This window comes from Lichenostomus cassidix, chromosome 1 (genome assembly GCF_008360975.1).
Source record: "Lichenostomus cassidix isolate B80296 chromosome 1, HeHo_3.0, whole genome shotgun sequence".
Taxonomy (NCBI): Eukaryota; Metazoa; Chordata; class Aves; order Passeriformes; family Meliphagidae; genus Lichenostomus; species Lichenostomus cassidix.
Genome location: NC_139479.1, coordinates 5,394,451 through 5,538,629, shown reverse-complemented (window position 1 = coordinate 5,538,629; position 144,179 = coordinate 5,394,451). Strand labels below are relative to the sequence as shown.

At 41.3% G+C, this 144,179-nt stretch overlaps 2 long non-coding RNA genes across 3 annotated transcripts; one reads left to right on the top strand and one right to left on the bottom strand.

Moving 5' to 3' along the window:
• Positions 1-38,203: 38,203 nt before the first annotated feature.
• On the bottom strand, positions 38,204-128,335 carry LOC146444125 (uncharacterized). The gene is made up of 3 exons (XR_014848704.1): positions 128,167-128,335; positions 92,468-92,643; positions 38,204-38,312 (listed from the first exon to the last, which is right to left on the bottom strand). It is a non-coding gene; the product is annotated as an uncharacterized LOC146444125 (long non-coding RNA).
• LOC146444126 (uncharacterized) lies at positions 107,941-113,808 on the top strand. Of its 2 annotated transcripts, none has more exons than XR_014848669.1 (3): positions 107,941-108,486; positions 109,133-109,603; positions 111,794-113,808. It is a non-coding gene; the product is annotated as an uncharacterized LOC146444126 (long non-coding RNA). The 2 variants fall into 2 exon arrangements; XR_014848663.1 differs by having other exon boundaries at positions 108,750-109,603.
• Positions 128,336-144,179: the final 15,844 nt, after the last annotated feature.

Below are 144,179 nucleotides of genomic sequence, written 5' to 3'. Positions count from 1 at the left end.
CTCCTCTGTCCTTGCCCAGTGCCTTGTCAATCACACCTTCCTGCTCTTGTGACAACGCAGAGATTTGGAGATGTGATGTTCTCAGGGTAGAGCAGGCATTAGTGGGATGCTGGCTGTTTTAAAAGCAATAAATGAACACTGCCTGCAGAGCCCAGCACCTCCTCTGGACAAGGGTTCAAAGCAGGGAACTCCCTCCTTCTCCAGGGATTTTCAGCAAGTCCCAGAGGCTGCTGAGTAAGAGGAGAGCTGCACACACAGGCAGGAGGCAGGAACCCCTGGGAAGAGAAGGTTACCAAGGGCAAAAGGCTCTTACAGCTTTGTGCAAAAGAACCATCTCAGGAATATCTGTGAACACCTCATTAATTACCTGTCCCTGGTTCATCTCATAAACATCAACACAGGTGTGTTACTTACAGAAAAAAAAAATAAAACAAAACGATGTTTACCATTTGTTTAGATTTTGCTACAGCACATGCACCAAAGAAAACAGAATTAAAGTAACACATGCAGCCTTGATTTCAGCATTTCCCAGTTCTGGTGGCCTGGCTTTGTCACCTTAGCATGTTTTTTAAAGTGCATTGCATACATGAGAAGTTCCCTCAAATTTAGGGGAGACAGCAAACTAATTAAACCAGGAAAATCCCTTTTTCTTTTTCTGTGTCAACCTGTTGACAATTGCACACCTGAGAGATGGGGTGAGAGCAGTAACACTCCGTGCTGTTGCTTGAGTCAGTCAAGAAGCCAAAATCAGATTCTATCATCTTTTGCAGTGCCCCAGGCTAGGAGAGAAAGCAGAATCCAGAAATCTTGTGTTTCAGGCAGTGCCCTGGGAAGCAGCATCATCCAAGCTCCAATGGCTGTCTTCACCCACTGCCACCTTGCCCTCATTAACCTAATAATTACCTTCCCTGTGTTCACAGCAAGTCTGGCCCTGTTTCTCACCTGTTGTGCTGCTTCTATTGACACATGAATCAGAACTAATTCCCATCTTCATTCCCTATTTCCCTCTGCTGCCTGGAGCTTTGGGGATATGGTCTGCCTTATCCATATATCCCATCCTCCCATGGAATCAAATCAATGGGATACAAGGCTGAATTTGAGGTAAGATGTGCTAATACACAGAATTATGCAAAATACACTGCTATATACCCAGTCCCTCTTCAGCCCCATGTTTTCTACCTTTAGAGAGGCTTAGCTGCCTCTATTTTTACCCTATTTTCTGCCCCTCTCTGCCAATCAGAAGACATTTTCACAATCCATATTCCCCAACATACAGCCTGGGGTTTGTTTTGAGGCAGAACAAAAGGAATAACTTCTTCCAAGTGGTGCACAGTGCAGTTCTGGAGTCAAGGCAATTAGGCCTAAAACTGACAAAAGAAAATGACTTCACATCCCAACTGAAGAGAGCAAATGGAACAAAATGTAATGGAAGAATGACACAGCTGAAAACAAAACAAAGACTTGCCATATTTCATAACAATGCAGATGTTAAGATATTGAAAATATTTTTAGCATGTACCAGGGAACACAAAAAAAGAAAAAAACCTATTGGGAATAACAGTCCAGATCTACATTGTTCCCCTATTTTCATGACGTTTACAATAGTACAATTCCCTCCCACCCGCCATGGATTTAAACAGCTCCAAAACAAGCTCTTCATTTTGCCAAAATAAATCAACACGTTCATTATTTTTACATGCATTCTACTGAATTTTACCTGAACCAATCCATTCAGCTCTCTGCAGCTGGTTTTCTGCTTTCAGAGGCCTTAATTGTCTGTACATGGACCTCACCTTAGTCACAGCCATGTTGGACCTTTCACACCCCCATTCCATTTTTAGTTTTGAGTTCTAGTGTGCTGCACACTTAAGTCCCAGAAACTCAAAGTAACATAACTCAAAGGGCACATCTTTTATTTTAAAGTCAATTTAACACTGCAGGAGTTGAGCATGTACACTGGCTCCATTGTGTGTTATCATCTTTTTCCACTACCCTCTCCTCTAGAAATTCAATTTTTCTTCAACCTACACATCCTCCAGCTGGTGAGAAAGGTTAACTTCTCCTTTCCTTTTGCCTGTGCCCTGCCCTTCTGCAGGCACAGAGTAAGAGGAAGATTCACTGTGGTCCTCAGGCACAGCAGTTTATTTTGTACCCTGCTTGGTGTCACTCTGGGCTGTCTCACCTGAACATCCCTGCTGGGCATTTGTCTTTGTCCTTTCTCAGCTGCCAATGACACAATCAGTTTCTTGCTTTCCAACTTTACTGCCTTTTTCCAAAGGGTGAAAACAAAGCACAAACACAGCCTGTGTAGGGGTTCTGAATTCCCCCACCCATCCAAAAAATGGTGTGCTGGGGTAGGCAATTTGATATCACAGGGGAATAGGCAAAGGAGTCAGAGTTTTCTCACTGTAACTTGATTCTCCAGTTCCCAAGCACCAGCATTCATGGCTACCTCACAAACTGCACCAGATGAGGAGCAAAAACTCCAACCTCTCAAAGCTCCACACTCAAAGAGATGCCAAAACACCATAAGCTTACATTCCCTTATATCAGCCTCCTGTACATCTTGTGAGATGTAAAACACTCTTCACTTGCACACGAGAGCTCTGCACCACAAATTCCCATGATCACAGCACAGCCTCTGCAAATCCTGGATGCTTTCTCAAAGACTTTCTGGGCATGTGTTACACAACATGGTCTGCATCCTCATCTGCCCCCTGGGATGAAAAGTCCATTGCCAGGAATGGCTAATTACTGCCTGGATAATTCACACCACTCATAAGCAGCCTCAGTTATCCCCCAGCATAAGAAAGGGACCCAAACAAACTGAATTATGCTGGTGGTGACAACAAGCCACAGTGTTTCCAGAGGAGAAATACAGAGAGTGACAAAAGAGGGGCTGCTGGGAAAACAGCAGCAATTAACAGGGTGATACCTCCAAGTCCAGGGTCTGCACTGGAAAAACATTTGGGAACAAAAATCATATGAATAGCCACATATGGATTTCAGCAGCTGAGCAGCCCAAGTCTAGTTTATATTGGAGAGGAATAGAGAATACAGTTTAGTATGAAGTCTTTAGGCTGGAGCTCTACAGTGCTTGTTCTGGTAGCACACCTTGTTACAGGGAACCACCACACACCAGCAATTCTTAGTGGCTGCCAAAGCTGATCATTACCAACACATGTAAATGGACAAAAAAGGGAAAAAGGGCTCATCTGAAGGACACCAAACAGCTCTGTGAAGATCTCCACTTGTCAGTTGTCCAAAACAGATCAATAATTCCAATTTTATTCATAGAAAAGCCAACATTTCATTTCACATTGTCGGGAAAGAAATGCTGCTTGCTTCTCCTCCCAGATTTCTTGGGGAGCTGTGCTACAACTTCTAGGACATTGCACAGTCAGGAGTCCTCAGGACTGATTTACCTGCCACTGCCACCATCCATGACAACGAGCCACAGGGTCACACCAGACTATTTACAGGAGAGGAGCAGCTTTGGAATAACTGGTTCAGTCTGCCTGTCTTGAGCTACAAACTACCAGACACAGGTTTAGGAAAGATCTGCCAAGACATGAAAATCGAACTGAACAGAAAGGCAGAAACAGATTGCAGAAGGGCAAGCTGGGAACAGGGGAGTTCCCAAGAGGTCTTGGAGTTTGTTGAAAAATAAAAAAAAAAAGAAGTAAAAATTTTCTAGTTTTTCCCTATGTAAGAGGAAAGTACAGTTTGACGTAATTGCAAAGCATAATGACAAGCCAGCATACATGTGCATGACTCATTTTTAAAATATTACAAAATGCAAGGAGACAGAGAAGACCCAGGTTAGGAGTGTTCTCTTACCCTTAAGACTCACACAGTAGGATCAGGTTTAAAGGAGCGTTGCAAGACTCAGACACCCTACATAAGCAGATTTATCTCCAATCAAGTCTGGTATTTCCCCAAAATCCCATCTGCAGACACCAGTGAAGACAAACTCCAGCACAAATGCAAGACCATGCTCCTCTGAGAACACAAAAAGCTGGTGCATGCCTGAAACCTGGACCACAACCTGGACTGATGCTGCTCTCATGGAGCTGTAGGATCATTGAATAAATCACTTAACATGTGCCTTGCAGGGAGTGCTGTATGGAAAAGGAGGATTAGGGCATCCCCAAACACCAAGCAGAAATCACCAATCTTGCTCTTTCTCTGCATGGCAGGATCAATACTAGAACACACAGACATTGGAACTGTATGCAGCAGGTGCTAAATAAAAGTGGAGAAGAAATAGAAGAAGCCTCAGGTGATTTAATGGATAAAACCAAAGCATCTTCAAGTGAGACTTAAGGATTTAAGTCTGTATAAATTATCAGTGAGGATAATTTGTTTGAACAGAGTGCCAGGCTAAGTGATGGATTCTCTGTCATCCCCTTAAGTTTTTGCAAGATGTGAACACAGCAGAATCATTGCAGAGCATATTTATGTGTCCTTTGGCATGCAGGCTGTTTTAAAAGACAGCATGAGGATCTTTCTGGCCTTGAAAACAAAAATCTGAGAGCTGTGCTAAAGCTGAAGACAAATCTAAAGAAAATATTTAACGCTTTGAACAAATAATGTGTTTCTTATTTAAATAAAACCACTTTCAGACACTGAGCATTAAGAGTGGGGAAAGCACAAGCATTTCTAAATGCCGAGTTAGCTTGACAGAAATTTTAAGAAATAATTCAATTTCTATGAAATATTTTGTGCTCATTCTCTAATGGGGGAAAATTCATGTGAATGTCAGTCTCGCCTCCTACCAATTATGACCAAAATATTGCCATTTACTTCCCATCAGTGACACACTAAGTACTGGCATTTTTATTTCAAAATTTGTATGTGAGGACAAAATTAACATATCAGTAACAGGTTGTGGTTAGGTAGGTAAACTCCCCGTGGTAAATTTAGTTATTTCCTGATGTCACAACTTAGTAAGACAGGAAAGTCTTCTGCCAGTTGCTACCTTCTCAACACACAGCAACTCATTTCAAACCAAGAGGAGACACAAAAAGCTCCCCTTTTGCAATAAAGTAATTAATCACTGTCTGCTAGCTTTCTTTCCTGCTTTTCTGTCACTTTTTAAAGGAATTCCCCACATTCTTCTTCCAAACCTAGATTTTAGGTATAGCATTAAGCAAATTATTAACATCAAATAAACAAGTTAATTCTCTGCCTCGCAAGGCCATGGTTCTTTGCACATCTTCACATCCTTTTGTCACCCTCAATCCCCTCCCAGTGTGTGTAGAAAATAAACACATAGAAAAAGAAAATGAAAATACATGTGGAAACGTGGCAGCAAAAAAAATATTTACAAGAATAGCAAGGTCAAGAAGTGCAAATATTAAATCCACTCACATTACAAACTGAGAAATGCAATTGGGTTAATCAATCATTCCGATTTCATCAATTGTTTTCTTCTTGAATTACATGAGGTACAAGTAACAAATATTACCAACATGAGATTGGAATTAGCTTTTTACACAAATGTATGCATTTGAGGCAAACTTTCTGAATGAGATTAGATAGTGAATTTAACGGGAAAGAGAAAATAATGAATTTAGAGAGAGCAAAAGGCTTCATCTGTTGTCTAGGGTCTTTCTTGTTCTACAAAAAGCTGCTTGAGAGCAGAGATGACATTTACTCCTAAAGGTCCCCAAAATCCATGCTCTGTGAAGCATCATGGATATCCTTAATAGCAAAAGTTAACTTTGATTTAATACAGCCTGGAACCACTCAAAAGGTTGGGCAGTAAGACCTCCAAGGTCTCAAAGGCAGCTTTGTCTCCACAGAAGTCTCATTTTTTTCCAGAACAAGTACAGAGATGGGGACACACTACAAGAACTAAAATCCTCGAGTTGCAATTAATTCATTAGTGACAACTTTGTAACAGCACCACATAATGTTTTAACCATGGACCAGCTTCAAAAATCTCTTAGGGCAAGACCAAAAGCACAGTTTTCTACATGGCAGAGCAGGACAGGTTTTACAGAACTATGATGAAAATTAATGACTATATTATGAAGCAAATGATAACAGCCACCAATTATTTGCAGCTCAACTATGTGAGCAGCACCCTGAGAAAATTCCAGCCTAAACTGTTTGGATTCTGCACTCTCCAACAGCCACTAAAAGTGGAAACACAAGCACTGAAATACTTGTAGGTATGTTTTGTATCAAGTGCACAGAGTTTCAGCCAACCCAGACCCTGTAACACAACAAAAAGGTGTCATTCCCAATCATTCATCCTATTTTTCCTTTCCAGATACACTGAGCACCCATGGGCAGGGAGATCCAGCTCCTCACCAGTGACCATCAAATGCAGCCTTGCTGCAGCTGGAGGAGTCAGTGGCTTTCTCTGGAGGGCAATTCAGAGAAAAAGCCCAACTTGGAAACTCAGAATTGCACTGGAAACCCCAATAATTTCCCATTAGCCAGGGAGGAAACACAGTCAGCGTGTGACTGACTGCCCCATCACAGTCATCACAGCTAATGCCCTCTAGCTAATGCTCCAGCAGAAAATAATGCTGCCAAAAAGAGGGGCAGAGGGAGGGAAAGTCTTGCCTGACAAAGCAGGAGCATAAAATGGATTTGCCAGAGTGGGAGGAAAAGGGTGATAATGAAGAACATTTCAGTAAGACCAGCTTGAGAGAGATTAAGATTCAGTGTTAAAAAAAAAAAGTAAAAAAATCTCAGCAAAGTGACTGGCTTGGGAGAGAAAAAACATGCTAGATCTTCAAGGTGCCATGCAGACCACATGTCTTTATCAGCAGAGCTGGTAGAAAACCCAAGTGACTAAATGGTAACTGCAATCAGCTTGTAAAATAAGAGAAGAAAATCTTCTTCATAAGGGTCTTAATCTGGAGATGGCAAAGGTAAGAACATTTGAGCCACCTGGAGCAGGCAACAAAACCATCTATGAACTGCAACAACAAGAGAGAAGTATTTGTTCCCTCACATAACCAAGAAAACACACAGCTGCCACTCAAGGAAAGTCCTGTGCTATTTCAGAAACATTTGATCTAAGAGACAAAACTTTTAATCTTCTGATATGCTTCTGCATAAAATATCAAATTTGAGGGTGGAAGATCCACATTTTCAGAATAAAATATGTCCCAGTTCAAATGCTGACAATTAGATGGACATATTTTGACAGCATGACCACTGAAGAATAATAGGAAAAAACCTTCAGCAAGGAGGTAGCAGTCAAAATCCAGATGTAAAACTGGAATCATGTAACGAGACATTTAACAAAACTACTTCTAAATGGACTTTTTAATAATACCTGTTTAATTATTCAGCCATTATGCCTTTTGCTTGGCCTTTTTGTTTTGATTTTTATCCCTTAAACCTTTTGGTAAATTTGTCATAACCTCTGACTGCATGAAATGTAAAGAGCCTGATGGACATGAAATCCAGGCACACATTCCTCTTTCCACTGAACAGCTTAATCTCTCACTGCTAACTACAAAATTCTTGCCTGAGTGCCTCTGCTCACCAACTTCCTTAATGTCTGTGCTTTTTGTAACAGCTACATATTTTTCTAAAACCTCATTTTTTACACCATACTACTCCCCCAATGCCTCACAGCTAAGTTTGATTTAATTGTAACTACTAAGAATTTTCCATCTTCCCCAGCTTTATATCATCCATAGGTTTGATCAGCTCCTCACCATGTTCCAAGACGTTATTTAATTAATGAGAAGTAAAACACAAGGAAATTTCTGTGGGACAAAACTTTCTTCTCACTTGAATCATTAAAATGAAATAAAACTCGAAGTATTTGTTGAACCAGTCATAAATCAGCAATGTATTTAAGTCATTTATTTAAGTAAGTAATCCACCTGGCTTCAAATTCCTATGAGCTTTCAAAGTTTTTCTGATTCAAGGAGTTACAGCAGACTTTTTGGAAGGATTGCTACCTTCTGAAGGTTTCAAACCTCATTACAAGCACTACTTCCACTCTCCTCCATTCCCCAGCCCCACAAATGCAAAGCAATTCTATTTTAGGTTGAGATTTTCTAGGTCTGTCTACAGAGGGGTGGGGGAAAAAAAGTTTCTTTTCACAGACTTTGTGAAATAAAAGATTCACAAGATATTTTTGCAAGAAATTAATAGAATCATAGAATCATTTAGGCTGGAGAAACCTTGAAGATTATCACAATTATTAACCCAGCACTGCCAATCCACTACTAAAATATGTCCCCAGGTAAAATATGTCTTTATGTCTTTTAAATACCCCCAGGGATGGTGACTCCACCACTTCCCTGGGCAGCTTGTTCCAAAGTCTGACCATCCTTTCCATGACATTTTTTCCTACTATCCAATCTAAACCTCTCCTGGTGCAACTTGAGGCCATTTCCTCTTGTTCTATCACTTGTTACTCAGGGGGAGATCTCAACCCCATCTGGCTACAACATCCTTTCAGGGAGTTCTAGAGCAGTAAAATCTCCCTGAACCTCCTTTCCTTTGGGAGTTAAAAGTCAAAAAGCCTATGGCTGATGAAGAGGAATGAGGAAACACACAGCAGCTGCTGTGTCTGGGTGGTGCAACTCCCTGAAATTCCACAAGTCATCCAACAGAACTCTCCCTGCTCAAAAGCATCTTCACCACAGCCAACAAAATCTGTTACACCTGCAGAGATTCTGAATTTAACAGGCTAATGCCCATACTGGGATGCATTTGGGAAAACATGGTTTAAGAAATTGTCAGTACTTGGTTGGTCTCTGTGAAGGATCATGTGAATGTTCATCTGGTGAGGTAAAATATGATAAAGTGAATATCCTCTCAGGCTGACACAGCACACCACCACTGAGGATAGCCCAGGTTGCTCTGACTGAACAAGCAAAACCAAAACTTCTTTAAACTTCATAAAAGAACCCAGTCTGGGTCAATGGAGACAGCACTGTAACATCTTTGTGTCCAACATGCCATTAAATACTCATTCCAATTAGAAATTATTTGTGCATGGGGTAAAGGCACCAATGAGATTATGTTTACATGTGTCAGGAAGCACCAAGATGGACCAAAATCCAAAAAACTCCACCTGTAAGTTTTGTGTCATTGGGTGATGGTTTGATGATTAAAGGTAAAACTGCTGCGAAGCAAAGAAAAAAACCAAACAAAAACAAAACCAGAAAAGGAGGCAGATCTAAAAGTTGAAAAAAACAACTTGGCAACAATTTCAGTGTCTGAAATTAGAGGACTTGGAATTTCTGTGCATTGTCAGGAGTTCCATTTTATCAAAGCTTTCCTAAGAGTTTACAATATTCTCTGTGAGCAACACAGACTTCATACAAGTGAAATGTGAATCAAAGGCAGCTTGTGACTTTCATTTTGACTTCAGAATTATTATTATTTTCATTATAGGGTGCACAACCACCTCAATTATCAGGAACACCAAGAACCATCCAGATAAAAACTAACAAGTACAATTAACTATTTGTAAGGCAGTAGAGAATTATTACAGAGCCTGACACTTTCTCCCGCCCAAGAAAAAAAACAAAAAAAAACCCAAAAATACAACAAGTGTAGTTGATAACAGAAAGGAAAATAAAAGAAGGTACACATGCAGGAGCTTTATAACACTGAAATATACAACCTGTCTTCTCAGAGGATTTTGCATTAGAAAAATATGACTGAAACAGCTTCCAAACAACTGATTTCATTCAATTAAAACAAAAATATACAGCAGTGTCCACTTTCTAAGATAACGTTGGAATAAATGTTGCTTGGGAAATAATGCTATGGCTGGTGCATCCTCTTAACTATTTAAGATGATACACTATGGTTTAAAGTATGATTTTGAATAGGCATGAAAGTTTAACTATGTTACTAGTGAAGTTCAGTTTGATAGTACCTGGTAACAAATTATTTTTAGTGAAAAATCATCTGTGCTGACCCAAATCTCATTTAATGTCTTACTGCCACTAGTTCAGCTTCATTACCTTATTATATTAATTACCAGATAAAGAGAAAACCAAGATTTTTCCTATATTTTTTCCCTGTAGCATAATATTCCAATGGAGGAAATCAAAATAATGACATTACTCTTAGAAATCTGTTTAACTATTGTTGAACAAATGAAAAAGCTGAGAAGCATTCAGGAAAATCATCAAAATAACTGACAATGATAAGATTGAGTCTTCTCCCATTCTTGAGGCAGAGAAGTATCTTAGGGGGTGTTTGGTGGGGAATATAATTAACTCCTTTCAAACAGCTCTATTGCCTAACTTTCATCATTTACAAAAAACTCTGTATGATCTCTTTTGGCATGATACTTTTTATTTCAGAGAAATCTTTGATTTTCCTTTTTTTTTGTCTTAAACAGTCTCATTTTAGTCTCATTTTTTAATGTGGCTCTTAGGTTAGTAGGCAAGCATAAAAAACTTTGGGGGACAATCTGAACTTTAGTAGGAAACAGACACTTCTCCATGAAACCCTTAAAAATGGGTTTAGCTAGCATTGCCTTTTCATGTATTTTTATCTTAGTACCACTGGGAGAAAAAGTGACCTACTAAAACCTCTGGAAAAATCAGATCTGACAGTAACATATAGAATGGGTATATTCAAAGGTATATTTGACTTAGGGAGGCAAACCTGCTTTGTTTCCCCTGTCAGTCTCTAGCCAGTGTGGGCAGAGAAAACCTCCTCTCGAGGGTAATTCAGAGCAGAAACCAGCTTGGGGTGCTCCTCATCACCCACTGGGGAAGCTGATTTATTGTACCAACCCCAGGAACCCAAAGAGACAAATATTCCTGGGTTAGAGTTAATCTTTGTGTTCCCTGCAACATCCATTGCTAAAAATGAACTCTGTAGGGAGCAGCACTGTGTCTGTGATGATTCTCTGCCTCGTGGTTGGTTGTGTTCACACCAAGATTTATCACTGGGAGACTCTTCTTTAATTTCATTTGTTACTGGGTTGGAAGGACACAAAATCCTGGTTTCATAGCTTCTAAATACTTGTAATATTTAAATGCCATTCTCATGTCTAGTGGTCAAGTCTCTGTTTATTCATAATAATCTGTTTTCTCCAAGTTCTTATTCAGTTCAAGTCAAACATAGTTTTAGTCCTTGTACATCTGGATAAGGAATGAACCCAAGCGTAACCTCACCATACTTATAGGAAAAGACATTTCATTTTCCATGTTCAACACCTGGATTTTTCATTTCATTATATAGGCAAGCATTTTGTCCTGAACCAAAATTTCCCAGTTTATTTTTGAGTGTAGGTTTTTAATTCATTCCATCTGAAGATAAACTGAAAGGGATAACAAGTGTCCAACTTACTTTGAACAAAGACAGAATGAAAGCTGAATACTGATACATCAGAACAAAGAATCTTAACTCCCTTCTTTAGGCATTAAGCTCCACATATCACGGAATCAAAAGGTTGAAAAAGACCTCCAAGATCATAGAGTCCAAACCATTGACTGATCATCACCATATGAACTAAACCATACCACTAAAATGTGGTATAATAAAGACTGGTACAGTCTTCAAATGAAACTGAACTTTTTTTTTCTCTGGGAAGTTAAGCCCAAGAAGAAAGAAATAAATCTGTCCTTCTCAACATGTTTTCCTCACCAATGTTTCTGTTATGCATCTGGAGTGGCATATGGTCAGCATTTTCTGTAGGGGACTGCAATTTGTCTTCGTTTTACATATTAATAATCACATTCACTCAGGCCAAAGATCTATCTCTGCCCATATTGTGTCTTTAGCAAAGGCTGGGAGCAGAGGTCTGGGAAGAGCACCAGGACAAGAAAAACTTGCAGGGATGCACTTTAGGATCCTCCTGCAGCCTTCAGGGATTGGGCTTTGTGTTCTTCCAAGCAAGAGTTGATGCTTTTGCACTGACAGTCCACACCCAGAGAATCCTGCAGAATATGCAGTGGATCACAGCTAAACTATGCACTATGGAAAAAATACCACCTCTTACTTGTTCTGAATCTGTTGCTTGATAATTTTATTTGATCCCCTCTGGGTCTTGTACTACAAGAGACACTTAATGAACATTCCCTGTTCATTTTTTTCCATTACGTTCCTATATAGATTTTTATTGTTTTCATCTTTAGCTATTTCTTTGCCAGGCTGAAGATTCTCAATCTACTTGACTGCTCTTTATCATCACTGCCACCCATTTCTAGTTCTGTTATCTCTCCTTTTTTCCCCTCATCCTTCCTTTAAATACAGGGACCAGAACAGCACCCAGAGGTCAAGACAAAAGCAGAAGCAGTTTACAGACTAGCATAGCAGACTTCTCTTCTGTGAGACATTTTTCCCTATTTTTTTTTTTTACCACTCCCAAACCCTGGATCAATGCTTGGATTTGGCATGATAAACTCTCTACAACATTGCTTCCTTCCATGCTGCTCATCTCAACAGCAGCAGGATTGTTCTCCTCCACATGCATTACTTCATAGCATCAGCAGCAAGCTTCACCCCCAGTTGCTAAACATCACAAGATCCCTCTTGGGTTCTTCATAATTAGCTTTCATTTATGCTACTCTTATTAACTTAGACTCTTCCTGCATTCTCTCTTCCAGATCACCAATGCATGCTGGTGTTAAACTTAGCACAGACCCATGACTAACTCCCCTGGTGACCTTCATCCCCCCTGTTAAACAGGTCATTTATTCATCTTTTGGCCAACTATCAGTCTAGGACAAAAAAATTCCTCTTATGTCAGAGCAGTTTCATTTTGCTCAGCACCTTTGGTGAGTCGTTCTCACAAGACTCTGAAACCCCAGTGCACTGCATCAGCTAAATCACACTTACTCACAACCTCAACAGTGCCTTCAAAGAACTCCACCAGACCTGTGAGACTGTCCTGACTCTTTCCTGGTACACCAAATTGCCCCTGAATGCTTGAGTTTTCTTCTTCACTGTATTTACCAGAAAATTAGCTGGTATGAATGCCAGTCATACTTGTCCTGTTCTTTCCCACAGGTTTTCTGGAAGCCTTTTAAAAAACTGGCATCACCTTTGGCACCCTCAGCTTCACTGCTACAGTGAACATAATTATCTCATATGCCTTTAGTCATAGGTACAATACTCTTTGTGCTCTTTTAGATCCTAGTTATCTATTGGACCAATTGCCTTTGCATTTCTGACCTTTTTGAAAGAGTACTTATGACAAACTTCTCTGCCTTTTACAAATCACATATCAGGCTTTAAACTTGGTTTACTGTATGTTTCATGTTTATTTTGCTTGAATTTCCCCTTTTATTCTAACTTTTGGACATATTTTTGTAGAATATCTTTCTGTTCCTTAGAGCTTGCTCAACCATGCTAAATATTCTTTAAAAGTTTTTTTAAAGAACCAGAGGAGCAGTTTTTAGGGAATCTGCTTTTGCTCTGAGTTTCTCCACAAGCTGCAAGCATTTTGTTGTCTTGACAGTTTCTCTTACCAGGCTCTCCACAGGAACCCTAATCTGTGTCCTGCTTGCTACCTTCTTTATGTCAGACCTGGACTGTCAATAACTCACTGCAGAGCTAAGCCCTCAATCACTCCATTTTATCTTCCAGTTTTCCAATATTTGCATAGAAACACTTCTATTTTGGTCTGCCTGCCTGTCCTTCTGTGCTCCCATCTAAATGGGACCTAATTTTCCCAGCAGTTCTTCACTGTTTTCTACATGACCTTCATCAGCTCCTGTCCCATGGACTTCAGCCACAGCCAGTCTCACCTTGACCTGTGTGCCTTTCCTGCTTATCCTCAGGCAGAATATTGGGATTATACTGCAGACTGATGCTGCATAGGTCTTTTTTCCTAACCTTTTCTCTGGCAACTCATGTGTTGCTCCCAGCTCTCTTTTGGTGACCTGCACGTCACCAGCCCTTCACCACAAAAAGGCAAAGTCTGGGTTCCTTTTGCTCTAAGCCACCTTGGCAGGTAGCTGGAAGGTCACCATATGCTCCCTTCCAGCACTGTAAATCCAGCTGGCTGCACTCCACAGCAGGAGATGTGCCTCCAGCACCTGGAATCAACACCATGCCATGGAATTCTTAGAGCAAAAGGATACTTAGCCATCACCTGACAGCAAGGTCTGTACACAGCATGGAATTTCAGGGTCATTTCTCCTTTGCAGGATTGATGTCCTCCTGCATCAGAGCTTACTTCCCATGGAATCCCAGTGGCAGCCTTCCCTAGAGACAGCACAGGAAATACCTGCCTGGAGGTTTGCTTTACACATTTACTAATTAAAAGCAGTTTCCTTGCATTTAGCATGTTGTGACTTTCACAAGAGTTCAGTTGCATTAATCTGCAAGGAGCATCTTGCAGTGTCATAACTCTCTCTTTGGTTTAACAGCTGCATTCACACTGTTGAGGGCAAGTAAGTGCTACTCTTTTCTAACTGGAGATCTGGTATCATCCTGAGAAGACAAAGTGTCTAAGCTAAATGGCTTCAGACACACTCCTTGTGTTTTAAGGCTTGCTCTCATTGTATTCCATTGAAATTTTCACTTTGTGTCTCTCCCTTCAGAGACTGGTTTAGACTATCCTCATCCTCCTGGAAGACATTGTTTTCTAGTGGTTTTCTAAAAAGCTAAAACCATTCCCGTGGTTTTCTAAAAATCCTTCTTTAGTGCTGAACTGGTTAGTGCTTGTGAAAGTTTGAAGTATTTATTTATTTTGTGAAACGTTAATAACTTCTCTGCCTTCCATTCAGCATCTTTAATCCATTCCCCAGGTTCCCACAAACCATTTTCAAGACAATTCAATGCAAGTAAGAGTAAGAAGGAGTGAGAAAGTTTAATTTTTCTTGTGTAACACGCTGGTATCATTAACAGACATTTCCCATAACTGCTGGGCAATCATGCTTTAAAATCTAACAGATTACAGCCACTTTGTGATAGCATGAAATGACTGACTGGGCAAACCCTTAAACACTGCTTTCCTAAGACAACAGAACACATCACCAGCCACAACTTTTAGTCCAAAACAGAAGCACAGAACTGTTTTCCAAGATGCAGCATCTTTTGCACTGTTAAGAGGAGCTGTACTTCCAAACACACCCTTCACCAAATCAAAGAGTATTCTCTATAACCATGACTTGCTGATTCAAAATGGGACCTCACACATTTAGGTTCCAAATTTAGATTTCTTACTATGAATTCTACTTTCAATTACATCAAGTCTGCTGCATTTTATTGGCTATGATGTACACAGCTTTCGACACAAAAGAACTCTTGAGAGCTTCCACACACACACAGTCACTGCTGTATTTATAGTCAAGATGCTTAAACATTTGCATTTTATTGCAAGGGATAAATTGTGCTATACAGTACAGAGAAATTCAATACTAACTGATTCATAAAACAGGCCTGATTTTGCAGTTGATAGAAAATGGTTCTAGTTCCCTTTCCACCATCAAATCTAATTTAAAGTAACCCAGTGTAGTGCAAATACATCAGATACTTAGTAATCTCCTGTAATGGCAGGGAAATTCATCACAAATTGCTGAATGTTATGAATCATCTTGTGAACACATAACTGCTATACACTGAAAAAGGCTTTAACAAGTGGTTTCATTCATTTATGTCAATACTTCATAATTAGCACAGAGAAGTGTCTGTAAATTGAACTCTTGAGCATCACACTGCTTAGTTACCATTTTTTTTTATTAAATATTTTCAGCCCTTGATGCAATGGAAGACCCCATTAAATTTTTATACCAATGACAAATGACATTTTCATTTTCTCCTCCAAATGTGTTAGCACAAGCTAATGAACTCAACAATGTTCAACAAAGCCATAAGCATATGCTGACCTGTACTACATAAACAGTTTGACTGACTTTATCAGGGATATTAATGTAAGTTTTTGATGGATACTTAACCCTGTTGCTCAATAGCATATAATAATAAAAGGACTACTGGTCTATATGGAAATTGGTGCTGATGCTCACCCAGAAGTAACAGGTGACAAGAAAAATGTGACAGCCAGATGCTTGGAAGATCTCTGTGCTGCACAGCAGCCTGGAGACCTGGATTTAGCCACCTTTTCATTTTTAATTGAAGAACTTGGAAAGCTTAGCAGGGTATTCTATCCAAGACACACAGTATTTTGAAAACATCATAATGGTACCCAAAACCCCAAATCAGAGCTCAAGGTCTTATTATTCCCCAACAGAGGTACAGCTTTTCTACAGAGACCTTACAGCTTCAGGGCTTGAGTGCCCTCAAATCCATCCCTGAACTATGGTGCCTGGTTGGTACTTCCACTGAGTGGAAATAATTCATCTTTTTACTTGGGTTTCATAATCTCAAGATGCCAAGCCACTATAATTGAACAGTTTGGTAGTAATAGCTGGTTGGTTGTACCTATGGGTTGCACAGTCTTAGCCCCTTTTAACAGCAAAATAAATAATTTTTTCTCTTCAACTTCCTTTGCAACTGGGCTTAAATCAAGCTGTGCCCAAGGCCAGATCCTGCAGAGTGGCTGACACAAGGTGACTTGGTCATCTGTGGGCATTTGTAGGATAACCACAGTCTCCCAGGAGCAATTGAAAGGTTTAGACAAAGTGCTCTCTTAGACTAGAAAAGGAAGTGTGAGACTATAAATATATCCATGATCACAGTGATAACTCCACTTTGACGCTTCTTACCAGGATAACTTCCCACTCATCTGTTCTAAAAAATCCTCAAGCCCCAGCTCTGGGTTTGTCTCATCCTCCATGGTTTCCCAGGAGTCCTGGGATGCAGACCCATGGAATAATTTCCACAGGCTGTGCACACCAAGGTAAACATGCAAGAAAAGCTCTGCCTTACTCTAATGCTGCTAATTAATTACCAAATAATTATTAAAATAATCTAGTATTTCCCTGTGCTTTGAAATAGGAGAACTAATCTTGAGCTCTTATTACATAGTGCCTATTTTTACTTTTATTTCTTAATTGAAAAGAATGTTGTCTTTTTTTTTATTTTACAAGATTTAACTCTTAACAAGATAGACATATCTCCACTGGATAGTTATTTGAAATGACATGTAATTCTTAATTACATCTTCTTAATTCTGCAATTTTCCTCACGCTTTCAATCCTTCAGTGCTCATTAAAAAACATTGCTGATAAGACACCCAAAACATCCAGACAGGCAAACTTGTCTCTTGCATCTAAAGTTTCTCCTTTTCAAGGATATTCAGGCCTGTAACTGCTGCTAGGTTTACCAATATAAGATCTATTTATTTAAAGGGTTTAAAAAAAAAATCATCAGGCAACTTAATGATCCAATTCTTTATCGTCACAATAAACCATAAAAAGTAGGAAAATCCCACCTGTCCTTGCATACTGCCTTCAAAGTATTTTTACTCCTTTTAGTAGTCAAATATAGATTTTTCCATGACATTTTGATTAGGCTCTTACTGTGAGCACATTAAGTGATAATTGGGCCAAAAATACTTATTGAGCCAGGAATATCAGAATACAGTAAATACTGGGAGCACCATAGGCAGTTCTATGAATCACTTCACATACCTGTGGTTTTCCAGGTTCCTGTGCTTAGTCATGAGTACACTCTTCATAGTCTTGTACACAGAACACAGTTTCTGCCAATTTTTGTTCTTGGCTTCTACACTGCCACCTGTAGTCATACAAGAGAAATTAGCCATATTTTATGCAGCTAATCCCATTAGCACAATGTTTCAGCTCACTTGTTTTTCTATACTAACATTCTAAAGCATCTCCTTTAATGAAAGGCGCATTAAGATCCTCAAACCGAGTTATTTACATTTTTCCCTTTAAAAGATTTGAGGAAGAATGAAAAAAAAAAATCACCACCAAACAATCCCAACTCAATTTAAACCAAGAGGACATTTAAAACTCTCAAAGACTCTTTGCACATTTTTATTTTATCCTTGTTGCTTAGTGGACACATCATAACCTTGACAGAGCAAGGTGACTCCTGAAGTGGCAATGCAAAAACATCTGCACTTAATAACTTGGTAAATACAAAAAAACTCTAATTTGATTGGTTCTTCCATCTGAAAAATGATCACAGTTTTACAGAAACACAATTTCCACGCTTAGTTTAGTTACCTTATATAGGTTAGAAAAAAATGCATACAACTAAAAATTGCTAGTATTTGAAAGATCATCTCATGGAACTAGCAGTGATCTTGAACTTTTTAACACAATGACAACCACTCGATTTATTCCAGGTTTACTGCACTTCGAGCAATATGCCACAGATCCTGCCACATGAACCATTTACAACAAAATAATACCTAAACGCACAGCACCCGGAGACCTCAGGTTAATCCATCTCTGAAAACATGAGAAAACAGAGAATTCACGCCTTCCTGGAAAAACCAAAGCTTCCTGCTGTTCAGAGCACGGGTTTCACCGAATAGCGAAGTTTCGCAGTACAAGCTCTGGGGGGAAACCTGCCTTTCGCACGCACATGCCCTCTCCTTTTTTCCAGTTCAGAACTGCTCATACATCCCTGGAAGAGGGAGCCGGAATGCTCCCACTAGGCGAATCCCTGGAAAACCGCTCTGGAGTGAGGAGCGGGCAGAACAAACTCGGCTCCCCGCGCTGCCCTACGGCAAAGCCACCCGCAGCCGCCACCAGACACCTCGCGCTGGAATAGAAACCGAAATCAAACGCGATTTCCAAGAACAAGGTGGTCTTAGAGAAAAAAAAAAAAAAAAAAAAAACCAAAACAAACAAACCCTGAAGATGATAGAATAAAGAGATAAAATTCCCCAAGCGCCGGCGAGGCTGCCCACGTCCCGAAGCACACGTCCAGGTAACCTTGTCGCCTTCGCAGCAGCGCCGGACGGGAGATGCTCCCCGGCCGCGGCAGCCCCTCGGGAGCAGGGCAGCATCCCAGCGCGGCTGCGGCCGCTCAGGTGCGCCGGGCACCGCCCCGCTGTCCGCGGAGCCCCGAGCCACCCCCGAGGCACCCTCCGCCCCGCGGAGCCCCGGCGCTCCCGCATCCCAGCCAACCCGCTCGGGCGGCGGTGGCTCCCGCCGGGACGCTGCCGGGGCAGGAGGTCACCGCGGCGGGGAGCGGGCGCTGCCCACCCACCTGCGCTGGCCGGCTCGGTGCCGCAGGATGAGGCGGCGGCTCTCCCGGCTCCCCGCTCGCTCTCTCTCTCCGTGCCGCTGCCGAGGGGAGCCGCGCGTCCCGGTGCCGCCGCGCCGCCCGCCCGGGATTCCTGCGGGAGGGCGGGCGGGAGCGAGCGAGGGAGGGAGGGAAGGGAGGCGGCTCATCGCTGGGCACAGCCTCCCGCTCCTCCGCCGGCTTCTCCTGCCTCTATCCCCTCCAGGCACGTTCTGCCGCACGGCGTCCGGGCGGACCCGCAGCGCGCACCTCCGGCCCCTTCCCTTTTTATCGCGGGGCCGGGGCTCCCGCCGCCGCCGCCGCCGCCGCTGTGCGGGGGGCTCGGCATCCGCGCCGCCGCCTGCCTGCCTGCCTGCCTGCCTGCCTGCCCGCGGCCGGCCCGCCCCCGCCGCCGCCGCCGCGCTCGCACCGCCCGCCGCCCACCTGTCCGCGCCCCGGAGCCGCCCCCGCCCGGCCCGCTCACCGCAGCGGCCTCCGCCAGCGCGGGGCTCTGCGGCTCCCGCCGGAGCTGGGGCTGGGGCTGGGGCTCGGCGGGGGAAGGGAGGAGGCGGCCGTGACGCTCCCGCGGTGGCCGCGCCGCTACAGCGGAGTCGCGTCCCACCTGCGCCCGCAGCCCCCGAGCGCCGGGATGCTCGCCGCCCCCGCGGCCGGGAGGCGTTTGCCGGGAGCTGGAGGAACTCCGAGTGCCTCCCCGCTCTGCCGCCCAAACAAGCGAGGAGTCCTGGCCGCTACGAGTAATTGACATGTTCAGGAACGTGCTGGAAGCCCAGTTGTTGATGGGTCTCTGACAGCTGGCGGCGAGAGATGACCTAGCCGGAGGCGGTCGGCTCTTACAAAAATTTGGGTTGCGATGCTTAAAAAAATTCGAGAAAAGCAGCAGGTAAATACAGAAAAGTGTTAGGAAAATGTCTGTGTTGTAACTAAAACTGAAGCTGAAGTTGAGGTTGTGCACATGCCGTCTGAGCTCTCGCACTGATGGAAGAACAGCCCATCCTTACGAACACTTCTCTCACTCTGTCTTTTGCCTGATGTATTTGCATCTTGGAAACATAGGATATATTTAAATTACGGAGCTTGTATATTTTTGTTCAAATGGGCGATGTTGACATTAAAAGTCAATGTAGTCCAACCAAGTTAAAAGAGGGTTGGGAGGAGTCGAGTGCACTGATGCAGCGTCACACCAACCGATACCATTTTCAAATTTGTGTAATAAAAATGTATTACCTCTGTTCTTTTCACAGCAATAAATTCCACTCGGTTTTAGACAATCTCTGCCTTTCCCAAATGTTTTGTTCTAACCCTAATATTTTGGGACCTAACCTTTTCAAGGTAAGCTAGGAATCCATACAGTCGTGTTGCAAACTATGATATCATGCTGTAGTCTAGTCAAATTCAGAAGTAATCTGCAAAAATAAAATCGCTTGTCTTTGTCTAGTCTTCCTCAGAATTAAGGCTATTTTCAGTTCCTCTTCTACACCTCATAAATGAGACGCCAGGCTACCTGAATATTTAATGAGTAGTAAACCAGAAATCTGTAAAAGTAGCAAATATAACACACATATTTTGAGAGCAACATGGGTATTTATCTGAGAGAAGTTTGGACAATTTAATTTTGCTAAATTAATAAACAGCAAGTATATGTAAGCATACTTGCACCCATTCCTAATGTAAAAATACAAAAATCAAACAAAGCTTGCATCAAAAAAAGTACCAATGAAGCCATAAGAGATGAGGATAAAAATTGATATAGGCATGTAGAGAATGCTTTTTTAATTTACTCCAACCAAGAAAGCATTCCTAGTCTTTCACTTCAAAACCTAACAATCTAGTGGCACACTGGTGCAATGCTTCAGAAGATAATGTGAACATTGAAAATTGTTGTGCAATAGCTCTGCCTAAAAAGGCATTCGTTAAACATACAGAACAAACTATTACAGCTGATAAGTTATAAATAATACTTTATCTCTAGCTTGTATATTTATTCTCTTTCTATTTGAGCTTATGGTACATGAAACACATTTTTAAAAATTAGGTTTTTCAGTTTTACCTCCTCACCTAAATTTGGATCAAATGCAATTACCAAGAGTTCCCAGCTGGTGAATATCATACTGAAATTCCATAGTCACCTACAGTAAGGTCTGTCCCTGGCTTCAAGGACTGTGTCTCTTCAAACAGTTCCTCAGCAATAGGAACACCATTGCCATGCCTCCAGTGCAGAAGATTTCATTTTCCACTGACTCCTTCATAAACATAATATTTAGTCTACAGGTGTCTTTCCTATAACTGTTACAAATGTATTAAATGCTAGCAGAAAGTTCTTGTCTTTTCCACTGAAGCATGGCCAGCGCACAGATTGTTCCCTCTGCAAAAAAAGTCATTGCTCCTTTCAGGTCTTACACAACACTGCTGTTAAATCTAGCCCATCACAGGAGAAATGCTCTCTTGATTCTGATTTTCAAACCAAGAAAATAAGCATTTGGCCACCTAATAATGGCTATTAATCAGACACTATCATACTTGCCTTGAGTGTGTGAGATGCAGAAAATTAGATCAGTCATGCACAGACCCTTCCTTTCACCTCCTCTCCTCTGTACCACCCACCTCCCAAACAGCTCTGCATTTTTTTTTTCTTCAGCAATTCAGGCTTGGAAGAATAAATTCCATTGTAACAATGATTCAGAGACAAACTGAAAGCCAAGTGAAATATTGTTCTCCCAAATCTGACAGGAAAACTTATAGGATGGAAACACCCAGAAGATAAAACCCACTTCTCTTGCAATATGCTCCAAAAAGCATTACTTATCACTGTCCCCTCATTCCCAAAATATATACAGCAACTAATGGCTTGCTGTAGTACTGAAAATTTCCAGTTTTCCAGATGATGAGCTGTGACTCAGTACTCCTACTGATACATCTCAATGCACCATCCATTTATTTTATATGCTGGTAAATCATCTCTCACTTTCCTTCCACCAGAACTTCCTGAGCACCATGCCGTGTCTGCAGGTCTAATCTCCCACACCATGTCCTGCCCTGTCTGTCTGAGACCAGATCAGGTAAAATCTCTTCTACTCCAGTATTTTTCTGGTTTATCTCCTTGTTTCAGTTGTATTCAAGTGTGCTTACAGCTCTCAGAACATGCAGGTCATCACCTTAAATCCTACTTTTTCCCCTCTCCAGCCTGGACTCCACCCTTGTTTATTCTCTAGGGAAATCTGAACTTTGGGCACAGAGATTTTCCACTTTGTGTCAAAGCAGTTAGTGTTTAATTAGTCTGAGAAAGGTATGTTTGTTCTTTACACGCAAAATCCCTTCTAAGAGTCAATGAGGTGATGAAGCAAATTTTGATCCATTTATAATCTAAAGAATTACTTCAGTCTACTCTACAGCAACCAGAATTTGGGATAATAAAGCCAACAGCTGGTTGAGGAAGAGTAACAGTGTGGATTCTTTGATGTTCACAGATGAATAAAAACAATCAAAGACAGAGTCAGGATAGCACATGAGGTTTCTGAGTAGTAGTAAGGAGTTAAAACAGTTTCGTAAGCCTATTTACCAAGAAACAATTTTTTTATAGGAAAACCATTTATTGCCCATAATAGTGTCAAAAAAAAAAAAAAAGCAGCCCTATAAAGCATTTAACATGCAAGAATATTGTGCTAATGAGAAATCTGTGTTAAACAGCCCCAAAATATAGTGCAAGCAGCTGGAAAGTTATCCTAATTTCAGGGAGTCCTGTTGCCTCAATTTGCTATGTACAGTGAACATCAGCACAGTGCACTGAGGGTATTTTTGTATCTTCAATCTCTGTCAAAGCTCTGCAATGCTCCCCAATGGACATCAGAGACAAAAGAAAAACGGGAAGAGCTATGGAGTAAAAATGTAGTTCTAGTTAAAACTATTAATTTATTTTTAACATCTGCTTAGAGACATTCATTACCCAGTGAGCACTGAAATTTACACCAGAGAACTTCAGAATTGGAGAAGACATTAAGTGCCCTGAGATGGGATTCAGAAGAGCAAAGGATATAAGCTGACAGTGGGAAGGAACTGCTCATGGAGGTAGTGGGAGAAGTGTGGCCAGACCTCTGCTAGGGTAAGGAAAAGTTACAATCCTGAATTATTACATCTAAGCAAATGGAACTACAAAAGCTCTGTCTCCAGCTGAGCCAGAAAAGCCAGGAGGCAGCTGATCAACTCCCCTAGAACAAGTTCTCCCTCCAAGAATCTGCTTTATCTGAAATCGCTGGGAATGAATAACAGTTGCCTATAACAACAACCAATTTCCTCACGTTACATCTTCCCTACCAGGTTAAATTATCATCCTTCTATTAATAGGACCATCAAAAGCCTTTTTCTCCTTCTTTGGAAAAGAATAGCTGAGAGTTATGTTCAGTCATAAAATGTTAAAAAAACCTGGACAACATTTTAAGGAAATAGGCTGTTTCAATTTGATGGTGTTAAAATCATACCAAACTCGTTTCTTCAGAGTTACAAAATCTCCAATTGTCAAGTCAAGAAAACGAGATTTTCCTTCACATAATTTTCTTCATTACCTGCTATTTCTGATCTCTACTCAATGAATATGATCATCTAGCCACCATCTAGCACGAGCAAAGTAAGGCTTGAGTGTCAATTCCATGGAAACACAATCATTTAGTAAAACTCTTCTGCTTCATCTACTGTGCTTAAAAGTATTTCCATTGCCATCTGTGGAACAGGTTTGTGAGCAGTGCTGCTTGTAAACTAAACACATGTAGTAGAATCAGTCTTATTTCTTAGAATGGTCTTCACCATAGGTCTGCTCAAGCCCTTACCATGTTCTTCTTCAAGCGGATTTCAGTAGAGCTCAAGTAATTTTTTGGGGTTTCCCCCCCAGAAAAATACATGGGTTTGCTGAAATGCTCTTCAAGAGGAAGCAAAAAAAAAAAAAATACATTTTATGTTTAGATTCCAATACAAGTTTTTTAAAAATTGTATTTTTCACCTAAAATAGAGAAGCTCTGTTCCAACAGACTGAGAAATCTTCACAATTTTTTATCTACTTTCAAATGGATTGTAGCTAATATGGGTCTACAAATTAGATGTCCATGACCACATAACTCCCCTGGAAATACATTCTTTTTTGTCCACATCAACAGCTGAAGCCATTCTTTAATCTGTTTTCTAATGCAACCATTTCCCTGGACCAAGCACACTGCAGCACAAACCTATTTAGAGACACCACTGGTTATTAAAAGCATTTGCAATAAAACTGACATGCATTTCTAAAAACTGCTGTGTAAATCAATATCATTTCTTAATTGGTTAACCAAATAGCTGCCACACTAATGAGTCACTGGAATTCTCTGCAAACATCTCTTTCTGCCTGGTTACACTTCTTCAACCACTCCACAGCTCCACGGGAGGAAGAGTTTCAGGGTCTCTCTTTCTGCCCTCCACAGTCATTCCAACTCCTAACACTGCAACATATGGGCTGTTCATCTTCCAGTAGTTTGGATTTCTTTAGAATATTTTCTTGAAATTTATTTCTAAGGACTCTGTCTCTAACTACCCATGCATTTTTAAAGTGAGGGGTTTGTAACAACAATGAATAGGATAATCAGATGACTTGACTGCCTAAGGAAGAATTGTAGAACATCTTGGAAAGCACGAGAGAAACCACAAATTTTGTATATGCAGGTGCCAAGCTTAATTATGGGTCAGTTTGATATAAATAAATTCCCAGATCTTTCCATGATAATGCTCTGAGCTCACAGGTTGTGAAATTGAGTTACTCCAGCTCAGTGTTATCACTTGCTGTGTGAGTACTAAACACTTATTGAGGAGACACCTTCCAAGATATGAGTATCTGATGCTCCTAAATGATAAGAATAAATATAAAACACTGAGCCCAGACAATCTAATAGAACTCTTACAGCTGGGGTGGCATTTCAAATGATAAAATACAGCCTCCTCACCAGCAATTGTTTCAGTGAGTAGAAACAGTTTTGTCAGATATACAGTGTTTTGCCAAAAAAAAGGGCACTGATACTTTTCATAGTTTCCTAGTGGATAATTTGCCATTGTTTGAGGCAATATAGTATAGATCTGAATTGTCTTTTCCCCTCTGCCAATTCAACCTCATTTACTGGGTTTTAGATTTTAATGTAGCCTGTTCAAGAGGGAAGCATCAGCCACAATGTTCATATTGTGACTTGGGTCACAGTTTCCCCACAGTCTGCTGAATGAAGTACTTTTGGTTTAAGATCCTCTTTAGACTTCCTTTGTCCTATTCACAGTCAGGACAGGGCACAGAGGGAGGTGATATCTCCTATTTTGCTTCTGGTCAGGTCGAGCCAGGGTTGCACTCCATTTCCTTGCTTACTTTGAGAGCTGCATCCATGATGAAAATCAAGAGAGTTGTGGAAAAATCTAGTAATGCTACCTAAACAAAAATTGGGCTTCAGGTTTAAGAGTGGCCCTTTCCCAAACATAGATATTTTCTTTACTTCTCCATGCTGAAGGGGTGTATCTCAAATCTGTTAATACAGAGGTTATTCCTCATGAGTAGTGAGTAATTTCATCACTAGGTCTAATACAGGGTTGGAGTTACTTTGTTGGAGTTACTTTCTTACCTACATTCAATCATGGGCTCACATGCCCCAATTACTTCACAGGTGCACAAAAATATCAGGATGAATAAAATTCCCTACACATGGTTCAGCATCTTTTTTCCATTTTTTTTCCAATATTTCCACATGCTGAGTTTTCATTTGTTGTTAGAAATGACTGATTTTTAAGCAGGGTACAGTATGAGATGGAAGATTTTATTGCCAATTATAAGATGAATTAATGACTCCTGAAAGCATGTTGGGGAAGTTAGAAGGCACTAACTAGTAACCTCTTCATCAAATAAGAAAATTAATCCACACCAAAAGAAAAAGAAAGAAAGAAAAAAAAAGCCCAGCAAAAACTCCCCAAACAAACAAAGTCAAAAAAGCCCCTTCAAAAATACCCCAAACAAAACACAGGCAGAAAAAGGGGAAAAAAATCCCAAACCAAACAGGAACAGCAAGAATGTGCAATTGCTCTTACAAATTACAAGTCTTAAAAGTAAAATCTTCAGGCTCTGTTCCTCTCCTGAGATTAATTTTCATAAAGGTTAAATCAATACCATCAAGGGCAAAAAATGAAAGCCAGACAAAGAATGCCATCACCATTTCTGCTCCTCAGAGCTGCCGTGGATCATCTATTTACTGTTTCAAGCAGTGCAGGGGAAGTGAGGCTGGGGATGGCACAGGAATGTCTGGAGGTTCTGTTCTGTTCCCTTGGCACAAAAGGAAGTCATTCCCCAAGGACCCTGAGATATTACTGCAATGGACTTTATTAATGACAACTAATAATGCACAAAGATGACCTGGTGAGATATATATAACAGGGGCAAAATGTCATCAGAATAATGGATCACAACTGCCCTGTTTGGTTTTATACTCAGTGAGATACCTTAGGATGCAATCTCACGAGTTTGTCACCATGCAGGCTCTTTAGCAAATGTTGGAAATTGGGCTTTTACTCACAAGGATTTCCTGAGAGAAATTTTTCTGTTGTCAAAACTCTCTGTTTCCCCAGAGTCGCAGACTGGTTGAGGTTGGAAAGGACCTCTGGAGCCACATTGCTGCTGGCAGCTCCACCCTATGGATTATTCTAAAAAATTTTCTTGGACATGAGGGGAAATGTTTATATTTACACTCAACAGATAAGAAGATTATAAAAAGCACTAACAACTTCAGCACAGGGAATTTTCAGGGAAATTAATGACCAGCCAAGGTTAATGGCCCTCAGCTTCATGTTGGCCCATCAACCCTCCCAGTCAGTCATTAATTCCCAGGAAATGCCTTGTGCCTTGATTGTTATTGCTTTAATACATTAGATTCAAGTTAAAGGCTTGACTTAATGTTTAGCCACCATAAAGTAAAACACAAGGAAATGTTCCCACTGGACATACTCACTGTCAAATATGTTTTTGTTTACCTTTTCCTCTGTAGACATTTAAATAGAGGAATTGAATACTCATTTACTAATTTGATTTGGTTTTACTACTCACAGTAACACTCAAGAAATCCTCCCTCCTTCTTTGTAATTTATTTAATATTTCATTAAAGAGCACTTATCTGAGTTCAGATGTGATTGAATGTGCCAAATATAAATTATTATATTTAATGATAAGATGAAGAAATTAAAATTTGCTTAGAAGTAGTTTTGTGCCTGTTCAGTGCCATACTAGCGAAAAAAAACTTGCAGGGAAAAGGAAAGACACGGTGGCTATTTACAATCTCCAGCAGAAAGTGAAAAATCAATTACTATTTTGGCCCCAAATCAATTGAAAGGTGGAAATCTGCTGGTGCCAGTGGTCCTTGTGAAACTTCTGCCACCGTGACCTTCACCACGGGGAAAAATGCTGTGGACAGGATGATGCCAGTTGTCCTTGTGAAATTTCTGCCATCATGACCTTCCCCACAGGCAAAATTGCTGTGGACAGGATTTTTTTCTGCCATGTTCTGATAAACCTCAGTTGGATTTAAATTTTTTTAAAAAGCCAAACCAAAGAAGTCCCATTACCTGGATATAATGTGAATTCTGGTCTAAAACATATCTCCCAGCAATGCTGAAAATGTCCTGGTTTTTTTTCTTGAGTAATTTTATATGTCAGTTAATTACTCATCACATGTGCTTGGCCACATATTTAAGCACAGCCAGCTCACTTTCCTTCCACACACGAAGAAAAAAACTACTTTCTTCAACATTACACTCAAACTGTCGGTGTTTTATATTCCATTCACTGGCTGAATAATGTACTCTTGCCACTGTGGAAAATAGTTGCACACGGGCTGGAAAGCCTGAAACTTGCTTTAACATTTCACAGCCAAACCTTGTTCCTGGTGCTGCTCCATTAAAGCCAACAGAGTTATGATGGGGATAAAGCTGGCATTGTAATGTGCCTGTGTACTAAGGTTGGGTTTGATTTGATGTGCACATAAAAGCACATCAGAATCACTACTAGATTCCTGCATTAAGTTTTCAGGAGTCTGGGAAATGTCATGCAGTCACTGTCATGCGTTGCTGAAGACAGGATACACTTAAAAGTCCTTGGGATGTGAGATGATGCTAAGTCAGGCCAAAACATGAGAAAAAAAGCTGCTTATAAAGGGATTCAGACAACTTAGTCTATATTTTGACTGATACTTGCTGGATGAGTGACATTGTATAAGTCACCTTATCTCTGCATCAGTTTTGCCAGACTTAAAAATGAGGAAAATGCTCATAGAGACAGAAAGAGAAAAAAACCCCTTATTGTCACTTTTAATTTGATACTCTGCGCTATCAGACCTGCCAACACAATGCTGTAGAGTAATTCTGGGCTGCAATCAATTCCTCCTTCCCTGGGGCTGTGCAGGAGTTGGAAGCCCAGGGTGGAGACACCCACACTGCCCATCCATGGTCAGCTTTGAGCTGGGGTGAGGAGGCCACCTAGAACCCCAGGGCTTCATGCTGGGCATCTCTTCACCCCACAATCTGGATTATTGACCTTACCTAATAAAGAGCTGGCTGCAGTGACAGTGTGGTTAAATCTCCCAAAAGGAGCAGTCCAGCACTGTTAAAATGTACACAAACTCTGGGCAGTTTGTTCTCATCCCACCCCTGCAGAAACAGAACTACAAAAGAAAAGCTCCAGAGAAAGAAGAGGAAAAGTGTCAGGCATGCTGAATGAAGAGGGTTTGCAGCCCCCTGAGCCCTCTGAACAGTTCTGCCTGTAGGCTTGGGCAGATTTCAGTGCATCCTTCCACCCTCTGGCTCCTGTGTGGATGAGACCTCCACAATTGGGAAGAGCATTTAGACTGGATGTGAGTCAAGGAGTAAATTCAGAGATGATGCACAAAAGTGAGTTACCCTACAAAAATCTGCTTTCCAGACTGAATTGTCTCCCCATACAAGACAGAACTTCTCTAAATTTTCCATTCTTGAAACCAGAGATTCTTGCCTTCTCCTGATGAAACCTTTGAGGTGCATTGGGTAATCTGTCTGGGCATTGGCACTGCTGGTGTCAGCTTTACAAATCTGCCAGCTCTGCTTTGAATGAACCACCTTCCCCTTCCCTCAGTTGGCTTCAGTGTCATCCTTGTCACCAGTGCCTTGCTCCACCAGGGGACACGGTCATAGAAATGCATCACACCACAGCTTAGGGCAAAAAAGAGACAAAAATTCCTGGCTGTGTCTGTCACACCCTGGGCAGGTCCTGTGTCAGAGCCAGCTGCCCCACAGGGCTCTGGAGCAGGACAAGGCTCTGGTGTGGCACATGTGCCACAAGATGAGGAAGCAAGTAAAGTTTGGGAATACAGAGGACAGGAGAGGAATGGTGAGAAAACTTCCAGGGTGAGTGGGAAAGGAGGGGACAGCAGGGGGACATGGGTCTTACGTGAAGAAATGCAGTGAATGCCAGCAGTCATCACAGCTCTCAGCACCTGAAATCACTGAAATTGGCTTGCAGTGGGAGAAGGTGGGGCTGCACTGGGAGTTAAACCATCATTTCCAGCCTGTCTGGGGATGGAAGCAACCTTCCAGGCACTGGGTGAGCAGGAGAGCAGCCCAGGGAATTGTGCCCAGCTCTGCAGAGAGCCTGAAGCCAGGGCTCTCCGTGTGGCTGTAAGCTGATTCCATCCCTCTCAGTGGGGTGCTCAGGCTGAGGGCTAATGATGGTAATTGAAATGTCGACCTTAACAATTTAATTGCACAGCAAACAAATATCATTCATCTCTACAGCATTTTTACACTTACAAAAAGGAAGTGTTTTAGCTACTGTGGTAGATAGATGCAGTGTCAACCAGTTGCTACAACTGCTACAAATCTGCACCTAAAAACTGTGTCTGAATCAATGTATTGCTTAGATTGTATTAAAAAATCCTCAATTTTTCCTATAGATACCACTAATATAAACATTTCATAGCTGCTGAAATTGCTTGCTCTCCCCTCAGCCAGCTGCAGAATTATCTACATTTAATATGTTTTCAGCAATTGGTCATTATTTATTAAAATATTATATAAGAAATTTTAATAATTTATCCTATAATAATTTACTTTATAATAATTTCTACTATATATTGAAATTTTCCTCAGTACAAATAATGGTGTCAAAACAGAAACTGAAACACAGAGGGACTCTGAGGTAAGTTGCATTGAATCTAATAAAAGCTAATAACAATAATAAACAAACAGCACAGCTACTCTCTGAAGGCACTGGATTGCATAAAGAACAATGAAAAAAAAGCCATATATGAGTGCCTGTCTCATAATTTCTTGGATTCTCTTAATATCAGCCATGGCCAGTGTGTCGCCAGGTTTTTCAAACAATACTACTGTGCCTAATTAAAGCAAGTCCTGGCTGCTCCAAAATCACTTCTCAGATTATTTCTGAGAAAACTATTTCTGAGTTTATTTCTCAGGAGCCACAGGGCACCACAGCCACCCAATCTCTGCCCATGGCAGTGAGGCTGGAATTAGAGGATCTTTAATGTCCCTTCCAACCCACATCATTCTCTGATTTTTTTCCTGCTTTAGGAGAGCAAACCCTGTGCCAGAGGGGTGAAACAGTTCCAGGGTTAGTGGTGCACCACCAGCCAGGCCTCTGTGATGCTCCCAAGAGTCTCATGCTCAGCATCTCACCTGGGACTGTGACCCCAAATCCCCCTTACCCCAACAGCCATGGTGGGACTGATGGGCTGCAGGTGGGAATGGCTGCTCTCCTTTCCTCCTTGTAGCCCAGGAAGGGTATCACCAGCACATGAGTGTTCTCTGCAAACATTTGATTAATACAATTTAAAAACAACTACCACAGCCCACTCATCCCTCCCCCCTTCAGTAACACACCATCAGACACCTTTCACACACTCCCTCTCTTTTCATCCAGCCTAAGTTTTTCCAAAAGATCAAAAGCTGGTAACACTGCTGGCCAAGTCATATTTTCCTCTTGTCAGCTAGTACTATTTTCTTAGCAGACACACAGCATTATAGCTAGCTAGTCTCTTTTTTTTTTCCCCTTCCCGAATGAAACTTTGCTAAACACAGCCTGAAATTGCAAATAACTTGCTGGGAAGCTGCAGCAAGCAGTTCAAAAGAGCATAGTGGCAGTAAAATTATTTTTAGCCAATTACATTCTCTATCTCTGTCTCTCTTATCGTTGCCACTGCTCTTTAAGCAAGCTGCCTGTTAGCATTTGAGAAGTAGCTCCCAGAGGCCTTGATGTGGTTTGATGTGCCCCTTGCCTTCTAAGGACTCCCTGCAGGTTTGTTTGCAAACATCTCTCCTTAGGTTGGGCCATGCAACACCAGGGTGCTGCACAGCTCACCCAGTAGCCTAATACACGTTTGTATATAGTTTTGAATTATGTTTTTCAGCCTGTGTCCTGCAGCTGTCTGCCCACCTTTCTTCAATATTAATGGTCACCCAACATTAGGCAAGGGCTTTCTGAGGATGCCAATACAGCATGATTGAAATCTACCTTGACAGATTATCTTGAGCGGAGAGTTTGTCTTCCAGGATCCATTAAATGAAGGGAAAAGAATTATAATGTGCCCTTTCTAGGTATCCAATACTATCTTTGTTTATTTGTCCTCCAGAGCTGCTCCTCTGTACCACAGCTCTGCCTGAAACTTCCTCATGCTGTGCTGCACTTTGGCAAAATCCAGGTCTGATAGGAAAACTCAGCCCACAGAGGATGTGCATGGGGAGTCCACCTCCCTGCTGAAACTCAGTTCCATCCACCACCTCTTTTCCTATGTTCATATTTACACAAAGGCAGCCTTCATGCTCCTGACTCCATTTAATCTTCCACATTTCCCCTCCAAACAGCTCAGCTCCTTTTTATTCAAATCCTCCCCAGATTCACTTCCATTGTGCATTGTAGATGCAGTCCCTTGGCGTAATGAACTCTCTCACAGCTGTAGCAACTATTGTTGAATTGTCAGTTCTATTTAAAATGTCAGGATTAACTGTTACCCAGCTGGTCATCTGAGCAGGAAGAACATGGGCTCATTTGCTGTTGCCTGGTACAAGGGAGACGGGAGAGATTTCTGCAGGGCAGCACTTTGGCTTGGTTGGTTGAGAATGAAAAACTGTGGTCTCTTTCTTTCCTGATTAAAGGCCGCCTCTGCCCTACAAATATCTAGAAGGGAAAACAAAAAATTGAGTCTAATTACGATTTTCCGTTATTAAGCCAAGCCCATGTTTTGCGCAGAAAAAAAGTTAGTGCTTCAGTGCTAGAAATAATTTGCTAATTAAAAAAAAAAAGTCACTGAGGCTTTCAAGCCTCAGGATCTGAGCCTTTTCAAAACAAATATGGCAGTTTCACAATACTTGCAACACTGCCTGATCAATGCTAGCACGCAGCTCCACATATGGATCACTGGCGCTGGAACTGCTCTCCGTGGAATTTTTGATCCAGTTCTACTCAAAGTCCATGAAATGCATAGAGAATCAGGATTTTTAAACCAAACATTTCTGAAAAACAGATTTCTGGTTTGGATCTGTACTCAGTCTAGAAAGAACATACTGGCTTGAAAAGGATTGACTAATTTGACATTAAGATATTACAGACTCTGTATGAATAAGTTGTACAAATCCTATAGTTCCACTGTCAGTCTTACTTTAGCATTTCCTCTCCTAGACAAGAGATCATGGCTTTGAGACATTTGTCTCCATTAGTTTGCTTACCAGTTTAAACACTTGTCCCAATTTAAGATAATTACGTATCATGTAAAAACAAATTCACATTTAAAAGTCTCATTAGAATTGTTTGCAATCAATTTAAATAATCAGCCAAAGTTATTATAGCATGTTAGATGGATAGTATCTACAGATGAGATCAATTTATCATTTGTTGATCATGGCTCAAAACATAGGTAAAATCCCAGGAAATTGCAATCCAACATTGAGAGCATAAAATTGTATTTTTACAAATTGAACTGGAGGGGAGTGCTGGGATTTGACTGCCTGAATTTATTCCTGAGAAAAATATCAGCCGAAATCATAGCTGGGAACTCAGGTGCTGCTTGCTTTCACTTATTTTAAGTAAAACAAGAACATAGGACAGAGATTGGCCTGATATGAATGTGGGAGAATATTAAAGTCAAGATGCCTCCTGTACTTCCAGTGAAAACATTATTTGTGATCCTCTGGGAAGAGTTGCACTGGGTTACATTCAGCAAACTGTGCAGTGAAGAATGCTGGGCTCAAACACCTTTGTAAATTACTGGAGACAATTTTTGTGTTTTGTAGGGCCAGGACAGCTTTTGCTGTTATATTGTCTCTATGCAGGAATATAAATATTAGACTAAAAATAAAACCAAAGGCCAAAATGGAAGTACGTACAGTCCATTTTTATTAATTAAACGGAAATATAATTTCTTTATGCATCTCTAAACGAATTTCTGTTCTAATTGTCCTGAGAAGTGATGCAGAGTGGATTGCTAAAATATCTATTTTCACATATATATGTATTTTTTTGTTTATATATATATATATATATAAAATTCCTATATAATAGGAATTCCATTTAATCTTTCTCCATTTGTAAGACTTCACAGACTAGATAGAAATTGTAACTTTTGAGGAAGTGCTCCTTTTGGTCCTACCACTCTCATGGTCTGTGGCTGTGAAGCATCACCCTTCACGATGGTGTTGGAGTGCAGCAAATTCCATCATTTTTATGCATTGTTGGAAGAGCACGGAGTGTCCTGCATTTTAGGGTACCAAAGTGTCGTCTAAAAGATCTTTTCCAGATGTTTGTTTCTTTTATTTTATTTCTTTTTCACAAAATGTAGCTTTTCAAGTTTGTTCTTGGAGATCTTTTGTTTTGTTTTAAGGAGAGTAAAAGTTGCCAAATGGTAAATCTTGCCAGCAAGGTACATTCAAATTATAACTGATCCTAATTTCCTAGCTCTCTGGAACACCAGGAAAACAGTGAAATTGCCACTGATTTTTTTTCCCATTACTTCTCTTCCTTGTTCATCCTGTAACCTTCCAGACCAAGACCAGACACCCAAAAATACAAAATTCCCAGAGTTTTGTACATGGGTATTTATTCTGATTTCCAACTTCTCTTCTGGACAAAGAGGATTAAATTCTGTTTCCATTGCACCCAGTTGCACAACACCTGCCAAGGTCAACAGGGCCAGAATTTCACCCAGAAATTCCACTCGGCGCTGCCTGTGAGGTTTCTGGTGGTGATGGCAAATCCCCAGCTGGAGGAACCCAGTGGGATCACACCCAGGGGACGAAGGGCAGGACATGCCCTTAAGGGATTTTAGTTTTATTACCACTAAATGGTTATAAACTGGGGGGTTTCTACAGCAACACCTATTGCAGCTCCTCTCTTCTTCTCTTTCCTTTAATAAGGTAGACCTAAGAATGGCTTTTTATCTATTATTATTATTATTATTATTATTATTATTATTATTACTGTTGTTGTTGAAAATGTATGTTTTTAATACAGTTTTCCAAGTATAAAAATAAAGTACAAAAACTTGCATGCCTGCTACATGTTTACATATTTTCCTGCTCCTTAAGGAAAAAAAGGAGATAGACTTGTGTGATTTGGTTTTTTACTATAAGAAAGTGAAATTGAAATATAACTGTATTTAAGAGTTCAATACTGTAATACTGTTGTTTATATATTTATATGTATATTTCTATCTATGCATATACACATACACATATATATATTCATATACATATATACATATATGTGTGTGTATATATATATATATATATATATATAAAGGCATACATGTGATTTGTCTCACCAAACATTAAATTGAAGACTATCCCTCTTGAGATAAAGCTATTTTTTGGATCCTTTTTAGCTGAGGAGGATACAGCTTTCACATGGCTGTTGAACTGAGGAATGCAGCAGCAGCAGTGTCAAGTCTGTGTCATGACTCCATCATGGGACTCAGAGTGTCGTTCAGTCCACAAGAATAGCTCACTATATGCTCTACACACACACCAAAAAAAAAAAATCTAAATGTGACTGTATTGAATCAGTGGATTTAAAAATCTTTGTGTGTCAAAAATTAATTTCTTTTGATGTCAGTCCAGCCAAGTGTAGTCTCATGGTCATATGCCTCTCTCAGTCAACTTCCTCTTTGAGAGAGTCATGAAACCCTGCTGAAAGTGAGACATTCTGTGGTTGAAGAATGCCTTCAGAATTTTGGCTGGACATTGTCAGGGCCATGATTCCAATAAAGGATTTTTGAATTCTGAGAAAGCATCAGTTCCCATGCACCTCCATTCATACTTTGCCTGGGGACAGCAAAGTCCTTCTCAGGAGCATCCCTGCAGCCCAGAGAAAGCTGTGCACCTGCATGGGGCAGAACGTGGGTGTGGAGATGAACCTGTCATGCCCTGAACTGTGATCCTCTTTTAGCTCACCCTCTGTCAACCAAGACAAAGTGAAATGTATTTACAAATACCAGAATTAGCAGTGCCATGCGATTAGTTGAGCCCTTTTATAAAAACACGTGGGCTGGCCCCCTCTCCACCACAAGCCTTATAAATAACCTGCTTCCTGGCTGTTGTGTTGACAAACTGAGCTCCTTCCACCACCTCCTCCACCCCCACCTTCTCCCTTCACCAACACATGCTACTTCTCCCAGGACTTCAAAGTTTATTTATCAAGCATTTTTGGGGGGTGGGAGGTGAGCAGGAGGGAGGAAGGAGGAATCAGAATGTTCATGTAGATCAAAACCCTCAATTAAAACTCAATCCTTTCTTGTTGCATGTTGGGACACACAGGAACTGAGCCCCAACCTGTTTTGAGAGTAACACAAAATGTTAGCATGGAGTTGCTCTGGAAAGATTAGAAACCTTGAACTTCAGAAGTCCTGCAGGACTTTTTAGGTGACCCTGAAGTGGACTGAAATCCACCCAGGTGACAGAGCCAGATGCTTCCAGCCCATGTCCTGCTTAGGTGGCTCACTGACTCTCACTTGAACTCCATTTCCAGGCTTTATGCTCTTATTTAAAGTCCAGCTAATGACTGACTTTATGAAAACCCCTCCTCAGTGCCAGTGATTCGATCTGCAGGATATTCAAAGCTAAAATATCCCCCAATTTAAATGCAAAGGCCTTGCTTTATACTGCATGCACAAACATCAAATACCTTCCAGTAAGTGCTTCGAGTCCAGTGCCTTACACACAGGGCTGAAGGGCTTTCCTTCTGTCAGAGCTACTAAGATCCACGAATAAAGAGCAGAAAGTTTCAAGTGGCCCACCACATTTTGCTAAAAGCACAAACTCAGAGGTAAGGGGTTATCTCTGCCTCTCATTCGGGAGTCTCCCAAATGCTGACTTGTTTTTTACCTATACAAAGCATCTGATGTCACTGCTGCGTGTGGGTGGAAAATGCTGTACAAAGGTTAAACAAGTTCTTTCATCCTAGCTCATGAAAGTAGGCTCATATTGCATTTCCAGTAACTAAGTGCATTACTATAACAGGTTGGGGATTTACTTTCTGCGTGCGTCTGTACCTCTGGTGACTAACTGGCCATGTGCTCTCTCCATTTCTCATGAGGTTGCTTAAATTATTGCTTAATCTGAATGCTCTTTTGGCCTGAGTTTGGAAAGGTAGTGCAGCCAACATTTCCCGCTATCAGTGAGCAGCTTTTCTAGCCCAGAACCTGCTCTGCAGGCTGCAGAAGCGAACGTTTTAGAAATTAAAGTGTAAAGATTGCACCCCATGAAATAGCTTGTTTCTTCAGCCAAGTGCTCAAACAGAAAGATGTCACTGAGTTTAACACAGGAGCAAGCATTTGCAGGTGAACACAGGAAAAATCCCACTGGTGGTAGCTTAATACTAAGCAAAGGATTCTGAGTTTTGCTAGATGGAGGTCTAAAAGAAGTCTAGAATCAGTGGAGTTACTTCAGTGGATGTTATGCACTAGAACTATCCAAAAGCCTCTGATAAATCAGGTTTTTTTCCCCAGAAAGGCTGCTCAACACGTGGCAGCCCAGGATGCTGGAGCAACCCTCCTGATGGCTGAAACACAAAGGCCATGCAGGAGTGGCATTCAGAGCTGCAGCTGGAGGCTGAGGAGCTCCACCAGAGTCATCTTTTGCTGGTGTAGCTCCTGTGCTGCAGGAGGGTAGGTGTATCAGCACAGAGATCAGCATAGCCACCTCAAGGAGGGTTTTCAGCCTCCCACACTGCTGCCAGCTCCACCTGGGCCAGCTCAGATGTGTCTGCAGGAGCCCCAAAACCAGCACTGCACCAGCAGCTGGAGCACAGAGCAGAGGTGTGAGTGAAGAGCAAACAGCCCAGATGGCCCAGCAGGAACAGAGCTGGGGTGTCTCATGTCTTCCAGCAGGGATATTGATGGGAATGAGCCTGAGAAAGAGGTGTGTGCTGGTGTGGGAGCACCTGCAGAGCACTCACACACACAGAATCATGGAGTAATTTGAGTTGGAAAAGGCAGCAGGTGCAACTGTTAGCCCAGCACGGCCAGATCCACCACTAAACCATGTCCCTCAGTGCCACATTTACACTTTAATATATAAAGTATACACTTCTACTATATAGAAGACCAATTATTGGTCTTTTAAGTAGCTCCAGGGTTGATGACTCCACCACTTCTCCTTGCAGCCTCTTTCAGTGCTTGACAACATTTTCTGTGAAGATTTTTTCTAATATCCAATCTAAACCTCCCCTTGAGGGAGACCATTTTCTCTTGTCCTATCATTTTTTACCTGGGAGAAGAGACCAATCTCCACCTGGTCAAAACCTCCTGTAAGGGAGTTTTAGAGAGTGATAAGGTCCCCCCCAAGCCTTCTTTTCTCTAGGCTAAACACCCCCAGCTCCCTCAGCTGCTCCTCATGAGATTTGTGCTCCATCCCCTTCCCCAGCTCCATTGCCCTTCTCTGGACATGCTCCAGAACCTCAACATCTTTCTTCTTGTGAGGAGCCCAAAACTGAGCTCATTATTGGCTAAAATTGAGGAAAAACGTGGTGGTGACCCTAACAAGGCCAGGTGAATGGCAGCCCAGTACATGCTGACAAATGAGAAGCATTAACAATCAGTAGGAAGAATTTGGAAGGTCACAGGCACTTTATTGACCTATAAACTGCCACACTCTGGAAAAGGGTTGGTTCACTCCTGATGACAGCTCTGCAGGAAAGCTTCTGTGGAGTGTGGAATCTGTGGGAAAAAAGTGACAAATTGTGTATTATGAGGCGTAAGACGCAGGGTGGAAAACATTATAAACAGTATAATGTGATAGGTAAATGAATAATGCACTGCCAACAGGGACACTGTGTTCAGTTTTGGTCAGTGCTTTTAGAGGAGATAATACAGCTACAGAAAGGATTCAGATAAAAAATAATTAAAATAAGTAGAGGAATGAAGAATTTGCTATGTGAAAAGATAAAAAGGATTAGGTCCATTTAATTTAAAGACAAAATAAGAAGGAATATATTGGAGGTTTCAGTATGATGACTCTAATACAAATGAAATATCCTGTGCTCCTATTCAATGTTTCTCTCATTCAAAAAAGTGGAAATGCTGCATGATAAAAATCCATAAAAATTGATAAAAGACTGTATTTTTTCTCACGACACCAATACAAAATTATTCTCTGTAATTCTTTGTTCTACCAGATTTTAAATGGACTGAATGCATCTAAACAAAACTAGAATATGCAAATTCATAAAATTCAAGTAATATTTTTCAGGTTGTAAACACCATCTTTGGATTAAACAGATCCTGGTCTGATACCATATGCCAATTCCATCACACAAACAGGAGAGGGAAAGAAAGCATGGGAGGGAGGGTGACACGAAAATGGTTTTTCTATATATGATGGCATTGTGACTTTGGATATGTCACGCCCTGTTGGTACAAGGCCTGAGTTGTTCATGAAGGTAAGATTCATCCTTTTCCAGCAGCAAAGCCTCTGGCTCTACCCTTGCACTGCTGTAAGCCTATGAACATTAAATTCTGTGTGTTTGCCTGTGGAAAATCCACTGCCAGTGCAGACCCAAATCATGCTTGCCCTGTGCCTTAGGCTGGGATAACACAGAGGAGAAAACCCACTTCTGGTGAGAAAGGGGAAAAAATATTAACCTGATAAATTATTTAAAAGCAAATAATAATACTGAGAGCTCTTTGTAACTGTTTGGAAAAAAACGAACAAGTCCCAGCAGAGAGAGACTGGCAGGCAGAGAGTGGAGGAAACATTGCTGAGCTAATTAATTTATTACATAAATCCACAGCTTAACAAGTGATTAGCACTCAATATAAATGCCATGAGCAAAAAAAAAAAAGGAACATTAGAGCTTTCAGGAGCATCAACCAGCATCCTTTTGAGAGGGTAGGACCAGTGCAGTTTGGAACCTTCAGGAATGAGTGACTCATGACATGCTGCCTGTAGTGGCCAGATTTTTCCCAAACCAGAAACTCTTCCTTCCCCATACCTTAAAAAGCAAACAAAACAAACCAAACCCTCAAAATCTCCAAGCCCACATACAGCACAATGAGAGAGCGAGAGGAAAAAAAAAAAAAAATTTAAACCCCCTGGTCTTCGTAACCCAGTTCCTCCTACATGCATTTCCCACAAACTGTCAACATCCCACAGGAATCTACCCACGTTACACATCACAGCACAATGCTCCCGACAAAGGCATCTCAACCCATGATGTTTCAGGCAGCCTTTCAAACCGCCTTCAGTGTAAGTAGGTTCACCAGCTCTGTAATTAGGTGTTAAGTTTGATCAATCCGGGAATTTTTGCAGGGAGAGGTTTCTCTGGCTGTTTACAGTGATTTATGCCTGCATGGTCTGGCTGGAAGGAAGGAAGAAAATGAGAATTTCTATACTTCAATTAAACATATGTTCAGGTTCATCCCTGTTTAGAACAGCCTTTAAACCAGCGTGGGGACCTCAGTGGTCCTTTCAGTTCCACGGAACTAAAACAGGCAGGTGACTGCTCCCCTAAACAGGCTTTAATTTATAAATATCAATAATAATGTTAATAACCATCGTCATAACAACATCTGCTCTGTTTGGCTTCACATGACAACAGCGGCCATCAGGAGGGAACTGTGATAAATTAAAAGCACAGGTTCTTGCCATAAACAAAGCTGGGGAGAGAACATTGTGGGTAACACTGATCCTTGCCAGTACAGTTCTCTTTGGTACATGCCAGAGTGTTGCAGGGTTAAAAGGGCCATTCAAAATGCCTCTTTGATGTGTGATTAACTCTCAGCAAGTGAATATTCCTACTGACCCTGAGAACTGAAGGCTGCGTCATATGTTTCATTTCAGGCTCCAAAATCAGGGGTTAGGACAAAAGAAGGTGGAAAAATATCATTTTAAGAGACCAGGAGGTAAAAGTCAAAATGTAAGAGAAAATTATAGGGCCATGTCAGGAGCCAGTTCTGCAGAGGGCTGCACAGCATGTTTCCAGGTGTTTTACTAATCATTACATTGGTACCTGTTGAGAGAGGTGCTGCTAATGACTCTTCTCCTACTCCAGATTCCCTGCCCAGAATGGGAATAACAAAAAATTTGGCAATCAATTCTTGAAGTTTCAGCACCTATCATGTCTAGCACAACTCGCTAATCTAAACATGCATCTGCCTCTGTTTTCACCACACATACCTTAATTACCACAAAACCTGATTTACATTGTTATCTCCCAGGTGTATTTGATGTCTTCCTGCGGCCTCTTTCAACTTCCAGATGAACTTTGGATCACCATCAGCCAGACAACATTTTGTGGCTCTATGGTTTCCAGTGCTCTGATACAACTGATACTCTGATATTCCCTTTATTATCTATAATTTACCTTCCTATAAATTGCAGTTAGCAATTATGAGAAGAGTATAGAGCTCTTGGCATGCAGAGCTCAGTGGCATTCAGGGACACTGTCCAACCACACTGTGATAAAGAACAACAGTTCTCCTTGCTGTTGAAGAGTTTTCCATGTGATTTTTTGGTTTTATAAATCTAATAGTTACTTGCATTTTCTTATCTTTCTGAGAAAAATTGCAGCATTTTATTACTGGTTAATTTTTTGTAGTAATTTTGCTTTTGCAGTTGCACGTGGTGCAACCAAAATCTTTGCATTTGCTATATATATATATGGGTATGTATAAAAATACAGATATATGCCCAATAAAATATGTAGAGGTATCTTGATTACGCTCATTTGGGGGAAATATTCAAAATTACAAAAGAGCAAATTCAGTGGTTAAAAGACGTATTTTAACTGGGACATGGTGCAATTCTTCCCTCTGATCTCTGCTGTGACCTTATGCAAACCACATTATTTCAGGAAATGTTCTGATCTTTCTGGTCAGTGATTGTGAAGCTACATTTTAAAGGAGGGTTTTCAGACATTACAATTTCTTATTCCATAGAAATGCAAGGGAGGAGAAAAAGCACCTTTATCTTACCTACTCATTCAACACTTGTATTAATGATATGTTCATGCACCTAATAACTTTCTGGGGTTTATTTGTATGTTAATATTAATGTAAAACACATTGAAAGACAAGTCATAAAAGTGAGAATTGTAATGTCTGAATCATCACTGAAAGGAGAGAGTGACAACATCTGGATGGTCTATTAGATGTTCCCAAGCCCCTAAACATTGAGACCTGTCTGAATGCAGCATCAGACCTCTGAGTTCATGGTAAGTGATTTAAATGTGAAACATCTGGGGTTTTAGACAATTATGTCTAAAAAGTAAAGCTTGAAACTCCCCCAAATATACTTATTTTAAAAGAAAAAATTAATTCTTAAAGTATTTCTGCAGTATCTTGAAATGACAGAGATTGCAATGGACCTTTGCCCAGCAGACACACTTGGGAGGAGGATTTGGGGCCAAACTTTTCTCTGTTGGCTCCTTGTGTCTTCACAACACACTCAGTGATGTGGATTCCCATCCACTGGGTCCTCTGATTTTGTCAGCTCAGTTTCCACACCCTGGTGAGCTGCTGTCAGGACAGTGCTTGGGGATGTGGCACAGGGGAGGAGGGGACAAGGTGGATGAAAATCCAGTGTCCTTCATCCCCATGTTACACTCTGGACAAATTCACCAACACCTGGTGGACAGACCTGCTCAGCCCACACCTTCACCATTGTGTGGCCACAGAAACCAGGAGGGGAGGGGACAGGTTTGGCAAAAAGGAAGTGTGAGGATGCCAACCTGGTTTTGTTTGTTTGCTTTTTGTAAAACTCGTGGTGATAAAAAGCCAGCATGAATTACTGTTACTCATCATATCTGCAATTATTAGGGAGAGCTGTTCCTAGTTTCAGTCCTAATTATGATGCTCGTAATTTCAGATGGTTTTTTTAAATCAGTGTGAGGGACTGCAAAAAAATCTCCCCATGAAAACAGGCAGTGACCATGAAGGTGTAAAATGAGATAATTACAGCCTGAAACAAAAGAAAAAATGTTTAGTACTCAATTACCTCAATGATAATTAAAACTTGCATCTGATGGCCATAACTTAAGCATCTACTTAGGAACAGAAACCATTTTGTTCCTTGTTGGTCCTAATTTACATTCCTACAAGGGTGCTGGAAGAGAAAGACAGATCAGTGACGAAATGGAGGTGTCTGTAAGGCCTTGAAGCAAAACACACTTTGGATTTAAATTCTCTTTACTGCAACATGACCTTGGTTAGGGCTGGTTGGCTCTTTGCTTTCATTCACAACAGGCACAGAAGCAGCCAAGTTCAGGTTCAAGAGTCTCTCAAAAGGCTCTTCAAGCCACGTGCTTTCCCAGACTGTGGTGTGAGAGCAGTGGGCTCTGTGGGCTCCTCAAGCTCTCCAGAGCTGCAGCAGCACAGCAGCCACTGAAAAACTCCAGCAGAGGAGATGAGCAGCAAAACTGCTTCCATTTTTCAGGAGGAGAAAAGTCCATTGTCAACAAACTCCTCCCAGAAAGCAAAGGAAAGAAGATCAAACCCAGAGTGCTGCAGGGTGGTGAAGCCCAACCCACAGCAGGTGCAGCATCTCTCTGAACACAGCAGCAAAACCTGAGCCTTCCTTTGTTTGCTGGCTCCTGAAAAGGTGTGTTTGAGCCCATCGAGGTGGGACCAGCCCATCCCAACCATGGGGACTCAGCCAGACCCCAGGTCTCTGCAGCAGCTCCCAAAAACAGTCAGGGCTGCACAACAGAGAAGAATAAACAACACAAAATGAGGAGAAAGAGCAGTCAGGAGAAACAACCTCCAAATGATCACATCTTGATGTATTTATTTACACTATTTTTCATAAATTCCACCAGCCACCTCCTTAATCCCAAAGATTCTGAACTATGCAGCAGAACCATTATTTTCCCTGGACAGGGATACATTCACTTTCTACAAGTTGTTCCTTGGAAACCCTTTTACAATTAAGTCTTTATTAAAACCTTTCAGAATAAATAGCAGGTAAACTTAGAACAGGTTCCCTCCAGGTTTTGCCATTAGAAATGCAAGTTCTGCATGGCCTGAGGGATAAGTGATTTGTTGGCAATAACTTAACAGAGTGCTGCTCACAAAAACATTTTCCCTTAGTCCTTAATAAAGTCCATGTCCCAAGTGTCTGATCATGCACACTTCTAAAGTGGACAGGTGAGAGACTGAGCAAGCTGTTTCTTCAGGACAATTTTTTTTAATCCCCTTTTAAACAAAATTTCTTTTAAAATAATTAATCCTAAAAATAAGGCAATAGCTCCTCCTTTAATGCCCTTAACTCTGCAGGATAACAAATGTTTCCACAGAACATTAGCAGCAATCAAAGGGCAAACCATCTATAGTTAATCAAAGTAAACATTGCAGAGGACACAAGTTTGCTTTCTCTTACAGTAAATGAGTGCATATAGATATCTACTTGGGTAAATAGGCTTCTCAGAAGGTTTTTTTTTCTTGACAAAACCCATAAAACTTGGAAATTCCAAATTGATATTTTTATGTCTTACTATGTAGTCACTCATAAACTTCATGTACATTTACTGTAAAGGTAACGTTGCCACTGATTCCTACTGACTTATGGCAAACCAAATATTTATTTGAAACAATCTTGTAAGGAATACATTTGCAATTTTTTAAACAGCTAAAGTTAACTGATCATAGATGGAATTAAATGGAGACATTATCAGAAAGTCCTGCTACCATGCCAGGTGTACTTTTCTCTCCCAATATGCTCATCCCAGCCATGCTGGCCCCCTTTCTGCAAATTCTTTTCCTGCATTGTCCTAGCCCAGCAGTCATTCTGCATATTGACATTCCTGTGCAAATAAACATGCTCAGAAATGAGGTTCCTTGGCATTTCCTGAACTTCAGAGTGTTTCCAAGTGCACTTCCTAATTCCTTTTACACTTGAGAAGGACTCATGTAGTTTTAAAGAAGAAATAATGAATTCTCATGGCAGGAGCACATGCTCTGTGAAGAATACAGATTTTGCAATGTGTGCCATACTATCCACCCGGAATGTGCTGCTGTTGTACAGAGAGTCACATGCTTGTTTCTCTTGAATAGTATTATGCTGTGAATAAGTCACTGTGGATCAAAGTGTCTCCTAAACCAATAAAGTACTGTACAACAAGCTCAGTAATAACAGAACAGGGTTCCAAGAGCTGCAAGCATTAAATTACAAGGTAAGATGGAGATGGCCAAACTTATAAGATGCATGTTTAACTCTGGTGTCTTTAAGAAACTTTCAGCCTGGTTTAATTGCTCGCCAAAGATATTTTCATGCTGCTTTGCAAGAGGTCTTTATCTTGCTGAAAGTTATCTTTCCAATAAATTTCTGTTGCCCCTCAGGCCGAATCATTTCAGCAGAAGTGCATTGATCAAGGAGTGTAATGATTCTCCTCCCCCGCACCTGACATTTCTACCATTTCATTTTTAGTAGGTTTTTCTTTGATTTTCTCAATCATTAGCTGGTTTTATGTCTGGGAGAGTGTATGTCAGAGCAGAGGGGATGCATACTTAAGGCTACTCAGCACATCTCTATCATCCTGGTTTTACACCAACATAAAATTGGTTTAACACAGTGATAAACCAGGCCTGTAACAGCCAGTCCTTCAAATCTCAAGACAGAGTTAATCTCTGATTTTTGGGTACCCTTAGTTACTGCATAGCTGCTCTCATAGTTGCTTTTTGTTTCATAATTAAGATCAGAGCTCTGTTCTGCCAGCCCCTCACATCTTGTGAAACCCTGTGTGATATCCAGAGCACAGAAGCCTGACTGTGCTTAGTTTTGAGAATATTCATCAGACTGGGGGATTTGGGTTTGCAGATTCCCTGTCAAAGGTATCTCACAGCTGTGGCTTGACAAAACTCAAATGCTCCCATTTGCTCGTCACACAGAAGGAAACAAAACTGAATTGATACGTGCAGCTCAAGAAGCAAGTTTTTATAAGGCAGATGCAGAAAGACAGTTCTGGCTTCTGGGATGGCTGTGTGAACAGGAAGGACACCTCCCATCATGTCAGGGTTTGACGACTGCCACTGCAGTGAGCCGAACTCTCTTTCAGCACTGTTTCGACATCCAGGCAGCCATCACTGTTGGAGCTGCAGTTTGCTGATAGCTGTCACATACATTTTGTTTTCAGCTGGCTTTGTGTGTTTTAAAATCAATCCACGGCTCTTGCCATAAGGAGACATTTGTTTCTTAAGAGGAGAAAGACGTGCTGAGTGATGTGGGAAGAGGGACACCATGAACACATTCAGAGGGGCTCTCAGGGATGCCAACCTCACAGCTAGAGCTCATGATTTCTTCTGGATATCTCAGAGGCCCTTCCAAAGTATCTCAGGCCATCTGTGTCCTATCTATCTGCTGTGGTCCCATGTTCCTGCCCTGCCTGCTCCCTCCCACCAGGGTGGGTGGGCTCTTGCCTGCCTGCACAGCAGTGAAATGCATTTCTGCCAGTGCAGCTGGAAACAAGGACTGCAAAGAAGCATCAGGCTTCCTGCAAAATCAGCTCCTGCAGCTCCTGGGGTGGTGCAAGGGCAGGACAGAGGGTGTGACAGGAGCAGGCAGGACATCAAGCTGCCAGTGAGTTTCATCTTCTGCTTATGGTTTCACATCTCACTGAGTCCTGCCCAGGAAGAGAGAGGAGATCCTGCTCCTCACCCTCTCTCCTCCCCCAGCCACACACTGCTGCCCCATTCCCCTTGGGATGGTTCTAGTGATCAGCTAGCCCAGGGGCAAATCAATTCAGAGAATTGACCCGCTGGAAATCCAACACTGCACATAAACAAATATGCCAGTAAAAGAACAATTTACTGCCAGATATGTCAACCTGTCAAGTGAGCAGGTTTGCCCTAGGGCCACACAATTCCCAAAGCCAATATGAGGAGGGAGAAGGGTGCCTGCAGCTGGGGAAAAGGGACAGGGGAGATAGAGAAGGACCTTTCTTTCCAGTGGAAGGTGGGCACTGACTTGGCAGAGCTGCTGTTGGTACAAATCCACCCCCTCTGGTTCTGTGCCACCTTTGCTTTGGATGGAAGGAGCCTTAACAGGGGACAAAATGCATACAGGAAAATTTTAGTTCCTGGAGATTCATTCATCAGGGTTGATTAATTAATTAGTGGAGAGAAATAGACTTCTCTGGGCAAGTGGTTATGTTACCTCAGTTGTGAGATTACCTTATCTCAGCTCTATCAGATTACTTTATCTCAGTTGTGATCATGGAAGGAAACCAGAGATATCTACAACTACCTGAGAGGAGGTTGTAGTGAGCTGGATTCTGTCTCCTGTGCCATGTCTCAAGTGAAAAGACAAGAGGTGATGGCCTGAAATTGCACCAAGGGAGGCTCAGATTAGATACCAGAAAAGAAACTCACTGACACAGTGGTCAGGGATTGGAATAAGTTGCCCTGAGAGGTGGTGGAGTAGCTGTCTCTGGAAGTGTTCAAAAACCCCCAGATGTGGCACCTGGGGACATGGTTCAGGGTGGTTATGGTGCTGCTGGATGATCTTGCAGGTCTCTTCCAGCCTGGATGATTCTGTGATGACACCCTTGAGGGACAAGGCTGCTTTGTGAAAATCTGTAACAACAATGATTTTCAGCTTGTCCAGCACAGATCCCTGGAGCTTTCTGTTAGAGAGCTGCAGGCTGGTAGGGTGACCACTGCCCAGGATCTGGGCTGGCTGCCTCACCCCCTGGCAGCCTCCAGAGAAGTCAGCTGGGAGCTCAGGATGCTGTGGATCACAGGCAGAAGCTTCTGACCCCACAGAACTACAAACTCAATTCCCTCTGCACAGCCAAAGCAGCAGAAATGAAGAGGGGACAATAACACCACTGTGCTATTGCTACCACTGAAGTAAAGATAAACCATTATTATACAACAAAATTACTGGGGATTTTTTATTTTTCAAGATATATATTTCAAAAGAAAGAATATCTGCATTTAAATAAAATTATCTATCTTTTATACTACATGCTTATGATGCTCACCTTGCATATTGCCCATGAAAGCATGTATGGTTTATCCTGACAAACCACTAGCCCTAGGAAGAGCAGATCCAAATCTTTGGCAGGAAATTAGGCTACAGATTTAAAACTATTTTATACTAAGCGTGTATATTTTCAGTCTAATGCAAGGTAGAGGAAAAGCCCCCACTGGTTTTCCTAAATGGATAGGATCTTGTTAATTTAAGAAAACCAAAAATAAAATTTCTGAACATCTCATCCCAAAATTAAAATTCAAATAAAGCTAAAGAAACAAACCTTCTCAAACATTCTCCACAGAAGTTGTTATATTTTGCTATCGTGGAATTTCACCAAGACTCACTGAGTTCTTTTCAAGTCTCATTTTTTGCATAACCAGACCTTTGGCCCCTAGTTTGCACTGATCTGAATTTACAGGGATCAGTGTGTTACCACCTTCTTCAGTTACTGAATTCAGAAAGATTCCTCTTTAACCAATCTTGCCTATTATATTTTGCAATAATTTAAGTGCCTATTAGTTAAACTAATAATTTCAGGATGGCTTTGCATGTGCAGGATGTCAACAGGTGCAGTTCTCTATACTTGATAAATATGCCTAATAAAGATGCTGAAAATTTTGTGTCTCTGAGTGCATAGAAGGAAATGAGCTCCAAAACTGGTAACATTTGGAGAGCAAAAAAATGTGGCATCTTTGTTTCTGCTTTATGGAATTCCTAGGTTTCAGCAGTCATGCACATGGTGCATATGGTCTGTCAGTATAATTTACCTGAGTTCATTCACCATTTTAGTCAGTGAAAAGCTCACCACCTGTGCTGCATCCTAAAATATTATTAAATAATATATGTGGGAATTAGTAACTGTTAGTGTAGAAGATGTTGCTCTATTAATAAGTTCCCACTAGGCAGAAGGAATTTGTATAATTAAGATCATTTATCTGTAAAAAAGTGAGTGTTTGAAGTTGCCAATGATATGTATCACAACATTATCAGAAATTATTTAAAAATCCACACTGAAAAAAAAAGAGAAAGGATACATTTCCCTACAAAGTCAGGATAATGGAACTTTGGAGATTTTGAAAATTCTTAAATGCTAGACACTCACACAAAGTGTTTTGTTTATTCAATATTTGTTATTCAACTCAAAATGCTTTGTTTATTTAGGATCTGTTATTCAACGTAAGAATGAAAACTGACAAGAATGTTATATAAGTAACTCTGTGGAACCTGCAGGACACAGCATCATCTTATTTACTTGGTTTTAAATGCCTGCTCAATGCCATGAGCACACAAGACATATGCTTTATTTAAAGTTCTGATGGATAATTCAGGGCAAGTAATTTCATCTCCCTGTGTCTTCATTTTCTCACACTCATCTCTGTGCTGGAGGATACTGGGATGTATATTGGAAATATTGAGGGTTTGATTATCTCTTTCTGAGCATTACTGCTCTTGCCTCAGGACAGCTCAGAAGAGAAATGACAAAACCACACCATTTTTCAGATTATTTTGACCCTGGTTAGAAAAAAAGTTTTGTTAGTTATGAGTTGTTTCTCACTGACACACTAAAAACTAGGGGTGAAATTCTAGTTCCATTAAAGACAATGTGGGTTTGCCATCATCCTCAATAGGGTTGGATTTCATTTGTTGGGTTTCATTTGTCTTTGATGGGATTTTGCACATTTCAAACTACACTTATTATATGTTTCACTAAAACTTCAATTTTTAAGGGAAATTATCTCATTTTTTTAAGGAAAATCATCTCCTCTGGATGAATGTTTTGCATGAAGAAGGTGACGAGGAGCAGCCATTTTATCCAAAAAACACCAAGTATAACAGTCTGGCTTCAAATTTATCACAGAAGAAGTGAAAAAGCCACCTAAACTCTGGGCATTGTTTAGACTCTAAAATATGCATTTTTGTTCCATGCCTTGGCTGCCACCGAGGTATCAGATGTGGAAGGTGTTGCCCAAGAAGAACAGGCAGTTCATTGCTGCTCCTGCCTCTGTTTTTCCCGAGCTGCAGCAATCAAAGGAACAAGGAAAGTCGTTTCTACAAGGTGGAGCAGATATCTGTTAACATGCCTGCTGATTTTATGGTGGAGTAGAAGGAACACAGCTCTAACTGCTCGCTGTAGAACACTCTTAAACTTGCATTTATTTACATAGCATCTATGGCATTTAGCCGACTGAAGAGAATTGATTAGCAAGGAGGCTGTTAAACAGCAGTCCTATAGCAGGCACTGCACTGAGGATTAGAGGTTTATTTCACTAATTGGTGCCCTCCTGTAGTCTTTATGAGTCAATTCGGAAAAAAAAAAAAAAAAAAGGAGCGCTCCAAACTGTGTTTGGAATAAAAGCAGACTGATGCTTTTCACTGCACAGAAATCCCATAGATGAGCTCTTTCAGAAATGGGTTTAGGATTTTCCAGCCAAATTTTTCCTCCCTGGTGAACTCTTGCTGTATCCATACTATGCTGTTTAACCCTAGAGAGCACAGCGTGCAGAAAACCAGTACACACATTAGGATGATATTGTCTTAGCTGTCCACCACAGCTGCCTGGAATGCAGGAGCCACACACCTTTGTTTTGAATAATTTTTTATCAGGGGAAGCAGAAATAAAGCCCTCACCTCCGTGGTTTTAGAAGGCAATCAGAAAAAAGGAGATGTGCAAGCTGCACCCTTAAAGCAGTGTTGGTGCTCAGACGAAGCTCCTGGCTCCAGCTGGCTCCCGGAGGTTTCCAGGGCATGGACAGCACCACTAGAGGGCTCACAAAGTATTTAAAGGGTTATTATACATGTGGTACATGAAAAATAATCTCATTTTACTTTCTGTCCCTCCATTTGTACAAGCAACGAATTTCAGACCTGAAGCTGCTAAAGAGTGCCTTTATTTTAAAGCAAACTCATGCACTGTCACAGGTTCACCTCCATATGGGGACACTTCCACCTCCTGACCCCTCCTGGGTAAACAAGACTTCCACAGAAAGCAATTTTGGCCTGGCAATGCTGCAGGCATCAGCCAGAGGCAGCTGTTCTGCAAAGCAACACCTGCCAGTGCCAGAGCTTCCAGAGGAATGGAGGAGCTCAGGGCATCAGGTAGAGCAATATTGGTGTTTTTTATGTTGCAGTGCTTCAGAAAAAAATCCCCAACCTATAACCTTCTTTCTCTTCTTCTTTTTATAAATTCTGAGTTAACAGGCTGTCAGGCATATGAAGATTTTGTTACATTGTTCATGGGGTCAGGGAGGTTGGCCATCCCTACAATTAGATATGAAAGCTATTTGTGGCAACTAATAAATAATGTTAACTACCCGTAAAACACATTTCCTCTTAAGGATCAAGATCTGTCTTTGTTGATGGGGGAGAATATCAAACTAGTATAACAAGTTTTCTGTTTTGTCCTAGCCCTGAAGACCTTGTTACAACACTTGGTGTTGAGAGTAGAAATGTTCTAATATATAGCCCCAAACTAAAAAATGTGAAGGCAATAATCACAGGAGTATTTCAACACTAACAGAAATTAATTTCCTTTTTTTTTTCACGCTTTCTTTTCCCTTTCCTCTCTGAAATACACTGCCAAGGGAATTATTATGATTACTCTGCATGTTTTGCAGATGGTTGGCTGCTGCACAGGGTTCTCCAGAGAGGTCAACATCCTATAGCATCCAGCTTGGATGTTGCCCTGCAGACCAGCTGAGCTGTGGAAGTCCTGAGTCAGCAAAGCTTTTGCTGACATGACTAATTAAAGTCTCTGGGACTTGTCACCTCCTCAAAGCTCAGACTGAAGCTCTTTCATGAACTGGGACCTGATTTTACTCACCTATTAAACCCAGTGGATGTACTCCATTTGTCAGGAATGGAAGTTGAATTGGATTTTTAAATATTTTTTAATATTTTTATATACATACATATGTGCACAGATGAACACATAAAAGCTGCAACTCTAATGTGTTCAGAAGCTGTGATCCAGGATGTTTTCAGGAGCTTCAGACAAACCTCAAAATGTTTTCTATTAGGAACACTAGGGACAAGAACATTGGATATATCATGCCACCACTGTGAGGACAGGAAATTTTCCAGATTTTTGGCTTTTCTCTGTGGCCTTCAGTCCAGAAGTTTGGAGAAACCATGGTGAAGGGATTCACCAGGCTGTATGTTTATTATATCTGTAGCTTTTTGGTACATAATTGATAGATTGACCTTTCTGGTATCACTCCACAGTGAAGTGGATATGAAAAAGGAACAATACTGACACAATGCTGCAACACCCAGCTGTAGGATCCCCACTTTCTGTGTAAATGCCAGTAATGCAGACACTCTGTATTTAGCCCCTTTCCATGATTACACTGATTAAAGATCAAATCAGGAGCAGCAACTTCTCCAAAGCCTCTGTTTGGTTAGGATACTCACATCTGCTTCTCCTTTTAAAGAATGAGAGCGATACAACAAACCCAGACTTTCAGACCCAAGGAAGGACAAGGGATCAGTTGCCACAGGTTGGTTTGGTGTCACCCAGCCCCTGTGGCTGCCAGGAAGGTGTACCTGGGTCAGGAGCCAGCACTGCTGCTTGTACTGAGAGTTTGCTCCTGCACATGGCATCAGCTCCACCTGCCCAGACCTTGAGGAAGGTCTCCAGGGCTTTAGCTTTAGAGGGAGACCAAGAATTCTCTGCCACTTGAGGTCTACAGAAGACCAGAGAGTTACTCCATTCTTATCCACATCCATCCTGCAAGAAAACTCCTGGAAATCTGTCTTCATTACAGCAGTGCCATCCCCCAGGGCAGGAACATGTTTCCCTGACACATCCATTTCACTGGGACAAATGCATGGAGGTGATAATGCTGAATAAACAGTCTGAGATTTTCAAAGCCACCTACAGTAAAAACAGGATTTCCACATCCTTTAGGTAGTTAGGGCTTCTGCCCTCATTATCTGAACTGCACCCACACGGGCAGTCCCTGCAAATGTGGCATTATAGGTTTGAGTTTCAGATTTATTGTTTAAAATAAACAGTATTTTTCATTTAGGAACCAGTGGCTGACACAGACACATCTGCTCATCTATGTCAACAAGTCACAGTTTTTATAATTTGGGGTTGTGTGCGTCTGGGATTTCTAAAATGCAAATTTTATATTTATGCTAGAAATTAATGGGTTTACTATCATTTATTTCAAGGCGGGTTTTTCGTTTTGAAAAATTTTCACACAGTTGCATACTACTGTTTAAGTATGATGATGTTATACAGACCAGTTAAAGCAAAGAAATTGCAAGCTAAAATTGATGATAAACTGATGATACATTCCTAACTCATGCTATTGTGCCTACTTGTTGCAGGAATGCCAACCAGCTCATGACAATTACATATTGCAAACAGAGCTCTGTGGGTTCATGTTACTTTCTCTGAACTTTATTGGCATGTTTGATTAATATCTCTTTTTTATATTTTGAGCTCATAGAGCCAGCAAACTCAAATACAAACCTCCCAATGGATCAGGAGGAACAAGACTGGTTTTGACTCTTGTCAAAAACACAACATTCTTAATTACAGAATCAGAGAATCTTAGAATGATTAGGGTTGAAAGGGACCTTAAAGATCATCTTGTTCCAAGCCCTTTGCTGTGGGCAGGGACACCTTCCTCTAGACCAGAGCAGACTGCTCAGAACCCCTTCCAACCTGACCTTGAACACTGCCAGGGATGAGGAATCCACAGCCTCTTCTGGCAGCCTGTGCCAGTGTCTCACCACCTTCCCAGTAAAGAATTTCTTCCTAATATCTAATCTAAATCTACCCTGTTTCAGTTCAAAGCCATCATTACCTGCCCTTGTAGAAAGTCTTGTTTCATTTTTTGCCACAAAAACATGCAGTTCTTGCTTCTCTTTGCAAACCATTCTTGACCAAGCTCTTTATTTCCAGAAGAGAGAGCAGCCAGTTTTGTTGCTGTTTGTGAGAGAAGGAGGGGCTTTGAAGAGAAAGAGCTCTTAACGCTCAGTGACCGCAGGTTTCTGTCACTCTCTGGTTTTACTCTTTCCTAGAGTTCAAAAGCAAACATGTCTTTCCACTCTCTTACTGGATATGAGTGTAGTTTCAATCCCAGAACTGGTGGTGGTATCTAGAGAGGAGTTTAGTCATTTTTGCTCTCTCATTTTACACTCTTAAGTCCTTAACACAGTTTAAATGGTCAAAGCCCTCTTGGCCAGCAATTTTTGTTCACTCAATATGCACACAGTCCCCAGCACTACAGGGTCCCACTCATTCTCTGATAGGAATGGTAAATAATTGATCACAGATCCGTAAATCATGCAATGCAATGTAATTTCTTCTCCCAGATTTTGTTACGCTGTTATTTATATCAGCTTACGGTATCGATAAAACAAATTTGTAATGAAGTCCCAGAGATGCTTTGATTTAATGTGGTTACATAGACTATCATTGCAAGTGGGAACAAGTAGCTCTAATGGATTTTCTAGTACCTTGTTTTCATCATCCATAATAGACTTTCATCTGTGCTGGTCGGAACTGTGGGATGTCCATGTGTTCTGCATCCAGACTTTAACAGATCTATATTTTATGGCCCCACAGTAAAAGTAATTGCAGGTTTTATAATGTCTGTGTACTGTTCCGACTGAAAGCAATCCATTTAGAGACTTCTGGAAAGTTGAGTTGTTTCAGTTACAAGTGCATGAGCTGAGACGAGCTCCAGTCGCGCAGCCGGCCAGTTACCAGCCTCTTTTTAATGAGGCCACATTCCAGAGATCTAACTTTCTTTTCCTTTCCCTCTACCAAAATAGAAGAAGTGTTTTGAACACGAGGGGTTTGAGCTGAAAGGATCCTGCCCCTGAGATTCATCAGTTCAGAGGAAGTGCAGGGATGGGGAGGTGAGAACAGAAGATGCTGGCAGCTGGAAGCAGCAGCAAAGGCAAGGTGCCAGTGTGGCTGCTCACCCTCTTCCCAGACCAGACCCTTCAGCTGCAGCTCACACTTGACAAAAATCAAGAACTGATTTTGACTCACTGTCTGACCTCAAATTAGCTTTCAAAAGCCGTGCAACCGTTCTTGGCAATCTCACCGTAGGAAAGCAGGAACTAAGGCAATCGGAGAAAAACAAAATAACTAACTTCCTTCTTTCTTTCTTTCTTACTTTTTTTTTTTTTTTTAATGACACGGTAATTATACTGTCTACCTAACATTGGAGGGTTCTGCCAAACATTTGTACCTCCCCAGGGCTGCCTGCTGCCCCCATGGTAACAGCCAACCCTGCAGCAAGAATCTGACCCAAGGAGCAGGAGAAGGTACCAGGGGAATGTGGCTTTTTCAAGGCACAAATGCCCTCTAAATGCCAGTTCTGCTGCTTGCACCTCTCAAGACCAAGGATAACTCAGTCTGAATGTTAGAAGTGCCTTTTCACTGTATGTGATGAATGGATTAATCCTGCTATTATCAGAATAATTAATCTTGCTTGACACTGCGGGCAAAAAATCCAGTATGCTGGATTCCACAGACATGGCAGTGCCTCATAATATTTTGCTATTTTTTCACTGTATAATTAATAAGGAGAGTAGGGAATCCAGAAGACTTAGCCAGCATTAAAATAAGCAGAAAACATAAAATTAAGGTATCTGGAGTTGAGTCTCAGCTATTTCAATGACAGTATCTATTGAAAAGGAAGTCCCCAGCTGAGAGACAGACAAGATGCAGTCGCAGCTGGCTACAGCATAGATGCCACTTCCTAAACTACCTGAAACTATTTTTTGTCATGGCATGGATTATTTCTCTCAGTGACTAGTTTAATTTCAAAATGTTGTTGTTTTCACACCATGCTCCTTGACTGGACTGCTCCAGATGTATCAGCTGCAGAGAAAAGGGCAGCCAGCCTATACCTCTGGTGTTATCAATCTCCCAAAAACAGCCATTCAGCACAAAAACTTGTGCACAGCTCAGGAGGGGAAAAAAGTATTCTTTAGTGGTATGGGTAGGCAACTGGACAAGCCTTGTACTAATCATGTAATTTTTTATTTTCAGAATGGCTCCCCAAAGATCTTCCCTGACTCAAACAATACACATTCTTCCTCCAGCTCTAGAAAACCATGAGAATCAAACAGTAATTTCCAAACATCTTATTTTTTGGCCTAAATTACCTCCTCTCCCAACACACACATTACCTTCTTATGTACTTTTTTACCCCCAGGTTAGATATTCATTCTGAGTATTTAACACAGATGACCATGCAATATTTTCTGCATGCTTGGTTCACCTCCCTACCTGGGAACATAAGCAGTACAGCATGCTTGGAGCTCCTGCATGGACCAGTGGAGGTTGACTCTCTGCTGCAACCTTCACTTTCCCTGGACACCAGTGACTTTCTGTGGCTCAGAATCTGTCCTGAGAGACAGAAAAACAACTGAAGCAGCAGCAGAAGCAGCAAAGTCTGGCTCCTGGAACACCTGAAGGAAGGTGGAAGGAGGAAACCACAGTCACAGGGAAAAATGATGTTTACTTGGAAGTTCTCTGTGGATCAATGTTCTCAGATCAATGTGAAAGGGTGTTATATTATTCAGAGATGTGTAAATGACCCACAAATAATATCTCCCCTCAGCCACCACTGTGGTACTTAAGTCTTGGTAGAGCCCTTATGGAAATATACACAGCAGGATCATTGCTGCCCATTGAAAACATCCCTAAAATAAAATTAATTTTTCAGCCACAAGACCTATCAGGCACCTGGCAGGGATTAGACACTTAGATGTTATGATTAGAAATGGTCTAGTGGAAGGTGTCCCTGTTCCTCTTAGGGAAGTTGGAATAGATGATTGCTAAGGTTCCACCCAACCCAAACCATTCTGTGGTTCTTTGTATTGGGATTTTGTGGCAAGGTTTTGGGAGCAGGAGGGCTACAGGGGCTTCTTCTGTGAGAAGCTGCTGGAAGCTTCCCCTAGATCTGACTGCCCACTGGAACAGGGGAAGGGGGCAAGGATTCCTCCCCATGAGGAGGAAGGAGCAGCAGAAGTGAGTGATGAACTGAGCACAGCCCCTATTCCCTGTCCCCTTGTGCTGCTGAGGGGTAGCAGGAAAAGAAAGAGGGGTGAAGTTGAGCCCAGGAGGAAGGAGAGGGAGGGGGGAAGGTATTTGATGGTATGTTTTTAATTTCCCATTATGCTACTTTGTTTTGATTGGTAATAAATAAAACTGATTTTCTCACATCGAGTCTATTCTGCCCATGAAGGTAATAGGTGAATGCTCTCTCCCTGTCCTTATCTCAACCCATGAACCTTAGGTTATCTTTTCTTCCCCCTGTCCAGCTGAGGGTGGGAGTGATAGGGTGGCTTTGGTGGGCACCTGGTATCCAGCCAGAATCAACCCACCAGACTCATCAGACATTTCCTAGAGGAAAACCATCAGCAGTGAGAGCTGAACCAAACCCCAGAGAGTGTTAGTCATCCATGGAGCCAAACCTGAGGCCCTGGAGCTCTTGATGTAACTGAGCTCAAGCTCTGCAGCAGACAGACTGGAAATTTCTGGAGCCTTTATTTTAATGGGATCTCTTTGGGCTATCCTGTGTTTTCCCATGGGAGGAGGGCTGGATTCTGGAAATCCCCTCTGGAGCAGTGGACATGGTGTCTGAGCCAGCTGGTCTGAGGCTCAGCACACTCTCCATCCTGCCATGAAGCAGTTTCCAAAAGTGTGATGCCAGAGAAGGACAGGGCTGGGAGCACAACCTCTGGCCACAGAGCAGCAGAGACCATTAGATATAAGCCCAGGTTTGTTAGTACTCTATTTTAAAACCTTTGCAAACATTTTTTCTTTCAATTGCTTCACCGCCTCAAAACATTTGCTTCTGTTTGAGTCACAAATACGGTATAAAGTTTATATTGTTGTTGGGTTTTTTTAAGGAGCTTTTTACAAGTTGAAATCCCGTGTTTTCAGCTGAGGCAGTTGCAGACTCACCCAACCACTGATGGCTACAACATTATCTTGTTTTTCTGTGCTCATTTTAGTGTCTCTAGCTGGTATTTCTCATTGCACTGTTCAATTTATGAGAGGACTACCCTTCAGCATATTTGTGTACAGGGCTAACCACAATAGGGCTCTGTTTCATAATTGTGTTGAGGTAATACCCAAGGCTCTCAGCAAGAAATAATAATAAACGACATGACACAACTGTGCTGAGTCACACCTTTTTAAAGCCCAGCTCTTTTTGAGGGACACAAGAGCACAGATAAAAACAGCCACAGGCAGCAAAGAGCCCCTTCTGAACCGCTCCTGGTAACTCATTCAAGTCAGTAGTCATAAACAACAATAGCACAGCTGTTAGATAAATGGGATGCTTACAACTGCACACAGAAAACCTAAAAATTTCAGCAACAAACCCATTAGCTTTTACTACATGAGTGGTACAGGACCTGCTGTTTCAGTAATGCTCTTCTGGGTCACATAAAACCTGTAGAGAAAGCACAGAGAAGTCTGGCACCCATCCATTCCTCCATCTGTCCGAGGGCAGCTGGGAAATTGCCCCAACCTGTCCTCAGACCCGGGGATTCTCTAAAGTGGCAGCCACTGCCAGGGTAGCAGAACTGTGACCAACACCTTCCCAAGCCTCACTTTGCAGTGAATGCCTTATATCATCTCTCGTTAACACTTAAAGTAAGAGCTCCATTTTTTTTTTTTGCAGCTGTTTCAATCAGCCCTGCTCCGTTATGTATTTTCAAAATAATGAAATCACAGACATTCAGCACCACTTCTGGATCAACTCACCAGCCTATGACCATATCCAGCACAATCCTCTTCATCGGAAATTTTAAAACTGTTTTCTACCACATCCTATTAACATCAGTAACCCACAGCTCCATGCAAGACAGTGGAGAGCATATTCTGAAAAATGCATGGTGTATATTAAAGGCACAAGAGTAGGGATAAATCAGAACACAAGGCAAAGACATCATGAGCCTGAGTCTGTTCATTTTTTTTTTTCTTAGGGTTTTTTTTGGGTAAGGTGTTTTTCTCCTTTTTCCCCTGCACTAGATATTTCTCCTAATTTGTTATGACTCTAAAAAAACAATAACCTAGGATGAAGGAATTAGATAAAGTCCTTCCACTTAGTTAATTTCCATGATCTAATATTTCCCTCATGTTCCAACATAACACTCTGTGTGCTCTGCTGACGACATCAGGGCTGAGGAAGTCTCTCAGAAGTCGGATTCAATTCAAGGGCAAGGCAGACCAGAGACCACTTAGCTCCCCAGACAAAGTATTCTTGGTTTAGTGTGCTTGTAGGTGAGCCAGAAGCTGTAATGAAAACATTTAGGAAACCAAGTCCCCTTGGATATAGAAGATCAATAATGTTCTCAACAAAGTTGAAAACAATTCAGAACACGGTGTCTCACCAACTCATACTGTACTGTTTCACTGTAGTTTCTGTGGATCTCATTTTTTGGCAATATCTTGCAACAGCAATCAATACTTGCCCAGGGTATGCCTTCCCTGCCATTTATTCTGTTTTCAAGCCAGTGGCAACAACAATTATTTAAGGACAACTAAACATTGATATGTTTCTAATGATGAGTATTCACTGCATGTGTAACAAGGATCAAGACCCTTTCATGCTGGATACTACAGAAGAAAGGATCCCCAGATAGCCATTGCTGGAGAATCTGAGGAGATTTTGCAGAAAATAAACAGCAATGGAAAGTCACCAGTGGGCTTCCTACCCTTTCATCCTGCAAATATGTTACCACAAAGACAGTAGACACTGAAAAGAAATAAAGGGGCCTGAGCTTGTAAGCAGGAAAGAAGAGAAGCAATTATTTTAACAACAGGGGGATTAGGGGTTTGTGGCAGCAAAGTAAAAAAAACTTGGGTTTGTGGGACTGATTCCTGGTATGTGCTACTTTTGTTTTTCTGTTGGTCTGTATTTTAAGTTTGCCAGAAATGTCAAAGTGTGAGATGGAATATTTTGGTTTATGTCCATATATCATGAAGCAAGTAAAATGCTCCATCAATCCAGTTGATGGTTTTTAATCATCTCCTTTCTTCCTTAGACCTGCTTCTCCTGCTCTTCCAAGAGGATGGGACCTGTCTCAGCCCCAGGAAGTATAACAAACCTTCAACTTCAGAAACAAAAAGCCTTATTGAGCCTTTGGGAAATTCCCTGAACAACACTGTCCATCTCCTCCTGTGGCAAAACACTGCAGCAGAGACAGCGCTGATGGGAACGAGTGGCAGAGGAATATTGCAAAATACATGTGACTGTGGAGACCAGTGAGACTGTTTGTCTGAGGGAGCTGAACACAGGGAGACACTGGGAAAAGTGCTGCAAACTGCTGGATGTGGTGGGATTTCTGAATATTAAGCAGCATCAAGGACAGGGCATATGTAGCAAGAGGAAAACAAACGTATCACCTGAAATAATTAAGCCAAGTTGCACATTCAGTGCTTTTAGGTAACTGCTAAACAGCAGTAAAGAGCAATACTATCCTTGAAACCAGAACCAGCTCAAATTTTTGGTTTCCAGATCCTTCTTCATGGAGTTGTCAAAAGAACTTATCTGTAAGCAAACTCTAGATGTTGCCTGATTTCTTGGCCCCAGGTTTCTCTTCTCAGTAGTTCAACTGCACCAGCAGGAGCAGCACTGGCAGAGGGAGCATGGAAAAAGCCCTGGGATGGTGACACCATCACTAAGCCACCACTGCCACCTGCTCAGAGCAGGACAAGGCACCTCCATCGCCACACCTGCAGTGGCACCCCTCAGCACCCCTCAGCACCCCTCAGCAGTCACACCCTGGGGGATTTCCTCCAGTTTATCAGCTCATCTCCAGCCCACAGCCGAACTGAGCCATCAGGGTTATAGGTGAGGGAAGGAAAAGTATTCTTTTTCTCCCTTTGCATCTCTCCTTCTTGCCACCTGCCAGCCTCCTCCCTCACCTGAATCAATCCCAAGCCACAGAGGTAGAATCACAAGTTAAAGAGCAAAAAAATAGGGAATATGGAAAAAGCTTGTCATAAAAAGGGGTTACTCATAGCATCATGAGGAAGCAGGGTGATTATACACACTTTACACAGAGTGATAGAAACAATAGGATTACTCACACAATTTCAAACCCTAATGAAGTGCATCAGTTACACTCCCACAGCAACCTGGAGAAGCAAGGAGAGTAGAATCTGCTGGTTTAGCCTAAAAAGGACTTTGTGACAGAATCACAGTGAACATGTCCTACTTATGATTTGCCACAAGCCTGCTGGGGACTGCAGTCTGGGTTTCTATATGTGCTCAGAAACCCAATGGAGAGAGAGAAGAAGCACAGATGTGTGTATTTTTTGTATTTTTCCAGCCACCTCCTCTTCCAGTGTCATCCTCAATATAATGAGTTCAGAAGGTAGAGAGTAGGTAGAGGGAAGGTTGGTATGAAATCAAAGGAGGAAGTTCACCATCAGCTATTTTGAGACTTTGAAGAATACACTTTATATTTCATTTTAAATCGTTGGTGACATGCCAAAAAGACAGAGGAACAGGACAGATCTTCCTGAGTGCAATTCTACAACCAGACCTCCTGAAAAGAGCAAGGGCTGGATTGACTTTGTGTCTGACTGTGAAGGCAGTACCTGTAAATGGAACCAATGAAAGGAAATACACCCTGTTCAGTTCAATGATTTCCCACCTGACACCACCTCATGAGAAAGTCCAGTGCTTCAGAACCTGTTATCCTTGGTTTTGTGTGAGATCGAAATAATTCAAAATTATTTATTCAATTAGTACTTACAAAAATTGTTTCACTGCTGCTTCATATGCAGTTTTGGCCCTTCTAGTATAATGTTACAAAAAAAAAAAAAAAAAGATAAATCTAAAATTTAAGCATAAAAATAAAACATAAAACTACCATCATGCATCCAAAATGTATTGAAATAAAGCAATTTTTTTTCATAAAGATGTTGGTGAATTCATTGGATTCTATGTTGAATCAGCACTTTCTAAGCCTCCATCCAGCTCAAGAATTTGTCTGCTTTTTACATCTATTCCTTTTCAGCAGAAAAGCTTTCCCAATGCTTTTGATGGCACCATGAAAACTTCTTCATTGCATTTGTACTTAAAATTCCCTTTGCTTACATTGAAAAAATAATCACAGAGCTTAATCCTTTTTTTTTTTTCTTCACTTCTTGGCAGTAGAGCACCATCAGCCTCATAAGAAGCTTGGAGCTATTCAGTTTGAATAATCTCAAGCAAAATTGTGCAGAAGACTCCTCAGTTTGCATTACCTCTTTCCCTGAATGTCTGAGTTCTCCAAAAGCACAACTGGAATCCCAACATCAACCCAAACTTTCTGCAAGCAACCCTTTGGAATTTCTGTTTATTATCATGCCTGATGTTACAATACCCCCTCTCTTAAGAAAGGCAGTGTTTAATTGACCAAACAAGGAAAACAAATGCTTCCCCAAGGCACAAATTCCATGAACTGTTTGGATGTTTTCTATGAAGCTAACAAACCCTTCTGTCAGTACTTGGAAGAGTTAGATGCTGGTTTTTGAATGGACTGAAGGAAAGAAGAGACAGCCTTAATGGGATTTTACAGTTTCAACAAGTTTAAAGACATTCCAGGGTAAATACTACTTGTTTTATAACATTGCTCATAAATAAATGACTCTTTTAAGATAGATTTTATATTCTGACAAAAATAAATTTAAGTTAGTTATATCAATACAGCTAGAATAGTAGAAGAAATATAGTTATATTCCAGACTTACAGGGAAGAGTGTCAGGCCTGCTCTTGAAAGCTTCTCTTTAATATATTTGTGTTTAATGTATTCCTGCAATCAGACTACATGTGGAAACACTAAGCGCAGCTTTATGGACTTTTGGGGGCTCAGTGCAGCTGTAGGGATATAATCCACAGATGATCCAAACACAGGAAAAGGATTCAGTTTTTAATACCAACATCATTTACTGACTTCATGCTGGTGTAGTGTAGGTGAACATAAGACTATAGAAAGGAGCACTAATTCTTGCTTTTTCCAAACAAATGAAAAACATTAAACAAGCATTTTCACTGCCAAAAAAAAATAAAAAAAAAAACAAACAACCAACTCTTCAACTTTCCATGGTTTTAGCATTGAAAGAAACACTGGCAAGCTAGAACTCAGGTCCCAAAGCCACTAAATTCTTGAGGATGTCTCAGCATTGTCCTTAGGATCAATGAATCAAAGACATACCATTGTCTCAGAAAAAGTTCCCTGTTTTTTCCCCCTTGCTCTTCCCCCTAAGGGGGAGCATTCCAGGAAGGATGTTGTGCTTTACATAGAAACATGAGACAGTGAGCCTGGAAGGAAGAGATACCTGACTGGGACAGGTTTGGGTTACCCAAGAGCTGATGTTTTTGTCGTCATATCTGAAATGATCTCTAAGTGCTCTGATGTGCATGATTGCCTGAAAAATGAATGCTTGATACACACAGCCAAAAGGTGAGGCATATACATGAGATTTTAGCTTGATCAAACCCAGGGAATATAGTTCTTAACTCGGGAGTTAATGCAGATACTATTCAGACCATAATCAGAAAATGTATGCGGAATAGCAATCCATGTTGCCCAACCTGTACAGTGCCAGACAGGGTTAATCCTAATCAATGGTGTTGTTTTGAATTCTGATTTCTCTACCATGATTTAATTATTTCAGTTTATCAACTGGTTTTAAGCTCTAAGATTTTAAAATGCCGAATTCTACCAAGATGTTGTTGTGGAGTGAGATTTAGTGACATAAACTCTTGGGTTCTTCAGACATCTTCAATGCAAGCAGCTGTAATTATAGTTTTTAATAACATGGGACTGCTGTAACCCATTGGGAACAGGTGACCATCTCCAGTTTGACCAAAGCACAGGACTTTGAACCCTTCCCTACTGCAAATATGTCCCCTGTGCCTGAATTGTTGGTTGAGAAAAAAACTTTACTTCTTGTCTCTAGATGGGTATCTACTAGAAAATCTGATAAGCCAGCTAGTCTTCATTTTGGAAAGGCTACTGAGAATATTTCCTTAGAAGATGATCATTTTAAACAACATTCCTTTCAATTGCCTGGGTTTAAACCCACAGACCTGAAAACTACATTATCTTCCTTGACTGCACTGTGAACTTGGCAAATGCGCCTCAGTAAGTTATATTTCTCAATACCGCTTATTTTTGACAGAGTGCTTGAAAATGCAGTCTTCTCACCTGGGTTTTGGTTTTGAACAAAATCAAAGTTTGAGGTCAAGTTTTGCCCTCAACGTTTTTCATATGCAGTTGAGTGCATGCTTCTACATAGGTTCACCTTGGAGAAGAAAATGGAGTTCAAAATTCTGAACAGAATCTGAGGGATGAAAAGCTATGCATTAAAGGCAAGAAAACACTCCTACACAACTCTTCAATAAGGAGTCAACTCATAATTAACACCCAGAATTCAGAAAATATAGAAAAAAGCAACCTTTAATAATTAGGGTTTCCAATTATTGGTTACTAACTAGAAATTAGCAATGTTATTAAAATGCCACTTGGTTTTCCATGAAAGATTGGCACATTTTAAAAAGAAATTCCTTTTATTTTGTATTAAGGATTATGACAGAATAGTGTTATTTACTACCCCAGCTATTCAGAAGTACAAATTGGATTTTACGTACTAACAGGACCCCCAGAGTATTACAAATTTTAGTTCAAAGGACTGTGTACCATAAGATTCACAGTCAAAATCGCTTTGCTTATAATTTTCCTGTTTTAAAAGTATCAAACAATCCAAATGAAGAAACCCAATCCTATGCAATCTGTATGACCAGCTGGCACAGGTATGCTAACAAATGAAGAACACAAAGCAAAAGTTAATAATTCGAACCAAATGTAATTAATTACTGAATAATGAACCCTGATACTAATAGTATCAATATTACCAAGAGACTCTTCTGGTGTCTTTGCAACAAATTGTATATTTTAGGGTTTTATAGGAGATGAGTTTGTGCCATGCAGTTTGGAGTGTTCTCAAGGTCAGCATGTTTGGCTTCAGAGTTTTGCTATACGAAAACAAAAACTTTGCAAAATTTGCAATCTAATTCAATTTTGGGTTCAGATCACATCGTCCAGAGGCTCTGTGTGTTCAGATCTACCAAGTTTTTGGCTGTGATCTATATGCAATTAGAAAAGCAGCAAGTGAAAAAACATTCTGTAACCTAGCTGCATGAGGTTTCCCAAAAGAGTTTGCAGGCTTTTAAGGGAAAATCCAGTTCATCAATACAGCAAATCTTTTCAAAATCAGTTTTTCAAAGGATAAGGAAAAAAAGAGAGTGTTGCTGTGTCATGGACAGGATGTCGAACAAAGATGCATTAGTGGTGATAGTGATGCACATCTCCCACCATGTCTATTTAATAGTTATGCTTAGGTAGCAATAAAAATGAAGGATGGATGAGTATTGATTATGGGATGAAGGCCAGACTGGTGTCTGAGCAGTTGGAGTAATCTGAACTCTGTAGACTGCTGGATGCTCCTCTGTGGCACAGAGAACAAGCTCCAAGTTTAATGGAAGGAGTTACTATAAATAACATCCCTTCTGCTTCATCTCAGGCTGAATAAGTGCAGCCACCACAGCAAGCCAGAGCTATATCCATCTGAAAATGCTGATGTGAGTATTACAAGGCAAATACTGCAAGACACTTGAGGTATCTTTTTAAGAATTTGTTGCTCCAGTTATTTTGCATTAATAAAATTTGACACATGAACACAGAAATGTTATAATTCACTTTCATATATTATTTTAATAGAATATAAGAGTCATTGAATCTGCATTACTCTCTTTCCCAAATGCTCTCCATCTCTTTCCCTTGCATAGATTTTACTTCTGTTGTCATCAGATTCAAAGATACTCAATATAGGTTTGAGAGCTACCTGGCTTAGTTTTGCTGTATCATCGACTACACAAATCAGTTTGAAGACATGATTTGAAAACATGATCAGATTGAAGACATGAAGACATACACACTGCAAAATGTGCATGTATCACTACCAAAGGACTTTTTAGGTCTATGAGCAAATTCTGACTGAGGCATCTGTGTTCTTCTGCAGTTCCTCTGACACCATGAGAGATACAAGAAGGAAAAATAGGTATTTCTCCAGAGAAATCTGTGTCTCTTAAATAAGGTCAATTTGCTTTTACACAATTTAAGCTGCATATTAGTCAGGGTGTAGCCTGCTGAAAAGTGTTATGAAATTGAGAAAAAAGGCTGTGATGTCATTTCTACACCTTGAAGTGTCTGGGAAAATCTCTCTTCATCTCTCCCTTTTCATTTGGGCATTGAGAATATAGAAGAGTTTAAAAGCCTCAGCAAAGGAGCTGTTTATTAATAATACAGACTTCTTAGGCTTATGGAGAAAGTTACAGGCATTTAGTTAACTACAGCATTATGATTAAGCACCTAGAATATGAAAGCTGAAGTGCAGCATTCATATAATTGTGCTACTGGCTTAAGACTTTGTATTAATCCAAGATGTTTCACCTGCCAAGGGCCAAAGGCATATCTGAAGACACATTTCAATCTCATCCCACAGCAAGTCACAAATAAATAATGTGTCTCATAAAGTCATATAAAGTAAAGCTGAATACCATAACTGGCTGCATGTTCCTTCCTTCACTCATACTTTGTGCAATCAATAATAAAATGTTTAAATCAATAATTTTGAAGCTATGAGCTCAAAGCCAACACCCCTGGAGGAGGTTCTGCAGGCTGTGCAGTGCCAGAGATGCATTTTCATAATAGTTGTGTCCTGCATTTAGTGCATCAAGCTATAGATCAGCACATCTTAAGAGAAAATCCACAGGATTTTCCCATGAACCAATATTATCCCTTTTCTACTCCTTTGGATTCAACTTTTTCTGTCTTGAATCCTTTTAGAGGGGATGAACCTGCTCAAGGGAAAAAACTTTGAACTTCACAAAGATACTTCAATCTAGAAATAACTCAGAGAGAGCTGGGCTCTCGAAGCTTTCCCAGCTCAGCACTCTTCTCTTTCCCTATCCTAAAACAATTTCTAAACATGCAGCATTGAAATGACTTGTAAATGAAAGCAGCTGCAAAGGAGAGGGGCAGAGTCTGTACAAACTGAGCTGGGTGAGAACAGCTTGAAGCAAAGGGCTGAGAGGTCAGTCTGCCTCAGCAGCACCCTCAGGCTGGCTGCATCCCCTGTGGTCCAGGTGAGGGGAGAGGCTGCAGCCCCACACAGCTTTTCACCAGCCCTGATCCTTGGGAGAAGCTCCTTTGTCAGCCACAACATGAGTCAGACTGCTGCTGAAGGAAATCATTTTGTTTACAGCAACGGGAAGGGAATTGCTAGGGCAATTAAAATAATTTCTTGTTTCATAATACAAGCCATACCAAGAATGCCTGTTAGCTGCATTTCAGTGTCAGGTACTTAAAAAACAAACAAACAATCAATCAGGAAAAGTAGGTTCTAATTTCACACAGGGTTGTTAGTAAAAAGCAATCTTTATTTAATGCCCTCAAATCTTCCATGCTGCTGTGCCTGGCAGGCACCTAATCCACATTTTTGTTCCCTATAGGCAGTGGGTGGACAAGGATACCTATGGGGGTTACTCTCCTTTGCTGCCTACCTGAGGTTTTACCTGTTGCTGAAGGCTGGGAATCAGGGGATGTGCAGGTATTGGTGGGGGATGAGAGACGAGTGAAACATGAATGTCACCCACTTCTCCCTACCAAGGTAGTTTTTGGCAGGGGACCCTCAAACCTCTCATGGACACCATGCTGAAAGTTCCCAGGGCCAGCCTGGCTTCAGTGAATGAAATCTATTTCAAGGTTTGCCCACAGATTGTAACACCAAACACAAGATTTGCAATAATTGTGTCTCGTGTAAGGCCTGACTGGCTCAAGAAGGGGAGATTTGTTTTGTTTACTTTCAATTTTTTGAATTTTCCAACTATGTGTCTGCAAGGCAGAGCTGAAGCCCAAATACATTCCACCTGCTGATGGCACCTGTCAAGCCCAGGAAGAATACAAAAATACTGATGTGATCCATCACAGTTATTTTTTCTCAAGACCCAAGTATTCACAGGAAATTTTCCAAGCAATTGGTTGGGAAGGAGTAATAATCCTCCTTTCTCACGTACACACACAAATGTACAGCTCCGTGCAGCAACTCTGAAGAGCCACATTAAATAATGTATGTGCTGCTCGTGGACATTTTGCAGCAGGGAGAAGTGAAATCCACAGTGTTACATATTTCATTATTTGTTCAGGTCTATTGCTTGTTAACTGTTTAGAGAAATAAAGCAATCTCCCCCAAAACTCTTTGATGTGTCCTGGGTTGAATTTCTGGAGAAATACAATATCCTTTGGGATGCAGTAGCAGAGCAGGATGATACCTCCATCCTGGCAGATTCCTAAACCCAACAGATCTGATTCATCTGCAGTTCTGAGTTAACAGACAAGTAGGTTTTGTTGTGGTTGTTTTAAGGAAATTATAACGATTGATAGGAGTGCTGATAATTAATGTTTATCAGTTGCAGGGGATTGTGATGTATTCTCTACCACTGAAAATATTTAAATCCCAGCTAGAATATTTTTCTTCCCTAAAGATTCATTGCTATTCAAACAAGAGTCTGTTCAAAGTCTTCAGACATATGTTGCACCAGGAATCCTAAACAGATTACCACAATGGCCTTTTGCTGTGATTGTTTGTACCATCAAGACTTCATAGGAAAGACAACCCTGCCTTGGGCACAATGTCAGGAGCAAAGGCTGGTCTGTGTCTAAAGGGGTTTTCAGTGTAAGACTGGGATAAGAAGCAACAGAAGGATACAGGAATACAGGACATTTTGTACTAAACAACAATACCAGGACAAAATTCTGTATCTGTAGATGCTTCTAAGACACTGCCAACCTCTGAAAGTTCAGGAAGTTTCAAATACTTAGTGAATAAAATACATCAATATTAACTTCCCAGTGTTTCCTTTCTGGGGGGAAAGAAGTTACTATTATATAATAACTTTCCAATTCAGTTCAGACTGGCTATACCAACCAAACATTTGAGATAGCAGCAGCAGCACTATTGTTTTGTTTTGAACCAATACAGAGTGTGACCAGAATTGTTTTAGTTCTCACAGTCTAGGAAGGGCCAGGTCTGGACAGCACTTGGAACAAACATCCATGGTCTGTGGTCTTCTTAAGGAATCCATACCTTTCTTGATTTCTTTGCATGAAAACTTTAGCCATGGTGGAAGACTGCTAACAACTATCCATACATGCATTTCCTGTGTCCTGTCAGGTTAATTATAAAAAAATCCCCCAATGTCCCTATGAATCTGCAGAATATGTTTTAACTCTGTTCTAAAGAAGATGAAATTAAATTAGATGTTAGCTTATGTTCTCAGATGTAAATTATGTAGCAGGTTTTCAATTTAACTACCAAAATATTAGATGTAACTGAATCTAAAGAAAATAAAATAGTTTAAATGAAACATATCCTCCGGTATTATTTTTTATTTATAAATCATTATGCAACTATGAATCCCTGAAACTAGTTTTAATTGATAAATATTGCATAAGATCTGTCTTAAATCTGTTTCTTGGAGATGATTTGCATTTTAAAATGGACTCTAACTCTATCAGACTTATATATAATAAATATTTAAGCAGACATATATCTTCAAGAATTAAATATCATTAATGGTATTTGAAAGGACACAGCTTGTGAAATTTATTTGGAAATCTTTTCCATATGGTAAAAATGTCAGGAAGAGGAAAGAGGGTGATGATACCCAGCCTAGAACACTGCAGCCTGAATTCCCAGTATTTTATCAAGAAGGTTGGTCACATTATGGTCTGTACTTAGATTTTTTTGGAGAGTGGTGCTGCACCTGTTACCCTGCAACTGGGGCAAATCCAGAGTTTCCCCAGAGCTCTCATCCAGCTCCCCACCTGTTAAAAAACACCTGCAAGTGTTCTTTCCTGCACCTCTGGGTCTTGCAGGTGCAGCTCCAACCCAGGAGAGCTTGGATTTACATATTTGACAAAATGGATGTGTTTAGGGAGAAGTGAACTTGTTAAAAGGCAGCCATAGCTCTTGTTCCAGGCTTGGAAAGCATTTGGGGATCCTTTAATTCATCTCTTTATTTCCCATTGCAGATCTGACAGTGTTTCCGAGTGCTGTTGGAGCCCTATGGCCTTTTGCAGCTCTCTGAGTACAAATTCTCTTCATAATAAAAAAAGGCAATTAACAAATTGCAAAGGAAATATTCCATCATGGGAAATACAATTCTACATGTATATTATAGAAAAAAAAGGAACAGAAATCTGATCTTGACTGTGGTCACCTAAGTTAATAATACTATTTCCATACATAGCACGAATTACTTGCTTCATATAGTTGCTGGATTGATGCCTAAGACCAAAGGAAAGATTTAAATTGGAAGGAGTGGTGGGAAGTAAAAATAGTAGAGAGAAAAAGAAACACTGCATATTCTTTCCTCAAATATTTATTGCTGTCTTTCATTTCTTCTTCCCTTTTTCTTTTGCTCATTCTGTGTTTAGGTTTTCCTCCTTAGAGTCACCAATCTAATCCACTATTTTTGTATCTCTTTAAAGTATGAAATTTTCTTTCTGTTTACACCCACCAAATGCAACAAGAGGGATGAAAAAAAAAAAGTTTCTTTGCCTCAAAGGCCAGCATTGCTGTGAAGAAATGACTGTGTAAAAGTGAAATCCGTTCACAGAACAAAATTGTTGCTTTTTGCATGAGGGGACATTCAAGTTGCTATTTTGGAGAGCAGCATATTGCTTCACTGGGTGCTTGCAGGAGAGAGCTGGTGTGGCTGAAGGAATAAGATCAGACCACTGTGCCATCTTGTGACTTGCCATCTTGTGACAGGCCACCTGTCCTGCCTCATAGGGTGACATTGCTACCAACCCAGGGAAGGACACTGACAGTGCCACCCCCACAGGGGGAAGATGAGAGAGTAACAGGACCAGAGAAGATCACAAAATCACAGAATAAGAGAATCACAGAATAAGAGAACCACAGAATAAGCTGAGTTGGAAGGAACCCACAATGATTATCAAGTCCAACTGCTGGCCCTGCACAGCACCATCCCCAGGAGTCACACCATGTCCCTGAGAGCATTGAGCAAACACTCCCTGAGCTCTGCCAGGCTGGTGTGGTGCCCACTGCCCTGGGAGCTGTTCAGTGCCCAAACACCCTCTGTGGGAAGAACCTTTCCCTGACATCTGACCTAAACCTCCCCTGACTCAGCTTCAGGGCATTCCCTTGGTCCTGTCACTGTCACCACAGAGCAGATATCAGTGTCTGCCCCTCCTTTTCCCCTCACGAGGAAGTTGTAGCTGCAATGAGATCTCCCCTCAGTCTCCTCCAGGCTGAACAGACCAAGTGCCCTCAGCTGCTCCTCACATAATGTCCCCTCAAAGCCTTCACCATCTTTATTGCCCTCCTTTGGACAGTTTCTAACAGCTTCATGTCTTTTTTACATTGTGGTGCCCAAAACTGCCCCCAGCACTCGAGGTGAGGCTGCCCCAGCTCAGAGCAGAGCAGGACAATCCTCTCCCTTGCCCAGCTGGTGATGCTGTGCCTGATGCCCCCCGGACAGAGATGTCCCTCCTGGCTCCCAGGGCACTGCTGGCTCAGATTGAACTGGCCATTGACCAGGTCCCCTTTCCGTGGCACTGCTCTCCAGTGTCTCATTCCCCATCTGTACAATGCTAGACTTGGGGGCCAAGAAGGGAGCCAGAGAATGGGGGAACTGAGCAACTTCTGAGTGACATCACTTGGCATGAGATGGTTTGATGTCACCAGGGTTGTGATCCCTTTCCTCCAAGGAAGAGGGATGCAGATGATGGACCTCTACACCAATCTTCAGTCCCTGCTCTGATTTAATCTGTGTTTACTGCCTGTGATGACAGACAGGATGCAAAATCCCAACTTTGCTCAGAGACTGTGATAAAACTGAAAGGTCTGGCAGGCAGTCATGCTGCATTTTAACTGGTAAACCAAAGCTCTTTATATAGAAACCATTAAAACCATAAACATGAAACTCCACAGCTCTGTTTTTACAGTCACCTTTCAGAGGGAGCAACAATCCAAAGTTAAATCTTTTTGTAAGGAGGGGTTTTATGACTCCTGGACTTCAGTCTGTTGAGTTTATCCCCAGAAAGGTAAAATAGGATCTGAACATGGTCTGTAAATACCTCTGATAGCAAAGGGCTTTTTAAACTAATGGAAAAGGGTAGAGCAAGATCCAACATCTGGCAACTATGCTAACTGCATTCAGGAGCAAAGGCATGCATTGCTAACAGCCAAGATCTCCAACCAAATCACTTGCTCAAGGGTACACTGGATTCCTTCTCAGGTGAAGCCTTGAAATTGAACCTGTGTACCCTACCAAGGGTTAGAGGCTCAACAGAGAAACCAGTTTGATAAAAATCTGTGGCTTTTGTCAGGCAAGATGATCCTAAATAGTCCTTTCTGGCATTAAAACTGTATGCTTAGCATTCAATTCCAGTGGCATAAAGGGAGGAGTATTTAATTTAGAAATTCTTCAATGAAGTGTCTCTCTCACTCTCTGTCTCAAAACATGTCTGTTCAGGAAGAAAGGTGATATGGCCACAGTGCTCATGCAAAGATTTAGTGTTCACTGGGTGCAAATTCCTATTCTTCTGTTCTCCAGAACACTTCTTAGCTGTTGAGGCTCCACACTTTTACCAGAATATTCAATTCAGAGGAAAAAAAATTAGAAAGAATAATTACAAAGATGAGTGAAATTTTTTGATGTTGGGTAAAAATAGCTCAGGTCAACATTAAAGTGTTCACTTTCCCTGTCCTCTCACAAGAACACTGACTTTTGGAGTCATGTGCAAACACCTGTGGCCTGAACCTCAGACTCTAATAGACAAATTCCACAGTTCATGTGGAAAAGGAATTTCTGAGATATTTCAAACTCCTGGGAGCACTCTGAAAAGTCCTGGAACTAAAACTGTTTTCAAAGCCTGCCATTAGAAATCATCACATTTTCTTAATGACAGAGATGCAGTGCCAAATATGGATCAATTTTTCTCCAGGTTGCTATGACTTCTAGCAACTCCACGAGCAGCCATGCACTGTCTTTTTCAATATCTTAGCTTTGTGCACTGGATTCTTTGTGCAATAGGCTCCTGTGCTCTAGGAGAGTCCAACACTATCAGTACCTCACATACCAGTTACGTGGGTGTTGCGGTAAATGGTTTACACTAGAATTAATCATCTATAAAGATATCTTGGTTGTATTACATAGATAACAGCAGCTTTACAGCACTGATATCCTGACATCGTTATGACAGATTAATTCAGAAAACAGACGAAATTTTTTACTTAGGATTACAAGAAGCTTCTGTAAGTGTGACCAGCACAGAGATATGTGGATTGACAGCCTGAAAAGCATGGCATGTAAATAAAATCTACCTTTTCCTGCTCTTCTTCATCATCCTTTTGCTACTTTAGGATCTGACTTCTTCAGGAATGGATAAAAATTTCACTGACACTCCTGTGGACAGGAGGATGCTGGACAAGTGCCTGCAGTGTGGTCACTTTACTGTTATCCTTAATGTGGCAAGGAATTACTCCACAGCCATGTGGAGGATTTTTTTTTGTTTGTTTGTTTGTTTTTTTGCAAACTGCTCTTCCTAGAGATGTACCTGGTTCTGAGGTGCACAAAAAGCTGTCCATTGTCTTTCTTCTGAAGAGCCCTCATTCAGTGAGCAGCCCATACACCTGGGTGTGGTGTTTCAGGCAGCCCAAGCCCACAGTTTATTCCACTTTGGACTGCAAATTGTGAAAGCCACAGTCAGCATTCCTAGTAGCAGCTCAGCACTAAGCCTCACATTCACCATCCTGCAGAACGGGATGCTAATTATTCATAGGGAATAATAGCTTTCACATGAAGTAATACATTGACTGTCCTCCAAAATCTAGCTTGGAATTTAAAAGATTATGAACAGTGCCAACAAAACTACTCCAGGGCAAAACAACCCTGAATCTTCAAGTATAGACAAGAGCTTTACTATAAACAAACAAAAGTGTGATATTGTTAAAATTGGTCTTTGAAATTGTCAGTGGGCGATCCCTTTTTTTTTTTTTTCATGAAACCCTTCAAACAGGAGGGGAACTTTTACCTTCATATGGCAAAGTTAACTTCCAAACATTACCCAAGGAGCATTTCATAGAACATGTTGTGATACACAACTTTCTGTTGCAGAGATATCGAAACAATCACTGCAAGCTCTTTTCTGTAATTACCACTGTAGGCTTAAAGATGTCCTTGAGGCCAAAGAGATTTGGATACAGGGAATTCAGAATTTCATTACATCTTTCACTGGGTTGCCTTTGAACAAACCATTCCTTTGGTTACCAAAGCCAAGCTTTCCCTTTCTGAGGACAAATAATTTTAACACAGAGTGTATTCTTCCCTCATGCTCTCTATAGCAGGAAGGAACACTTGGGGAACTTTAAGGAACACTTTGTTTGTACCAAAAGCTCATGAAAATTCTCTTTGCACAAGTCTTACACATAGGAAACACCTGATGCTGATAGCTGAGATTCTCAAGCACCTAGTACAGCTGCCAAAACAAATTGCAGAATAGAAATAAAAATAGAAATAGAAATAGAAATAATAGAAATAAATAGAAATAAAAATAGAAATAGAAACATTTAAGATACAGAGGTTGCTGAATTTCCTGGTTGTGTGTAGCTGAAAATCAGACTGAGAAAGGAGGGAACATAGCACCTTTTGAATCTTCATGTGATCTTCTGTTTTGTAGACATGAAATTGTGAGAAGTTCAGAGATGCTCACCCAATCACAATGATTTGCAATCTCCACTCAGTTCCTTTGAAAATACAGACTTTCCTGTGGCATTACTGTGTCTCACTGACTCAGATGGTCTCAGCTATGGGCATCTGCAAACAAGTAAGTGAAATAATGCTGCAGTCTAGAAAACATCGTCTCCTTGTCAGAGAAGGATGCTCCAAGGTGCCACCATTCCCAGTTTCAACTGGTTTTCTCATGCAGTTGGAGTCATTTTTAAGTTTTAAGATGATGAACTTTGCAGTTATGACTCATAGTTAGCCTACAATATTTGACTGCTTGAAGAGAAATGTGCTTTAACTATTTTACCCTGAGATTACTCAGAAATTTCTTCAGTATAAACAGTAGCTTCACTTTTTTACTTCATCTCTTACAAGAAGTAAGCCAATTTTTTCAAGCCTCATTGGTTTCAAGTTATGATCAAGACAACCAAATCACAAAATAAGTGGCACAATCCTGCAAATATTCCTGTATTTCGTTGTACATATGGAGGCTGTTCCATTGACATCCACAAAACTGCTCAGGCATCAAGCACATTTGAATGCTTTTATAGGGTAGAGAGGCACAAGGAATTTGTTTTCCAAAGAGGTTCACTGCATGTAGCTCTCACTGAGCCAAATATCTGTCTCTTGGTGTCTCTGGCCATGGAGCTACTTGTGTAGGTGCCAATCTGAAAATCCAAAAATTTTGACCCAAAGAGTCAAGTTAATTTTAAGCTAAAGCTGGGATTTTGCATGAAAGCTACACCCTGACATGCTGCTACACTGACCTGGAAAGGCAGCATTTCTCATAGCCATCAGTGGAAGGATGCTTGGATACAGCCCCTGGGATTATATAAAATGTGAGTACTTTATTGGACACACTGAAACTACAGCCTTGCAGAAAAAGGTGTGGAGAGTTCTTCTGTTTCTAAAAAATCACTATAAATAGCAATAACAATAATAATAATAATAATAGTGATTGTCAAAAGATCTCTCTCACTACTAGCACAAAGCTTTCCAAATAAAGAGCAGTTTACCTACAGGAACTTGCAGGTCAGCTGGTGCCTGTTGCTGTCAGGTGTGTTACCAGGGAGGAGACAGGGAAGATCCTGAGCCTGATTCCAGCCTCAGGATACAGAAGAATGTCAGGGGACAACCAAAACTTATCAGATTTCCCTGGCATTCAGGGTATGTGGACCAGTCTGATGTCAGATATCATACCAGGAGCTACATGTCATTATTGCAGCTCAGAAAAATAGAGAAGAAAAAATAGGAAGCTACAACCTGGTGGTTGGGATGGAGCAATTCCACATGACATTTTTCTTTTGAAAGAACATGAGCAAGCAATTTGTTTCACTGGTTCTCTTTAACCATGGGTTTTGCTAAAGGGAAAAGTCTGTCTCTCCATGCCTACTCAAAAAGCACGTAAGACCTCTCAGGGAAGCAGGACCTACAAGCTGTATGTATCCTGAGTTTGTCTGGCATTCCCAGATACCCTGAAGTGAGAATCAGTTCATCAGTTTCATTGCATGTTTTAAAAAGCATTATGAAACAATCCTATATAATTTTAACTTACTTGTAAAGTAGCTTATGGAAATCTCTTTTAGACAGAACACATAATTTCAAGATACCCAAGTCCAAAATTTCTCTTCTCATCAGTGACTGCAAGTACATTTTTTTTGCTTTATGGATGTTCAAACCTTTTCAATTTTCCACAACTATTCATGTGTATACATCACTCAAGAGCATATATGAACCTTTTTTACAGATTCAGCTTCTTCTGGACCCTAGAAATATTTTGTGGACCATGAAGTGTTCATGGACAAAATCATGAAAACATGGCTCCAGAGAAAAGAGTCATAGCTTAAGAAATCTTCCACTTAAAAAAGTGATAAAGACAATTTTCAGGAATTAAAGTGGAAATTTTCCACATTCAAGCTCTGTGGTTTAAGAAAATTTCCTCCTGCTTTATTTTTTATGTTGCCACCCACATTCCTACTGAAAGTGGCAAAGTCAAGAGATGATGAATTTTTCTCCTTCTTTAATATAGGGCTAAGTACAACCAATGTCCTGAGCTAAGTACAGCCTATGTTCTGAGCATTTCAACAGCTGAAAACTGGATTTACCACACCATTATCTCATCTACTCTCACCACCAGAATCCAATTAATTAAGAAAATCCTGCATTGGGAGAGCAACACAGATAAATGCAAAGTGACTTTTGACAGACAAAGAATCAGTCTCTCTGAACTCCTCACTTGGCTTTGGAAGGCAGAACCCAATCACTGGTGGATAATTTTTGGGTTTTCTCAGTGACAGTGGAAATGGGCAGACAAACAAACAATGTTTTACATTTTAGCCCTCTGGTCTTACTTGATGGATGTCATCAAGAAAATATCTAAAACCTACAACTCTGTATTTTTAAAGACCCACTGTCTCCTCATGGAGCATTTGGAAGGGGAAAGGAGTGAGCAACAGACAGTTACCATGTTGGATGTACACTGTTAAAGAAACACTGTGTTGTCCTTTTCCTTTTCCTCTTTTTCTTCCCCTTCTTCCCCTTCTTCCCCTTTTCTTCCCCTTTTCTTCCCCTTTTCTTCCCCTTCCCTTCCCCTTCCCTTCCCTTCCCTTCCCTTCCCTTCCCTTCCCTTCCCTTCCCTTCCCTTCCCTTCCCTTCCCTTCCCTTCCCTTCCCTTCCCTTCCCTTCCTTTTTGTCCTAGTCCTTTATGCAAGATCACAACTGGTGGCTGTGCAAAATGACTCCAAGGCTACTAGCAAATAATTAGGACATGCTAAATGAACAGCTCTTCCCCTTCCCTTCTTCATAAGGAATTTGTATACACACAAAATCATGAGGACAGTCAAAGCACATTAATCAAAATTATCTCCAAAAGCTACAATAAATGTATTTTTGTATTAAAAACAGGACAAAATAGAACTTTTCACAATTATTTCCTGTTGAGAAAACACAATATTATGGGATATATCCTTTCTTGGTCATAACTATAATATTGACTTTCAGAATTCATTCTTTAAATGAAAAGTTGTGAATTACAGTCTATTGTTACATCATTCTACTTTTTGGCCTGTTTTTAATCTTGGCTTTTTATGAGTGTTTTGCAGGCCAAATGAAATTTAAAAATGAGTGTGGAAGATTTTAAAAAGACAATTTTTCAAAATGTTGTTTTGTAGGAAATTGTGGAATGAAAAGTTCGCAATTACTGATTTTTCTGTGGAATTACAATGCAATTCCAAGTTTGGACAAGCATACCTGCTTCATCTGGGAAGGAGAGACTGATGCTATCAGGGATCCCTGGTAAACTGAGTTGGCTTTGAACTGATGACATAGTAATGAAGGTTTTAAATTCCTAAGCCATCCAACTGTCTATTAACAGCTCTTTAAACTTACTGCATACACACTGATACTGATCTGCTTATTACTGCAGAAATTCTAAACATAAACATTATTATGAAATCTTGTTTTAGCCACCAAGAATGGAGAGAGAATGAAACACTAGACAGCTTTTCTTTGTCTTCTATTCCACGTGTGAGAGTGGAGTTAGACATAACAGCCCTGTAACCTGCTCTGGGAGAAAAATAAGCCCTTATAGGACAAAATAACCAGCATTATTCAAACAATTTGGCCTGAAAGAGCTTGGGAAAAGGTAGGTGCAACAGAGGGAGGGAGAGATATCGCAGCTGACGAATTTAAAGTACAGAAAAGTGTGGCAAGGACACAGATGTGTGCTTTTGTCAAGAAATGGTTTCTTTTTTAGAAGGTTAATTAGTGCCGTAATGCTTTTCTGATGTATGTTGGTTCTATCAGCCAGAAAAGGGTTGCCAAAATGGACAACCCCTTCATACTGTGGGAAAGAAGGCAAACCTCTCTGACTAGAAGCAATTTTGCACCATTAGGTGCTCCTCTCGGGCTCTTCTCCCTACTTTGTCTGAAGCAAAGGACAATTACACCGTCTGTGTGGAACACATGCCCATTTCCCCAGGTTTGTTCAGACCTCAATGTGGCTGCCTTGCCTCTTTCAGGTTTTGTCTCTGGACTGATTGTGCTCTGCAGCCTGATTTCCACTTGAGCCCACTCAGGACTAGGATGCTGAAACATGATTGTTTCCACTCCTGGAGGCTGCTGGGTTTAGTGCCACACACTGCCTTAATGAGCTTCACCCCGAGCACGCGACCCAGCTGGCAGTGAACAACAGGAAACATTTTGGCACACATTTTCCCTTTGTGGGGTGAGAGAGGAAGCAGACGTGAGCCCTGGCGAGCAGTGACACAATTAAAATGGAAACAGAGCTGCCTTGCCCTCGGTGCAGTGTGAGATGAACCCTGGGTCACCCACCCCCTTTAGACTGCCTCCCTGCCAAGACCCCCGGCTTGGACTGGAGACGTGCAAGGAACATCCACATTAAAACTCACATGCAAGTGGTCTCCAGGGGCCTGAGCCAGCAGAGTCACAGGGAAGTCTGTCTCCCCATTCCCACAAAGTCTGGATCAAGCCCAGTCTCTTCTTTTCTAGTGAGCAAGGAACTTTTCCATTAATAGGTTAGAAAAGTTGTTAGGTGAAGATTGCTGCTGTATTTGCACCAAGAGTTTTCTAACACAACATTAAAGAAACAATGGCATATATTAATAATGGTATTTAAACTGAGGCACCTGTATTGTGTGATTGACAAGCGCAGATATTCTGGATTTGACCAAACATGGTGTCATTTGGTGGTAATTCCCCTAAGTCGTCCCATTTCAGCTGTGGACAAACAGGATTTCATTCTCCCAGCTGTCTGGGTACTTCCCAAGTCCTTCTCATAGCTGTGTGCAAGAGCCTTCATGGTTAAATTTATCTTCATCCTTTCCTCATGTCTTCATTTGTGTATTTTGTAATAGCAGTCATGGTGGAGGGGGTGAAGGGTTGGGGAAAACACTCACTTTATTTTCTTTTACTGGTAAATAACATTCAAAGCAACTTGGAAGCTATGTAATTGTGAGAAAAAAATATGGTCCCATTCCACACCTTGGGACATTTTTTCTTAATGTAAACTTAGCAAAGGTGCATGAGAGAACATTTTAGCATGAAAGCATTAATCTATGTTTCATTATGTCTGTCAGAACAGGATTCATGAGGATAAAATCTGTGCTGAGCAGGAGCATTTTCCTGTAACTCGAGTATGACTTTTCTGAAAGGTGGCAAGGTGAAATTTGTATCATCTTCATTAAAAGCCAAATCCTACAGTCCTTACCAGTGGCAGAACAAAACTGGGCAAAATTGGGCAAAATCGAACATGCTGAGTAAGTGCTACAGGGACCTTTAGAAAAGACAGCAAAATGCAAACTGATATTGGTGTTCAGCACAGTCAGGATGTCATCTCTTTCAAAAGGGATACACTTTTGGTCATCACATCATGTACCTACCTAGAGCAGTGTCATTCCAGTAGCCAATTATTCCCACTTAGTGAGCAGCATCTGCATAATGAGATGTGATGGCTTTTCCTAAAATGCAGAGGAAGAAGTAATTAAGAAAATCCCTCTGGGTAATGTTCATCAGCTTCTACACATTGTTCAGATGAGCTGCTAAATTTTGTGGAAAACTTCACCCCTCTCATCCCAGTGGTTAGCCTTCATCTGCTCTACATGCAAGGGCTGAACACTCATCAAGCTCTGTTTAGTGCTTTCTCAGTGTAAATAAAAGAAAAAAGGCATTTTTCACAGCAAAGACCTTTGTCATCTGTAGAACTTCAAGTAATTTACAAAGAAGTCAATGACTCCATCTTGCAGATGGGAAAGCAGAACACCAAGGACGAGCTGACAACCCATGGTCATGCAGAAGCAAAGCCTGGAGAGCCCTAAAATCTTGACCCCAAAAAGAAGAACTGCATTCACAAACCCAGATGCAGAAGGGACACTTTAGGGAATAAAATCCAGCTGTGCTTTCCATATTGAAATAACAATCTCCTTAAAAAGAAAAATACTGATTGATATAAAATCAGGCAGCTGGATGAATGGTGGAAAGATGACATTTGATCACCTTAAATGGAAAATACAAGCAGTGTAGACAGTCTGCTCATAAGTCATTCACAGGTATGAGTCTATACAAGCCAGTTTTGCAAGAGTTTGTAGATCTTTTTTATGATTGTGTTTCAGCCTCAAATCTTATTGGCATCTACCCACAAACTTGTCATCTCTGGAAACCCCAGCTTATGCTAAGTGTAGGCCCTTTGTGGGCTCTGAAAACACATGGAATACAAAAAAAGGGCAGAAAAGAACTGGGAATGTAGGGGAAACAGAAGGAAAACCAGAAAGAGCAAAGAAAGAAGAATAAATTTGAGAGGAAGGAAGCAGGAGAATGGAGAAGATAAAGAGAAGGGAAGAGTCATGAGGAGAAATACAGGAGGAGAGATAGGGAAATTTGGTTTTAATTATGTTTATTGTAGTTCTTCATGCACAAAATTACAAAGTGAAAACAACATAAACAGCTCTGCTGCAGGCATGCTAGGAAACAATCCATAAAGCAAGGAAACGTTACACAGGAGCTTGGAGTGACTTACTGCATTATTCACTACGTAGTAATTGCCCAAAAGAAATTAATGAGACTTTTTTCAATTAGTTTGGCAGATAGCTAGAAAGACTTATAGGATTCTTTGCTGTAGATTCTTTACCTAAATAACAGACAAAAGATAACCAAGACCTTTAGAAGCTGGTTGTAAAATAAAAAGATAGATATGCTCTGTGCAGGAGAGGCACCCCTGCCCCAGTGCAGGACCCGTCATACCAGATGGAGGATATCTTAACATAGCAGAAGAAAATCCCTGCTCAGAGAACTTGAAGAAAACATTGGAATGAAGGGACAAGCTGTGCTGAAAAACATGAGAATAAAAGATTTTACAAGTCCAAACCCTGAACCCCAACAAATTCGCAAATCCACCTATAAACTTGGCCCAGCTTTCAGCTACTCAGATAGTTCAGGGACAACAATAACAGGAACAGTCAAGTAATTTAGGTGTGACAAGTTTTGGCAGGGTAAAGTCATTCTCTCCAAAGAACTGCATTCTCCCCCACACTAATTAAGGCTAACAGGGACCCAAATACCACAATTTTTCCAACTCTTCCCATTTGCATTCCACATTTAGGGCTTTCCACCTTATTCCTAAACCCATGCTCATTTTACATTCTCTCTTCAAAGAAAGAAACTTCAGAAAACCCTTTGACCTGAAGGGCTGAATGGAGGGTACCTCCAATCCATAGCAGATTTCTTTATTTCCCCCTAGAGTTTGGATGATGATCACAAAGATTTTTCTTTTCATTTCCTTATTACCCGTTTCTACCTTTGAACTTTTCTAATTTAGAAATCCATGATTCTTCATCTTCTTCATCTCAGACCTCTAGCTGCTGGATCTTTCCTGATAGCAGCTAACAAGGCTGGGATCATTAACCAAACAATCAAGGAGAAAATCTAGATACATGTTAATAGGAGGATATTCTTTCTCGTTATAGCACTGACAATGTATCTTAAAGTCTCCTGTCAAAAATGTCCTTGAAATCTGCTGAGTGTTATCCTTGCCAAACACATTGTCACAAGAATTCTGCCTGTTTCTAACATAAGCCTCTGAACTGGTTGGTACAATTTCTGGCTGAAAAAGTTGAAATCAGCAAAATGTGTCCCCAAAAACAATGCAACATTACAATGAAGTGTCTATGCTCACAGAGGTTCGATGTGCACAGGTCTATCTGTGTGTCACCATGTCCTGCACGGTGTGACTTGGCACCTGAGCTCTGAGCATCTGGCACAGCTGCAGTGCCAGCAGTGCAGCCCATCGTCACACCAGTAGTGATGAATTAGCACAGCACCCTGGCAAAACTCCGAGCAGCCCCGAACTGCAGGGATGGGCACATTGCACAGCCTTCATCCTGCCAGCTCCCTCCTGCCCCCCTGGCCAGGCAAACACGACTGGTGCTGCTCCCTGAAACAGTCTGTCTTCTCTTATGTCCTTAACCTGCTCCACTCATGCTGCATTTTTCTCTGAAAACCTCCTAACAGAGCAGAAGTGTGTCCATGGAAACCTCCCTTGCTTTGCACAAGCTGTGCAGTCTGTTGCTACACTTTTACATCGGATTTGTTACTGCTGCTTATTCACTTGGACTGAAACAGTAAACTTGTCTGGAGATGTTCTGAATTATTCATAGGCAGCACATACAGAGATAAGTCAGGGCATGAGATGCACCTTGGTGCTGAAGTCAACGTGGTGTGTGAGAGTGAAAGATGCTTGTGTGGCTTTGTGGGGAGCTGCTCTCAACCACTGGGAATGATGAGGAATTGGGCAATGACCATTAAGACCTGAAAGCAAATTAGCTTCTGACAGTGGAAGTCAGGGGAAGATTTTTGACAAAGCAGCTGCCTTTGCCTCACTTTGATTGGGAACACAATGTTAAGGTCTGGAGTCACTCCCAGGTTTGTGTTTGGCTTTCACAGGAGCAGTTTTGTGGGCACATAGGGGCAAGAATATCTGATAGAGCTTAGGCAGCTAATTACTTCACTATGCCTCTCCAGGAAGTAGTTAGATGACTACATATTGACTATGGCTCTGGAGCTGCAGCTGGAAAACTATCCATGGAAGTTGGCTAAATCGGCCAGTTTCAGATTTGCCATCCACCATCAGCTTTGAGCTCATTTTTTCAGACAGTGAAGGTGTATTCACTAGAAAGTATTTGTGTTTTACAAACAATTTCTGCCTTCCTCTGAAGTCTGGTACTGAAAGAGCCAGAAGCCAGTGTTTGTGAACTGTTAGTGGACCCAGTTTGAAAATGCTGGGTTCAGCTGTGGTTGCACACTACTCCAGATGAATTGTGTGACTTCCATCTCTAGTCTGAGTCTGCAGCATCACAAACGGGCCTGTTTATAAAGCCATCAACTAATCAGGTAGTTATGCTTTTCTAAAAAAAAGGTGTACAACTATTGCTCTGAGAAAATGGAAGACAAAGTGATTCCTTGCTAAGAACACTTCTGTAAACCCTGGATTAAACAGTCACTTAAGATCTCGTGTTCATCCTTGTTCAAAGTGGGAAATGTTTTTTGAAAACACAAACAGAAACGCTTTGAGAGAAGAGAAACTTGGTTCTGACCCAGCTATAGCCATTAGCAGACTTAGGGAAGTGTCCTAATTTGAAGATGTAAGTGACAAAAGCAAAGTGCCACATGCCACAGCACAAGACAATGGATTTAAAAAGAAGAGAGCTACCTTCCCAAATCACCATTGGTTTACCAGTTTGACCACCAGGAAGAGCCTTCTCTTTGTAAATTTCATGTTCTCATTTAAATTAACTGAAACTTCACTTTGTGCCATCTTTATTTTAAAATCAGATTTATACCGGTTAGTAATTTTTCCCTAAAGCACTTTACAGATCTATGCCATCACAGTTGGTGTCTGACTTTCAGCTGTCAGTAATGTAGTGCTGCAAGATGTTTTTAACTTAAATTATATATATCTATCTATCTTATATTTAAATTACTTCAGAGTTGTGTACAGAGCCTTGTTTTTAAACACTTGTTCTCTTTCTGGAGATCGTGTACACGTGCAGAGTTTGTTAGGAATCCAAGAATTTTCTGATTCTAATACTCCTACAGAACATGACTAAATATTCAGCAATGCTTCAAATTAAGTTAATGCCCCACCCGAGCAGATCAGTTCTTCAAACAGCCTGCATTCCTTCACCTGGGAGTGGAAGGAAATAATGAAAAAAAAGTAAATAAAGGAGTGAGATGGAAAGCATTTTTGCTGTGCAATTATCCTGATTTTCAGCTTGCACTCCCTGAGAAATGAGGGAAGGGCATCCCTTGAAATGTCCCTTGGCCAAGGGAAAAACTGCCTGTGGATCAGTACTACCATTCACACTCAACTTGTCAAGTATCTTACTCTGTCAGGCCACTGAATTTAGAGAGATCTCAGTGCCTGATGTTTTAGAAGCATGACAGATATGAGGGAGATGACTCTCATGGCAGCACTTGTGCCCAGCTCTCGCTGTGGGCTGGAGCAGAGAGGAGAAAGAGTGTTCAGGACATCTTCCCTCCCATTTTGCAGTAAAACATTCTTACTGAGCCAATTTTCCCCCAGTCTACTCCACAAGGTAGCACTAAGCTTGAGTTCCTGGCTCACGATGTGATTTTCACACATAACCAACCTGTCTGGGTGGAAGGGTTGGGGAGGAGAATATTTCCACACATAAACCTCTTTGAGAGAACACTCATCCACCTCGACTGATCATTTCAGAGTTATTAGGCAAATATCATGATGACACCAGACTTGCCTTCCAAACCATCTGGAGGGAATAACTCAGAAATTTTGCAAGACTTTTCCTTCCTTCCCACTGCCATGGTTTCATTACCATAAACCAGCCTGCTAGGAGACAACCAGTGAATTATGCACTGTGCTGAGCAAAGCCTTGGTGCAGGGTCCATATTTTGCCATTTAGCTCACAATGAAACTCACATGTTTATCAGTCATACTTGGGAGCGTTGCTGCTCTTCAGCAGAGATTTTTGCCTTCTGAGGAGGCGGTTTGTGTTCCATGCACCCTCTGAATCACATTCCGCCTTTTGGATTTTAGTACGCAATGATGACACAGCAAATTACACCCTTGTAATATGAAAAGATAATATTTTTCTAGCAACAGTTCATAATGCTGGGACCAGCTGGTCCAAAATGGTTGGCAATGACACATCCTCAAATCCTCAAAGGCGTGCTGGTAATGCAGCTCCTCAGAGTCTCTATTTCTTGGTTTTAGGATTAAATGAATGGAGCATCTTACATGAAGATATTCCACTCTGGATCATACAGTAGTGGGAGTTTCAGAAGAGTTGAAGCCTTCTTGAATTTAATAAGAATTTTTATTTCTGGTGTCTTGCTCTCATCATGAGACAACATCTTTCATGACATCTCTGTATATACACTGATGATATGGGGAGATAGAGTCACCCCTTAATTCTCTGCACCTCCAAAAACGAGATAAATGGGAGCAAGGGAAAGTCCATTGCACAGCATGTGCTGCTACTTACTTACTTTGACTTGACATTGATGGATGCATTCAAGTATTTACAAGCTGCCTGATGAGATGACTCAGAGAAAGTTTGAAAGAAACAGCACGGCTGACACCCCTGCTTGAAGGGGGAGGAAGTGGGAGGGAAAGATTGCCTTGAGATCAGAGTTTGTGGTTTTTTAAAATGCTGCTGCTTCACAAGCCCACTCTTTGTGCTGGAGTAATTATGTGGGTGTACTAGGAAAAAAAAAAAAAAGCTAAGCAGCTTGAGAAAGGTCTGGCTGTGGGGAAACCCAAATTTAAAAATCTTGAAGCAGAGCAGCTCAGTAGTCCTGGAGGAGGACATGCAAGCCATCTTTGCAAGAATCCAGAGCAGTTACTGCACCAGTCCTGGGAAGCCTGGGGTGCAGATCCATGGGCAACAAGCCCACCTTTCCATCATCCTGCTGTAAAACTCCTCCCTGCCAGGCTTGTCCCCTGTCTGTGGCATTGCACAAGACGTAGGTCAGCACATTCCTCCCAGAACTTGAAGACCTCTTTAGTTGAAGGTTTCTCTGACCACATGAAGATATAGACAGGATTAGGGATTGGAGGGTCAAAAAGCCATTCAGACCTCTTCCTTCCACCCCTACAATGTGTGGCTGGGCCCTGGAGATGTGCCCTAGTACTCACCAGCACCAAGCCCTCTTGTTTGGGGTAAGGCCAGAGCCGTGGCAAAGCATAGAACAGCCACTCTGGAGATCATGTCTGTCACCACTGATTTTTCAGTGAGCAGAGAGCAGAAAGAAATGTGCATCCTGTTCTATGAATTACCATTTTTGAGCTGTCGGGCAGGAAGTACCTGCACCAAGCTGGGAAGGCACTCCTGTAAGACATCACATTTAACTCTTTCCATTTTTCTAACAGCTTCTGCAGGTCACAGAGCAACAGTGTAGAAAAAACCCTACAGAATTTGGCTTTCTCCACAGTTCCATATGGCAGAGTGCACCTCCACCTGTCCTTATTCCAGCTCCCCATGTCATAGCAGAGGGAAGGGGACAGGTGCAAGGGAAGAGTGTGGTGAAATTTGGACTTCATCCCCATCCTCCAGACAGTTTTCATCATGAAATCCTCATACTGTAACCAGCATGGTAAGAGGGACAAGTTCCCTGAGTAACCAGCTGGCACAGTTCCCCAGCATGAAGGAAGAGGAGGAAAAAGACAATTTCACCTGCAGAGTCCCAAGAGGATTTCATAACTTACCTTTATACAAAGACAAACCAAGGATGTGAGCTATTTCTTCTATGCATTGCTGCTCTAGCTCATCAGATAAACTCTTCTGAGTCCATTTCAGGCAGGTCCAAATACAATACAGAAATGTCTCGAGCATTCTTTGTCTGCAGCTCACACCCAGGTGAGCTCCATGCCAGCTGTGGGGGCCTGGATAGAGGTGCTGCTGTGGAAATGGGAGCTTGGTGTGGATCAGCCACTTCAGGACCCACCCAGGTGCTGTGGCAGAAGCATACCCTAGCTTGCAAAAGGAATATGATGCACAAGAGTTATTCTCCACCCAAGGAAATATCACATGCTACTATTTATATTCTTTTATATCCTCTAGGGGCTTGGATAATTCTGGATGCTTCCTGTTCCTTAAAATATAATTTTTAAAAAAATTAAAAATGAGGGAGAGATTGAGAAACTAATGGAAAATCCTAAAATGGCTGTCTTGCTCTGAAGAAATGAGAGCATTTCTCTCAAAAGTTTTTTTGCAAAAATCTCTAATTGCATTACAAGATATTCTGTTTCCTTGGAATTTTGTTTTTCTGTCAGACTTTGCTGAAAGGGATATTTTTCTTGTCAAATCTTGTGTAATTACAAAAGTGAAGGCATATTTTCCACTATGGTGGTGAAATTTCATTTGGAATGAAAGACATTAAAGAAATGTAGGTGTATTAATGTTATTGAAAATAGCATTATGTAACAGGAGTTTGATGGACTTGCAGGTCTTTATTGGAGGTCAGATGCAATTATTACTCATTCCCCAGTGCTCACAGAACCTGATGTCTCTTCCAACACCAAAGAAAGGATTCTGGGGGACTGCAAAGGGCACTGGTTTGGGACACTGGAACATCAACTTAATTCCTCCTTTCTTTTGGGAGTATAAAGGAGCGACACTCTGACTGGCAGAGTGCAGTGAGGAAATTTGCTTAATTGCTAAAGCAATAACGCTTAATACAAATCATGACACACGAATAAAAGAACAGGAGAAAGGAGCCTCTAGCTGCACAAGAAAAAGCTCTATGAGATTTCAAAATGTTCCCTTGCATGCATATATGCAGTGTTTTGTACAGTAACCATAAAAATGACATGTTTTATACCTTTCAAGCACAAGCTACTTTGTAGCACTTGGTGAGTCATTAGCGAAACTGATCTTACTAAAATCTTTGCTATTTCTCTTGTTCTAACTGAGATCACTAAAAATAAAGTCTTGGGTAAGATACACGCTGCAAAAACAAAATAATGTGCATGCTCATTTTCTCCCCATCCCCTGCTGCCCAGTGTGCAGGCTTGGCCATCCAGCTTTGCCCTTTCTTCGCCATCCAGGAGACAAGTCCTGGCTCCAGAGTTGCTCACCTGAGGTGGAGCCCCACTGGACTCAGAGTAGGCTTCCTCCTTTGCTGTAAGTGCCTGGGGAGGGCAGGTGAGGGAAATGAGGGTATCTTTTGGCTCATAAATAGACTCAGACATTGGGTGACCTGGTGCAGCTGCTGTCTGTGATGACACCTGGCTGAGCTCACTGCACCTGCCCATCCACCATATCTCAGCCATGGCCCTCCTGGGAGCACTAAGCTCTGGAGCTGGAGCTGCAGATCCAGGCACTGTGCCTGTCACAGGTCCCTTGGCTTATCCCCTGCCTGGGATCTGCCTGCTGAGCCCTTGTGCCCTGCAGAGCTCCTGTTTTGTGCCATCCTGAGCCCTGGACACCACCCCAGCCAGGGCAGAGCTTCCCTTTGCAGCCGAGCTCTGCAAGGGGAGCAGCACTAATTAGAGCAAGAAGACAGAGACACCAGAAAGCCTTTGCCTGTGATCACATCATTGCTCTCTTTAACCATCAACCACCAAAAGTGAAAGCACTTCACAGGAGGAAAAGCAACAACTAACCTATAAATAAAGCATTGCATCCTTCTCAATGTATTTTTCTCCCAAGCAATCAATTAATGTTTCTGCAACGAAGAGATTATCAGCTCCTGTGAGTGGGAAAGGAGGGGTCTGCTGTGAGTCTGAGGGGGCTCTGCTGCAGAGGACACACTGCAGAAAGAAGCACCTCTCCTGCAAGATACAGCACGTTGCATCCTAAAAATGGGAGACATCCCTGCACTGAGGAATCATCTTATCTCTGAATCCAAATGTCTATGAATTTTATTTACTTATTTTTGACGGCTGAACAGGCAGCAATGTGTGCAGAGGGGAAGGAGAGTATTCATTTGTTTCATTGTTCATGCCTTCAATTGTCCTCCGGCTGGTTGTGAACAGTATTTTGCTGCTGAGCACTAGTGGACCCTTTCATGGTGTCTGAAAGCTTGTCAATAAAAATAACTGCAACAAGAAAAGAACAGCTTTCCTATCGTGCAGCACTTTCAAGTTATCTCTTGATAGCAAGCAGTCAGATGTCACCACTATAAAACCACAGCTCTCTGGGATAATGTATAACCCGAACAATAAATCCAGTATTGTATTCCTAGTCTTTCACATCAGATATGCAGGACCCAGTGTCACTGCTTTTCCCTTCAGTTTAACCAGGGTTGGTCTGTCTGCTTAAGCTGAATGTTCTTCTGACTCCTACTCCTTTCTAAAACTAACCCACTTCATCTGCTGCCTGAATAAAAAGCTTTGCGTTAGTCACGACATCTTCCTGCACTGTTTTATTCACAAAGTTTGACAGAAAAATACATGTTATGAAACCAACTTTTAATGCCTGATGGAAATAGGTCCAAACCAGCCTGGGCAGCTGTCCTGGGAAAACTGAAAGCAGCATTAAGAGCTCCAATCCATTTCACCCTGCTTGATGTGTTGCCAGGCTTGGGTCACCCTTTGATGAGACCAAAGACCATGGTGCTGGGTGGACCAAAGGCCCATCAAAACCAGCACTTGATCTCTGAAAGTGGTCAATAGCAGGTGTGTCAGGGCAGAGGAGGACAAACAAACTGTGGTGGGAATCATGTTCCCACCTTGCCTTAACCTGCTGCCTCAAGCCAAATGTTGTGCTCATGTTTGTAGCTCAGGAAGTGTTTTTTCTTTTTGTGTTTTGGTCATCTTATGAAGAAATTCAGACTTTCCACTCCATAGTATCTATGAGTAAAACATATCCAAAGACCATGCAATGCATAGACCACTTTCTTAATTTGCTTCAGATCTCCAGTCTGATAACATTAGAAGAGGTTGCCCAGAGAGGCTGTAGGATCTGCATCCTTGGAGGCATTCAAAACCAAGGAAGACAAATCCTGAGCTAAGCTGGCCCTGCTCAGAGAGAGCTTTGGACCAGATTACCTCCAGGGATGCCTTTCAACCTTCCTGTCCTCATAACTTCTCAGGGTGTTCAGCCCCCTTTTTGGCAAGTAATATTGAAACAATTCTTTCTTTTCACTTTCTTCTTACCCGTCAACCACACCATTCACAATCTCATGAAGGAAGGACCACAAACTTACAGCCCCTCTCTGTCCTTGCCAGGTCTCTTCCTTGCTTCAGGGTGATTATTCTGTTTTGCCTCTCCCTTTAGAAAAGGGTGAGGTGCTCTGTACCCTCACCAATCCTTGCTGCCCTTCTCTCAACCTTAATTAATTCTGCTTCATCCCTTCTTAGGCAGGGAGGAAGGACCAGAACTCCCTGCAGAGTTTAAGAGGTGAGCAAATCAAGCACTTTCTATTATGGGAAAATGGTATATCCAGACTGTTAGATAAACTTCTCCTAATAATGCTACTCTAGTTTGCAGAGCCATGAAACAGCATTTTCTCCATGGTACTCCCAGACTCGTATTTCTCTCTCTTAAAGTAATCCTTGATTGTAGTCCCATTTTACAGCATCCTCCCTCCTCTCCTTTGTCCTCTTCATTCTTGCACTTCCCTGGCAGTCAGGGCAACACTGGTGTTTGTGGGGCTCTGGGAAAGCCAGGCAGTCTCAACAGCAGCTTTCACTGCACCAGAAAGCTCTGACTTGAAGGCTAAGGCTGTGGCTCAGTCCTTGGCAGCCTCAGTCAGTGTGTCTTCTGGCACCACAGCAACTTCTGCTGTCCTGCCCGTCTCCTGCAGCACCTCAGGGCACCTTGGGTGTCCTGCCACCCTTCAGAGCCTTCTTCATCTCCACAAACAAAAGGTCACAGGTGGCTTTCTTCCACATTAACACCTCAAAATGGCTCAATGAAGGAGCAGAGAACATCCAGGCCAGTGCAGGGGATGGAGTGGGGCTGTGGGAGAGGGGCAGATGATGACACTGCACTGCAGAGGCAGCTGTTCCATCAGCTGAGGCTGCTGTGGGACTGCAGCTGTATTCAAACTTCCCAGAGAGGAGCCCCTGGAAACTCAGAGCCTGAGGAAGGAAGCTGCTAATGAGCATCTTTCCTTCTTCCCTTTCTCACATGCAAAAGTACAATTGTTTTAATGGCAAAAGATAATAACTGTAATATGTTATGATTACACCATACTTCTTAAACATTTCTTTCCCCCAGCAAATCTTTGCTGGTTTTACATAAAGTTTGTCCTCCCAAGGCTGTGTGAGGTATCTCACACTGAAAGCAGAGGGCTGTCTTACAGAGAAACAAGGTGAACTTCAGGGATGTAAAACTATGTGATTGAGTTCATGCAGTCTATTAGGACAAGTCAAGAAACAGGATGTAAAGGTCTGTCTCCGACTTCAACAATGTCTTTTACCACTAGAAAAATTCTTGTAGAGAAGGAAGAATTCCTCCATGTAATCCTGCTGGGGAGGAGATTGAGGAAAAGCCTGATGCACGTCTGAAGGAGACAACTAATTTCTTTTGGTGTTTTTCAGGTACCTTATCAATCGCCTTATCTTGTAGTATCCAGAGCATTACTTTAATTTTCTCATGCCTAAGTAGGATGACTTGGGTTAGATGCCCTCACACAGGAAAAGCAATTTTCTGTCTGGGTCAGACTATTCCTCTTTTACATATTTCTCTTCTGAAATCCCTCCAGACTTCTCTTCAGAAATCTGAAAAAGATAAGCCCTGATCTTCTAATAGTGATGGGACATCCTCCTCCCAGCCAAGGGCCTCTGCTCTCCAGCTATGGCCCCTGCTAGCAATCTTCATGGGCTTGAATCAGGAAAGCCTTTCAGAATTTTAATACATCTATCCTTGTTCAGGAAAACACCACAGTCAGGAATGTTTGAAATCACTTGCAGACCCCCAGTACTGTAAATGAACTCTTGTAGAAAATGAGTGTCATACCCAAAAGGCAACAAGGCAGAGTAGGTGTATTATAACTGGTGGGACCTTCATGTTTATCTAAGGTTTTAAATAGTTCATATTTTTATATCACATGATTTTGAAAATGATATTTATTCATGTAATTAGAGACTGTACTGTCCCAAAGCAGCCAAATTGAGACTCTGTGTGCAGCATGAATGTTGTCGTTTCCTGGTATCTGCTTAAAATATATTCCTAATGCATTCTTTTATAGATTTCTTTCCCCCATCTTATTCAATATTCCAACATATTTTAAAAGGGAATAAAAAAATAAGAAGAGAGAAACAGATAAAGCTAAATTTCTAACAACTATGGAAATGACCATCCTACATATCTCTAAGCAGATGGTTTTTCTGCATACACTGAGAACAACCACACCAAGACAACATCAGCAAAAACAATTTCTAGCTTTGCAGAACCTGATCACAGCCTGAACTGCCATTGGGAACTTAGACTGTCCCACCAAATTCTTTCCACCAGAAGAACAAATTAAGAAGAAAGTCAAGTATTACTGTCCCCATTTCACACTCACACACAGGTACTGCTTCCCAGAGAACTGAAGGGACATACCTTGAGGAGAGAGGTCAGGAGCAGTAAAGTCATGGAACAGCACAAGGCTCACTTAAATCCCAAACCAGCTATTGATGGCTCCCATTACTCCTCCAAAAAGACCAGGCAAAGACAAATCAGATTTCAGTTTCATTTCGGTTTCAGGCTGTCTTCCATGGGACTGCATATTGCACCTCCTGTAAGAAAAAGCAAGAGCTGCCCTTAGGTTGTGCCAGGAAGGCCTTGTCCTGAAGCTGTTGCAGAGAAGACAGCTGTAAAAATTGTTTTTCTACACCAAAAACACCATGAGCAGAGCGGCACTCTTGGCTGCAGAAGCCAGCGATAAGGCAGGATGCGGGAATTGCCTCCCACTCTGGCCATGAACCCAGAACCACATCCTCTCTCTCGGGAACAGCCCACTGTTTTTCCCTCTGCTGCCTACTACAGACCATGAGGATGGTGGACATCCCACTTGAGCCTGAAGGGGATTGTTTACCCTGTCATGAATACCATGCCTGGACAAAGTGGAACTTTATAGCAGCCCACAATTAGCCAAATCCCAGCCCCTGTAACCAGAGTGCAGAGATGCACTCCTGCTCTTCCCATCCTGCTGGGGTGTTCTCAGAGCTCAACCATGTGCTCGCCAAAAAAAAAGAAATACTAATGCAGCCACTTTTCTGACAATCTTGTTTTAAACTAGACAATGGTCTTTTGAAATTCCCCATATTAGATCTGATGAGATGGCTTTGCTTAAACCTGTACACTCATACGCATATTTTCATGCTGAGACAATGTTTAATAAGCTCAGTCCTGCCTAGCTGAACAACTTCTATCCAGCAGGCATTGCTCAGGTAGGTTCACAAACCTTGAAAGGAGCTACCTGCATTTCCTTCATTATTCTGGCAGCATCCCAAGTAAATAGGGAATCACAGTTGGAGTTCTAACAACACTCTGATCATTCCCACCTTCCCATACCAGCAATCCCACTAAAGACCAGGACAAATCTGCCCCAAGGTGAGAAACTAGTCAGCATTCAATACCACCAGCATTCAGTGAGCAGCTTCTGCAAGATCTGGAATGGCTCAATTTCTGCCATGAGTACTATTCCCCCTAAGAAAGGAAAAAACTCCATGAAGAATAAGCATTTTTACAGCTGTGATGGAGTCATGCTCTCATCTATTCTAGCAAAAAGACGAAGCCCAGAACAGTCAGAGTTGACAGTATAAATTAATCCCTCTTCATATTTGCCTTGCAGTTTAATCTCAAATGCCACTAACCTATGCTTGTTTGAAAACAATCAACTAGTCTCTATTTCAATAGTGGTTGTGTATGCCCCAGAATCAATTTTCCGTATTTGTACTCTCTTCCATGCCTTCATGAGTTTAATCACCTTATTTAAAAATGTGCAAGAGCTATAAATATGAGAAAAAGCAAAGCTTTCAGCCATGAGGCTGAGTGGAAACATGTATATCAGTGAACACATTTCCTGAGTAATAGCACACTACACAGTTTGTAAAATGCAATTACGTTGCAGCAACTCTTATCAGGAAACATATTTACACTGATTTCTTGTAGCAATAGATCAAAGAACTTATTTTACTGACCCATATCTGTATTTAATTGTACAGCAGTTTCTTACATAAACAAGCAAATTGTCTTCCTTTTTCTGAATAATTTCCTACTAATGGACAGCAGTTTTCCTGACATAGATGCTTTGCAAAGATTAATTTTTGAAGGCTGAAACTGGGGTCTGAATTTAATATGGTTGGGAAATGCAGATGTCTGAAACACTGCTGTCTATAGTGAAAAGAGAAAAAGTGAAAAGAAAAGAGAAGCAGTACACACAATGAGGCCACCACCCTGAGAAGACACTAGCAGGTGGCCTTGTCACAGAAACAGTTGTTTTTTTTCTCCTGTATATTTTCTTCTTTGTCTCTACCCACCCATGAAACTGTGTAAAAAAGTACAAGTAATATTGGTCCAGAAGAGGAGGACAAAGGAACAGGCAAGGCTCCCAAATCCTGGCTCCCATTCCTTTAATAACCAGGGGTGTGCAGAATGTACTTCCCAGCCATCCAACCAGACTTCCATTGAGACATGGCCTCCTGCACAGCTGAGCAGCTGACTGCAACTCCTTTGGGGGGGATTTAAAATATTTTGCTTCCATTCTGCTTTGAAAAATCATCACTAGCTGAGTAAGAACTCCGCAGATGGGACACGTCACCTGTGGGCTGCTGCTCTCCGTGCAGCTCTGCTCACTTAAGGGCCCTGATTTGTCTGGTTGCTCCAGCACAGACAGGAATACCTGTGAAGGCATTTGCAGCCATGAGCAGCATGTTCCAGGCAGCATCAGCAGTGGTTTGCTGTGATTAGTTGTGCCAAGAGCAGTTGGGATGAGAAGGGGAGTCACAGGGTTGAAGTTGTATTGAGGACTGAGTGAGAGGGTCCACCAAGCAAGCCCAAGGACTCAGTCCTTTGACCTCCTAGTCTTTAGAGCTGCTATGGAAATTTCTATAAAATTTCTTCCTTTGCAAAATGATGACTTGTTAAAAAAAACAGAAATATGGAAATTTAACATCTGTATTATGGAAATACAGATGTTAAATGAAACTTTTGGTACAAATAACAGCTTGTGTCTCTCTAGGAGCCAATATGTGTCAAGGCTGCTGGAGTTGATGTAGGGATTTCAGTTTCAGGATTAGGTGTTCTCCTCACCAGTGTCATTTGATAGAAAGGAAAAGACAGCTTCTCCAAGCCCACCCATTGGAATAGTTTCCATTTTTTATAAATAATAAACACTTGGACTGGGAGGAAACATCCGAGACCCCCTCACCCTAGAGCAGTGCTCAAACTCACACAGACATGAGAAACACAAGCAGCTTATATGGCCAGAAATATTTAACAAGACCCATCACAGAGCAGCTGATGGACTGCTGGCAGGGGAATCCCTCCTGGCATGAGAAACCCAGATCAAGTCAATGAAGGGTTTAAATCTGTTTCTCCAATAATCCCAGTGTGAAAAACAAGCACCAGGCTACCACCTAGTCCAGAAGAAACTTGCTCTTTTCCCTGTTTGGAGAATACTTTTAGAGTTCTGCTTCATCCCAGAGCAGCATGGGAACATTTCCCAGCCAGCTCTGCTCCCCAAATTTGTTCTTGAAAATGGCAACTAGTTACATTTGGGTTTGCTTTGGTAAATTTGAAACCAGGTTGGCGAAATGATAGATCTTGTGTTATCTTGCAATAATTACAGTTGATTCATTAAAGTTAACAAAAAAATGCAGGTCATTGATCTGTGTTAACTCATCTTTCAGGCAAGGAGTTTTCTATGTCTAGCACAGTTTTCATTTAGGTGGAAAAATAAGTCACTTAACTTGTTTAAATTAATAACACGGAGGAAGAAAGTAATCAATACAAGTCCGAATTGTGAAGGAGTTTTATTGATTTGAAAGAGTCTTACATGCCAGCAAAACCAAAAGATCCCCTGCAAGCTTCACAAACCCCTAGACTCAACTAGTCTGTGGTTATTATGGGGAAAGCCATGATACATTTCTTATTGAATGTCGTGTGGAGGCTGCTGTGTGTCAGCAGACACTGCCATATGTGGTTGGCTGCCCTGCCATTTCCTACAGAGATGCTCACAAGTCTCTGGATGATACTTAGGGAATTGTGCAGGAGAGCATCTCATATGTCCCATTAATTCCAAGAGGAGACGTGTCACTGCACTTTTTTAGAAATTTTCCATCATAACTAACTTACATTATCTGAGCATTATTTTGCATTTTCAATGAGTGATGACGCAGAAGTGGGATAAAAACTGATTATGGTTAATATCTGAGCTTGCAGAATGTTTGAAAGAAGTTTTTTTTGCTTGAAAGAAGGAAAGAAACTGCAAAGGCAGCCATGGTTTGGATGAGTAGTAGGTTATATATGTACCTACCTATATCAAGTGAAGTTCCCTTCTAGCATTGCTTTGGGAAGAAGGTTGGTTTAAGAGGTTGGTTTATTGACTGATTGTTTTCTTCAGCCCACGATATTTCAATGTTTGCAGGATGGACACAAAAACATATACCTTGGAGGGGCAGGAGTAATTTCCTGGGTCAGGGGTTCTGCAGCCACAGAGAAGCACTGAGGAACAGTTGACAAGGAAATCAAATCATTGGACTCAATTTCCCTGAGAAAGGCACACATGCTGGAAAATATGGGCCAGTGGATTTAAGTAAGTGGAAAACAATGAAAATATTTTAGACTTGGTTTAAAAACACTTGCCAAGTTTTTTTGGTTTAAAAACGGAAAGCAGCCACTTTAGCTCATTATCATATACAAGCCAGGCTGTCTGGCCATGCTCCCTCCATGCAAAACCTCACACTAGTCTTTACTATTGTTATTATTAACGTGAATAAAGATATTTTTTAGGGAAAAAAGATCCCAACTACCAGAACATTAAAAAAAAAAAATACTAGTTAGTGCTTTTGACAAAAAAAAAAAGTGATGTTTAAAATGATCTGTTAATCCATATGTGCTTTGAAAGGTGCTAATGTGAGTTAACCAACGCATTTTGAAAGCACCACCATTTATTTTCTCAGTCCACATATGTCCTATGGGAATTAATGAAAAAGAAAGGAGGAAGCCCAAGATATTTAAAGATAATCCAATGGATGCTGATGGATCTAGTGGTCCCTAAGAGGTCACTGTTGACCACACTGGCTGTATATGCCTTAAATTTTCTTTTACATTGAGACTGTGGGGAAAAACAGAATTTGTGATGTGCTGAGCTAAATAATGTCAGGGAAACTGCAGCCTTTTCTGGAGATCAGCACCCAGCGTTTGTAGTAAGCAGGTTGTTCATTTAACATGTACTGGCTTACTAAGTAAAGTAAATTAAAGGCTGAGGTGGCAACAATGATAAGCAGCAAATTTGTTTGTTCAGTAGGGAGCTGAAACCTGTCGGCTCATGCTTTGATCAAGTTAAATTGAGAGGTTTCAAAGTACACACAGGAAATGCTCCAACAGATTAACTTTGTCCCTGGAGGTTCGTCCCAGTCACTTTTCAGCCTTCTGCACTCTGTTATCTGTTTCGGCAATTCTGTAACTTTAACCTCGGAGAATCCACAGAGAAAAGTGACAGTGTTAAAGGTCAAGGGTTGACTTCTAGGGTGATGGACATAAAGTCTTGGTCTTAAGAGACAGGCTATTGGGCAGTTTTTAGTTCTTTACAAAAAGGGAGAAAAAAAAAGGAGAGGAAATGGAAAATTAGGTGGTTTTAAAAATCATTTGCTTTAAATGCAGTTACGGTGGTAAATCATTACTACAAATCAGTATCCCCACATGCTGTGGAGATCAGCACATCGAAGCCTGGCTGCTGAAAGACCTGAGCCTCAAACTCATTTGACTTCAGTTCAAAGAAGGAACAAGCTTTCCCTGAAATGCTCCCCATGGACAGGTGTTTATAAATAAACACTTTTCCTACAAGTGGGTTTTCCTCTGTCTGAAATGGTGCCTGTTCACACTATAGCCCAGCCTCTCTGCAAGCAGGTTATTATCAAAAAGCTTGTAGGAACTTGATTTTCTTTGAGAGATCAATGGGTTGAAATTTGTCGATAGGTTCAAAAGATTTCGGGGGTGTGGAAGTGACGAAGATACAAGCGCACACAGCAGGATTGCATAAGCCCCATTTCTGCAGGAATCAGGAAAAAAAGTTGCAGCAATATAAGGATAAATAACTGAGCAGGCATAATTCCTAAAAAATGCCAGTAGCTAGCCAAGACTTTATTCCTGCTGAGGGCAAAAGGAAAGTGGAGAGCTGTCATTTTCCTCAGAGTTTAAGTATGTTAGCCTGTGATGTCTGCTTTTTGAGAAGTGAGGACATTTCACAGATAAAAACCACTTCTCTCTGAAATAAGGAACATAGAATGTTCTCATCCTATCAGGGAACAATAAAATCTCCTGAAACTGGCAGATGAGATAGCATTTTTTCTGTTGCTAATAATGCTGTTCAGCAACACAGATCTGTTCATGGAACTCAGTGCTACCCATGCTGTCTCTCATCCATCATGTGCAGTGTTTAAAGCTGGCAAGTTATTTCAGTTAGGGATAGCAATGCAAACACAGCTATACAGACCAGAGAGGTACCTACAGCTGCATGAGGAAACAATCTCCATGGCCATAACACTTCCGAGTGTCCAAGCCTCACCCTAAAGGGACTTAACTGCCAAAATCCCACTCTAGTTCCTAAATCTGAATTTACTACCAGTGCAGTTAGTACACAGCATCTCAAGTGTAATTCAGAAGCCAATGTCTGTAAAATCCCTTGCAAAAAGAAACTGGCTGAGATGGGTTTTTAAAATGTTTCAAAAATATCTAGTATATTTGAAAAATAATAAAACATTCTAAGAATATTAAAGGCAGAAATTTTGCAGTATTGAAGAACATAATTATTTCTTATTCTATTATTGACCTATGAGACCATAGAATTGGAGAGTTATTTTCTCATCGATACAGGACCAACTAGAAAATCCTGCTGTTTGGCAGAGCACAACCCCTAACCCAGGGAAGTGACCTATTGACTGGAAAACAACAGCAAATCTAAGTGGTCTGCTAGCCCAATTAATTAGTTCTGTTACACTTCCCCATTGTAGGAGTTAAATGTTAGAAACTTCAAGTATAATGCCAGAATCCCAAAAGTACCTGCTTTCCATTTTCAGTTCAGCTTTGTGTTTAAACAGTGTTGTGTTCCTATGTATCTTCTAGACTTTAAATCCTGACACTTGTAAGGTATTTCCCTTTAAAGAAGAACGTGTGAACAAACAAGAAATTTTCCTTCTCTCAGACAACTTGGGACACTGATCATGGGTGCTGCTGATTGTTGTGCCCAGGGTGATGTGCTGTGGCATGAAGAGCTTGTTTAAAATTCAAAAGGGTTGCTGCACATTTCGCCTTTTATTTAGTACCTTTATTTGCACTCTTCTTTGCACAGCCTTCTGGACCATCCCTTTGTGCTTTACGGTTTTCCTGACCCCTTCATTATCCTACATTAACTTCTTGTTAAAGACTTTCCTGCTGGGAAACCTAGAAACTTTCTTCCTTCCCCCAGTGAGATCTTAACTTAGAAAGAACAGTTATAGCAATAATTCAATTTAGGGAAGAAAAAAATAAGACAGCTGCTCAGCCATGCTATTCAGCGCTGATTTTTTTTTTTCTTTTCAACCTTTTAAGTTTTTCACATTTTTTAGAGATGGAAGCTGTGTGGAGCAGAAATTTTGTTCTCATTTTTTTTTGAAAATACATAAAATACTAGTTATTCATGCAAAAACAGTTCTAAATTTAAACAAAAAGTAAACCATAACCTGAAATCCCTTTTTTTCAGAGCTAGCAATCACTCCAGACAGTTCAGCACAATTTTGACTGTAAGTGCACGAGCTTAGCTTTTTGCTTGAGATACATCAAAAATACTCCCAAAATAAACTTTCCTGCAGTATTTCCAGCACAGCCTTAAAAAGAGCCAGAGACAAAAAAAAAACCCTTCTAAGTCTGCTGCACCGAGGCAGGAGGTCAAAGTGCTCCTACAAATTGGTAAAGAAGTCATGTTTTATCAGTGACGCTGCAATTACGGACGTTTGATTTCTGTTTGTAGGACAAGGTCCTCTCATTGATGGAGAACCCACCGGGCATGGAAAGAAAGGGATCTTTGTGTGAGGAGCAGCAGCACATGACAGACATCCTTGTGACCTCCTGGCTGACGCAGCCCAGGCTGCTGGGGCTCGGGCTCTCCCGGCTCTCGCTGTGTTCCACCCCCATGACTGGAGTCTGCTCAGCTCTCCACCAAAAAAAACCAACCAAAAACACACCGAAGAAACAAAACCCAAACCCACGGTAACAGCCTTTGAAAGAGGTGGCTGTGCTCATGGTCAAAATAAATAAAGAAAGGAAGAACAAACTGCAGCCCCCTGGGCAGTGCTTGGCCTGGCTGTTCCCGGAACAAGCTTGTTTCTAGATTGCAGCAGGTATCTTTCCCAGAACTGAAGGGCTCTCCAAGGGAGTGATTTCCTCTTTTTTTCCCCCCTCAGGCATTTCAATGGGAAAGTTAAAAATAAATGAAACGAATCAATGCCTTTTGGCTGCCGCTGTTTCAGCTGATGCTTTCTCTAGCAAAACACAGGCTTGGTCTGGTGCCTGAGAGCTCTTCACGAGGGAAAATGGGCTTCTCCACACAAGATTTTACAACTGCAGCCCTTCCATCCTTATGACTTTGAGTAATGTTTTGCTTCTGAATGTTCATGCTTCCCAGCTATAAGTGAATATATGAAATAGCTCTTCCGTGCAGTGGGAAGCAACCTAACGAGCCTGAGCTACATGAGGCTGCTGGAGGAGTTTACAAATGCATGGAGAGCTTCTGATGAGCAACTCAGGAGATGGTGCTGCTCAAGAGAGTCCTCTGATGGAGCTGGGGACAGCACTGTGCCTGGAGAGGAGCAGACAAACAACCTGAGCAAAAAAAGGGGCATCTTAACCTCCGGCTGAATGTAGGTACCCAAATCTCTGGTCTTGGTTGTGGTCTTTCTAAAGTCTGAGGAAAACTCTATAGGCAAAAGAAAGCAAGCTGGGCTCATTTGGGTTTTACAGGGCCAGTCTTACCTTAATTAGGCACTACAGGAAGTGGATGAGAGGAGGAATAAATAACGTGTTGAACCAATACAGAGTTGGGGAAGAAAAAAATCTAATTTCATTAAAATATGAAATTCTTGGTTATATCTGGCAAGAGAGGCACAGAACTCATTGGCTGGGGACAAAACAACATTGGTGGGACTAAAGAGGACTTTCTGGGAACAGGATCCAACCCCAACAGTCTTCCCTAACAGATTCAATTCAGCTCTTGCAGGGAGTGGAAGTTTAGCTGTCTCTCCAAGACAGAAGCTAAAAGAGGGGATGAAGAGGTGAATTGCTCTGTTAGGTACAGAGACTGAAGGAAAAGCTACTGTGTGCATGAACTTAACAGCCACTATAGAATGGCAGGGTGAATGCCACATTGAACAGTGATCTTAAAAAAAGCAAATAATTGTGTGAAGAAAGCAAATGGCAGCATAATGTTTTGAAAGTCCTCTCATACTAAATATTTTCCCGTGGCTTTGCAAGAATGAAGTGGCACAAGTGCCATTAATAAAAAGCCCCTTCCATCAGAAATCACATAAGGATGAATTCAGTGCTGTCATTAGGCATTTCACAGGAAGCCAGAACATGTTTTGGATGGTAAAATGGGGTAAGAGGATTTACATACTGGACATTTTAGTAAAAAGAGAAACAGAATAAAAGTACAGCCAAGGTCTGCTGCCCCACTGGTCAAGGTAAGGGTACAAAGTTCAACATTCCACAAAGCCTACCTCACTGGCCAAAACCTAGTCTGAGAGCACTCCAGAGCAGTCTGTGAGTGGACAGTGCATGGACAGCACTCCACAAAGGATGCAGCCCCTAACAGCCTGCCTACAAAACAGAAGCAGATGACGAGAGCAGGGCAGGGAACACAGCTCAGCATGCACGAAATCAAGCACGTGGTAGCACAGCACTGGGACTGCACAGGTAACACCTCTGCCCTGTGGCCTCCAAGCCTAGTGCTCTGGTGACACAGTGACACAGTGCCAGCAAAGCACAGCTACACATGGACACCAAAGCATTCTGGCCTTCTTAGCATGAGGGGATCACAGAGTGGACTCAGAGGAGAGGCCACTTGGCTTCTGCTCAGTCCAGGAAGAGCAGGGCCAGAGGGGTCCACTGGAGGAGACATTTGAGCCTGATAAGGGGACGCAGCAAGACTAACACCAAAGGGCTGTAGTCACCATGAACATCCTCCAGACTGGATGTCCCTCAAATGATTTAACTTCCCTTTGTGTTCCTGCCTGTTGGCCAGAGGGGAAAGGAAGTTGTGCCCAGGGGTACCCTCTGAAAGCCATGCTGGTCAGACTCGGGTGCTGGGCTGGACTTGTTTTCCCACAGAGCTCAAACCTGCCAGGCACAGGGGAACTGATACTTATCTCCTCACCAGAACACCCTGCTTGACCATCCTCAGGTGGCCACTGCCTCCTTCTGCTTCACCACTGCCTGCCCAGCTTCCCAACCCCAGGGCTTGGCCAGGCAGCGCCTAGGGCATGGGACCAGCCTGTCTGCTCTGATCAATACCCAGCTGTGGGGTGCTCCTCCACCTCCCTCCAAAACCCCACAGTGGCCTAGCAGGCAGGGAAAGCAGCATGTGGCTGCCTAGCCCCAGGCTGCCTGGCCCTTCAAGAGAAAGGCGGCAGGCTCTCTTACACCATCCTTCAATAATTTACTAGACAGGCACTAACAGCTTCCCCCTCTGTTGCAACAAGCAAGTCAAAAACAGTAGAGCAGAAGCATCCATCTCTGACATTCCTGCAGGTTTTCTGTAATGGATCACTTTTGATTAATTAGCAAAACAAGTTTGAAACAGCCTGCAGGATACTTGGTGTGTGCTTGTGTCTCAAACTGGAACAGGAAACTGAATCTCTCTCTATAAAACATGAACATAAAAACTCTGCCCTTATTGTTTCCAGTTTCACAGGGGTCCTCTTTTCTCTGCTATCCATCTAAAAATGAAAAAAAGTCTAAAACATTTTGCTATCGTATTAGAACTAAAAATAAAAAAAAAAAATTATTTTGCTCACCTTTCCCTCTCTGACCTGTGAGCACAGAGCCATTGCTTGACAAAATGTAGCACAAACACACAGCATGGCATTTCTCCTGCAGGTTTGCTGTCTAGAGTTTCCTCAGTTAAAAACTGAGCCAGAGACTGGCTTCCTTCTGCTGGCTACCAGTTCATTACTTGTAGCACAGCTTATCTTTGACAAAGTCCCACGATGCTGAATGTGGTACCAATCTCAGCCTGCATGGGCAACACCAGCACTGGAGCCTCTTGAACAACAGCACCCACTGTGAAGAAAATGTCTTAAGATGCTCCCTCTAAAATTTTTTGTTAACTTTATTATATGTTGCCCCAAACCACAAAAAAAAATTAAAAATTATTCAAGACAGCAACTTTCTCCTTTTTTTTTTCCTGAGGAATTAGTTGGAGGCCTTGCACGCTTTCCCACGCTCGCAGATTGCGGGTTATAAATGCGTGGGAGTAATGCAGTTTCGATCAGTCAGGTAGGCTGGGTTTCTGTTAGCTGCCTGCATACCTTTGAGCCCTATCAGCACACAGTGATCAGTGGAATTCCTGGCATTTTTGTCATAGCATCAGAGGCAGTACTTTACAGAGTAAATACCAATGACCTGCTGTTCTGTCAGGGCTCTGTACTTACCTTTTATTTTCAAGTCAAAGGTTAGGCCTATTTATGTAAATCCTCAGCCATGGGCCAAGTAATCTGACCTCCTGGTTTTCATTCTCCTAATTGTTTCAGGTATTTTTCTTGAAAAGTTTGGTCAGTTAAAGCTAGGGATCTTTTTTTTTAAGGCGCCTTTGAAGGGCTCTAGGGGCTTTCATAGCCCACCCAGTTTGTAAAGTGGAAACATCAGTGACCTGATGCCCTGGGCACTTATTTAAAATTCATTACCAGGAAATAAGGTTTTGATATATAGCCCCTCTATGCTAAAGAATATCTTAGGGAACATATGCATGCCATTTTTTACTTTGGATTATGTGATCTCTGAAGCCACATAGAAAGGCAATAATAAATTATACTCCTGTTTGCCCTTCATTTCTAATAAGAATGTTATTCAGCTGTAGATAGTTTTGACTTCCCACATGCTGGCCACTGCTCACAATCCCTTTGTTACTTCACGCTTGGCCGTGCCATTTTATTCATAAAAGGGTATCCTAAGCTGTATAACAAGAAAAAGAAATGTACTGGTTTTTTTCCAAGCCTTTTCTCTGAGATTCAGCCCTGCTTATATTCTAAGATTAAAAAGCAAGATGAATATCTTCTGAATAAGAGAGAAATACAGCCAGTTTACTCATACATAAAAGTGTACAGCTACTCTAGATTTTGTCCCCTCACCCCTGGGCATAGAAGCCACGTATTTCCCATATGACCAAAACCAGCCATAGATAACTCCATTGTGGGAGTAATTCTCTCCCCTCTTCAGGTATATTAAAATTAAAAACACTTATCAGACCATTGCTTTCACTTCTGGCCATGGATAAACCATATAAAATATATGTTGTCACATTTCAGCATTTATTTCTGCCCTAGTCTTCCTCCTGTTAAGCATCACTTTGAGGCATGCACTGGAAAAGGACAATTAATTTAAGAATAATATGTTCTTTAACTGGTGTTGATACCAGAGCTACCATCTGAAAGCAGCAGCTCTAAACTGAAATTTGGCTTCTGCATTTTAGGTCTGTGGGGACCTAAAGCACAATCAGAGAGCTGAAGTTTCAGCTTCTGGGGCACTCATTATGCAGCTTATTCTCCAGGTGTATTCCTTTTAATTATTGGCATAGTCACTTGTCTGCTCCTGGTGAAAAAAGGGATTGTAAGAAACCAGGCTAAGTGAAAAGCACCATTTACATTCTTCACTGCTATGTGCTACTGCCTTGAATTACAATGTTCATTTTTTCAACCCTCAGGTAACTACAGCCTCATTCTGGGGGGAAAAAATTCCTGCATCCCATACCAAGCAACAAAGGAACACTGAGGAAACATTAGGGAAGGAAGGTCAAGTCCCTCCACCTGAAGCCATTAGTAGCTAAAACACATAAACTGGGATAGAGTTAACAGAAATTACTACGGCAAAGAGATGAGAGATGGAGGCATAAAATAATGACAGCGGCTGGCAAATGGAAATAGAAGTCAAACTGTCAGAAAAGGTGAAATTACAGTCAGGCTCTCAGGTCTTCACAAAATGTGGAGCCCACACTTAGGAGAGAAATTGTATGTTGGGACTTCTCCCCACCTTTCCTGGTTTCACAGGCCACTTCTCACTCTCAGCTACAATTGCTCAACATCTCTGCAGCAACTGCAACTGTTACTTAAGTGCCAGATTTTGAAAATACTTTGACTTTCTTTGAACTGAAGGAGACATCGTTGTTTGGCAAGGCAAGTTCCCAGGGGACCCCATTTGAGACCACCTCTGAAAGCCCTGTTTTCTACCAGTAACACCAAAGTGCACATTTCTGTTGATACCTCTGGGCCCTTTAAAGGAAAAGATGGGACCAAATCACTACCATCCTGACCTCTATTTCTTTTCATACATAGATATTTTCCTAATATTAAATGGATGTGAGTGCATGGCCTGCCTATGCCCAGAAGATGAGTGATGATGGCAAGATTCACCAGCATTGGATGAGGCCAAGACACTGACACTAAACCCATTTGCCTTCCCAAGGTGGGCCCAAAATAAGTCAGCATCACTTCAGCTACAGAGCAGGGAGTCTTTCTACCACTCTATTGCCACCCTGTTGCCTTGACCTGAGAGAGAGCAACCAGGGTGGTGAGATTTAAGCCTTCCAAGAGGAGAACCCAAAGCATTTCCCAAACCCAAATGGACACTTTATGCTGATGAGCGCAGAAGTCCAGTTTAAGGGTTTACAGTCAAATAAACTTGGATATAACATCCAAGGGGGCTGAAGATCTGTAAGTGGATGCAGTGGAGCAGAAGGAAGGGTAAACTGCTGTAAATTGAGGTTCCCCAAGAGATCAACTAATCCAGGTCCTGCCATTTCCTTCTCATCCCAGCTACAAATTCCAGCAAGATGTTGGGTGCCAGTACCAGGCCTGCTATGACCTTGCTGTGAGCTGGTTCAGGGAGTCAAATCAGGTAAAAAGCAACTCTGCAGAAAAAAGCTGAGGTCTTTAAGAAGTTTACTTCTCTGAACTGGCTCATGCAAATATCAGTGCTGGCAAGAAGAGAGGGAGCAAGGTGCAGGACCAAACCATGCTAGCTCTGACTTGGACCTAAATCAATTTGGACATGAGCCCTTAGACAAAGAGCTAAACTAATCTGTGTAACGTCACAAGCACAAAATAATTCCCCAAACCACTGCTGACATTCCTATTTACACAGCAATCCCCTGCTTCAAAAGAGTGCACGAGGACATCTCTTTCTGAGGCAACAAACGTTTCTCTTCCATGCAGAATGAACCCATTCCACACACCTCTCAAATGCAACCTGCTTGACCCTTAATTTTTCTGCAGGGCCCCTAACCAGACGCAAAAACTGAACTCTGAGGGCTGTACAGCAGGGCTTGAACAGCTGACCAGATCTCTGCCAGCCTTCATAGGCTTGTTGGAAGACAAAAAGAGCATTCCAGTTCAGCTCAGTTGGGTTTGCTAAACCACAGCATTCCCAACCAAGTCCAGCAGGTTTTGACTCAGCGCTATTGTTCTTTGGCACATGGTAGACGCAACTTACTTGCTTCCTATTTTGTTGGTTTTTTTTGTTCTAAAGCATTGCCTCTCATTCCTCTCTAATTCCTAGCAGTGTTTCATGGGAATTTGTGCTTTAAACACACAGCTCTCAGAACCAACCATTCTTCTACAGATATTTCCCCTCTGTAGTCATCCCTTTCCTCTTCAGAGACAGCATGATCCTACATCACTTTTGACTAAAAGATATATGATCCTTGACAGCATCTTGGCCTTACTCCATAAAAGCACACTGTTTTATTTACTGTCCATGTAAGCCTGCTGGGGAGATATAGGCAGAGACATAAGGCATTTTCTATTGATACTTCATTTAAAAATTTTTAACATACTTCCATGAAGATGTCCACCTTCATACTACAAGTTAACTGATATTTTCCTACTTACTTTTTCCCAAGGCTTCTGATTTTGTGATTTGCAAAGCCAACTGTGCATGTGGTGCATGCAGCAGCCTACCTGGTTTATCTTGTTTAAAACACAATCGTGATCCTCAATGTTTTACATGGTGCAGTGACAGCAGCAGTTCTGTCATCTTGGTCAAAGGCACAGAAAGATGTACCCCATGTCCTGCTGCAGCCATTCTGCATGCTTCCCAAACAACATTTTCCCAAGCAACACTTTGTACGCTTCCCAAACACAGAGCAGATTCACAATTACAGAATATAGCCTTGGGATCCTCACTGGTGCAACCAACAGAGTGTTGTCTTGAGGCCAGTTGGGCAGGGATGAGGTACAGGCCTGGTCCCCAGCATGGCCTCTGGCTGGGCACAGCAGGGCCTGCTCCCAGAGCCATCCCAGCCGGGGTATTTGCCATCCCACAGCTCCTTCCCTGCCCATGGGCACTGCTCCCTGCTCCAGCAGGCAGGATACACCCTGGCATGGTGCAAACTGGCGTGTCCACACGAGCAGACGTGGCCAGGGGCTGTGTCTGTGTGGTGCATGGCAATGCACCCCGCAGTGTACAGACAGTCCTTGTGCTTGGGAGCAAAACCTCCCCTCAGAGAAGGTGTGAGGACAGCGCCAGTGGAAATAGCTGTGCAAGCTCGCTGAGCTGCCCTAATCCTGTGACACAGCCTCTCTCAGTTCTTGCTCTGAACACCCTCCCTACATCCACATGCCTTTCCTCTCTTTCACTCTCTGCCAGCGGCCTCAACAGCCAGTCTGGGCTCTAAGCAGGAGTTCACACACAGGAGCACTGGAATGGTTTCCAGCCCTGTCTCCACACCGCTTGGCTGGGGTGTGAAATGAGGCTTCATTCTCCGGGGAAATATTTGGGTCACAGTCAGGGATGGAGATGACCTACTTCGGTATCCTTGGGAATTACTTTTACTCTCCATTTCTGACTCAAGAGCCGTGCCCAGACAGATGTATTACCGCAATATTGCAACTGTCCCAGTAAAACCTGCCAGCCCTGACTGATCTTGGCATCTCTCCTAATACCCCTGGAAGCATTCACCCCTCCTGGCTGGTCTGCTGGCATGGGAATAGACAGAGCATCTCGGCAAACCGCACCAGGCCATCCTTGCCCTTTGGTAAATGCGCACAATCAGCCCATTACAGAGGGATGTTTCAGCATATGCAATGCAATTATGTCAATATCAAGACACAACGGATTTCTCTCCAACACAATTTCATCAAATCAAGAAAAATGTCCTAATTCCTACAGCGGTAAGTTGTCTCCCTTCCCCCTCAGATAGAGCATTAACCTTCTCTACTCAGCAGCCCACTCACAGGATTGCTGATAGCTACTAATTAAAAAGGTTTTTAACTGACTGCAAAACTGGACTGAGTGAAATGATGAGTATCACTGCTATAGATATGAATTTTAATTTGGATTTCTGAAGTAGGCAATTACAGTGTGTGTGTATATATATATGTACACACATATATACACAGACATCCTTACTTATATGTTTTTGTATATTACCCAGAGCATGGCCTTCCTGTGGGTGGGTATGAAAAGAAAGACAAAGCTTGTGCGGTCAAATTTCAGATGCCAAGTGGAAGATGAAGAATTTTTAATCCCTTAAAAATGCCCTTTCCACAAACTAGGAGGGAGTCCATTATCCAGGATTTTCCCAAGTCTGCCTAAGGGCAATTTCTTCCATCCTGTTCTCGCTTGACAAGATCACAGCTCTGGACCCTGTCAGCTGAGACATTGGAGTTGAAAGTAGTCGTCGTTTTGGAGCTCAGAGCCAGAGGTAATAAGTCTCTGTAAAGAGGAACTGGTGTTAACTCTCATTGGATGACTCAGGACATTTCAGCTTTCTCCTCAAGAGCTTTGGATTTAATCTGTTTGTGTTTTCACACCCAGAAATGAAGCAGATTCAGCAGCTGAAGTCTGGTCTGGATGGTTGCAAGAAATGATTGAAATGCAACTTGAGTGAACCCTAGAGGCTCATTATATGGAAGGTACCCTCTTCAGTAGCAACTGGAAATATCACGCTTCTGTTACAAAAAACCCCCACAGTCCTTCTTCTTTGAAGACAGCTTCCAAAACAGTTTTTCACATAAGAAAGGAGAAATTTTGTGAAAAGAAAAGAAACTGCAATTCGCTTGGACCTGGCAGAACGGACTGCAGCATTTCTCAGACATAATCTGTCCTGTTTATAAGGAGACAAAATGTCTCTCCAAAAAGCCTTCTTCCATTCCTTTCTACACAAGCGTGGTTTACACCCCCACTCTAAGGGTTGAGCTTCATTCCCATAAGATGTTGCTTTGCCTCCTCATGATTGAGGTCCTTCCCCATTTACTTCCCCCTTAAACAAACAAACATATCAAAGAGGTATATTTTTTTTAACATTTGTTTTCTATCTGACTATGAATTAATTGATTTAAACTGATAGGCCAGAGGCAGATTTTTGGTTTTCTAAAATACTATCATTCAAATCTGAGTTTATGCAAAATGAGCAAGAGATGTCAGCTGTGCCTCAGTCATCAGGATTTTCAGGGAAGAAGGAAAAATGGAGATGGCTTTCTAAATTCTGCTCTTCATTTGTCTCAGAGGAAAATTAGCTTTCTTTCATTCTAGCAAAGCGAGGTGTAGAACCATTCCATCACTGTTCTCTTTTTAAAAGGATTTCAACAAGAGATATGAACTGCGCCTTCATTTTCAATCTATAGAAGAGCTGCGGAAGTGTTTCTTTAAAGGAAAGAGGCGTTAAGAAATGTTATTGAAATGTGGGAAAATAAATAACTTTTATCCCTCATGATCAATATCAGCAAAGGTGAGGAGGCTGTCAGAGGCCTAAATCTGAGGCAGAGCTGAAACTCCCCCTGTTGGCATCTGGCAGGCCATGCCTGAAAACCATCCTCTGTCTTCACAAACCTTTGGGGATTTATTTCAAATGAACAGGTACAAATCTTCAGTTATTTGCTCCTTAATGCCAGCCAGGAGAGAAATTAGCCATATCCTCTGAAATCTGTGCCACTGCTCCTCCCTGCACCTCGCGCTTGGCGAGCTGTGAGATCTCAAAGTGATCTCACAATAAACCCACATAACAGTGCAGGCTGGTGAGGAGAAGATGCAAAGTAAGAAGGAAAATTAACCACAGGGTGCAGCTCAGTGAAAAATAAAACATTAAAGGAAAAGGAGCCTCCGGCCATCCTGAGAGGTTGGGGAGGAGGGAGCAGTGCCTGCTCAGTGGAGATGACAGGTATCAGGCTGTGGTTATGTGAACAGCCTGTGAATTTATCCTTGGGTTTACAAGGTGGTGATGGCACTATCAGTTGGCTCATCCATCATAGAAAAAAAACCCCACCACAAATAAACAAATTGATCTATGGAGCTGGCCCCTATCCAATGGCAGGGAAAAAATTAGAAAAAGGAAAAATTACACGTGTTAGTCTGGCTATGGGTATCAAATGATATAAGTCATCAAATCCAGCTAATAAGCCCACTCACTTTGTGTCAGGGAAGCTACATATCCTGGAGGGATTCTTCAGGGATTGAGTTTCACTCATCCTGCCAACTGCATTTGCTGTCATTTGGAGCAAATTCCTACAGTCCTTTCTCTTTTTTTTTGCCTGTCATAATTAACTTCCCAGACCATCTTTATGCACATGGATCAGGGTTAGCACAGGCAGTACTGTTCGCCTTCAGACTGAACATATGCTGTGGGTCTTCTTGTTCCCTCCCTGTACCTAATTGTCCTCCTAACTCTCAAAATTCAGGGTAACGCATCTGACAATGCCAAGGACAAGAACTAACAAGACTTTTAGCCCTGCAGAGCCAATACAACTGTGAGGGGACAAATCAGCACCTACACTGTGTGGACCACAACCACCTACATCTGCTAACCCGCTGAGTGTAGAAACATTGCTTTTGACATTGATGTCAAAACCATACAGATACTTATACTATTTGATGGGTGAGTGTTTCTAGCATTGTTTGCCATACAGAAATGTTTGCTGATCCAAATATATTGTGGAAAATAGCGTATAGAAGTCCTCTTTATATAAAATAATATCACCATGACATAGCTGAGGGAAGAAATTATGTGGAAAGGGCTGGACAGCACAGACTTATGATGTGAGATCTGTGAGGAGACACCTCACCCCTCTCATCAAAGACAGAAGATACCAAGGATTGTCTTAAGCCACGGCCAGTTTATTCTTTCCAAGGGAAGGAGCATTATGCAGTTAGGGTCAAACTCTGTTCCTCCATAAACACTGAATGTGTCCTTTCCTCTGCAGAGTCCTACTGACCCAAGTGCAGACTAGAGGAGTGGAGTGCTACCCACGATGACTACAGATGGCAGGATCTCATTCTGCTGTATTGATCCTGCAATGCTGCAGTTCCTGCTGTAGCTGTGCTACACTAGCAGGAGGCCTGCTCTGATCTTCCTCTTCTTGTGAAATCATTATCCCAAGAAAAGCTAGCTAGTCATTAAATATTAAGTGAAATTAAACTCATACATGCAGTTGTTCTGACAATTCATTTTACTGACAGCAGAATTTTGTTCCTGCTTTTCAGCTAAAAATGTGAAGAGACTACAAGAATGTTTTAGCACTGCACAAAAAGGCAAATATCATTTCTGGCTGTTCACCCATGACAGGAAGAGTTAACCACAGGCATGCTGTTCCACAATGTACCACATCATGAGCAGGAAGCCAAGTTCAAGCATCCTTTATACCATCACTGAACTAACCAGCAAAGAGTTTCTCACCTCTATGCAATGGCCCTGTGGCCTCCCCTCTTCTCAGTTCAAGTGCAGCACACACATGCTACAGGCACCTGACAGAGCTCCAAGAAGCTCACTCATTGCTTCCCTGCTACAGCATTGTTGAGCTGGAGCAGACCCCACATGGACCTTGCCCATAAGGGAAATCATATTTAAAAGAGTCTGTTAATGCTAAGTCATTCATGGGGGTGTTTAGAACCTTGTTGAGCTCCCAGAGTGGGGTTTTGTCCCAGGGGGTGACAAAGGCACAGGAAAAGAGCAGCAGATACCAGCAGGGAATCAGTATCACAAGTGGGACCACCAGTGGGTGCCTGGGACAGGAAGTCCCTGCAGAGCAGCCCCTGGCAACTGGATGTCCTGAATGTCCTACTGGAGGCCACCTTACAGAGATGCACTATTCAACACCTGGAGAAGCCTTTAAGTCACCCAGTTTTAACTCAGAGGCATCAGAAGTTGTCCCAAGATGCTGATGTGCCAGAACAATGCCATCCACAGCCCTGTACATCCCCAGTGCCACACAGAAAAAGACACAGAGGGTCCACCAAGGAGGGCAGCACTTACAGCAGGCCCTGAGGAGGCTGCTGGTCAGGAGTTTCCTTCCTGGGCATCAGCTGCAGCTCAGCACATTGACCCAGAACTCACTGAGATGTGAGGTGGTCTCTGACGCTGCTTCCCTGAGAGCAGCAGCTCTGGCAGTTTTGCTCTGCTGTGATTGTGAAACTTTGCTCTAAGCACCAGCACTTCATCCCAGGATGGGAATAGCCACAAACAGTTTGGACATGGTTTCAAGCCCTTTCATGAGCTGCACACAGTGACAAATTTCCTTTGAGCATCCCTTGCATCCCTACCAGGCTAGCACTGGTCTGGCCTTAAGACCACCTGAGCATCCACTCTCTTTTCTCAAATGTGTTTTCAATGAAATACCTACTTTTGCTTTAGGATTGCTTGGAATGCTAATGTGTCTGTCTTTATTTCTTCAGAACAAACTGTTTGTAATTTCACAGGTTTTGTTCTTTTCTGAACGTGCTATCTGCAAATGGATTAGCTTTACTTTTGGCCTCAAGTGCTTCTGTGCAGGCATTTCAAAGTGAAAGAACTTTGGAAAAACAATTTTCTGGAGTGCTTCAAGAAAACAAAAAAATCACAGTAAGTGACTTTGAATTATTGCAGTGTATTAAATGGCTTAAATGCTTAAAGCTGGAAAATTTTAAGGTTCTTCTAACCGTTCAGAGAGAGAAATATATAAAATACAAAATAAGACTCCTTAATGCTTTCATTTGTTCTTAGTCTCAAATCAAGTTCTCCAAATGCTTACAATGCTATGCCTTATTCATAAAAGGTGAAATTCATTCATTCTGCATAAATCCTTACTCATCAATCAGGGCAACAAGTAGGAAATGGATGGAAGATAAACTGCACCGTTCAAAATAAGTAGACTAGCAGAGTGATTCAGAGCACTTAAAACTAGGCTTCTGTTCTGAATCATCCTCTAGAGAAGTCTCTCCTTCTCCAGTAAGTACAAGAGGAGTTTAGGAGGCAAGTCTCCTTTGGCTGAAGTAAGCCACGGTGAATTAGCCCTATCACTCAGACCATCAATTTCTTCACAGATCCATAGTTTTGTTTCTGGATCCTCTCTTTACATACCTTCACTGTGGGGTTAAGTCATCCCCAGTTAGAGTGAATTCTCATTTTCCTGAATGTTGCAATCATCCTTGAAAGATGCAAAACACAATCAGCAGGAAAAAAAATAGCAAACAAAGGAAAAAGTGAGAAGAGCTGAATAAACAATAAAAATATCAGTGCCAAAGGACATTAGTCTTTGTTGTCTGGGGTAGCACAACACATGGGGTCTTTCCCTTGTTCCTATTGCAACGAGAAATTAAGAAAACCTGCCTGCAAATATTTATTCATATTTAAAATACATTAGTTTGGCCATATTTGCAGTCAGTATGTATCCACTTTACTTGATAGTTCCTGCACCCACATTCCACCGAGCTGTGTATTTAACAGTAAAATTCACAATTTGCACTGCTTGGTGTGCTACAGAAGCCATTCAATCAGAGAACAGAAATGATTTGACCGCAAATTTGCAACTGTAAATATTTATATCTAAGCATTTGTAAATGATGTGCAGTACAAGAATAATTGCCAAATCAATTCAAAAGGCAAAACTGAATAAATTAATGTGCCTATGAATTATTCATGAATTTTACCTTCTCATATAGCTAGTTCATTATTTCTCTATGTAACCAGTAAGCAGCTAATATGTCTGAGTGCATTTAAAATATCGATTATTCTTCTGGATACACTATTCAGAGCTTTTAATCAACAGAAGATTTCAATAAATATTAAACTTGCATTTAGGGAAAATATGAGAAATCTTGCTTCTAGGGATAATGCACGCTTATTCTAGAGTATATGGAAAAAGTATTTTCAATTTATCCAAAATATCAAGAGAATTTTTCATAGCTGTGTAGCTCAGATGAGTGTAATAATAAAATGCTCAAGAATTAATTGGCCAAGAATTTTGCAGATTTGATTGATCTTGGGAAGATCATCCAAAAGACAGATCCTGACTATTCCAACCAGCTACACACTGTGGAGAGAAACCATAATTTCCCCTAAAAGTCGGAGAAATCTCACGCCTCTCTCGCAGGGAAGAAAAGCCACAAGACACACCTCTCATAACTTGGCAAGACTGGGAAACCCTGCAAATGGCTTGGAGGAAGAAATGAGCTGGAGGGTTTGCTGCTCCATTGTGAGATGGTTCTCAAGGACAGACCGGGGATGTTGGCCTCAGCTTGGCTTCCTTGCCCCCAGAGCTGGAGGCTTCACCCCACAGCCCCCCAGGACAGCCTTGGTGACAGCACAACATCTGTGCCCGTGGACCCAACACATCAAGAGCTGCCTCTGACCTTCCTTGGGGACTACATTACATTCTGTTTCTGACTTCAGGCAACAGCTTAGAAGAGCAGCGCTGTAGGTCTGTGTAATTTGTGCAATACTGGTAGGAAAAACAAGAGCAATAGTCTCTCTGGGAGGAATCTTCCTGGTTACTAAGGTACAAACCCCAGGAACAAGATTTAGAGTGATGGGGGCTTGTCAGCCAAGTCAGACAGAAATGCTTTTAAAGCTCTGCAGAGACTGAGGCTGTTGATCAAGATTTTATATTAGATTGGTTTACTCCAATTATTTCCACTTGTTTTCTTGTGTTTTGTTTAGCTGTGTATGCGTTTGCATGAGAGAGAGAGAAAGGAAAAAAAGGAAAATGCCAAGCGCATTTAGCTTCAGCTGCAGAGAAGGTCCAGCCTCTGATCTTATCTTCAGAGGGAGATGACACTCTACACTAAACCCATGCAGCAACTTCAAAAAGCAGATTGTTGATGACAGATTCTGCTTTATGAGACCAGATAGTCCAACCTCACAGGTTACTCCACATTATGAGGAGGTGTGTACATCTGCTCTGCCTACAAGTTTCAAGTACAGAGATATTTCCAGATAAGACCAGCTTATCTCTGCAAGTAAAGCAGTGAGCAGAGACTGCTGCATAGAGGGTGTCTGCAGACAGACAATCTTTTAGATTTTGACAGCTCCATTCAGCTATCCTACTTCTCCATGCTTTGCTTCATTTTGATGATGCACTCAGAGAGGCAAAGGAAACATATTTCAGTCACTTATCTACAAGCAGTTTGAGGTCATACAGACATAAGCAACAGAAAGGAAGAAGTCATAGAAATTAAAGGCCATAAAGCCACTTCAAGGCTGTCATCTGGCCCAGCCCTCCTTTGATGAGTCAGGACTAAATATTAACAGGTTATACCTAAACGAAGTTTGTGAAACTCCTAAAGGAAAAAGGTAGTGTTCAGATGGACCCCAGACTGCTCAGTTAAAACTCATTCCACTTTTCAATCATACAGTCTGTTCTGCCTCCACTGAAAACCACCTTAAATTTCCTTTTGCTGTAAAACTTTAAACCAAGCTCTGAGAAGCTAAAATGAATAGCTAAACTATTGTCAAATTTGTGCAACACATGACACGCAGGTAAGAAGCTTTTTCTGTTTAACTGTGTATCAGCTAAAGAGTTACATACAGAAAAGAAAAACTCAGGGAAACTGAGCAAGATATCTGTATTTCTTATTCCTTGTGCTTTAAGAAAAAAGAAAATCAGAGTCTGTGTGCAAGATCATTTTTATCTTGGTCCACACTGCTGAGAATAAAGTGCAGAATTCAGATTAATTCAACATAGAAATCACGTTATCACCATTAATTCATGACAGTCAAGTCAAGTAAGTAGGATATATGCAGCCACAAAAGTTACCTTAGCCTTGGTGGATTTCCTTGGGCTCCTCCAGACTATGGGAGACCCAGGAAGACTCTGTGGGATCTCCTCTGCAGCTCCTTGTCTCTCTCCACTGAACAATTCGCTCTCACAAAGCAAGTTCAAGGAGATGAGGCACTCCACACTGCACATGGGCTTTAAGAGCTGCCACAGTGGGCCTGTATCAATTAATTCAAATTAAATTTGGAGATGTCTTTAAGCCAACTGCCATAAGCCAACGTTCCCAGTTGTATGCTTCACTTTACTAAGAGCTAGCTGTAATGGATGAGTTAGCTCTGCAAAAATAAATGGAGCAACTATGCAGAGGATAAATGGTCATCAGACCTAAGTGAGGCATTTATCACAGAAGTACTGGTAAAGAACTTTTAAGACTACAAACTATTTAAAACTCAATTTCAGCCTAGGGTGGCATTTCCATTTTTTGCAACACCATGCTGCTGACTAAAACAGTGTTCCACTCTCATCTCTATATCTTCCTCTTCCATACTGCTGGTAGCAGACTCTACCCACCTGGCATTTGTATTCCCCTTCCTAAATGGCACAGTTGGTACATTGAACATCCTTTTGTTTATTCACCTGTTCATCCCTCTAACAAGTTCTCTGTTCATCTTTCTGTCTGATCAAGTTCGTTTTGAACTCTGATCATGTCCTGCAGAACATCTTGCCAGTCCACCAACTAAAGTGTCAAATTTTAAAAGCATCTCTTCCATCAGTCAAATTGTTTGTAAAAAAAGGGAGGTATTTTTACATCTTATTGTACATCAGAAGTACCATAAGATGTATTAGAAGCCTTCCAACTTGATAGCACTGACTTTGAGAATAATTTCTAGTCATTTGTGAAACCAGCTGACAGTGATTATCATTTGATGTCCCCTTGAGCAAAATAAAAAAAACATGGTCATATGGAGTGCAGGCCAGTTGTATTTTTCATGGAGTCTGGAGGCCATTCAGGGCAGGAATGTGAGGAATCCCCTGACTGAACTTGATTTGTGAATGTGTTTGAGTTTGCAAATCCTCATTTAAAAAATGGACCACATTCTGTCATCACTGGCTCAGGGAAGAGCTCTCTCATGGCAAGTGTGAGGAATGGCCAGAGCCAAATGTTTTGCACATTCACTTGAAGAGGAAACAGAGAAAAACTTCAGCTGCTTATTTGAAATTTTAAAAGCCCTGCACAGTCACAGGAATAAGATTTCAGTTTACCTGTCAATCACTGTAAATGTATGTTAATGACAAACCACATATGTAGCATCAGTGCAGAGCCTTCACTGCCCCATTCCAGTCAAGAACATTTCATCCAGGTGACCTTGTCAGGGAGATTAATCACACTGCAGGCTTCTCCCTCCTCACCTTCAGTGTATACAGCCAAGTGGGAGGCCAAAACCCCAGATAAGTATATGAAAAGTGTGAATGTTTGTTAAACCTTTTTTAAGCTTCACTTTTATTCAAGGGCAAATTACAGCACAGCAAATCTCTGAAATACTTCCTCATTTTGTTCAGCCTGAGCTTGTCAATAAAAGGTTTCTGAAAACCTGCAGCTCCTGATGAATACCAGCAAGATTTTCAAGTTTCCTATCAGATATGTATTAATTTGATTCAGTCCAAGCTTGGGGAAAAGTCCCTAGACAGAAGAGGAAGAGATGTAGCAGTCCCACACTGGTTTTCCCACTGGCATGTCCCACACTCTGGGCTAACCCAGGTTCTTGCTGGTCCCATTGGAATAATGCTCCTTGTCATCCATCATGTGGGGTGGACAACCAAAGCTTCCCACAGCCATCAAAACTGGGAATATTTCTCACTTGCTTTCCAAAGTATTTCTTCTGCACACCCTTCTGTACCTCCTGCCTTCCTTGCTCCTTCCCTCCACAACCTGTACATAGGGACACCCTTCCTTTATAATCTCTCTTCTCCCTATAGTCACATCTTTTTACATTATGTTTGTGGGGTTTTTAACCAAAGATTTCCACAAAAGATAGAATGACAGACAAACCCTAACTATCTTTCCAAGAGCAAATTGCTCTTGTAATTAAGAGAGATACCTACTACAGCAAGTATTCCTCTGATTTATCACCCCACTCCCTCATTCCTATTGCTCACTCCTACCACTGAGGCTGTATTCCCCTTCCTAGTAATTCCCACAAAGGCAGTAATTCCCACAAACACAGAGCTTGACCTTTATATTTCCCAATAAAGGATGTAGAAAGCTTTGGTGCAGTTTCATCAGATTTTCTTCAAATAGATTATCCTATCCCTACAGACACAACACAAGAACCCAAACCACAATGAAAGAGTTTGCTGCTGGAGGTGGATTGCCACTTAATAATGGGTGCATGCACACAGATAACTGAGCTAAAGCTGAGATTGTTTGGTTAACCATTAATTTTTAGAGTTGCTGGAATGCAGTTTCAAAATCATGAAGAATCACAACACTGATTTGAAAAAGAATCAGAACAAAAGTCTTGCTGTCACCATGGATACAACAGATGGGGACTCAGCATTTAAGCAAAAAACCTGGAACTTCATACTTATACTGTTGGGCAAAGCAGATAATTTAATATTATTATTTAGAATATGTCCTACTTATAAATAAAATCATAATCAACATACAAGGCAAATCTGGTTTTTATTGGAGTACAAGCATTCATCATTAGTTACTTCATTTTTTTGCTTGTGTCCTTGCCTGTGACATCAGCACAAAGCAGCACAACAGCACTGTGAGGTAAGTTCACAGTGATGTTTCAAATGCAAGGTAACCATGTGATCTTTTAAATCTTTTTAGAGTAACTATAACTTTCCTGTAGTCCCATCAAGCCTAAATCAACCAAATCAACTCTCTGATTTAACACAAATGTTATTCATTGACTTCATTATAACCCAGATTATAAAAATATTCAGACATTTTACTCAAAGATATTTTGGTGAGCTTTAGGTATTTGAATGGCTTTATTAGTGTGGATCCCTGATTTTGGTTTACTTTCAGTGATGGATCAAAACCAGTGGAATGCTGATGGGTATTTGGTCTTGTTCCAGCCTCAGCACTCCTCATAACTCTGTTATCATTTTTCCTTCACTGACACCTTCAGAGCCTCGTGGAAGATCTCAGCTGCAAAAGCCAGTGCAGCTACAGACACACAGTGCTCATTGCAGAGAGCAGGCACAGCTGAAGGGGGCAGGAATGATTTTCTCTGATGCCTTCATGGAAACTTTTTTTAAAATAGCATAAAATGCCCCACCACATCAGACTGAACTAAATATTCATTCAGCCCAGACTTCTGGCTTGGACAGTGACCACTCTCCCAGAGAAAGGTGTAAGGACAAGGTAAAGATGGCATGGATTTAATTCAACACACTTGCCCAGTTTCCAGTGATTTCTTACACTAAAAGAAGTTTTTGCTGATACTTCTTGACAAGATCTTCCTCTCTGATGTTTTTAAGTGCCTTCTGAGCACTGAATTAACGTTGTGCCCTGTGACAGGGAATGTCACACTTCATCATGACATGGAATTCAAATCCTTATGAAAATACTAGGCTTAAATGAAGCTTCTACTTTCCTCAGGTTGACAGCCCTCTCAATTCCAACATTATTTTTCATAACCAGATGTAAATAAGAACATTTAGTAATTACACATCACAAACATACAGACTTCACAGAGTAACAGGCTGGTTTGACTTGGTTGGGTTTTCAAGATCATCCAGCCCAACCCCCTTCCAATCCTCTTTCAAATGACTTTCCATTTAGACACCTGAAACCAAGAGCTAGGTCCATCTACCCAGATGTGTTCAGACAATTAAAAGCAATTCTAGCCCAGAAGCCATGGTTGCTACATTTTTTTCAGCACAGTATTACAGATAAAAAATCCGTTTTTGCCTCCTTTTCTCCCCAGAAAATTTCACCTGGGACCCAAAAATAGTCTTCCGGATAACAGAAATTGGTACATTGCCACAAAATGTTTCCACTTCAGCAAGCTAGCATTTCTGGCAAAAAACAACCTCAAACCTATTTAGTGAGGAATTTCAAAGAAGCTGTAATGAATTACTTAACTAGGCTCCCCAGGCCTTGCTCGTGGTTCAGTATATGTGCTGATCTCTGCCTGATGGCATTTGGCTTCGTTTTTGTATCCCTGAAAAATAAACAGAAGGTTTGCCAGTGAGGCTTTGGTGAGAACAGATTGAAGCTATAAAGAAATCAAGACAATTTCCTTCTGGAAACCGGTAGCTTTCTGTTAATAGAGGAATCCAGAGGAAGGGAAAGCAGCATGACCTGTGGAAAGATTTCATTATCTCAAAACATCCAGCCTTTTGAAAAGGAGGACGTGTAATTAAAATGCAGAGACTGAAAAAAATATATCTCTGAGTGTGCATAATAGCAGCCCTGGAAGCAGCTTCTGTGGGCCAGGAGAGGAAGGCAGGGAAATGGCAATGGCACTGAGCCACAAAAGTCCTCTCAGAGGTGGAAAGTGAAGGTTGAGCTGTTCACTCTGCCTGGTGTCTAGTAGAGTCAATGTCCAGCACTAGCACTTTCTAGGGAGAATCTGATGAGGAAACGAGCAAAGAAGGATATTTTCTAAAGTCCTCTGCATGGAGGAGGACTTCTCTTTCATTTTTTCAATGAAATAAGAAAGCAAGAAAACCTGCAGCTGCTGAATGTTGGATGTATCAAATCCAGGACCGATGGTACAGCTTTTTGCAACTCTTTTCTAGCCTCATTTTACACTAAAAATACATTATGCCATTTCCTAAAAGGTTTCATGAATTCTTCTAGTGCACCAGGAAGCGAATAATTCTCTTTATCCTGACCAAAAAAAAGTCTCAGTTCCTCATTAACCTTTTCACAGGATGTGATCTCCCGTAGTTCTGCAGAAGAGATGTTGCCTAGCTGGGGTGTTCTTGTTTCCTGTTATTTCATAGCCCTACAGGGAAATAACTGGTGGTTTCGAAGAAAAAGAAAGGAAGTAAAAATGGCAAGGGAACAACAGAAGCACCTCTATTATTTTTCTACACTGGGTTATCTCTAGATTGCTGTGCCATCGCCTCAAGTTTAAAGAAACCCAAGGGGAAATCAAGCAATCCACACACAGTCCAAAATGCTCCATGAGATTGTATCTGAATCAGATGGTATTTAAAGCCCATTATAGACAGAGTTCTATGATTCTATGATCCCACATGCACAAGCATCCATAGCATTTTTGCAGCAATGTCAGAGGGACCATGAGCCCACAAATGTGCTCAGAGCAGGAGAGCAGCAGGGTGACCTCAGTCCAGCATCACAGAGCTCCAGGCAGGGCCAGCTGGGAGTTCCAGAGGGAAATCCTTTCTCCTCACAGATCCTTCACCATCTCAACACTTCAGGACCCATGAGAGTCCAGGCCTGTCAAGTCCTCCCATTCAGCCCAGGGACAGCTCATAAACCAGGTAGATGCTGTGGTTCAGCTACTTCTTGCATTCCCGTCAGTCTTCCTCTTCCACAAATGTGCCTCCACCACTTGAGATACTGAGATCTCCTTATTCAGCAGCAATGGGGTCTCAGCTCATCTTCAGGACCTCTCTTGCCCTCCCAGGGATATCTTACTGTCAGTCTACCACACCTCTGAGTCCCATGAGACATAACCACTCCCAGGACCTTGGGCAGAGGTGGCCTCCCCATGGCAGTACCGACCTCATCCTCAGCTATTCACTCACCCCCCTCAGCTCACAGTCACTTGGCTTCTTCCCTCCAGCATCCAAAGTGGTTTCCTAGCCAGTTTGGGAATTATTTGTAGGAAGAAATCACTCATGATTGACACACAAGCAGAGTCTGGACTGTGTGTTGTTTCCCAAGCCAATTGCTGGCTGTAAAGAGCCGTCTGAAGAGAGGGAGGTAACAGAGGCCAGGCAGCCCAAATCTCATCTGAGCTGCACAACCAGACAATTAGCCAGTGTGTCACACATCTTTAATCTGCACACAAAGGTATTTTACCTAATAACTTCCTGCGTGAAGCAAATGGACCAAATAATTAAAGCATCATGAGCAATCTTACCATCAATGCAATTTTTCCAGATTTTTTTCACACGCTCATCAAATATTTGTAAAAGGTATTCCAGCAATCAAAAAATCCGACAAACTTCCAAAATGTGAGTGGACATGCTGTTTCTAAAAAGTGCTTTTCCACCTTCTTGCAGCCTTTGGAAACTAGTGTGCATGGAGGATGCTCAAAGGCACCCAGCAGAGCTGCCCCTTGCTCTGCAGCTCCCACCCAGGGCAGGCTGAGAGGACATGCAGCAACCTGAGCAAGGAGCTGGTGAGTAAATCAGCACAGAATCCAACCCAAATATTTCACACTGTATTTTTTATGGCTGTAGCTCATTCTTCCTCTCTAGCTCCACTATTCCAATCTTTTAGGGCAGGACTTTGTTTTATATAATAAATACATTTTTACCATGCACAGTCAGAGTACCAGTGGATAAATGTTTGATTTCCTCTCTAGCCAATGGGTATCTGCTGCCTAGGAAGTGATCAATGATATGATAGAGCTTAATCACGGTCTTATTGTATATTATGAGAATAGTCACATATCAAAGATGGGTTCTGAGGTTTCTAATTTGAGTTATTTGCTTGACTGTATATCCTTCTTGATCTTGAAAGGACTCCCCAAAAGCCTAAATCTTAGCAAGCAGTTCACTGTCTTGACATCTTATGGCATTGTGTGGTTTTTGTATAAATAAAAGCATAAAATCTTGGTGAAAGACCATAGATGTTGTCCCGTGAAAACACACAGAACAAATTCCAGAAACAATGACAATATTTTTGAAAATGGAACTCTTGAGGGTTTTGTTGACTAAACACACACATATAAAACTGAATATTTTTTAGTACGTTTTGAATACTTAAAATATATTTAAATTAAAAAAAAATAAAAATACGTAAGCAACGAAACACCTCATCCTTTGCACACACTTTTAATGAAACCAGTATCTCATCCTGGTTGTTTTCTTATGTTGTTTTTGAAAAATGGGAATAATTCTTGCTAACGGGCACAACTGAAAATTAACTGTTCAAGCTCAAATGTTTTCTAAGTGTGCCAAGAACAGACCATAAAATGAGGAAAAAAAGAAAGAGCACTAATTAGTTTATTTGTCTCCCAAAACTAAACTAACAAGTAAAAGCCTTTAAAGAACACCGGTCAGAAATACTGATATCAAAGGAAAAGACTGCTGATAATCCTGGATTCTTTTGCAATAATTTTTTCCATGTTTTATTGCACAATTTATAAAAGAGAATTGCAGCAATCGGAGCCCTTGCATTACTACGAGAGATTAAAAGATTTCCTTATCAGACAATTCAGAATTGTGATGATTCACACCTTCATTATTTCTTGAAACACTCCAGCTTCCTCCAGAAGGTACAGCAAAGGTTTTGCATGAATACATCCCTTAAACTAAACAGTGCTCCTGCCTTTTCCCACGGTGCTGGGAACAAGCTAGGGGTGAAAGAGTAACCCTTTTAAGCCAGTTAAACAACCGTCATTATTTTAAAATAAATGAAGAGGAGCCGAGTTATTTACGACTCTGCGCTCATGTTTTATGCATGCCTTACCTCGGAGACATTCGATAGCCCCCCACAACACTTGGTTGGCTCTAATCTTCAACAAGTGTTTGCCAAGGAGGTCACACTGGCCTATTCACACCGAAAAAGGTGAGATTTGGAGACAGGGTAAAGTAACAGGACAAATGGGGAGACACTGGGAAATTATTTTTGCTGCCAGGGTTTCCAAACAAGTACAAAACTTGGGTCAGGGAGAGTCTCTTCAGTTAAAAGTACATGCCAGTACTTCTCACTGCCAGGTTAAATCAAGGAAACACCCTGCCTTGCTGTACAGGGAGGAAAGCCAGAAGGAGAATGAGCTACTTGCTAGGAATTTCTTGAAATCAGAAAAGAGGAGCCATCACACTCTCAGAGAGTTTTGTGGGATGCCTCAGCCAATTATTAGCACAGATCAGACTGGCCTTGAGGGTCTGCAAAACTCAGACCCAGAAGGTAAGCACCCGAAACTTTGAGGAGGTGGTCCAGGGAAGACCTTTCTGCTTTGCAATCACTATCCTGGAGAACGAGAGACCTGAGCAGCTGTGCTTGAGATCCAGCTGCACCCAAAAGCCTTGTTCTTCACAACTTTTCCACAGAATCCTCATAGGAAATTGTATTTTGGTTCTCTAACAGGTAGATACCTGCTCCAGATGTGGCTTTTACCAGGAACATCAGTGCTGCCTTGGTAAAACCATTCAGCTCACAGAGGATGAGGAGGGGCTGTGTTACAAGTCCTGACTTGAGGACTGTGTGTTTGAACCCCACATTTCCCCCATAATTAACCTCAAATATGACCCCAAAGAAGTCGAGGAAGGAGCACTTCTTTCCTTTTGTGATCTCTCTGACTAAGCAATACTGAGAAGAATATAATTTGGGTCCTGGCAGTCACACAAGAGATGCCAAGCCTCATCTCAGGGATGAGATGCTTTCTTCTGCACACAGCCCTGCAGCAGGAAGGCTGAGAGGTCTCCCTATACCCTACAATACACACACATGCTCTGTTCAGGAGGTTGCAGCCCTGTTTTGAACAGAAAATGTACCCAACTGCACATGAATTGGTGTCCACTGGTACTTCTATTGTAATCTCATTGATTTGTGTGGCTTACAGAGGCTTGGAGCAAAGCAAAACAAAAACACACCTCTGTATCACCTTCTACCCTGAGAACCCACAAGAAAGGCCCTTCAGTGACTTTCCAAACTCCATTTAAAGTTTCTTTTTAACTGAGAGTTTCATGGGTGAGATATTTAATAGAATGTGACCCCCCCAGGTCATTTAGCTCTGTAGACAGTGTATTGTGCTTGAGTCTCTCATCCATTCATGTACTTGTATTACCTCATAAAGGTATTTTTTAGAAATAAAGCATGAATAGGGAGATTTTTTTTTTTAACCTTAGTGATTAGATGGAGATTAGAATTCAATTGAACAGTTTAGTTAAATATGGGTTTGTGTGTGTTGATATGGCTCCCCATTGTCACTGCAGGTATGAGAAGTTTGGCAGTTTCCCAGCTTGGCTCTCCAGTAGGAATTTGTAGCAATGCAAAAAGCAGTGTCCCACCTTTCAGTAAAATAAAATAAAATGAAAAAATAAAATAAAAATGAAATGAAATAAAATAAAATGAAATACTTCTCAGAAAATGGTTATTGAAATCTTGCCAGTTTTAAGAGAAAAATTTGCATGAAACTTGTTTGTTCCAAACCTTTACTTCTTTTTTTTTCCTTTTTTTCGCTTTTTTTTTTTTTACAGAAATGTCTGGGTTTACTTGATTATATATATATATAGTTGGGGTTTGTTCCCCCTTCAAGCTAGCTCTGAGGAAACAATATTAGAAGAAGAAATAATTAGGGAAGCCAACAGTCAGCTGCTTTCTCTGAAGAATATTGGGCAGATGACAAACCCACTACAACATTTGGCACACTATTTATGGGCAGGAAATTTTAATAGAGAAATGACACTCTGCAAATCATGCTGAAGTTGTATGAAAGTTTTTTTCCTACTAAAACTGAAGGATCATAATGACAGACAGACTGAAATGAACTTCTGTGCTTTCTCCTTGTCATGATGGTAACTCATAATTTTCTTAGTGTGAGATATCTCTTTTTCTGAGCAATGACAACATTTATAAATGGTACTCTAAATGAGACAGATCTTTGAAATAATCTGTTCCAGGTTAGCCTATCATTACCAATAAAATACCACTGATTTGCACAAAACATGTAATTTGAGGGAGATTTTTTTTCCCCCGCTTGTGTAACTCTTTTGCTCTTTTAACTCTCAAATCCACAAAAAATACTCTCAGAAATATTCCCAGCTGCTCGGGTCATGCTCAGCTGTGCTGATACCAGTTTACAGTGAACACATTTAGCACATTAAGTCTTGATTACATGGCAAAATTGGAGAGTCAAACAAACCTCTCCTCATGCATTAGGGAACTGCATAGCTACAGTAAGTCCTGAGGCACAACATGCATAAAGTGGAGGCAAAAAAACCCCAAAACTGCTGTCTCTGTGCCCCGTGAAGCACCCAACATGTGGTGCAGATGGATAGCAGGGTGCAGGATGGTGTCACCACAGCTGAAGCATGGCACTGTGACATCTCTCCCTGTCCTCTGTCCCCTCCCTGTGCCACAGCTCTGCTCTGCCCCTGCAAGTCTGACCTTGAGCTCATGAATCAGGAGCAGAAAAGACACCTCCATTTCATTAATTCCGCTCCAAACTCCCAAGGCATGTGATGAAGGAAATGCAGATGCACCTACAGAGCTCTGCGGCGCAGCAAAGCCACATTTCCCAAAGATAGGGATCTCAGCTGGTGTAGTGTTACAAACTCTGCACCAAGAGATCCTTCCTGCCAACATCCAAGTGATGGCAAGGCAGCACAATGATGCAGGTTCAGCTCTGTGTGCTGCCAGAAACCTGACTTCACACTCTTGTCTCCTCTATGACCTGACTAACCTAGCAAGTGACAGCCTTGTTATAAATATCCAAGAACCATGAGGTGGTCACTTTCCCACTGTCACAGCTAATTAACTTCTAGGAATAACTATGGGAACTATTTCATTTTGCCATCCCAAACGTGGGCCTGGAGTGGATCTGACTGAACTGGCTGAGAGAAAACACCCCTCTGTTAAACATCAGGGCAGGTATAAAATACTGTGGGTTTGTGCCATGTATTCAAGCCTCTGCAATTTGCTAGAAGCAGCACCAAGATTTACAACACAATTTTCAATCACATACACCACCATTTTCAATCACTTGCACATGGTGGTACTTGTGGACAGAGAAGATATCAAAGAGTTCATCTGTTTAAACCCCCCAAAAAGATTGCATACCTAAAAAAAACCAGTGTATATAAACTGTCATTTCAGTTTAGAAAAATCTAGGCATAACCTCATAATTAGGAACAGCTAAATTGCCTGCTCTTTAGTCAAAGGCACAAGGAGAAATTTATTTTGTTTAATAAACTGCTCTTAATGATTACTGTTTGTTTGCTTCCTAAATCTCAGAGTAATCATGTGCTGCAAGCACAAAATGCTGGTGAGGAGGTTTGTCTCCCAGGCTTAAATGACAAAAAAAAAATATAATCCTTTCAGTTTTCCAGTTTGAGGGAAGCTTTTCTCCACAGCCCCTCACCATTGACCTGTGAGCCTCCTGTCAGCTCGTGGTCAAAAAGAGGGACCTTGATTTATGGGGTGGAGAGCTGCCAAGAACATGAAACCAACACCTATATCTCGGGGACACCAGAAAGCTGTAAACTGGCTGGATATAGAGCAGCAATTGTTTTACAATAATTGTCCACCATACCTGCATCCTGTTCCTGTTCCAGGAGTTTACAATGGATCAATGTACCCAAAGTGTTTATACCCAGATGAACCTGTGGCAACACAGTTTAAAAGACCTTTTTTCCCCTCAGCTGGACTGGCCCAAAAAAAGGAGCTCCATAAGGAATTTGTTCTCCCTTCAAAGAGGGATTACAAAATAAGCAACTCTTTCCCACTCTGCCCACATGCTGGAGCACAGAAAGGACAGCACAGGTACGAGAGGCAGGAGGGAGGCCACACCATTCATGATTTTCCTTTTGCAGAAGCTTTTGGAGCTGCAGGATGGCTTTGCAGACAGCTTTCCAGGAACTGCCAGCTGGAATGGCGATGCAGAGAAGCCATGCTTTGCACAGAGACATATGTGCTCTCACACACATACACAAAGCCTCTGAACTCGCTGCAGGAAAGGTTTTACCCAAACAGCAGGATAAGCAAGGTGTTGAAATTACCTTAATGCCAAATGCAGGTGAAGATCAGCCCCTTCGATTTTACCACGGTAGCAAGGTGATCCCACTCACAGCTGGGACAAATGCTATTGCTTCCACTTCACTATCTGGTGGCAAAAGCTATTTTAAATTCATAGACAGAAAAAAATGACAGAGCTGAGAGGTTGAAGTTAGAGTGAGCCAAGAGTAGGAAGTGCTGCACATTGTATCCTAGAAACAGCTCTCGGTTCCTCGGTCCTTTTCAGTTATTCATTGTAGAAGGGAGGTTGGAAGAAGTGGTGCAGATAAAGTAGATATCAGCTGAGTTTTTGCCAAGAGGTCATTAATCCCTAAAATTTCAATCTTATTTTCATTAAAATTTAACAGCAGAGACATGCCCTGGACTACAGAAACACAGTTGAGTTTGAGCTTCAGGAATGTGTTTATGTATACATGGGTGGGAAAAAACAATAGCTGGATGGAACAGCCTGAGCCATTCCCTCACCTACAGTGCAAAAGGATGGAATTATATCCTGTGCTTTTTAGCTGTAGTTTACACCAAGAAAACACATGTGTGAAAAATGGAACACTTTATGACCTCAGGAAACAGATCCTTACCCCAATGAAGATGAGGATGATTTTCTCCAAACGAAACAAAAAAAAGGGGGTTTTTTCCTCATTACAAAAGAGAACCTCACCATGATTTAATGCTCCTATGAGAGAGTGCTTCGCCTTCAAGAGTCAAACAAAGCTGAGTGAGAATCCAGAAGATTTAAAAGTAAACCTTGGAATGATATGCAGATGCTGGTTAAGATGTAGACATGCCTGAAAAAAGATCCAGCCCCCTCCTTATAAATCTTCAACCTTCCAAAACATATATCAAGCTTAAAATGGAGCAAAAGTTCTGCATATCCTTAGTGAAATCTAAAGTGACAAGGAATTCACCTGCTTTCTCTCCCTTTTGGAACCAAGTCAAGACTGCTTTGGTGAGAGAGGTTAGCATGTTTTGCAAGTTTATGTCATACCCAGTGGGGAGACAGTGATTAAAAACGCATAATTCTTTTGGGGTTTAGCTTTATCCAAAGCCAAACCTTCAAACAGAGATTCCAGTATGTAGGAGGGGAGGAAAATCTAACTGGGGAAAAGGAGAAGAATGTAGCTTGCAAATTCAGAACTGTTCCATCAAAGATAACTAGATCATCTTTTTCATAGCAGGAATTAGAAGTGACAGATGGTCTTGCTGCTGAACCAAAGGTGTAGAAGTCCTGAGATTCAATCTGTATTTCTGGCTCTGAAACAGATTTCCTGTGCAAGATAGGGTAAAAAAGCAGCATTTCAGTAATGGCCAGCTCCTGCAGACTTCATCTAAAACAGCTAAACCCTGATTTTTAGAAGAGTGGTCTGCAAGCCCCAGTTTACTTTCAGTGGGAGGGACAATGTAAAGGCACTGTGGAAAAGACAGTTTCTTTCTCACAGATTGGATTAAAAAAAGCTGAAAATTTAAAAATGTAAAAGCACTGCCAAATCTTGAAAACTCTGACCATCAGTCTTTCTGAGTGGTGGGTTTACATCTGTGAAAGAGAGACATTTATCCCCTTTCAATATTCCTGTGCATCCACAGGAAAATGTGACCTCAGACAAGAGAAACAGAGCAGAGGTAACACCAATGATAATACCTGCAGGTAAGACACCTTTTACATTTTCAATTACATAAGCCTGCCTTCAATTAAATCTCATCAACTTTGTTCACATGAACTGAAATTGCCTATTATGGTGCTGAATTGCATTAAGCGTTGAATTTGAATTTTATTTCTGTATGCAGATATATTTTTAGTTGGCTTATGCTTTTCACTCATTTCTGAAAATGGCAAATTGACTTCACTTTTCCTCTAACATTAAAATAAATACCACCATAAAACTAGAACTCTCCAGCAACTCCGTGCTTTTGAGCAGAAATTAAGGTTTAGCAAAGATGTGGGTGAAAACAGTGCTGGTATTTGCAGCCCTGTGAAAATCTGCTCAGGTTGTGCTGTACAAGACTCCAAAGTCCCAAAATACTCCCAGTCACAGCTGCTGGGGCTGAGCAGGACATCCCTGCCCTGACATCTCCCAACAAGCTGAGGGTGCTGCAGCACTGAGCAGAGGAGGTGAAGCTGAAGGTGATTTCTGGTGCACTCTGGTTGCTCCCATCCTGGTGCTCCAGCAAGGGGGAGGAGGAGAACTCCAGCTGACATGGAAAAGGAGCTCGGGAGAGGATGAGGGAATGAGGGGCTGAGGGGGAGCAGCTCAAACTGCAGGGCTGAGAAATGGAAATATTCAATGAGAACAAAAGATCTACGCAGAGAAGGCAGCAAGTGGTGCAAGAAAAGGTGCAAAATGAGTCAGCTGAGGAAAGATGGCACTAGGAAGAAAGTAAAGGACTAAACTGAAATCTGTATTTCTCCATCATCGCCATGAATCACAAAAAAACCCCCATGGGCTTCTCCACTGAGTTCCCAAATAACCTCCTGGCTGATCAGCCTGTTACCCTAATTGGTAAAAATCTCTACTTGGCATCTAAATTCTAAAACTGTTAAGGGAACATGAAGGCGTAAATTTAGCTCCAGATGATGGATTGTGTTTTATCATTTTGCTGCATTTTAAAAAGTGAGCATTTTTTTTGGAAAAGATACAGTTGTGAAATCGAGTTCTGTAAGAATTTATTCTATGCTAGGATTAAAGGTTCTTGTGCAGATTTAATCTGACATCTCAAATGTGTATTTTGACATTGTCTTCATTCTTTAGGTATCTGAAAATTACATGATCTCACATTATCATTTATACTGAATATTTTTTTTCGAGGTCATATGTTTTTTCCATATTTTCTAGTGTGAAGACTTTGCACAAATGGCATATATAATTTCTAGGATTTACTTATTGAAAATGAGTTTCTGTTGTTAGATCCCTTCTCTTCCACTTTTAAAAAACTTCCATAAACCTTCATATGCTTACTTAATTCCAAGGAAAAATTAAAACCCAGAACAAAATTTCCTTTTTTTTTTTTTTCCGCAGCAATAAAAAAAAAATCTATTTTCTTTCTATCTGTGCAATTATTTGGAAACAATGCTCTTTGTAAGACAAGTCAAAAACTACAAGATAAATGAATGGAAAATAAAGGGAGTCTCCTGCCTCCTCAGGATACTTTGCCATATTGTCAGAGAGAAGCTGAGCATTTGCTGCCCTCAAGTGGTGTCCTATTTTTCCTTCCTACAGGCATTCACAATGATGCTTCACCCTTTTCATAGCTGAAGTTCAGAGCTGTGTTTTTAAATTTTTTGAAAGAAAATGGAAAGCTTGGAGCAAACAGAATTCAGCTTTGATTCAGAAAACATGGGGGTTTAAATATATATAATTTTTTTTTTGTCTTTAAAAATAGATATACCTTTGATAAGCCTGATTTTGGAAATGCTTCATCTCTGCTCTACTGCATTGTAGAAAATGTTGCTGGCATACCCAACCCCACAAAGTGTGGCCTCCAAAAGTCCTAAATATTGTTGATTATTCTTTTGTGGCTTTGAGTTTTGGGCTATGCAAAACAAACCAAGAAATACAGTCTGAGAAAAATGTTATTGCTTAAGAAGGCAATTGTAATGGGGAAAAATTGAGTTTGTCATATCTTTATAGACGATCACGTTGAATTACCGACGACAGGCTAGAAATGAGTCAGGGAAAATGGGATTCCTATCACACTTCAGAAGTGGATTATAACTGACTCAGGAGCTAATTCAGCTGCAGCTCAAAGACAGCTGGGTCAGATTCTAACTCAGCTGAAACGAGCAGGAAGAATTGTGAATTCACACTGCATTACAAGAGAAAATACACTCTTTCCAAATATACCCCAAACAGAAACCTTCTGTAACAACACACGTGCCTTCTTGCAATCTTCACCTACATTTCCAAACCAGCACCATTTCCTATTGACTGCAGAGCATTTAGGAGCTCCCTGGGCTGGAGTTTGTTTTATTCATGCTCTGAATCCAGGAGTATCTAGGAAGTGCAGAATTGCCCTATTCATCAGGCTATTAATGTGTGTCATCAGAGCATTCAGGGGCCATGTGTGCCAGGTCCCATGGTGGCATTTCAGACAGGCACAAAGCAAGCAGATGGTGCCTCAAGGATAATACACACTCTTGGTTACAAGAAAATGCAACAATCAGACATAATGCAAAGCTGGGGAATAGGACTGGGACAAAATGAGCGAGGAGAGCAAGTTCCACATGGTTCCCCACGTCTTTATCCAATAAAAAACATCTGCATATTAACATGAAATAACAGCTCTGGATGCATTTATGTTTTCCTCCCTCTCCATTTTTCTCCTAATGTCCCTGTCCCTCTGACATATGTTGCAATCCTATTGTGAAACCAGTAATTTTCTGAAATGTCTGAAAAATAGCAGGTGGGCATGACACAAAAAGGCTAAACACTCATCATTTGGGATAGATTCCAAAGGAGATGTATATTGAACATATTTTTAAAAATAAAATTAAAAAAAAAAAAGGAAGGAAAGGGAAAAAGAACGGTAAACAGAATTTTCTATTTACTTCTAAGATCATACATACCCTGAACTAGAAAAACTGCATCCTCTTGGACCTGGACAACCCTTTCTCATGCCCCTCAGTGCTGCTGGGAGCCTGGCTGGTGCCAGGGCAGTGCCAGGGAAGTGTCTGTGCAGTTCTGGGGAGCCAGCAGGAGCTGCAGAGCCTGACACAGGCAGCACAACACACTGAGCAAAACGTTTTGTTAGCGTGAGGCTGCTGCCAGTGCTGCAAGCTGAGAACCTCAGCTGCCCCCTCACCTGACTTACCCCTCCAAGCCCACATTTAACCCTGGTGTTTGGGCTGCTCTGCTTTTTATAGAGCTCCCTTTCATTTCAGTTTGTGAAACCACGCCATCTTTTGATGTCTTATTCCGCAATCTTATTCCGTAATCCAGGCAAAGAACACATCCAGTCTCAGAACATGCTTGTCTTCACAGCTGACAAAGTACAACATCACAGCAATTACACTTTGGGTTTGCCTGGCAATTTTAGCGACTGCTTCTCTTGCATTTCTCCAAAGGGGCAGTAATGAAACCTAGAGTTTGGGTTATAGCAGGTTATAGCTACAGAGATCTCCTCTCTTCCTGCACCCTGCCTGGATGCCATTTCCCAAAGACTTTGTTTGTCTGGGGGAAAGTGTAGTACAACAGAGGTGCAATAGAAAAGCACACCCTGTTATGTGATGGGAAAACTGGGGAATTTCAAGAAGCAACCAACTGGAAAGCTGAAGGGGTTAACAGAACGCCTAAAATTCAAGTCATCTTGTGAAAACATCCAAACATTTATTCTAAATAAAAACAAACACCTAGTCTAGACTTACAAATACAGAGTCTTTTAACTCCAATACTTTATGTTCCTGTGACAGATTTTTAAGATTATATAACTTGCCAAGTAACATAGTCCTTATCTTTGTCACACCACGCCTGGTTTTCTGTACTAGCAGATGTCATGCGAGTATCAAAACATATGTATCAGGAGAAGAACCTAAAATGCCATCAGTGGAAAGATTAGCATAGTTGAGTTCATGAGCTGGAAACAAGGCAATCTATCTCCAGAGCTGCTTTCTTGCAAAAAAGGCCTCAGAATTCACAGTGGGTAAGGACAGTGCCCATGGAGATGTCTGTATCACCCTAGTCTGCATCTGAACCCAAAAAATCTCCATTTAAAGAGAGGAGTAATCACAAAGTGGTTTGTTTTGCTTTAGTTACATGAAAGGTACTTGTAAGTGAAATACAGCATGTCTAATTGTAGACGAAGGAGAAAATATGGATTTCCTCCTGGTGTTATCAATGTTAAGCACTTATCATCCAGGACAAGAAACAGAATACAAGGAACACTTTTCTTCCAAATCCTTCAATTCCTAATTCAGGCATTGTCAGTGCTGTTACCCTGAAATTCTTCACACTGCACTGCATGACACTCACTGGTTTGTAGTCTTGGTCCTGATTTTGCCATGCCCCCCACCATTAATTAATTCCTGTGTTGTTTCAGCCCTTCTTCTGCTTTAGTGAGGAAAGAGCTACAGAAGACAGTAAGGAAGGACTCCACTCATCAGGAGCATCTAATTTTTCCTGCTATATTGTAAAACTGCAAAGCCCTAAATGGAACAGTTTGATGGAAGAGGCCAAGAAACCAGCTTGTGTGTGAGCTTAAACGGAGAGGAGCAGAACCTGCAACATCTCTGCAAATAATGCACCTGGCAAGGAGTGAATGTAGCTTCAGAGAATCTGACTCTTTGGTTATTCCCTAATAAATGTATGAGAAGCACAGCACCAATGGTCAGCCAGGCAGAACACACACCAGAGCAGAATTCATGACTGAACAGGCAAACAAAGCAGCATTTACTTTTCTGAGCCTATAAATCTGCTCAAGCACTGGAGAAAGAGTAACAATGATGAAGCCCATAAACAAACCTATTCACAGGGAGCAGGGCAGAGAGAAGAAAGGTGGAGCTTTCTCTGTCTTGTTGGGAAGAACTGACATTAGAAGACACACACTCTTGCCAGGAGTTAACACACAAAGCCAACCATGAACTGCCTTGACTCCTGTGACAGAATAGAGGCCTTGGAGTAGAAGTAAAGCAGCAAAATAAGAGCTGCATGCTCATCTTATTGACCCAAGACTCACATATCAACACATAACTTGGAGTTGTTAAAAGTTCCTTAATTAAAGGCACATTTGTGGCTTGCTCACTCCAGCCAACTGGAGAGGTTCTGGTTCGTAAAGCAGACAGGCAAGATCCAACCCAGGGAAAGGCATGCAGACAGCAAGAGGAGATAAACTTGCAGGAAAAAAAATAACAGTCTGAGGACAGAGACTTGCACAGAACAAGGTAAAAGACCAGAAGCTGTCTTGGAGTGGAGGTGGTGCAGTACAAAGCACCATCCACACAAGGCAATACAAAAAGCAAAGTGAAAAATACCCTGCCCATGAGAAACAGGGGAAGGGAGCCTAAATGACCTCCTTGGTCAGAAGAGGCAGAGCCAGGCCTAAAATAGGCAATCAAAAATCTCCATGCTGGAAAGAATAGGAAGATTTAAAAGCCCATAACTGGGACAGAGTCAAAGTCCATCTTCATCAAGTCAACATTGTGCCCAAATATTAAGCAAACAACAGGAAAGAAAAGTCCAGAGCACCACAAAAAGCAGAAAGGTGATTAAAGGTGTTCAGTTCTATTTTATTCCTTGTCTTCTACTAAATATAATTTTAAATCTTACTGTTTAATTATGGAACACAACAGTGATTCTGGATAAGACACTGAATCAGGAGTATTGTTTAATTTCTTATCTTTTCAATTGTCTTACAACATGACGTTGGCAAATTATTTTCTTCTCTGCACCACTATTTCATGTCCTAAATTTGGCTATTCTTGAATACTTAGATAAGAGAAATTTCCTGACAAGGAAAAACTCCTGAGAGTTTTTACAGTGCCTGGTATAATGAGACTTTGACCCTAACTTAGACCTCAAGGTGCTACTAAATTTGAGAATGGTCACTTACACATTTTACAATGCCTGAATAAATCCAGCACTGCAGATGGAGCCTCATACTGATGTAGAAAAAGTGGGTCATTTTACCAAAGATTATTTGTAAACCAGGCAGAACCACTCAGCTGATGTGACAGAACACCCCAACAGGAGGACTGTCAGGACTACATGCTGCAGGATTGGTTTCATGGTGTTTTGATACGAATTCAGCCCCTGAATCTGCACGTCTGCCTTGAGCTTTGCCAATGACTGCTGTTGTTTCAGGCTGTGGTGGTTTCCTCATGTCTTTCTGCATGAGCAAAACCCCAAAGTATGTTTTCAAACAGAGATCTAATCGCTATAAAGCAAAATGCGTCTAAAATCTAAGTTTATTTGTGTAAATCTTGGCCCAAATCTTTATATAGAGATATATATATATATATATATGTATGTATGTATATATACATATATATATGTGTGTGTGTGTGTGTGTGTGTGTGTGTGTGTGTGTGTGCATTCCTGGTAGTGCTAATTATTATTTTTCCCACAGAATTGCAGGAGATAAGGTGCCAAGTGTGAAAGAGAGGGGAAGGAAGCTGGGTTGAAAGCAGAGGGATCTGTGTGTCCCATCAGACAGCAGAGCTGGTGGCATTTCTTCTACAGCTTCACTCAGTTGCCTTGGTGGAGACCTCCCATATCAAGGTTTACAGCAGCACTTCAAAATACCACCATGGGAGACAGGAAGATGGTGAGGAAACAAGTATGCAAAAAAGGTAACTGGAAACCAGGTGAAAAAGGAATATAAAAACACAGCATTTCTGTGGTCTCCACTGTTTCTGTTTCCTTACCAATCTGTGACATTAAGTAAATGGATTTATAGCTCAATCTGTTCATTATGAAAAACAATAGACTAAATTCCTGGTCTTCAAAAAAAGCTACCATCACTGTAAATTAGGCTACTGGAAACTATCTCCCTTTTCCCTCACTTTGGAGCTCATTTGTCTCCGATAAACAGGTATTAATGTTTGATTATTGATCGATAACAAATGCTCTATTGTTTCACACCTTTCCTAGACCCCAGGGTGGGTGAAGGAAGAGGGGCAGGTGGTAGGGATTTTGGACCCCAGTAGGTCAGTGAAATCACTTCACAGGACAGAAAGGGTACTTCCAACTATGGACCAACAACAAGAGATGAAAAGGGCATTTCTGACACTGTGGATGCCATTTCAAATCACGGTTGCATTTATTAAAAAAAAAATCAATCACACAAAATTCTCAAGACCTCGAGGTCTGCCAAGGACTTATTCAGTGAGTGACTGCAACAAAGTTCATTCCCTTCCAGATGCTTCTGTTTGCTTTGTCTTACCCAGTTCATTTCTTTGGGGCAAGGAATATTTCCTTGTCTGTGTTTTCACAGAAATCAGAGCAAGGGCACCCCCTCATTGAGTGATATCCCTTGCTGATATTTTAATAACAATACCTAAAGAGCAAATGGGCTCAAATTCTTCCAACAAGCAAGGAAGTGAAATGCTGGGTTTGGTTAAGAGCACTTTGAATAAATGCAGAGCTCTGAACCTACAGGCAGCTCGACAGAACCAATTTAACCACTGGTAGCCCCTCAGGTGAGAAATGTAATCTGCTGCCATAAAGCAGTTGCAGCATTTCCTTACACACAAAACTCTGCTGCCTACAGCAATTCCTCACTAGTCTGCACAAAGCTCTGCTGACCTACAGATGCTGCTGAGCCTGGGGGCCAGGGAGGCAGGAAAATGGCACTGGAGCAGTTGCATGGAAGAAAAGCGAAAAGAAAAAAAATGGGAACTAACCGTTCAAGCAAATAATTTTAAAAATCATCAAAGCACAAAATTGTTGGGAAGTGCAACTTTTGGAGGGACCTGTCAGAGAATAAGCAGAGCGAGTTCTTTCTTTTTACAATTAAGAGAAAGAATAGCAACTACTTCAAAGGAGACACTTAAATAGAAATTCAATGCATCATGCATTTAGTTATTTTATGTGGTGGGCAAATTCACCTCTTTTATTACCAATGGAAAAGTGGTAGATTTTCAAAACTTAGTTATGAGTATTACATATTTTATCATTAGAGCATATTCATAAAATTTCCTTTATTTGTGCCTCAGAACTAATTCCTTGAAGTGTGTAACATATATTTGTTAAAAATGCTGGTCAACCAATGCCCACATATGCAATAAAGACAGGGGGAAAAGAGATATTACAGACCAATTGTCTATATAGAATTAGCTTTTCTAGTCTAGGTTTATCATCTCCTCATTTTCAATTTCCTTGTACAGATCCCACTAATTGCTCATCCCTAGACCCAAAGCAAATTCTGTACCCATTTCACTTATTTCCTCCACACGTTGATCCACTTCAATTTTTTTTTTTTTTCCACTTCTGACACTTTGCAAGACATTTTCATTTTTTCAGGTGATGTGAATTGTGCCATTCATTCTGCTGACCTTTACAAAAGTAATAGGAACCTTCGTTTTTTCAAGTCTCCCATTAACATTCAAAATGTCTGTGCCACGTTTCCTCTAGCCAGGTAAATGCAGCTGAGAAGATTAAATGGTCTACTTAATTTGCTGATTCCAGCAGAATCATTCAGCCTTACTTAAGGTACCCACATTTAAACCAAATTATTCATACAGTGACAGTGAAAACCAGAGGAAGTCCTAATTATTAGCTAAAGTGTTTGTGGTAATGTAAAAAGACTGTAGCTGGTGTCTCAAGGAATTTTAGTTTGTTGGGTCAGCCTTTTTGGGGGGTTAAAGCATTGTAACAAACCACAGCTAATAATTGCACTTTATTAGCTACTTCTGGTTTTCAGCTGCTGTAGGTTTTAGTTCTCAGCATCCTTCCTTGCCCCCACAGATTTGGGCTGACTGGGTTGGATAGTCCTGTCAGGAATTTACTTTTGGCTGTATTTTTGAAATAGCTGCTATATTCTTTCATTTTTGTTTGCTCTCAAGTCCTTTCCTGTTTCTTGAGTGGTTTTGAAATGCCCAGTTTTCTCAAAAGAGGGTACCTAAGTCTCCCTCACATCTAATGGGATGTGAAACCTGGAAAGAGAGAAATTGTTTCTATACGTCTTCCAGAATCTCTGAGAATATAAAATACTCCTCAATTTACGTAGCACTTTTCACAGGCATTAAAAAAGGCACATTTTACTGCAATATTAAATAAAATACTATTAAACAGAGAATCGACTTCACCCTCTCCTGAATTTATAAGAAGTAACTGCAGCTAACTGCTCTTTCTTGATATCACACCAATCAGTCTCTGGAGGATCAGAAAACCCTGTGGAGAATTTTTTTTCTTTCCTGGAATGCTTCAAGCAAAGCTTCCAGGAGAAGGAGACAGACCATAGTCTTAGGTGACTTTCAAATCTGACATCCACATCTCACACAGACAGACACCCAGGCTGGAAATTTGGCTGAAGTGACTCACTAAAGCCACATCAATAATCAAACAAAAATCCCTGGGTCAGTGCAAAAGGCCAGCTGGGGCTGTGTTTTGTACCTTATGCAGAGTCTGAGATGCTCTGATGGTTCAGATACTCATGAGGAGAGTGTGTTTCTGTCCTCACAGCCTTTTGAAGACACACAACAACTTCCTAATCCTGGCCCAAGTCAGCTCCCAGACAGAGGTGGCATATTTATAGGCTGGTGTTTGCTCAAGCTAATAGTGGTAAGTGCAGAGACCCAGCAGCAGCCCTACAGCCATGAAATCAAACCTATAGGCAGAAAAAATCTCATTAATATGAAATCCTACCAGGAGGATTATGAAGACATCTGCAGTAAGACAGCTGTCACAATATTTACTTTCCAAATGACAGGAAAAAAAAGTTTTAGACACTCTTAAATTGTAACATCTTAATTTGATAATAGCAATTTGTATTAAACATGATGATAGACGTTTGAGAACGGGATAATTTAGAAAGGATCAGGTTCCATCCAATATTACAATTTCAATAGAAATAAAATGTTATTTAACAAATCTAGTGTAAATTGAGTCAATTTCTCACTGATGCCACATACTGTGAGTTTTGAGCAGAAAAAAAAAATTAATAACTTCTTGGGGGGAAAAAGGGATTTTAGTAGATGCCTAAAGAGAGCTCATTTCTCCACCACAGCCAGTTCTGGTTTAGTTTGTGCAAAACACATCCATATATTTACAAAATAATACCGCTGTCGAATACAAATGCCTTAAAGAGAAGGTTGGGAGTGGGGGGGGAAGTCCTGGAAATAAAGTGCTCTAATTGAAATTGGTTTTGGCAGGAGACAGGCAGGAAGCTTAACAGTACAGTATATACCACACAAGTCACATTTAATAAACTGCTTAAGTCTGGTAGGCAGGTTTCACTCAGTTCAAAACATCAGCTGAGACAGACTCGGTTTGCTTCCTCCCACTTAGCCTTGATGCAAAAACATCAAGAAAAATTACGTCCTTGCAGAAAAAATATCATATTGGTGTATCTATACAAAGACCAGTTACTCTCTGATGGGAGACAGTGTTACCACAGAATCAGCCTCTTCTGTTTGGACTCATCAGAAAAGCATGCAGAAATCATAATAAGCACAAGCCAAATAAGCCATGTGAAATTACAGTTGCAGAGGAATTTATCATATATGGCTCCACTTTGCCTGAGACTCAGGAAGTTTCAGGTTTTCTGCTCTGAAGTGACTTCTCAGCCAGGAAATAAGAGGGTCTATAAAAAATAGCACTTTTGAATACATATCTATTATATGCATTTTGAAAGTCATGACAGAGAAACAAAGACAAAAAAGAAGGGTTAGTTCCAAGTGAGCAGCAAGTATCTGCCATTTATTCATGATTTGTAACTTGTGTTTGGGGAAATGTCCTTCTGAGACAAACTAGCCCCTTCCATCCTTCCCTGCTTTTCTATTCTTTAGGAGAAACTTCCACTGTATCTTGCCATTACCAATGTTATTTCCAGGTATCTGGAAGTTCAAATGGTCTCATGCCATGAGAGGTATTTTCTTCTTTCATCCCATCCTGAATCAGCATATCCTCTGTCTGGTCTATAATGTTCATTTTGGCTGAAGTCCTTCCTTCCTATCTCCCCTTTAAGCACAGACACACTTTTTCTGTGTTTCAGGTCTTAAAATCTATCACTTAACAAAGAGCTGAGAACAGGAGAAAGGAAAGAATAAAAGCTGGTTTGTTCCACTGTGGAAATCCTTCATATTCTCTTCTAAGAGGGTCTCCTACCTCAGATATTTACCAATTCCAGATGTTTCCGTGAGAGGATTAATCCTGCCCCCCCACCCCCAATGAACTTAATTGTTCTATAACATCCTGCAGGATATGGAGAGGGGAAAAAGAGGGTATTTTCTTCTTGACCCTTAGCTGCAAAACAATTTGTACCCTGAATTTGGGAACAGACCGTTTCTCCAATGCTCCCACAATGTAAACATGAGCTATTCTCTGCCTTCATTCTGTCTCATTTCATTAAAGACATCAAATTGGTTTTATTCAATGGTATAACAGGAGTGAACCCCTGAACTGCTCACTCTGTGCTGGTTTCTATCCCAAATTTTCTCAACAGGCATTTGGGAGGCTTTTAAACTTCAGACATCTGCAATTTACTCTGTAAAGCAATAAAGTCACAAGTAAGACAAACAAAGCATTACATGAACAGCTTAAATCTGGCTGGTAGAGCTAGCTGGCAATGCATAATGCATTTTTTCAGCAGGTAGACTCCAGAAATCTTGCTTCATTTACTTCAAGAATACACGGTGAACTTATTGAATGTAGCATATCTCTGGAGCCTGAATGCACTTCAGGGATAGCTTAATTACCCATGCTGCTCACAGAGAGCTCTGTTCAATAGAACTTCATGGAAAAACCCAATGGTGAAATTTAAAATACTAAAGGAAGATGGAGTGTACTTTGGTGATGTTTTTTTTTTTCCTTGTAACACCTAAAGAGCATCATGTGCTGTGATACTACAGAACTGTTCAGCACCAGGTTATAACTGAGGTACCCAGTTTTTTATTTTTTAAAAAACCTAATATTACTCCTCTACCTACAAACTATAAAAATTCTTAGCTACATTATCTACTTTTCTGTGCTTCTTTAGCATACAGCTACCCTGTATTCCCTCACCAGGCATCACCTGGACTCCACAGGGATTCCCCTGCCACCACAAATTCAAGATACCCATTTGCAAAACACCTCGAAAGATCAGCCAGCCTTTGGAGAATAAAAGGTGAGGTTGTTACACTCAATAGGGATGTAAGATCAGACTTTAACCTCCTCAGTACAGACTTTTCCTTTTAAAATGCTCTACTTCCCAAATAAATAACCTGTAAGAAGTATACATGGAGTTATAGATAGAACATGGCTTCTGGGAAAGCAACTGCCCCACCAACCCAGTTCTCAGCGTTTCAGTTCTCTCTCCCTCTCTCTCTCATCTGGCCTCCATTATTTCCAAGATTTTTTTTCAATGAATGCTGAACAGTAAGAGTTATTTACCATAATTTCTCATTAATTAAGTGCAGAACTGTAATCAGTTAGAGCCACTAAAGCACAGCATACTTGAGTTATTTTATGTTCTCTTCCAAAAAAAAAAGACCAATAAAAATAAAAAATACATGAGGCAGGATTGAAGAGTAATTAGTGATTTTGAGTTCCCAAAAGGAAAAAGCTTAAAATCTGTTGTCAATATCTTTTCTCTGAAAATCAGGTTCCTAGAATATCCATCCAATTAGAAACATACATCCAGGTATAAACCCTTCTCTCTTCCAGATTTATAAATAAATACTAACAGCTAGATCTCTCTTTACATTGCACTAGTAGAAACAGCTATTAGAAACAATTAAATGATTAGCTAATTAACATAGCAGCTCACCATTAACAGAATTTTTAGTCTTACATTGAGAAGTAGCAGAGTGGAAAATTATCATTCTGTTGCCAGCAGAGCACCAGGAAGCTCTTCAGAAGCAGTGTGAAATGCAAAAATTCACTTTCTTACCCAAAGGGTGCTTTTTTCCCCTCACATTATCACCCGAGTCAGTACTGCAGAAGAGCTAAATGTTTAAGAAACAGAATTAGTATATGGATTAACTACATGCAACCAGGCTGCAACTTCCTCAGCATGTGTCCATTCTGCAGCTGGATACTGGTGCTGATCTCACCAGTCAGGAGAAGGTTTAAAACCAGAGAAATTGTCTCAGCACAAAGCAGAGAGAAGAGCATCCCTTCCTTGGCACCTCCATCTGCCTCCCTGTGCTGGGTGATGGAGAACAGCTTCCCCGAAACTGGAGCAAGACATTTGGGTGGGGAGTGTGGGCTATTTTTATTTGCCATTTAATTTGGAGCCCTCATGTTTCGCATTTTAAAGAAAACCCAAGTGTTTGTCTTTTCCTTGTTGAAATGCAAGTTAAAACACACAATCACATGACAGCAAGTTGCTGATGTCATGTAGATCTCATGACGTCATGAGCGCTGTCAACACTGTGCCATATTTGTACAAAACTTAAAAATAGCCTTTTTCAGAAACATCTCACATTCTTACTGCCACACAGCTCTTCTCCTATTCTTTTATACATATAACATGTATAATTTACTTTCCTATGCAAATAAATTCTAGCCTTCATTCAACCCCTCTGGTTGCACCTATTTATAAGGGGTTTATTCAAAGGAGTACAAACTTTCTTTTTCACAATTTCCTGTTCAAGACCTCACTGTAACACCTTCTAAATGAAAGCAAATTACTCCCCAAACACCTGTTTTTAACCTTACACAAATTAAGTAAAAACAGCACCACCCCACCACAAATTAAAGAGAAAAAACACCACCTCCACACCCCACATATATTTATTTTTACCTCATGTAAGGCAAACCCATTCAGCTTGTGAGCTGTCAAAGATATTGCATTCCTTGGTTAAGGAAGGAATAAAATAAAGATGCATTGTGTTTGGCCAGGATAGCAAAGCAATGTGCTTCTCACCAACTGTAAAACTGCAATCCTAAAACCACTGCTACCACTCTTTTTGATAAATTTTTCAGCATTTTATGATCTGCCAGTGATCAAAGGTGGAAATCACTTACTCTTTTGCATAATCATATTCAGCTACATTTTCTCCCTGGGGCTGAACCATCTTTGCAGGGAGTCCAGCAGAAGTTCCACTGGAGACACCCTATGTACTGGGTTTTAAAGAGAGTTTTGTTTTCACTGTGGTATTTTTCACTGTGGTACTTAAACCACCCTTCTATTTCCTACTCAGATTGTGGGATCACATTCCAAAGGGCATAACACGTGGCAATAATAATTTGCAGCAAAATAGAAGAAATCTGAGTAAATTCAAACAAATACATATTCTAGGAAAAAAAAAAGAAAATAAAAAGAAAAAAGGAAAGAAAAAAAAAAAAGACAACTTTCTTCTTAGTTACATGTTTTCCCAATTGCCTGTAATTCCCTAGGGTTGGAAGACCTGTCCAAGCAAAAGCCA